Source organism: Pinus tabuliformis, chromosome 8 (genome assembly GCF_031772625.1).
Source record: "Pinus tabuliformis cultivar Carrire ecotype Pingquan chromosome 8, CPIR1, whole genome shotgun sequence".
In the NCBI taxonomy this organism is placed as follows: Eukaryota; Viridiplantae; Streptophyta; class Pinopsida; order Pinales; family Pinaceae; genus Pinus; species Pinus tabuliformis.
Window position 1 is genome coordinate 808,960,143 of NC_142294.1, and position 144,179 is coordinate 809,104,321.

A 144,179-nucleotide genomic window follows, 5' to 3' on the forward strand; every position below is an offset into this window, starting at 1 on the left:
TTTGGAGGCCGTTGGGATTTTGTTCAAGAGTTTATTGAATCACGCATTAAATTCTTTAATTGGTTCCCTATGCTCTATCCTAAGATTGGAGAGATCATTTATTAGTGTAGCCAAAGACCTATCATCACCATACTTAGTAAGAAACTGTTCTTGGCAAGTCTTCCAATTGGTAATGGAACCAGAAGGTAAAGAAAAATACTAGGATCCTGATGATCCTTGCAAGGTATAAGGGAAAAGCCTAACGAGAACATCTTGCTCTGTTACTCCCTTCAAATTAACTACCAACATGAAGTTATTAATATGTTCCTCAGCTTGTGTTCCATCATATGGATTAAACTTGGGTAGCCATTTTTCAGGTGCATCAAGTAATGCATGCAATGGAGTAGGCATATTGACTGCACCAGGCCTGGTCCATGGATCTACCATTGTAACCGCAGTAGTGGATGATATTACTGTTGAACTTACAGAAGTCTGGGCAGGAGTTAATATTAAGGGTTGCGTAGTTTGGGATGTTGCAGTTGCTAATCCCTGATGAACAACAATGTGTGATGAGGGAGTGGATGGTTGACTTCGCACGGGGGAAGGTGAGATGGAGGATGTGGATGAAACTTCTTCACTGTCAGATCCTTCAGTGTTTTTCTTTGCCTTTTTCCTTTTGGGTAAATGGAACTCAGTAGGTTCAATACCGAGCTTTCCACTCTGAAGTCTGGTGAGAGGGTGAGGTAAATTGAACTGCGAAGTGGCACTGCTTTGAGATACTTCGGATTTCTGTGGTGATATCGAAAAGCTCTGAAGTTTGTGGATAAGAGACTAGACTTCAGGGGATTCAAGACTTAATTGTTCTGAAGTATGATGGGTTTGAGCAGTGGTAGTTGATTCCTCTTCTTCTTGTTTGGATACTGGAGAATCAACATGCAATTGGGAAGTACAAGGTGATACGGAGGGAGAATTACTCTTAGAATGGTTTGTAGATTTGGGTTTGGTTTCCATTCATAGTTGAGGCCCTCTTTCTAGTGCCAAAAATGTTGATGCCCCGAAAATCGTTGTATCAACATTGGGGGATAACCACCTGGTCCGGACCTTAATACAGCTCCTTTTCCGTTTGGAATGGTGGCTCCGACTGGGGATAATGGGACCAATTTCCCAGTAATGAATAAACGAGATGGATGAATGATTGATTGTCTAATCTAATGATAGGTGAATAACTTAATCTATCATCAAAATAAAAGAACTACTACTAATCCCGGGAACTATTGTACTTTGAAGTATAGCGCTTGATGATCTATGTTTATTGACAGGCATATAGATGACTCCATCTAATTAACATGGACATTTATTCATTCAAGGATCACTTTGCTTAAATAGTTAAACAAAGTGATTAACGCAATATTGCTACACTTATTATTTATATCATCAATACATATATGATCAAAAGAAAAGCATCACCATAAACATCCAATAGTGGATGAAATAAAGAAATTTTGTTAAAACACATACATATATTTGATAATAGCAAAGGCGATCAAACAGAAATTCATATAAAAGGAATGAATTCGGACATAGATAATAGTACCATATGAGCTGCTAGTCACTCCCAATATCAATCGCTATTTGAGATTCTTATTCCAACGCAGAAATACTTTCAAACAAAGACAATAGTGCACATTTGCATAAAAGCTTCCTTGCCAAAATTAGAATAATTGGTCCAGTTTTATAAAAGAATATGCCTGCAGTACAGTAGTGCAACTTCAGGCTTGAAGTCAAGTACAAAACTTTACGACCCTTTCCAAAACAATGAAAGGATCTATAAATACTAAATTAAACTAACTATCTATGAAACTGAAATCCTACTTAATTGGTATCAAACGATCTTGAATATCTCCTTCTCAGCAATCTGGCAGTCGGCGGCATGAATCATCATGTAGGCTGTTTGCCTTTGAACCTGAGCTGTCTTATTGCAAGCATTGGCTCCACTTCGGAAGGTCTGTTGAGGCGGGAGTTGAGCTGGGCGGCATATGTGGCATCCTGAGTATCGGGAATAATATACCCGATTGCATCTGTAAGGCATTTGAGGGCGGCTCTTTGACTGTGCAGTTTTACCAAGAAGAACCAATAGGCGTCCCATGTTAAACTGTTAATTCCAGCGATTAATCTCCCATTTTTCTCTAGATCTGGATAACATGACTGCTCCAATGTTTTTGCCACTGTCAATTTACCTGGAGTGCATTGGGAAATCATGTTAGACAAGTAGAGAGTATTATTAACCAATTCAACCAAATTACTTGTGGTTGATTTGCATCTTGAAATTGCCCTCTCTGCTTTCATTAACTGGTACTGCCATTCTGTAAATAATATTTCTTTGTGTGATTCTAAAATCCTTGGTAAATTTTCCGCCTGTCCCTGATCGGTATCTTGCCACTCAAGAAACTCAGTTAATGTTTCATCAGCTTGATCCAAGTCTGTTCTAGCTTTTTCTGATTGTTTACTTATTGATGTCGTTAAATCGCATAATGGTTCCGCCTGGGCGATTTGTTGACATAAAAGCTTGATTTGTGTTATTAATGCCTTATTTATCTGTAATGCTTCTCATTTGAATTCGGCTATCTGTGGAAGATTCTTTGTCTTCTCTAGCTGGGCTGATAGTTGAGCAATCTGCTCATCTTTTAATTTCAGCATTTGTTCATTCGCTATTCTCAGTTGTGCCAATGCCTCAGACAACTCTTTCTGCTTCTGGACTGCGCTGTGATTGATTCTCTGTTTCTCTTCGTGCAATTGTTGAGTTAATTGATTATTTATTTGCTATTGTGTCAACAATTGCCGTTCTGCCTGCTCTGCCTTTTGCTGTGCTTCTGTTAGTTGTGCTTGCAATAAAAATATCTCCTGGTCTTTTGTTTTTAATAAAAGACTCACCTCTGATGCCTTATCTATTGTTGCTGCCAAATAGGCTCCAGCATATTGTGATAGTTTTGTTAGGTCATCAGAGGGGTCAAATTCCTCCTTCCAAACCACATTGCCTGTGACCGTTTGTTCTGGGAATAGGGAAGGTTGATCAGTCCTTCTCCTCTTCCTCTGTCGTTTTACCACAGCTTTGTGTCTTGGGCTATAGAAGACATCCAAGGGAGGAATTTCTTCTATCTGCAAAATAATTTGATCGGAGGGATCCTTTGGGATTATTTCTACTTCCTTCGAACTGGGTAGGCCGCTGGTTCCACTTGGAACCTGTTTTGAAGTGGTCTCCTGTGTATCTGCCGCTTTTGAAGTTTCGGTGTCCTTTGAGCATTCAAGACTACTGATAATTGAATCAGATTGCTGCCATTCCTGGAGCAATTTGGGATCAATTTGAGTGTCTACATTTACCTCTATATTGCTATGTTCCTGCTCTTTAGTCCGGGTTTCCTCTTGCAATTTCTCCTGTTCTTCTGTTATAACCGGAGGTTCCTTAGGATGTCGTTGTTCAGGCTTGCTTGGTCCTGTTGCTGGGGTTGTTGCTAATAGATCTAGAGGCAGAGTTTGCAACCTCTGTTCTCTAAGTCTGTTGAATTCAACTAACCCTTCATCTTTGTATTCCATTATGGCCAGCGATCTAACTTGATACATTGATTCAGCTGAGGAGAACATTTCATCAAACTTATCTTCTATATGATCAAACTTTGTCAATTTGGCCTGTTCAAGTGCATTATAGGCGACTTTGTTGGGATCAAATTGCCTATTAGGGAGAGTCGCTAGAGTTAATGATTTCATCTTTGTAGCTTCTTTCTCTGCATGTTTGAAATCATGCAAAGTGTAGACACCACATCTCAGAGGGAAAGAGGGCCAGACTTGCTTCTTATTTTTCTGCAGAGTTTGTGTAACTCCTTCGGCAATAATCTGATATGCTATCTCCCTTACCAGCAGTTTATCAGGTATGTACAAAGGAAGGACATGAGGTTCTACTTGGCTGCCGAAAATTCTTATATAAGTAAATTTATCCTCTCCGAACCATCTTCCTGTTGATGTTAAATCAATCCCTGCTTGGTAAGAAATTTTGGGAGCAAGTTTATTAAAAATAGAGTAATGAATGGGTAACATGAAGCCGTTGCAGACTTGGTATAAATGGTGCTTATAGGAAGTCTTTCCACAATTTCTGATGGTATATGTGAATAGGCGTGGGGTCTTGTGCAGTTCACCTCCAGCCGAGTACAGGAAACTCAGAATTAAAACACAGGGTATCTAGTATATAAGCACTATAGTAGAATGGGGGAATAAGCCTTTCGGAGACAGAAGTTTTAGTTCTAAAATTAAGAACTGTTGTCGCTAGCTTATCTGACAATATAAGTGCCCAATCCATTATTTCACTGTTACACGCTGCTTCCATCAAGGGAACCATTTCTATAGTGAAATTAGCGGAATCGTGCAACCCCCATAATCTACACATCATTATCCCAGTATAACAATACAGAGAACATAGAGAATCAACAGAGTACTTACCGGAAGTTTCATGCTTGTGTTTCACCAGATTTTGCCTCCAATCCCGAATGGGTTCGGATTCGGTTTCGTTCTCACTTCGGAATTTCTCCAGAAATGCCTTGTTGTACTTCTTCTCTGGCTCAGGCAAATGATACATTTGCCTCAAATCATTAGCCTTGAATGAACCGAAATTTCTCCCATCTCTGGTGTAGAAGGTTCTGTCTGTGATTGGGATTTCCTCAATTGCCCATCTTACTACATCCTTATATGGCAGAATTTGTTCCCGAGCCACTATCCGATGAAGGAAAGAGTCGGCCAAGTCTTTTAAAGTACCATCAAATTTTCGATTGGAACCCGCTGTAGCTTGTACTGTCGTCACCTTTGGTTCTTCGGCCTCGATCAAATTATAGGTACTTTGCCAAGTGGTCTTGCCGAGTCCTGAACATGTAGTATCAGATACCAATCCTTTCTTTTTAGTTATTGGATCAGCGACGGCTTGTCCTGTGGCTGGTGCAGCAGAAGCGATTGCGGTTTTCTTAGAATTCTTCCCCATTCTGCTTGAATCTATTACTTCGGAAGAATTCTGCACAGTAGTGAAAATAAGCGTAACACAGAGAATTGGTAGCGAAAACCAAATACGAGTGAGATATATTGATCAATGCATGATGAAGGATTAACTTAAAGTGGTCGCGGATACAATCTATGAGAAGATTTTTTTAAATTTACTATTTCATTAAATGGCTGTTAAGACTTGCCAATCCTTTAAATGCCCATCATATCACTTATCGACCGAATGATTTGTTTAAGCGTGCCTTGGATGTTTTGGCGATTGAGCGCAGGTGGATCACTGTTTGAAAGATAAGGCTTTTAATACGAATTAATCGTAATATCCCTGCTTTAACAGTTTTTTGAAGTTTGCGCTTTTGGCTTTATCACAATCGGGCATCGGGGAAAACTTAAATCTTTATATTGACACCTTTTGGAATCCCCAATCGCTGATAGCGATATCGCATTGCATCGGGAGTATTGACTGGGGCACTTTAAAAAGCATGCATGGTATATCGCCGATCGCCGATAGCGATATCGCATTGCATCGGGACGAACGAGACTTTATCGCATCGCGTCGGAGCGAACGACATTTTATTTATGGGAACTTACGATTGCCGATATCCGATAGCCTATTGCATGTTATCGTGTTGGAGAAAACCAAATGGGCCTTTAAGTTATGCCTCCTTTGTCATTGCGATATGCGATCTTGCGATCGCTTTATCGCAATGATAAAAGATTAATCATTTATATTATAAGACCAAATAATTGGTTTGTCAAAAAGGTTTTTTGTTATGTTTTCATTTTGTTTTTGGACCTTTTTGAATGATACAAATTTGATACCAATTAAAAAATAAAAAGGGACCCATTTCATATTATAGTTTTGTGAATAAAAATGGTATGAAATGGGGGGTTGTTGTAGAACACAACAATTGGTGATTCGCTAGAAGAAACAGTTATCTCTGAAAAGTATGGAAATACTTAAACTTTTTCAAAATAGAATTCTCATCAAAGGCAAAAATTCTAATATAACTAGGTATATACGCATTCCAAATAAAATGAAACTATCTTTGCTAATTTCCTCTCTTGTTTTAAAATTAGATACATTCTAAGTTTTAAATTGGCCTTCATTGGTTGATAGTGATAAAACAGAAAACCTTTCCAAATCAGCTTTTAGAATTGACTCCTTTGTCATAGGTAGAGCCTCTGTTGCCAGCAAACATTCATAGTTTCGACAGGGATACCTTTTTAACCATGCTATTGTCCATTGTCCTGCTCATTTCAGAGTATGATTAACAGAATGAATTCAAAACATGCTTTTCATATTTTGCATTTCTTTTCCACTTTTCTGTTGTTTTGTAAGATAAAAAGCCATTGTCCTAGTTTGGTGACCAGCTTAGTGACAATGCCATTCACTAGTAGTAATTTAACCGAACAAGCTGGCTCGTGATGAGACCCCTTGTCTTATAATTCTAAGCCATTACCCTGTTTTGGTATGCAGTATTAGTAATGTCGATTAAACTATTTTCCTATGATCATGGTAAGCAGGCTTGTAATAAGACCTCTTATCTTTTATATCAAATATTTTAGAATTACACTCTGAGTAATCATAAGCTTTGGTGAGTAGGATGGACAATTTTCTCCTTAAGAGTAAATGGATGACAAGGCAAGAGTTAAAGATGCTGAAGTTGGATTAGTTTCTATTTTGATATTGATAACCTTTTTGTGACCAATTTGAAAACATAAAATGATTTATAATATTTCTAAACTTTGAGAAGCGTTCACAAACATTGAAGTGTAGTTTCAGAATGCAATTACACCTAATTTCCCAGAAATTATCCTTCTTGTTTAAGACTTCTATTATTTTAAAAGTAAATATCGACCCTACTTATTTTGAGCAACTTTCACGTACATCGTGGGTCAATGGAAGATATCTCACAACTTTATTTTCTAATGATCCTACAAACTACAAAATTCTAAAAAAGGGAGAAGGGGTTACCTTTTCAATTGAAGAATTTCTTTAAGATGAGGCCATTAACAGGGAGAGAATCTCTCAAACCTGATAAATCTTGTAATATGAAGGTCGAATGGCCTATCTTCTCATAGATCTGAAATGGCTCAAGACACATCTTCTGGAACTTGGTGTGCTTTCCTTTGTCCTCATGGGCTTTGTCCCATTTCAGAACTAAATCACCGACTTGAAATTGTTTCGAACCGGATGAGACTGAATCAAAGGATGATTTGATGATTTGCTGATGTTTTGCAAGAATAACCTTGGCTTTTTCTCTTTCCTCTTCTAATTTTAAAATTTGGTCATGTCTAAGTTGAATAGAAGAAGAAGGGCTTTCCTCAATAAACTGCACTAGGGCTAGAGAAGGAAGAACAAGATTTGTTGGTAGCACTGCTTCTTTTCCATACACAAGGTTGAACGGAGAAGAACCTATGGAAGCCTTTTGTGTTATCCTATCAGCCCATAGTGCGAATATTAAGGATTTGTGCCATTTTTTATGATTCTGTTCGATGGTTCGCTTAATAATTTTAATCAGATTTTTATTTGTAGACTCTGCTAAACCATTACCCTGGGGATAGTAATTAGCAGAATATTTTAATTTAAATCCTCTTTTAATAGAGAAATCAAACATAGCATTGCCTGAGAAATAAGATGCATTATAAAAAACAAGAGAATTTGGGACATGAAACCTGGTAATGATGAATTGATCTATGAATTCAATGATTACCTCAGAATTTGTTGTCTTCAAAGGAATTGATTCAACCCATTTAGTAAAATAATCGGTGGCGGTAAGGATATACTTATGCTGTTTGGAAGAATGTGGAGTAATTTCCCCAATGATATCCAATCCCCATTGCTCAAATGCTTGTTCAATGTTGACTGGTTGCAGAAGGAAAGCTGGTTTTCTTTGTCTTCCACTAGAAGTTTGACAATTTCGGCATTTCCTTACATATTCATGAGCATCTCTAAACAGAGTGGTCCAATAATATCCAGCATGAATGATTTTGTGGGCTATTGTATCAGCTCCAAAATGTCCTCCTGCTGGTCCATCATGTAATTCCTGCAAGACCTTTTGTGCTTCAGGTTTTTCTAGGCATCTTAATAAGATTGAATCATAATTTTGCCTAAAAAGCACATCATCAATAATTGTGAATTTTTTTTGCTTTTAATCTAATGGCCCTTTTGTTTTTGTAAGACAGGTTAGGAGGTGCATATCCATTTTTCAAATAAAAAATTAAGTCAGCATATTGTGATTCAGAATCAGCAATACTTATCTGGTTGATTTCTTCTGTTTGATCTGTATCACCTAATTCCGGAATGTTGGATTCTCCTGCCAATAACCTGCAAAAACCTTGGCCTCTAACAATCTTTGCTGGTTTAATTTATAAATCATATTCTTGAAGTGTTGTAACCCAGTTTGCCCTTTTTTCACCTAGTTATCTTTGGATTAATAGTTGCCTTACTGCAGGGAAAGGAACTATAACTTTTGTATGGGCTTTTAAAAGGAAGGGTCTGTAATGTTTGACAGCTTTATATACAGCAAAGGCTTGTTTTTCTACCTCGAAGTAATTCAATTCAGCACCTTGAAGATTTGAACTATAGAATGAAATGGGTGCTTCCGAATTGTGATTGTTAATCTGTGTGAGTACTGCTGCATAGGACAAATCGGATGCGATAGTATACAATGTGAAATGATTAGAAAAATTAGGGGTATTTAAGGCGGGGGCATTAATTATTGATTCTTTGATTAAATCAAACGCTTCCTTTTCTACTGATCCCCACTTAAAGACTGGATTTTTCTTAATCATAGTTTGAAGTGGCAAAATGATTTGAGAAAAGTCTGGAACAAATCTTTTGAAAAAATTGATTTGGCCTAAAAATGACTGCATGGATTTTTTATTATGAGGGAAAGGGATTTCAGAGATTTCTTTGATCCTATCAGGATCAATTTAAATGCCATCTTTAGAAACAATAAAACCTAAGAGCTTTCCTTGGTCAAGAGCGAAGAAAGATTTTTTAGGATTAAGTGAAATACCATACCTTTTGCAGCGTTGAAAAATTTGATTTAAATCATGCAAATGATTGGACTTCTCTTTTGAAAATACAGTAATATCGTCTAAGTAGACGACTATTGTTTTGTTAATCAATCCTTTAAAAGCTATATCCATCGCTCTTTGGAATGTGGCTCCTACATTAATAAGCCCGAAAGGCATTTTCTGATACGCATATGTTCCCCATTTTGTTCTGAATGTGGTTTTAAGTTGGTCATTAGGATGGACCAAAACTTGGTTGTATCCTGAAAAACCGTCTAGAAAGGACATTAACTCAGAGCCTGCTACTGATTGGAGTATCTGCTCCATAGTAGCTAATGGAAAATTATCTTTTAGGCTTGCCTTATTCAAATTTCTGAAATCTATACAAATCCTAATGTCACCATTTTTCTTTCTGACTGGCACCATATTGGAGACCCAGTTTGAGTGCCGAACGGGAAAAATAATCTTAGCTTTCAAGAGTTTATTAAGTTCAGATTTTATTTGACTCTCTAAGTTCAGATGTATTTTTCTCAACTTCTGCTGAATTGGTTTCTGTTCGGGAAGCATTGGAATGGTATGCTGGATGATGGATGTATCATATGTCTTTAAATCATCATATTTCCAAGAAAAAACCTGTTTATTTTTTCGTAACAGTCTAATAAATGCTTCCTTCTCTTCCACGGAAAGTCCTAATCCTAAATTAATGTTTTGAGGAGTTTGCTCAGTGCCAAGGTTTATCAATTCAAACCTTAAGGTAGAACTTTGGAGCTTTGTATTGGTCACAGGTTTAAACCTGTCTTTAATATCGTAAAGATCTTCAAGCTTCACCACCGGCTTAGGGATTGAGTTCTCCTCGGGTTTACCTCTCATTTGAAGGTCATGCTTGTTTTCCTCAATGATTTGATCATCATAGGACTTTTCGAAAGTTAAAAACTGTAAAATGTCATCATCGTGGTTGAATACTCTCCAATTAGTGACATTGTCAGGAATTGATGGCCTAAAACGTAATTCTACTGAAAATCTATCTGGGCTATAGTCTTCGGAGGGTAGGAGCTTGGAAGCAACATTGGCTAGCAGGTTGGCTACCAAATTTTGAGACCTGGGAATGGAAGAAATATTGAATGCCAAAAAGTGGGAGGTGAGTTCCTGCACCAGCAATTGATAATGTTTGAGATGGGTGGAAAGACAATGAATTGTATTCCTTACCTGTTTGATAATAATTTCAGAATCTCCAAAAACTTTCAAATATTGGACCTTGAGGCCAATAGCTTTATATAGTCCTTGGACTAAGGCTTCGTATTCTGCTGTATTATTTATGCATTCAAACTCTGACCTACAGGACAAAATTGTTTTTCTCCTTGTGGGCTAATCAAAATACATCCTGCTCCTTAGCCCTCACTAGATTTGGACCCATAGAAATATAATGACCAAAATAAAGAAGTATTAACAATTTTATTTACAGTTTCCTCAGTATCATTAAAACATCTTGACCTATCTATTTGTGAATAATTTTTAATCTGAGATGTAGAATGGTTTATTGAGAAAGGAGATGGTTGGGCAGCGAAGTTGCCAAAGAATGACTCTGATGAATAATTCCCCAAAATGTTGTTATTAAATGCTATTGGTTGGTTTTCTTGTTCAAATTCAGTAACTGTATGGGTCATATGATTTTCCCGATCGATTCTTATTTGATTTGGCTTACCCTTATAGGGAAGCCACATATGTGACCAATCGGTAGAAATATACCCATGTAGTTTTTCAGACCAATCCCTACTCAAGATCAAACCATAAAATTCAGGTATATCGGCGATCAAGATATCAATCCTTTGTACTACTCTGGGATCAGCAGATAGCCTGATAGTTACGGAATTCATTTCTCCCAAAACCTGTACTTTAGTTCTGTCCAACTACACAATATGAATAGCGGACTTCTGGGGTTCAATGTTCAGTTTAGAACAAACTGAAGCTGGCATTATGTTAGAAGATGCCCCTGAGTTGATCAAACAGTTGTGCAGATTTCTATTGTAGATCTCATAGGTTAGAAGGAAAGGTGGAGTATGAGAATTTGATCTATCTCCTATTAAAACTACATCAGTAGCTTCGACCATACCAGAAGGTGGTTGACCTATATCATTTGCATCTTTAGCACTGGGAAGGGGTGAAGTAGGAACAACATTTAATTCTTTGAGAAGCAATTTTTGCTGATGTTTCAATTTACTAAGTTCAAACATGGTAATGTTTGCCTTGGTCTTTCTCATGTCATCAACAATATTGTAATCCATTGAATCAGACACTACCAATGTCTTAGATGTTGATGGGATTGTTTGGGTTGAAGGTTGGTTTTGTGGGATTGTTACAGGTGGCTTCTTTGGGGGAATCTTTTCCTTTGTTGTAGCAGCACCTGCACTTCTTTTCTTCGAAGTTGTCTGAACAGGTTCGAAGGTACCTTTACTCCTGGTAATGACAGGAAATGCTTCTTCTTCGTTTTCTCTGTCGGAGTTAGGCAATATAAAATCCCACATTCCATGACATTCAACAACTTCCTCTTCTTCATCAGTTGATGTAACTGTTTCTTCTTCTCCTTCTTCAAGATCTGAATCTACATTAGATATAACATTCAGTGGTTTTGATTCAGTTTTCTTGTAATTCCTAAAGGGTATTTTGGTTGAGGTTTCAGCTGCCTGTTTTTTTATTTCAACCATTTCATTTGACATAGTTTTGAGGACCTTTTGTAGACCCTCCATGTCATATGGATCTTTAGGGGTTTCCTCTTTGAATCATCTTTAAAAGAAACTTTTTTGGCTTTTCTATCTTCAAGAGCAGCTTTCTTTTCTAGAGCATTAATACGTTTCTCCACAACAAGTGCTTCTTTCATGTTTTCAGCTAAAGTTGGTTTTCCAGCCCTGTCTACAAAAATAGCTATATTGGCAGGTAGGGCAGTTATATACCACTCACTTCGGATTTGCTCACTTGGTTTGGAGGCCGTTGGGATTTTGTTCAAGAGTTTATTGAATCGCGCATTAAATTCTTTAATTGGTTCCATATGCTCTATCCTAAGATTGGAGAGATCATTTATTAGTGTAGCCAAAGACCTATCATCACCATACTTACTAAGAAACTGTTCTTGGCAAGTCGTCCAACTCGTAATGGAACCAGAAGGTAAAGAAAAATACCAGGATCCTGTTGATCCTTGCAAGGTATAAGGGAAAAGTCTAACGACAACATCTTGCTCTGTTACTCCCTTCAAATTAACTACCAACATGAAGTTATTAATATGTTCCTTAGCTTGTGTTCCATCATCTGGATCCATTTTTCAGGTGCATCAGGTAATGCATGCAATGGAGCAGGCATATTGACTGCACCAGGCCTGGTCCATGGATCTGCCATTGTAACCGCAGTAGTGGATGATATTACTGTTGAACTTACAGAAGTCTGGGAAGGAGTTAATATTAAGGATTGCGTAGTTTGGGATGTTGCAGTTGCTAATCCCTGATGAACAACAATGTGTGATGAGGGAGTGGATGGTTGACTTCGCACGGGGGAAGGTGAGATGGAGGATGTGGATGAAAATTCTTCACTGTCAGATCCTTCAGTGTTTTTCTTTGCCTTTTTCCTTTTGGGTAAAGGGAACTCAGTAGGTTCAATACCGAGCTTTCCACTCTGAAGTCTGGTGAGAGGGTGAGGTAAATTGAACTGCGAAGCCGCACTTCTTTGAGATACTTCGGATTTCTGTGGTGATATCGAAAAGCTCTGAAGTTTGTGGATAAGAGACTGGACTTTAGGGGATTCAAGACTTAATTGTTCTGAAGTATGATGGGTTTGAGCAGTGGTAGTTGATTCCTCTTCTTCTTGTTTGGATACTAGAGAACCAGCATGCAATTGGGAAGTACGAGGTGATACGGAGGGAGAATTACTCTTAGAATGGTTTGTAGATTTGGGTTTGTTTGCCATTCACAATTGAGGCCCTCCTTCTAGCGCCAAAATTGTTGATGCCCCGAAAATCGTTGTATCAACATTGGGGGATAACCACCCAGTCCGTACCTTAATACAGCTCCTTTTCCATTTGCAATGGTGGCTTCGACTAGGGATAATGGGACTAGTTTCCCAGTAATGAATAAACGGGATGGATGAATGATTGATTGTCTAATCTAATGATAGGCGAATAACTTAATCTATCAGAAAAATAAAAGAACTACTACTAATCCCGGGAACTATTGTACTTTGAAGTATAGCGCTTGATGATCTATGTTTATTGACAGGCATATAGATGACTCCATCTAATAAACATGGACATTTATTCATTCAAGGATCACTTTGCTTAATTAGTTAAACAAAGTGATTAATGCAATATTGCTACACTTATTATTTATATCATCAATACATATATGATCAAAAGAAAAGCATCACCATAAACATCCAATAGTGGAGGAAATAAAGAAATGTTGTTAAAACACATACATATATTTGATAATAGCAAAGATGATCAAACGGCAATTCATATAAAAGGAATGAATTCAGACATAGATAATAGTACCATATGAGCTGCTAGTCACTCCCAATATCAATCGCTATTTGAGATTCTTATTCCAACACAGAAATACTTTCAAACAAAGACAGTAGTGCACATTTGCATAAAAGCTTCCTTGCCAAAATTAGAATAATTGGTCCAGTTTTATAAAAGAATATGCCTGAAGTACAGTAGTGCAACTTCAGGCTTGAAGTCAAGTACAAAACTTTACGACCCTTTCCAAAACAATGAAAGGATCTATAAATACTGAATTAAACTAACTATCTATGAAACTAAAATCCTACTTAATTGGTATCAAACGATCTTGAATATCTCCTTCTCAGCAATCTGGCAGTTGGCGGCATGAATCATCATGTAGGTTGTTTGCCTTTGAACCTGAGCTGACTTATCGCAAGCATTGGCTCCACTTCGGAAGGTCTGTTGAGGCGGGAGTTGAGCTGGGCAGCATATGTGGCATCCTGAATATCGGGAATAATATACCCGATTGCATCTGTAAGGCATTTGAGGGCGGCTCTTTGACTGTGCGGTTTTACCAAGAAGAACCAATAGGCATCCCATGTTAAACTGTTAATTCCAGCGATTAATCTCCCATTTTTCTCTAGATCTGGATAACATGACTGCTCCAATGTTTTTGCCTCTGTCAATTTACCTGGAGTGCATTGGGAAATCATGTTAGACAAGTAGAGAGTATTATTAACCAATTCAACCAAATTACTTGTGGTTGATTTGCATCTTGAAATTTCCCTCTCTGCTTTCATTAACTGGGACTGCCATTCTATAAATAATATTTCTTTGTGTGATTCTAAAATCCTTGGTAAATTTGCCACCTGTCCCTGATCGGTATCTTGCCACTCAAGAAACTCAATTAATGTTTCATCAGCTTGATCCAAGTCTGTTCTAGCTTTTTCTGATTGTTTACTTATTGATGTCGTTAAATCGCATAATGGTTCCGCCTGGGCAATTTGTTGACATAAAAGCTTGATTTGTGTTATTAATGCCTTATTTATCTGTAATGCTTCTGATTTGAATTCAGCTATCTGTGGAAGATTCTTTGTCTTCTCTAGCTGGGCTGATAGTTGAGCAATCTGCTCATCTTTTAATTTCAGCATTTGTTCATTCGCTATTCTCAGTTGTGCCAATGCCTCAGACAACTCTTTCTGCTTCTGGACAGCGCTGTGATCGATTCTCTGTTTCTCTTCGTGCAATTGTTGAGTTAATTGATTATTTATTTGCTATTGTGTCAACAATTGTCGTTCTGCCTGCTCTGCCTTTTGCTGTGCTTCTGTTAGTTGTGCTTGCAATAAAAATATCTCCTGGTCTTTTGTTTTTAATAAAAGACTCACCTATGATGCCTTATCTATTGTTGCTGCCGAATAGGCTCCAGCATATTGTGATAGTTTTGTTATGTCATCAAAGGGGTCAAATTCCTCCTTCCAAACCACATTTCCCGTGACCGTTTGTTCTGGGAATAGGGAAGGTTGATCAGTCCTTCTCCTCTTCCTCTGTCGTTTTACCACAGCTTTGTGTCTTGGACTATAGAATACATCCAAGGGAGGAATTTCTTCTATCTGCAATATAATTTGATCGGAGGGATCCTTTGGGATTATTTCTACTTCCTTTAGACTAGGTAGGCCGCTGGTTCCACTTGGAACCTGTTTTGAAGTGGTCTCCTGTGTATCTGCCGCTTTTGAAGTTTCGGTGTCCTTTGAGCATTCAAGACTACTAATAATTGAATCAAATTGTTGCCATTCCTGGAGCAATTTGGGATCAATTTGAGCGTCTACGTTTACCTCTATATTGCTCTGCTCCTGCTCTTTAGTCCGGGTTTCCTCTTGCACTTTCTCCTGTTCTTCTGTTATAACCGGAGGTTCCTTAGGATGTCGTTGTTCAGGCTTTCTTGGTCCTATTGCTGGGGTTGTTGCTAACAGATCTAGAGGCAGAGTTTGCAACCTCTATTCTCTAAGTCTGTTGAATTCAACTAACCCTTCATCTTTGTATTCCATTATGGCCAGCGATCTAACTTGATACATTGATTAAGCTGAGGAGAACAGGTCATCGAACTTATCTTGTATATGATCAAACTTTGTCAATTTGGCCTGTTCAAGTGCATTATAGGCGACTTTGTTGGGATCAAATCTCCTATTAGGGAGAGTCGCTAGAGTTAATAATTTCATCTTTGTAGCTTCTTTCTCTGCATGTTTGAAATCATGCAAAGTGTAGACACCACATCTCAGAGGGAAAGAGGACCAGACTTGCTTCTTATTTTTCTGCAGAGTTTGTGTAACTCCTTCGGCAATAATCTGATATGCTATCTCCCGTACGAGCAGTTTATCAGGTATGTACAAAGGAAGGACATGAGGTTCTGCTTGGCTGCCGAAAATTCTTATATAAGTAAATTTCTCCTCTCTGAACCATCTTCCTATTGATGTTAAATCAATCCCTGCTTGGTAAGAAATTTTGGGAGCAGGTTTATTAAAAATAGAGTAATGAATGGGTAACATGAAGCCATTCCAGACTTGGTATAAATGGTGCTTATAGGAAGTCTTCCACAATTTCTGATGGTATATGTGAATAGGCGTGGGGTCTTGTGCAGTCCACCTCCAGCCGAGTACAGGAAACTCAGAATTAAAACACAGGGTATCTAGTATATAAGCACTGTAGTAGAATGGGGGAATAAGCCTTTCGGAGATGAAAGTTTTAGTTCTAAAATTAAGAACTGTTGTCGCTAGCTTATCTGACAATATAAGTGCCCAATCCATTATTTCACTGTTACACACCGCTTCCATCAAGGGAACCATTTCTATAGTGAAATTAGCGGAATCGTGCAACCCCCATAATCTACACATCATTATCCCAGCATAACAATACGGAGAACATAGAGAATCAACAGAGTACTTACCGGAAGTTTCATGCTTGTGTTTCACCAGATTTTGCCTCCAATCCCAAATGGGTTCGGATTCAGTTTCGTTCTCACTTCGGAATTTCTCCAAAAATGCCTTGTTGTACTTCTTCTCTGGCTCAAGAAAATGATACATTTGCCTCAAATCATTAGCCTTGAATGAACCGAAAATTCTCCCATCTCTGGTGCAGAAGGTGCTGTCTGTGATTGGGATTTCCTCAATTTCCCATCTTACTACATCCTTATGTGGGAGAATTTGTTCCCAAGCCGCTATCCGATGAAGGAAAGAGTCGGCCAAGTCTTTTAAAGTACCATCAGAATTTCGATTGGAACCCGTTGTAGTTTGTACTGTCGTCACCTTTGGTTCTTCGGCCTCGATCAAATTATAGGTACTTTTGCAAGTGGTCTTGCCGAGTCCTGAACATGTAGTATCAGATATCAATCCTTTCTTTTTAGTTGCTAGATCAGCTATGGCTTGTCCTGTGGCTGGTGCAGCGGAAGCGATTGCGGTTTTCGTAGACTTCTTCCCCATTCTGCTTGAATCTATTACTTCGGAAGAATTCTGCACAGTAGTGAAAAGAGGCGTAACACAGAGAATTGGTAGCGAAAACCAAATACGAGTGAGATATATTGATCAATGCATGATGAAGGATTAACTTAAAGTGGCCGCGGATACAATCTATGAGAAGATTTTTTTAAATTTACTATTTCATTAAATGGCCGTTAAAACCTGCCAATCCTTTAAATGCCCATCATATCGCTATCGACCGAATGATTTGTTTAAATGTGCCTTGGATGTTTTGGTGGTTGAGCACAGGTGGATCACTGTTTGAAAGATAAGGCCTCTAATACGAATTAATCGTAATATCCCTGCTTTAACATTTTTTTGAAGTTTGCGCTTTTTGCTTTATCACAATCGGGCATCGGGGCAATCTTAAATCTTTATATTGACACCTTTTGGAATCCCCAATCACCGATAGCGATATCGCATCGCATCGGGAGTATTGACTGGGGCACTTTAAAAAGCATGCATGGTATATCCCCGATCGCCGATAGCGATATCGCATCGCATCGGGACGAACGGGACTTTATCGCATCGCGTCGGAGCGAAAGGCATTTTAGTTATGGGAACTCATGATTGTCGATATCCGATAGCCTATTGCATGTTATCGCATCGGAGAAAACCAAATGGGCCTTTAAGTTATGCCTCCTTTGTCATTGCGATATGCGATCTTGCGATCGCTTTATCGCAATGATAAAAGATTAATCATTTATATTATAAGACCAAATAATTGGCTTTTCAAAAAGGTTTTTTGTAATGTTTTCATTTTGTTTTCGGACCTTTTTGAATGATACAAAGTTGATACCAATTAAAAAATAAAAAGGGACCCATTTCGTATTATAGTTTTGTGAATAAAAATGTTATGAAATGGGGGGTTGTTGTAGAACACAACAGAACCCTAACCCTCACAACCTGGAAATTACAGCAACTAACAGTTAGCAAATCTAAACCCTTCACCAATTGTGCTAAACATTCATAACATCATATAAATAAACATATCTACTTCTTCACGAATCCATTAAGTACTTTTCTTGGTTAATTACATTCAATAGATCAAAATAAAATAATACATAGATACATATATTATTCTTCAAAGAAAGCCTTTATTATACTTTAGATCTTCAATTGTAGTTCTTTACAACCCTCTACACATAGCTATAGGGGCCCGCACACTCAGCGACAGACTTACCAAGGTCTCTGCACATACAACTCTAGGATCCTTCCCCTTCGCCTAAGTACAGACTAAAAAAAAAAAAACAATCATGCACTATTATTCTTCTTAGATATATCTATGACTCTTCTATGATTCCCTTTCATATCCTTCTTCATTTTAATACCATGTTCTGCGAACGCGGGTCTCAAAAAAACTTGACTTTTAAAAAAGCTAAGGGGTTTTGACATTCCTAAATCCACTTTGACTCCTACCAACCTACACTACTCACGCTCTGATCCTCAAAATGTAGAGACTTTACAAAATTTAACAAAAATTTAAAAAATTTAACAAAAATTTACAAAATTTGACCCCAGGGGACTCCATCACAATAGGCCCCCACTACAAAGTCATGAATCATCTCGAGTCACTCTACTGGTGTTGTCTCAATCTTTGCTTGCAGACCATTGTACTCAATCTTCAATGCTTTAATATATTTTCCTCTTGCGTGGTGGCCTATCGAACCTATTAGACCAATTTCTCTTTAGTTGGACCTTTGACTACAAGGCCCATGGTTCTCTGCCTCTGCTGCAAAGCCCTTAACTTGCTCTAGCCTCTTTGTGATGGATTCTTTTACTGGAGCAGCTAACTTCTTAATTTTCTCTATTGTGGCTGCCTCTGCTGGAATTTGAAGCTCAGGCAGCTCACTGCATACTTGGGTGAGGGTGGTCTCTAGTTGTTGATTCTACTGTATTTCCTCATCGCAGCCCTTCAAGGCCTGTGCTTTCTCTTCAAAAAAATGTTGATTGTTAGTTTTGACTTCATCGATGATCAAAAGTGCCCTCTTCTCTCGAAATTCGAGCTCATTTGAAACTCCTTGGTGTAGCTCATGTAAGGTCTAAATAGGTAATGTTGCAAAATTGATACTCAATTTCTTCTAGAACTGTGCACGCTCCTACTCTTTGGCTTTCTCAAACTAGGGAGAGCCCCCTAGTAGTGGTACTAGGTGAAGCCCAGACATGATATCAATTGTACTAATTCTTGGCACACTCGCTTGATCCATGCTCACTTGTCGCGCGCTCACCTCGATCACCCTTGTCTGGACTTGCAATTCCTTCAGGCCCTATTGTATCTTGTCCAATACCTGGTGGTATTGGTCCTCGATGTGTCCCCATATAGTCTCATTGGCATTATGGACAACATCACCAATCTCATCTAGGTCCCCCTCCATGAGGACCAATGGTGTCGCACTTGCAAATTTATCAGACTTTTTCTTCTTGTGAGGTCCCATGGAACTTTGTTTCTACCTCTCCCTGACCCTTAAGGGGGACTCCATGTCTGTGCCCCCTTCCTCTTCACCTTCAGTCATGACCTCAACATCAGTGCACTCTGTTTCTAGTTCATCGAGGTCAATAGTGACCTGCAACATGGTTGCAACTTTCTCCTTTGGCACTTCCATCTCTTTTGCAGAGACCTCTTATTTTGGTGCTTCCCTCTCTTTGGTAAAAATATTTTCCTGTTGCACTGGCTTTTCTTTCTGCGCGGCCTTTTTGTTTTGCATTTCCTTTTCTATTGTATAAGCCTTATGTTCTTCTTTCTCCTTGGATTTCTTTGTTGTTGTCGTAGTTGTGGTTTTCCATGTTTCATCTTCTGAAGCCTTACTTGTTCCTACACCTGCGTCATATGGGGTGAGCCATTCACTTGGCCATTTATTGATGAACCCCATAATGTCATTCTTTGCGACTAAGTATGGGAACTTATGCCATGTTCCTGCAACTTCCTTCTTTGCATGTTTGGAAACATTATTAAAATCTACCTTAAAATCTACAATATTAGTATATTGCACATGTAAGCTATGTGATAAACACATTTGTTGGTTGATCACCATCTGTAACTCTGGCTCAAACAAGACCCAGAAGATCTTTGTTTCCATGAGGCATTCAAGATCCTTCATCACCCATAGTGACACGAATTTCACAGCTTCGCACAAGTCTGTATCATGTGTTGGGAACGATTTCTCCTCGCGAATCCTCCATGCCACTAGCATGATCAATAGAAGTAAACATGTGTAGTGGAATGCCTTGCCATCCTCCTGGGCTTCGTGAAAATCCTCCAGGAACTCATGACAAATATACTTAGCCCAATTATATTGGATCCCTTTCCTACACTTCGTAGCAAAAATACTACTGGTGTTGGTACTTCATTAGTGTGACACTTTCTCATTACCTTTCCAGCCAAAACTTGTGCAGCGAATTGCACAACGCCATCCGATATATAGCTAATGGCGTAGCTGCATGACTTCTTCACCAACCCGAAGCCACTCTTCATCTGGTTTGCTAGCTTCTTCTCCTGCGTTTCCCCACAAAATCATCTGAGGGGTCCACACCCTGATAAGGCAACAATGTTATTTGGTGGACTAACATGTCAGTAATTAGAATGGGCCCTCCCAGCCAGAGGCACACATCATGAACCAATGCCAACAATTGACGCACACAGATAGTATTAATGATACGTTGGCTAAAGTGTGCCACCCACAACATGTTAAGCAACCCCGCACACTCAATTCTGACCACCCACTTCATTGGCTCAAGTTGTGTAACACCCGACTCCTCATAGTAGACTGATTTCAAATATTTGCTGGGTTCCAACTGTGGTAACTTCGCACCATCACCTAGGTCCAAGTCCTCCATCTTTGAAAACGGTACCCGAGCTAGCAAATTGCCCTCAAAAGGTGTGTCCCCTGACAACAATGGTATGAAGAGTTGGAATTTCACCGAGTTTGGGTCCTTAGTCACTTTGGTGGTGGGTTTTCTAGGGGGTACATAAGGTGGTAGCCAGGTAATAGGCACTGCTACACTAATATCTTCAACCCATATTCAATTCTTCCACATTCAAGCCTAGGGTTTCTGTTGATTTCTTTCTTTTATCCATCTGACCCTTCTATCTAACCTAAATTAGATTTTGCACGGTCATTGCCACACTGAAATTTGTTGTGTCTTCTTTTTCTTCTTCTCTCCTACCATGGAGATATTGGGCTTAAGCCTTAATGACCTAGGCACTGTGGTAAGGACTAGTTGTGTTGTAGCCATTCTCTCCCATAATGTTTCTTTTTGCCACTCAGTTAAACCCTCATCAAACTTAAATCCTTGCTACAAAAACTTATTTTATATCTCTTCTCATCCAGACATGCAACAAGCGTTTTGGCGCAAACTAAGGCGCAAAATCTCAAGGCAATTTCTCTGGAAGAAAAATGTATGAATGTGGAGCAGGTTCCTGCATTTATAGCCCATTTTGAATTAAAATCTATCTTTTCCCTCTAGATCTCCGTCATTAATTCTCTTTTGGAGGCAGATTTCCAAAGATATGCTCCTTAAATTCTCTCCCCTGCTCCCTTTTACGAAAAAATATCCATCCCATCATCTACAGTGGTTAAACATGCTTACATTCTAGCCAGGTTGCATGGGACCCTCCCTGCTAGTGCAACTCCTTCATCGCAGCTCTCATCTGTGCCTTTCCCCATTAGCTTCGGCAAACTATCCTTCTGGCATCGTAGTTTATAGTCCCACACTTCCTTGCAACTTCTTGAAGTACTAAGACTGTTTTACATTCATATAGTCATTGCGCAGGGGTGGGATCGCCCCTATACAACTTCAACTGGCTCCCATTAATACTTCCTAGAAATATCTCCCCATTCAGATTCACAAGCTAAACTGCACCTCCATCTGTAATCTCCTTGATGATGTATGGCCCCAGCCAATTCATCTGAAACTTTCTTGGAAACTTTGTAATTTTTTCTATGATACATGAGTACCAAATCTCCATGTTTAAAGGTGCACTACTTAATGTGGCAATCATGCCAGGCTTTTTCTCACTCCTTCCACACCCACTGATGAAAACCTACCAGGAAGCGATCTTCTAATTCAAGTATTTGCACGAGGCATTCTTCCATGGTATCTCGATCGGCCATCTCTGTGACTACAACAGTCCTCAAATTGGGCACGATGTACTCCATTGGCATTAATGCCACTTGTCCACAAACCAGCCTAAATGGGGTCTATCCAGTCAACTTCTTACAGGTGGTTCAATAGGCCCAAAGAACAGCTGGTATGTGTACATCCCAATTGTTCTTATTTGCATTACAGATCTCCGTCAAAGAATTCTCCAAGATTTTATTAAATTCTTCAACTGTGCCATTTGCTTGAGGATGATACGGTGTGCTTTTCTGATGATGCATATGGAATTCTTCAAGTAAAGAAACAATTGTTTCATTCAAGAAATGAAAACACCTATAGCTCATCAAAATCTTAAGACAGCCAAACCGAGACAAAATGTATTCAAATATGAACTTCACTGTTGTAGCAGCACTGCAATCCTTCACGAGCTACACCTTAGACCACCTGGTCAATTATTTTGTCGTTGTGATGATGTATCGTGCCCCTATGTTCTTTCCTGGTTGCTAAATAGGTCCTAAAACATCTATTTCCCATTGATCGAATCCCTTTAATGAAACTTTTGGGCTCATAGGAAATTCATCCCTTCACGACAGCTTCTCGGTCCTCTGATAGACATCGCATCCTTGACAATGTTCCTAAGAATCCTTGTGATTCGTTGGCCACCATAGCCGAGCTCATAGGATCTTCTGTGCAGTTTCTCTTCCCGTATAATGTCCTCCAACAACTCCTCCATGTGATTTAGCAAGGATACTTTGTCATTCATAATCTGGTACATACCTACATAGAACTTCATCTAAGCCCATTTTATACAAGTTCCCTAGAATGATAAAAAATTCTACAACCCTAACCACCAATTCTTTCTTTTGCTACATCATATACCCTTCAAGATTTATACCTATAGACAAAAATTAGATTGTGTCTGAAAATTGTTCATCTGTGATGCGCACAACAAAGAGCTATGCATCAAGTAATCCTTCATCAAAACTTGTAGGCTCTTCACCATTCTCAATCCATGAAAGGTGATCTGGTCTAGCATTTAATCTCCCCAGCTTCACAATTACCTCAAAGTCGTACTCTTGAAATAGTAGTAACTACCTACAAATTCACCCCCCCCCCCACAACATAGGCTTGTTGACCAGGTACTTCAAAGGGAAATGGTCTATTTACATTTTGAAGTGACACCCAAAAAATAATGCCTAAACTTCTAGAGCACATATACCATCACCAATCCTTCACACTCTATGGTTCAATAATTATTTTCTACCTTAGAGAACTTTTTCTCGCAAATGCAATTGGACGGTCGATATCACCTGCACTTGGTTGGGTTAACACAACTCCTAATGCTATGTAGGATGCATATACATGTGCATGGAATTCCTTATTCTAGTCGGGGAACACTAGAATAGGTGTTGTAACCATCTTTTCCTTCAACACATCTAATATTTTATGGTAATCATCATCCTAGCATAATTTCGCATCCTTCTTCAATAATTTTTCCATGGGCACAGTGATCTGAGCATATGCCTTGATGAACTTCCTATAGTATCTTGTATGGCCCAATGTTGCCTACAGCTATTTTACAATCCTTGGAAGCTCCAAATTGATAATCATTGCAATTTTAGCAAGGTCCACCATCATCCATTGCTTACAAACAATATGGCCCTAAAGTATCCCATACGATATGTAGAATATACATTTCTTCATATTAAGGGATATCTTATACTTCTGACAAGTATCCAACATGAGGAAAAGACTTACACCGTGCTTTTTCACTAACCCAAACATTGTCCAATCATCAAAGTAAACCTCCAAAAACTTTTGAATAAATTCTTTAAAGGATGCAACTACCACCCTAGAAAAGATCGCAGGGGCATTGTTAAGTCCAAAGGGTATAACTGTATACTGAAAAGAGCCCCATTCTATACTGAAGGTAGTCTTATTTCAATCTTTTGGTGCGACCTTGATTTAGTGATACCCTGAGAACCCATCTATAAAAGAGTAGTCTTATCGACCTCCAACATTTTCCAAGACTTCATCTGTGAATGGCACAGGGAAAGGATCATGTACAGAAGCATCATTCAACTTCCTTAGATCTACGTAGATTTTGATTTATCCCTTTGCCTTCATTTCTTGAACTACCATAGGACTAACACATTCTAATTCTTCTACTAGCACAATAATCCTTGCTGCAAGCATCTTATCCAGTTCTTCACGCATTTTTTCTTTGTACTTGGGATTCAACTGGTATGAGCGCTACTTCGTCAGATTCACATTTGGCTCCAGATTGATCTTCATAACACCCAGATCACCTACTTGTTATAGACATTTTTGGGCACTACAACCCCAAGCATAAAATCTCCATAAACTGAGGGTTCCTAAGTCCCTAAAAGTGTTGTTCCAACCTCTAAAAGAACAAGGTCAATTGATTACAGCTTCTCCCAAAAGTTCTCCATGAAAAACTACTTAGAACTGGTCAAAACAGGATCATTTCACCTTCTCCATAGGAATAGTGTGTTTCATCTCACCTAAATACACACAGTGGGTGAATTGCATTTCAAAAATCCCTTCTATGGGGTGCAATGGGTGAGAAGAGACAAATGGCAGTGTCAATCCGCGAGGTGGAGAAGCATGGAATCTTCTAGAAACTTCTCCTGTGACACTTGCCTCTCTGAATTCGACCAGGGATGAGTAAGAGATCATCAATCTCCAAGTGGAAGCAAGAACTGTCAGAGGGAAGACACTAATCAAATCACAAGTTGACTCATCTCCCTTACAGACATCTATATATGGATCCCTCATCCCAGAGATCCAGAGGCTGGAATTTTGCATCTTGTAAGGAATTGTTGTTGGTTTCTTGAGGCAACATCATAGTGTTGGGTGATCTAAGCTTTGCATGAGGTGAAGAAGGGATTAATTGCTGAGAGGATGATGCTGGGTCAGAACAACTGGTTGTAACTCTCTTGGCTCTTTCTTGATTATCAATAAAGCTATTCAAGTTTTCCTCCATACTCTTGTGTAATTTATGTTTTGTGCATTTGTATGGTCAATTTACATCTGATCCTAGATTGTTTATGATAATAGATCCATGTTCTCGTATAGTGTTATGCTGCTTTGATTCTACAGGTACTCTGTGAAGCTGGGTATACAAGAAAGCAAGTAGCAAAGGACTATTAGAAGAGAGAGGAATCGAGCAAGGAACCAAGTGCAAGATAGAGGTTGGTCTCATTTATTCTTCTCTCATCTATCTTTCATAAAGGAAAACGAAAGTAGTTTTACTTTGTTTGTTTCTAAGGTAGCTATCCACCTTAGTGGGATTAGCAGTTCTACATAGACACTTTTCCCTATAACACTACTATCCCCTTCAAATCAGAGAAATTTGTTGGAAGCAAGTCTTGATATTCTTGTAATAACTCCATGAATTTGTCAACTGTGTCCTCATCCCAGTAATCACCTATATTTGCGAACTTCGACTGCGCTTCCGACCCAATGTTTACTTGCTTGATTTTCAATAGTTTTGAGATGTCAGGAACTTATACCTTAGTCTCAACAACTTTGTGGTGTCCCTCTAACTCCGGGATACTAATATTCATGGGTTCTTCCTTGCCTTCCTCTGCGGTAACATTGTATCATTCCAGCACATGGCGCAACTGCGTACTACAGTCTTGTTTTACCCACATGATAGGTTCTACCAAAATCATGAATATCACAACCTTGATTTCCTGTAATTCTTCATCAATACATTTGAATCCATCCTCAAAACTAAATGTTAACAAAAATATTTCCTTTAGGACATCCCACTCTATGGTGTTGTGTCTCAGCTCTGTTTCTAGATACCATTTCATCAAAATAGTATCCAAAGTGTGGCAGAATATGTGAACCCATTAAAGCTATGGTTCCTCTCCCCATCCTTTCGTCCAACGAGCCAAATGCTTGTGTGGATCATCCTTCCCTGTATATTTTTCAGCAATGCAGGTATTAGCATATCCAAACTATAGCTTCATCATCCTATGGTATTTCTTCCAGTCTGCAGATTTGTTCTTATGTGTAACCCACCATCTGGCAGGTGTAACTCTCAACACGATGTCCAATGCCTAGAATCGATGCTCCTCTGGTACATCCCTTTCAAATTTATCCAGAAATAAATTTACATCTTCTAAGCCATCCTAATATGGTAAATTGCATACCTCAATAGATATGCACTAGAGTGACTTAGTAAGCATGTTGCATCACAGCATTAATACTTCATGAAAACTATTATGCCAATGCTTGAGCCCCTCATTTGAATCTGAGTTGCAAGAGCTATCATTTTCCCAAGTAATTCACCCATCTATCATAGGGTTGATCCAATCCTCATTCTACACAGTAAGATTATATATCTTCTCCATATCATCCTCCTCATAGTAATCTCAGACTGGTTCATTATACCGCATGCCCTTGGTTGGATCTAATGGAACAATTACTCTCAGCTCCTTCTTTTTAAATGTCATGTTGCGCTTCTTCAGGTTTATGTTCACATTCATATCAAATTCCCAATCAATTCCAAGCAGAACTAGATAGGAAATATTATCATCCACTATTTCAATTACTTCAAAATCAGTTATAGAGTGTACCCCTTTAATATCTACAATTACTCCATGATCTGAAATTGATCTAAGACAAATAATTAAGGTATTACAAACTCATGTGCATGGATATGCCTATGTTACTTTATGCAACAGATTGATAAGATTGCGAAATACACAGACATTGAACTAGTTAGAGAAAACACAACAGGAAGAACATATAAATACAACAAGTTTAATAAGGAGTTCACCTAATACTCCTGGGCTACATCTCTTGGTCCAGCCTTCAGTGGTGGCATCTCTATTATGTTTTCAAAGCAGAGTTTTTACAACAGTGAGCTCAATTTGAGCCTCACTCAACAGATAGATATCATCAAGACTATACTTGGATTCCCCAAGTCTCTAGAGTACACAGACTCTCTTTACTGATTCTCAACCTCCTATGGGTCACGATGGTATGAGTCCAATATGAGACTCAATACATGACAGGTATTTATAGAGGAGTTCGCTTGAACCTTTCAAGCCTTCTCTAGAGTACATAGACTCTCTACTCTCTTTGTCTCTGTCTCGATACTGCCTTTTGCCTCTGTAGGTCAACTCGATTTCTTCTTTTTGTTCTCTGCTCTTAGCTTTCTACCTCGAGCTTTCCTGCTAACTACCCCCTTCTTTATTTGTCAACTTGCGGCTTTAAAGCCAATTTTCTTTCTGATTATTTGATTCCACTTCCTGGCTTTCTAGTTGCCTTGCCTCTATCTATTTGAATTCCTCTATTCTGCATCATCATCATTGTATAACTCCTCATAGGGAGGTGGCCACCTGTTTCATAACAAACTGAGTGTCAGTTCTCTTAGATGTTTTCAAACAATTTTTTTTACCTTTAACTCTAAGAATGCCCACAAACACGTCTTCTGCCAATGCATCATCCATGTCAAACTTCAAATCTTATACAACTCTACCTGTTTACCTCGTCAAATCTGGTCATCCATTGAATTGCATCTCCACCATCGATCTGGAGCCTCCAAATCTGGTCATTGTTCATATCGGGCAGGTAAGTAACACGACGTTTACCTGTTCGATGTAAGTGGTTTTCTTTCTCTTCCTCCAGACGCATGTCACTCACTGTGTGGCATCAGGCAGGACTTGGTTTAAACCACTTCCCGCCTCAAAGCCCTTCCGATATCCTGCAGGTTTTGTGGGACCCCACCTCTGACAAAATTGACACGATATCCGTTATGTTGTATAACTTTTCGGGTTCGGGTCGCTCAGGACTTTTCCTTCTTTGAGGGGTTTGCTTGGCGATATGCGATTAGCGACTTGTCACTAATCGCATATCAGAAACCACCCCTGTTTCTCAAAAAGACCTCCCGTTTTTCCAATTCATGACAATGCACGTTACCATGGGCCAACAGTCTGCACGCTTGACCAAGGGTCCTCTTTGCTCCACGCTGTTCAAAAATTACAACTGTTTCAAGGATATTTCTAATAAGCTCATTCTTTGTAAGACCTTGAAACTTTGGCATGAATTTTACAGAGTTAATGAAAACCTAGAGAGTGTTTTAGGATCCAATTCAGATCATGGCCTTCCCACTGAAAAAGATTTTGGACCACCAAAAGTTGGTTTTTAAGCATCAATCGAGGGTATAGATTCCTCGCTTGCCCAATTTCTATCCATTTTGCACTACTTGGTTTTGAACCTTTGAGCCCAATCCTAAGGTACTCAACATCCCCTCTACGCATGGTTCTCACCTTCCTGTCCAGAACTGTATCTTCCTGCAATTCATTGAGATATTTAGGCAACAGATCATCAATAGAAGGCAATTGACTCTTCTCTTCGGGATCTTCGATCAATGAAGGTTCAAACGGTCTCAATCTTTCTGCATTAACTACTGAATAGATGTGCATGTAAGCTGTAAAATCAAGGCAAAAATCATTCTCATCGATTTTCTCAAGTATATTAAAAGGTTCATACCTTATCAGCTTTAGCTTCTTACCCTCACCTTGCATTTTGTCTTTGTTGATATATAGCCAAACTTGATCACCAACTTGGAAACTATGCTCAGTCTGATGCTTATCATGCCTTGTTTTGTACTTTGCTTGGCTCTTTTCCAGCTATTCCTATACTACTTGGTGAATCTCTTGGATTTGTTCAATGAACTTGGGTACCTTGTCCACATCATTGTGTCCATCAACCGCTATGTCTTTACCAAAGACAAAATCCAAGGGAAACCTTGGTATGAAACCAAAACAAGTCTCAAAACGAGATCTCTGTGTAGAATATTTTTTAGCTCGGTTGTAAGCATGCTGCACATAACATAGATGTTCATCCCAAAGCTTGGGATGCTTGCTGCAATAGCCTCTGAGCAACTGGATCACTATCCTATAGACCACCTCTGTTTGGCCATCTGTTTGTGGATGAAAGGTTGTGCTTTTCTTCAGTTTGGTGTTCATCAATTCCCACAGACTTGACCAAAATTTCCCAACAAATTTGGTATCTCGATCAAATACAATGGAAGTGGGTAATCCAAAATGAACCCATACATGCTGAAAGAATAACTTTGTTGTTTGTTCAGCTGTAATATGTTTGTTACAAGGTATTAAAATACACATTTTTCTGAACCTATCCACAATAACATATAAATAGTCATGACCTTTTCTAGATTTAGGCAGTCCCCCAACAAAGTCCATGGAAATACTTTCCTAAGGATGAGAAGGAACTGGTAATGGAGGGTACAAACCTAGTTTTCTATTGTTGGGCTTGTTTTAGCACACATAGTACACCCTCTTACATATCTAGAAATTGTCTCATTCATTTTTGGCCAATAACAAAATCTTTGCAGCTATGCAACTGTTTTACTTACACCAAAGTGACTTGATATTAGAGAAGTGTGTGCTTCTTGAATTATATTTACTCTTTCAGTTTGAGGAATGCATAACTTTCCCAAATGATACAAGAGTTGGTCCTTAACATGATAATCCAATTCTTCTACTTGTTTTCCATGGCTTAAGGTTGCGTATACATCTTTAAAAGCTATATCTTGAGCATATTGTTCAATGTAGCTTTCACGCAATACTGAATTATGCTTAAGTATAATAGATGCATTTATGATTGGTCTGGACAACATATCTGCAGCTTTATTGTGTATGCCCTTTATATATATGATCACAAGATGAAACTGTTGTAGAAAACCCATCCACCTATAGTGTCTTGGTTGCTACAACTTAGTTTGTGAGTTTAAATATTGAAGTGGTTGGCGATTAGTATGTATAACTATCTCTTTACCCACTAGATAATGTTTCCACTTTTTCACACCTTGTACTAATGCATACAATTCTTTATCATATGTGGCATAATTAACTACTGCAGAATTAAATGTCTCAGAATGATAACATATAGGTTTACCAAGCTGCATCAACACTGCTCCCATGGCATAGTCATTGGCATCTGTTTCAATCTCCACTGAAACACCTTGTTCAATCTTGTTAAAGCATGTAAGGAAGCTCCAATCAAGGAAAAGTTAGAAATGAACTTTCTCCAATACTATGCTGCTCCTAGGAAGCTTCTAACTTCTGTATCAGATTTGGGTTTAGGCCAGTTTACAATGACTGCAACCTTAGAGGGATTTGTCTTCAATTCACCACCCCCTACAATATGACCCAAATAATTCAAAGATGTTTTGCCAAATTCACATTTTTATAGCTTAACACAAATATTTTCTCTTTTCAAAACATCTAGAGTCTACTTTACATGCTTCAAATGTTCTTCCCATGTTTTACTAAATATAAGAATGTCATCTAAATATACAATGACAAAATCATCAGTAAAAGGCCTGAGTACATCATTCATTACTCTCATGAAAGTAGTAGGAGCATTAGTTAAGCCAAAAGGCATAACCAACCACTCATACAATCCTTGCTTTGTTTTGAAAGTAGTCTTCCATGAATCTTTCTCTGCAACTCTGACCTGATGGTAGCCACTATACAAATTGAACTTGGAAAAGTAAACAACTTCTTTCAACTGATCTAATAGATCATCTATGCGAGAAAGGGGATAACGATTTTTTATCGTTATCTTATTCAGTGCTCGGTAATCAATGCACATTCTCCGTGAGCCATCTTTCTTTCTCACCAAGACAATTGGAGACCCACAAGGTGATGTGCTAGGTATTATGAACCCTTTCTCGAGTAGCTCCTATACCTGCTTCTTGATTTCTGCATTCTCTATAGTGGACAACCTGTACATTCTGATGTTAGGCAATGGAGCATCTTGCTGCAAATTAATATCATGTACTATTTCCTTTTTGGGTGGCACACCTTTAGGTTCTTGAAATAGTATATCATATTCTGAAGAAAAAAATTCTAAATCAGCTTGTTGTTTAGCATTACAGCCTTCAAATACATTGGTTTTATCAGGTTTCTTTTCCTTTACAACCATCAGTAAAAATTGTTTGCATGAATTTACAATTCTTTTCATCTGCCCGAAGTTTATGAGAGTATAATTATTCTTGCGTTTATGAACTCTTACAGTATATTCAATTCCATATTTAATGAGTTGATACTTGTTTTCAGCTCTATAGAAAATGTATTTTCTATCATACAAGTAAGTACTTCCTAAAACAATTCCACATATATCCAAGGGAACAATATCTAACTAAACCTCATCTACAAATGCTGACCCAAAAGAAAACCTAAGTTTAAATTGTCTAGTCATTTGTAGCTTTGCTTTATCACATAACCAACCTAATGGATATGGCTTTTTTGAGGTGTGGTTAGTAACCCCATTTTCTTTACAATTGCTTCATAAATTAAGTTTACTTGTGAGCCATTATCAAACAAAGTATCAACCTTTTGATTCTTGGAAATAACTCTAGTGTGAAAAAGCTCATGTCTTTTCCTCTCATTTTCTTCGTTATCAGTAGATTGTGTAGAATTACTAGTAGATGGTTTATAATTTTTACCTTCTATACCTGTGGCTGCGTGTGTTGTTTCATCCCCTGAGTCTGGACCCAAATCCTTCTGAATAGCTGCATCAGTCTTCTTCTTTTTGCCATCGTACTTCTTAGCTTTCAACTCCGGATGCATAAGCCAGCAGTGTTCATCATCATGCCTACCCTTCTTGCAGTGAGTGCAAGAATATTTGGTCTTTTGTAAAACATTTGCCTTCCTCTCTTTCCATTTCTGTTTTCTCTTTTCCTTGTTCTTGTTTGGAGTGGGTTTTGATGATCCCCCAACTTCTGGGTTCACATTCTTTCCTCTAGCCTCTAGATGTGTAGCCTGAATAGATACCTCATCTATGATAGTGGGATTAAACATGAGAATGGTATGTCTTAGATAACTATTTAGACCACCTATATACTTCATCAAAGTTTCAGGTGAGTCCAAAGAAATGCCTAGAATCAAATCTCTTTTCCTAAATTCTTGGGTGTAACTTTGTACACTTTTCCCTTTAATATGGCAAAGAGCTTACCAACCCATCATATCTTTCTGCATATAAGATAGTGAATAGAATTGTTTTTTAATTGCAGAAACAAATTCATTCCAGGTAGAAAGAATTTTACCATGCTTCTTCAAATCAACTTGTGTCCTGCCTTCCCACCATACCAGGGCGGTGCCTCCAAGGCATAGGCTAGCTAGCTGAATCTTTCTCCTTTCTAAATCGATGTTCTGCACTCTGCAATATACATCAGTTTGTCTAATCCAATTATCTATCTTTTCTGCATTCAATTCTTCGTCATAAACTGGCGAATCAAACTTCACATCTAGTTTAATCAAAGAATATTTCTTCTTTTTCTTTTCAGGGCTTTCTTTGTGTGAAGAAGAGGATGATGAAGGTGATGATGGGGGAGATGGTGGAGAGGGCTTCTCTTCTTTTCCTTTTCCTTCTACATGGGCAACTAGAAGAGGTTCTTCTACTCCTTTATCTTGTTTGGAGGTTGATGACTCCTCACCTCTACCTTTCTTGAATTCCCTATACATTTCTTCTACCATGGCTCTCAAGGTCATGAAACTGTCCATGAACTAGGAGTCTGATTCCAAGGGATTTTCTTCAGACATTTTCCTCTTAGGATAGACACTTCCAATTTCTGGGTTAGCTTTGACCAACTCTCCTTCTCCTAATTTAAGTTTTGATCTAGTTATCATTCAACAAAATAATCAAGCACAAGCTTGTCTAACCTTAGTAACCTAGAGCTTTGATACCACTTGATTTGAAATTGATCTAAGACAAACAATTAAGGTATTATAGACACATTCATGGAAGTTCCTATGTTACTTTATGCAATAGATCGATAATATTGTGAAATACACAGACACTGAAGCAGTTAGAGAAAACATAATAGGCAAAAAATATAAATACAACAAGTTTAATAAGGAGTTCACCCAATACCCTTGGGCTACGTCTCCTGATCCAGCCTTCAGTGGTGGCCTCTCTATTATGTTTTCAAAGCATACTTTTTACAACAGTGAGCTCAATTTGAGCCTCACTCAATAGATAGATATCAACAAGACTATACTTGGATTCCCCAAATCTCTGGAGTACACAGACTCTCTTTACTGATTTTCGACCTCCTATGGGTCATGATGGTATGAGTCAAATCTGAGACTCAATACATGATAGTTATTTACAGAGGAGTTTGCTTGAACCTCTTAATCCTTCTCTAGAGTACACAAAATCTTTACTCTCCCTGCCTCTGTCTCGATACTGCCTTTTTCCTCTGTAGGTCAGCTCGATTTCTTCTTTTTGTTCTCTGCTCTCAGCTTTTTGCCTCGAGCTTACTTGCTAACTACCCCCTTCTTTCTTTATCAGCCGGTGGCTTTAAAGCCAATTTGCTTTCTTATTGTTCGTTTCTGCTTCGTGGCTTTCTAGTTCCCTACCACTATCCATTTGGATTCCTCTGTTCTGCATCATCATCACTGTATAACGCCTCACAGAGAGATGGCCACCTGTTTCATAACAAACTGAGTGTCAGTTCTCTTGGATGTTTTTGAATGACTATTTTTACCATTAACTCTAAGAATGCCCGCGAACACTATCTTCTACCAACGCATCGTCCATGTCGAACTTCAAATCTTATACAAATCTGCTTACCCTGTCGAATCTGGTCATCCATCAAATTGCATCTCCACCATCGATCTAGAGCCTCCAGATCCTATGGCCATCATTCATATTGGGCAGGTAAGTAACACGACGTTTACCCATCCGATGTGAGTGGTTTTCTCTCTCTTCCTCTGGATGTGTGTCACTCGTTGTGTGGCATCGGGTGGGACTTGGTTGAAACAACTTACCGCCTTGAAGACCTTCTAATATCCTGTCGGTTTTGTGGGGCCCCACCTCTGATAAAATTAGCACAATATATGTTATGTTTTATAACTTTTCAGGTTGGGGTCGCTCGAAGTTATTCCTTCTCTGAGGGGTTTGCCCAACGATATGCGATTGTCGCTAATTGCATATTAGAAACCCCCCCCCCCCCCCCCCCCCGTTTCTCAAAAATACCTCCCATTTTTCCAATTCGTGACAATGTGCATTAGCATGGGCCAACCGTCTGCACGCTTGACTGAGGGTCCTTGTTGCTCCGCATTGTTCACAAATTACAATTGTTTCAAGGATATTTCTAATAAGCTCATTCTTTGTAAGACTTTGAGACTTTGGCATGAATTTTATAGAGTTCATGAAAACTTAGAGAGAGCTTTAGGATTCAATTTGGATCACTCCATGTAAGCACCCCATCGGAATAATCTTCTATTGGTTTTCCATCCATAGCTAAATTGGGGACCACTGTAGCACAAGCTTTCCCATTTTTTCCTAGGTCTGTTTAGGGAAAACATTCGCATGGGATCCCCAATATAGGATCACTTGGTCCATTTCAAATTCTCTGATCTATGCAGTCAATTTCATCTCTTGACCATTCCTCTTCTTACCTTTGTCTACTTTATGCACTACACGTTGTTTAGGCAGAGGTTTACCCTTACCAGCAAAGTTGTCTATCAATTCTTGCAATCTCGTTACACTATATTTTGATACAACTCCTGCACTTCCCTATGACATACCCCGAAGTTCTTGAAACATGACCATAATGAAGTGTACTAATTCATATATTCATTTTAGAGCCTTCCTAAGACATTGATTAGAAAATGCCTTGAGCTTCCCCTAATGGAAATAGCTCTAAAACCCTAATTTGAGGATCATCACTCTTATGAGACTTAAAACCACGATGATTGCATGTTGCACTATACTCAACCCATGATGGAATCACTCTATTTACTAATATACCCATGACGATCCCAAAAAGGAAATTTTCCCAAAGAGGATGAGAAGCTCTGTGATCTAGAAGCTTCTAGAATGCCGAGCTGGAGGTTGTTCGGCGTGGATGAGGTCGAATTCTCTCAACTTGGCCTCCTGGTCTTATCCCTATGAGCTACCTCCTTGAGATGAGGGCCTAATCCTATCTCTAGAGAGGTCTTATCTCCCTTTCCCAGCCTATAGATTCATCCTCTCCCATTCCCAAATGGTTGGTCAAGTTGGTCTATTGGTCTATGTCTATTTTCACCCTTATGTTAAGATTGTGCCTAGAGGCTATGCATTTGACTTGGAGAAGGAGTGCTTGGAGAATTCTTGGCTTGGACTTGGATTACCACTCAAGGAGAGCCTATCAACATCAAGGCTTTGGTTGCAAGCTTCCCTTTTTTTTATAATAATACACAACTGCTCGTTCATCTTCCCAAAATGTATATGTTCATGGATCATTTAGCTTGACATTCCTTGATCAGTTAAGTAGGTTGCTATTGGATTTGCTACTTGTTTTGGCATGTGTTTTTGTGTCTTGATCACTTGTGTAGGTGCATAAACACTGAGAGAAGCAGGAAAAAGCCCGTGATACAAGCGATCTAGGGTCCTCAACAAAGGAGATCAGACTAGCATCAGAACAAGGTAGGTCATCTCCTTCATTCTTCTTTTCAATTGTAACCTAGGAAGATGTCTAGTTGATTGTCACTTCAGTTTCTAGACCCATTCATTGGGATAGAGGGATCGTCTTTGTCGGCAGAGAGGATTTACCTTAACAACAAAATGGTGACTCCACTAGGGAACCTATGATCCTTTCCATTAAATCCTTCACCTTGAATTTGTAATGAGTTTGACCAACCATTAGTTTTCTAGCTTGTTTGCTTTTTTCTAACTATTTTTACTTGTTGATGATTACTTGAGGACATTCATTTTTGTCTGGCCTTGAAGATTTCTTATTTTTTCTTCATTTTTCTCGTCCATCACTAGTTTTCCTCTGACAGTTGCGATGACATCACATATTTGTTAAGCACAGTCGTGATTATTGCTCTTTTACCTATGACAAGTGTGATGATCCCAGAGTATAGGAGAAAATAGTGTTTTTTTTCTTCTTTTTTTCAGTTTTTGTGTCCTCCATCAGTGAATTTCCAGAGTTTCTATGGTGTTTGTGGTTGATTATCTTGATTAATTTGAAAAAATAAATCTTGTTGGCTTTGAAGTGAAATCTAGTTGAGTTCTAGGGTTTCTAGTCAGTTAGTCATCACTTGTTGTGTGTTGGTGGCGTTGAGACACTTGTTTTTCTGATTGATTGAGTGTTGTTTTTAGTGGAAATCATTGAAAACATCGTTTTTCATTTGTTTTAGCTTGTATTTCAAAATTTAATTTTCGTGAAAATGCATTAGATTAGTTGCATTGAAAAGTTATTTTTTGAGATTCACCATTGAAAATAGATCACATTTTTCAGTGATTGAAAGCTAAAAATTGTATTAGGTGCGTCAAATCATTCAAAACCAAAAGAAAATCATAATTCATATAAATGCATCTTTGTAAAATCAAAATTATTTGTCTTTCGAAAAGTTGCATTTAGGATAGTGAAAACTGAAAATCATTTTTACTTTTGGCATTGCGTTTGGAAGATGAAAGGGAAAGTTAGTCCAAGGAATTTTGCATGATACATTTTGTTTGATGCATTATTAATTGAAATTTCTTCCCTTGATTACTCTAGCTCTCATAGAAAAGAAAAGTTTTATTTTTCCCATATAGTTGCATCATTAGTGTTCAGGTGACATCGTTTTGAGCTCAGAATTGAAACATAATTGAAGATAAATGTTTAAAATCTATCAATTGATCTAAGGATCATTTGAAACATTAATGTTCATACTTAGTGGTCTATACTAGAGACGCGTTTCGGTGTCTATAAAACTTGGCAACTGTCATTCTCTCTTGCATTAGATAGTGCTAGCATGGACTTACGCTCCCTGTATCATCGAGTATATAAAGGGAGACCCTCATAGGTTGCAAACCTTTATCCATAGGAAGCCAAGTCTGTTTCCCTGTACACATGATACATCGAACACAACATTCAGGGAGATCTCCTACACGTACGTCAAGTCCTTGGTAAGTAAATTTACTGAGGTGTGTATTGCAGTTAATGTTACTTGGTACTCCTTTTTTCCTAGAGTATCCTAAGTAGTCATTTCAATCTTTTCTGATCCTTAAACTTGAAAAGTTCATTGAGTACTTGTCCTTTCAAGCTCGCTAAACCAACAAAAGCGACTATAGTCAACTTTTCTTCCTTTTCTAGACTCTTAAAACATGAAAAGGAAAAGCTTTTCTTTCAAATTTTAAAATAAATTAACCGCGGAACAACATCATTCCTTTGGGAATACTCCTTAGTAGATATTAGGTTGATACCAATGGCAACATTTCCAGATTCTACCAGTCAAGGAAACCCCTATGATGGGAATCCTAGTCCCTTTCGTTCTTTTGGAAATACTGGTGCTCCCTATATGACAATGTTTTCCCTTCCTAGATTGACCGTTAGCCTGCCAGTTTGGTTATTTTCGACCTCAGTGGTTCTGAGTGTCCAAACTACTTTTCAACCAAGTTCTCCTCCACCTAAACAACATCAACCTCATGTTGATCCTAAAGTTGACCCCTTTCCTTCTTCACCTATTTCTTCACCCTATTCTTCCTCTTCGCCTGGTGAAATTTTGGATTCTAGTAATCAGGAAGCTAAGAAGAAGAAGAAGAGGTGGAAGAAGAAGAAGAAAAATAAGAAATGGGGCAACCAAGAAGCCATTGATATGGATGCAACTAATGAATAAAAATCGTTCAAAGAGCCCCGGAAAGTAAGATTCCCTTGCATGTTATGTAAGGGTGACCACCTTCTTTGGAATTGTCCTAGTATTCCCAAGGTCTTAGAAGTGTGGTCTACAGGTTCACATCAACCTTTGTCATCAGCCTCTAGAGATAATGTTGGTGATAAACCTTCAACTAGTAACAAGAAATCTCATGGGAAAAAGGGAAAATTCAAATTTCCCTATAAGTTGTGTGAAGGTAATCATCCCATTCACCTTTGTCCTTTAATAGATGTAGCTTCCAAAGAGTTGGAAAACCTTATTGCTTCCCTGACTCATCTTTTGGTTGGGTATCAAAATATTTCCCATGATCCTTCACTAGTTGATCTTGTGATTGATCAAAAGTTATCTTTGGTCAACCCCACTCTCTTTAAAAGTGAGTCTCATGAGTCCATTCTCAACGAACCATTGGTTGAGAAAATGGTAGACTTGATTCCACCTTTAATTAACTATACCTTTCTGGTAAAGAGTGAACCTCATATTGCTCAGGTTCTTCTGGTTTCTTCAATTTCGAATGAACTAGAGGAAAATCCTCTCATTCTCAAGGTGCATGAGAGTAGTTCTCATGTTCCCATAGAGCAAGAGGGTATCTCTCACGTTCCTACAACACCCCCTTCAAGTAGTTTAGTCATTTCTTTTGATTAGAGTTGACTGGAAGGATATAGCCTTTCGTATTATGTGCCTTTCCATATTATAGTATAAGCTTACCATGGCTGTACCAAGTGTAGTCATAGACGAGGGTGAATTTGTTAGCTTTTAATAGAGGAACCATTCAACCATCAAGGATTGTTGGGAGTGGGATCCTCCAAGGGTAGTTTTGGGGCTAAAATCCCATGTTTTAGTCAAGTTTTTTGTAATATTATTGTAAAGACTCTTCATTTTGTGGTCATTGAGCATGAAGGTATTATGTGTCACAAAGGGTAGTTTTCCCTTAGTTTTTTAAAGTAAATTCGACTGTAAGAGATCTACCCATGGTTCAAGGACCATGGGATTGTATAAAAAAGAGCTAATCTCTAAGTAGTTAGGAGGATAACACAAGGAAGAGAGTCATTTCTTTAGAGCAAGAAGTCTAAGTATTTGTTGTAGCATAAGTAGAGGCTCTACAGCTGAGTGCGTAGAGTCCTAGGGTAGAAGTCTGCAACTGAGCGCACGGACCCCTGCAGCTATGTGCAGAGGGTGAACAGAGTCTGTAATACTTGGAAGATATTAATAAAAGGAGTTATTCTGCAATTTCTATGTATTTGTTCTGTTAATGGGTTTGGATATGTTGTGTGTGAATTTCCTTTATTATGCTTATATGATGTGCAAATGAATGCAATTACATTGAATAATTGAACACAATCACGAATATCTTATTACGTGGTGATAACCTTAAGTATTTGACAAGATAAGAAAATCACTTAGGATAATTGAGGAATATACAAGGCACGCTACTATAGCAGTGTGAAAGTACCTAAGCTACAGGTTAGAACTACGCGAAGGTCAATCATGTACTTTAGCAAAGTTATTGAAAGCCAGAAAAAATGGTTTTCCTCACAAGACCTAGAGCGAGATCTCCTACGTGAAGGCAGGGATAGAAGAGATCAAATGACACCAAAACCATCTCAAGGGTGCAAAAACTTGGTTCAAGCATCCCCCCATATTGCTTCGAGTGAGACTTCAGACCGCACTCTGCGGGCTGATGCTGAAAGGGCCAGTAATGTAGGGATTTTTTTGGAAAAATAACGGTGAACCTGGGTTTAGGCCCCCTCAATCCAACAAATGGTTCTATTGCGAGGACTAGAATCTACATAAGATATGTGTGATGTCGTATCACTGGAATCCAACTAAGAAGGAGATTAGAGACTGGTTGGATAGGAAGATCCACAAATTCACGGCACAAGAGAATAGAAACTTGTGACTGTCAAAGGAACAGTGGTTGGACCGATACCTGTATACAGAGATCCATGAAATATTTTTCTGTTATTTCCCTATTGAGCTATACAATTGGATCGCAAAGCTAGCAGATAGCCAAGGAAGGTGGATACTTTATGGTCCTACTGTGTGGACACAATAGGTACGTAAAATATTTGAATACTTGGATTAAAATGTTGTTGTGCGAAAAATGGGTTATGCAGCTACCTTGATGTTCGGGACTAAATAAAGCAGAAAAACTTATAGGAACGAAGGAAATAAGGGTCCAGAGTATAGCCCCTTGATTTCACCTCTGTGAAGGGATGAAGAAGGGATAGCAAAGGTTTCTCTGAAAAGTGATATTCAATTAATAAGACAAGGATTCCCACGAATACCACCTCAACCCACACCACCTCCGACTTCACCACTATCGCCTCCAACTTCCCCCATAACACCTCCACCTCCACCACGGTTCAGTATGGAAAACACAGTGAAGTTTCCTTTGTTCAAAGGCTTGGGAAATGAGGACCTAGACCAATTTTGGTTCATTGTGAGGGCTGTATGGGAAGCTCAGGGTGTTGCAGATGATCATATAAAGAAGGCAACACTAGTTAGTTCTCTACAATATCACGCGCTAACCTGGTATATTAAGTACTCTAACGATAACTCGAATGTTGGAGTAGCAGAAATCCAAGCAGCACTAAATAGGGAATTTAGTAGGCCTGAATCTGAGGAGCAGTTGATTGTAGGATTCAAGAGATCTCGATGCAACAAGGCAAGATGCCTTGGGAACTAGATCAGAGGCTAAAATGTACAATCCGCAAAGCCAACATGAATTTGATAGATGGACAACATCGTGAGTGGTTTGTGGCTTCGCTACTACCACACTTAAGTAGTGCGTTGTCACAACAGAAGAAAACAACTTAGGTAGGGGCCTTGGAGATTGCCATGAGACTACATGAGGCTTCGACGCAAGATCCTAATCTAGGAATTTAGCAGATCCATGTGCATCTGAAGAACCTGTGCCTAGAGATGTAAATTTTGGAGCAGGACAGGACAGTTCGACCAAAGGTACATGAAGAGGTATGGTGATTTAAATGCAAGAGTCAGGGTCATGACAAAGACCATTTCCCGATCTTTGTAAATTACCTTGCAAGAGGAGGATTGATGCCTTTAAGGCCAAAAGCTCAAGTAGGACCTAGCGTAGGGCCTACCTTATGGTGCACTATCTGTCAGGTAGCTAGAAAACATGCCACGGATAATTGTCACTTGCTACAGAAGTATGTGCAAGCACTGCAACAGCTATTCTGCAACTTTTGTAGGTTGGTAGGATATGATGAGCATACTTTCAGGAGCTATGAATTGATGATGGATAGAACTGTCACCTACAGGGTTCAGGTTGGAATGTGGATCCTTGACCAAAATGCAGGGATGGCACAGACAGGATTTCAGGGGCGCGAATGAGGCCAAGGCAGAGGAGGACCTGGTAGAGATCGAGGACAGTTGACTTTCTACAGTTGTAGAGGACCGGGACACTATGCCCATGATTACACTAATCCAATGTGTCCGTTGTGCAAGTATTACATGTTGTTTGATAATGAAATGGAAGATTGTCCTATGTTGATAGCTAGGATATGTGACAAAGGGGTGCTACCACCTATGCCAACTCAGAACCTACAGATGATGAGATTTGAGCCACGCAAGGAAGATACAAACATAAATATAGTACTCAGAAGTGGAAGCGAGATGAGAGATGACAAAGGGAAATAGCCAGAAGACAATACATGGGTTTGCAAAGCCTAGGCCAAAGAGGCTGAGTTCAATTTGGGGTGTGCTTGTGAATCCTTCATGGAAGCTAAGAAGAGCTTTGTTGAGGCCTCTTCCTCAGGAAGCAAGGATAAGATTGAGCCTGAGATGGACCCCTCTATGCTCACAAATTTCCTGGAAACCTGTATGAAGTTACTGCGCGACAGTAAGGCTGTGAAAGGGTTACAAGAAATCATCAATAGATGCGCTGGAATTGTGCCAGGTGAGCCGCATGTAGTACAAAATATTGGCAAGCATAAAGCAAGGACGAGATGGGAGATGAAACTGACTGCACAAATAGGATGGTATGAAATGGATCATGTCATTTTGGACCTGGGGTTAGATGCGAATGTCCTACCAAAACAGACTTGGGAGTGAATGAGGAGACCTTTGTTGCAATGGTCTTTGATTCAGCTAAGGATGGAAAATCAGCAAAAAATCATCCCCATGGGGCGGCTGCAGGGGGTGACCATCGATATTGAGGGAGAGAGTGCACTGATCGATTTTTAAGTAATAGAGATAGTGGATGAAAAGAATCCATACCCTACGCTACTGGGAATTGACTAGGCTACTGATATGAACGGGGCAATCAATCTGAAGAAGCGAAAGATGATCTTTGATAAGAAATCAGTGTGTGTAATAATACCCCTCGATCCTGCTGAAGGATAGCGCTATACTGAGCCTATCCGTGATTATGAGAGTGATGATGACCTGGACTTTATCTATAAGATAACAGTGCGAGACCAATATTGGTTGAATCCTACCGCAGATAGACAGATCTCGTGAGATTGCGAGAGTTCCTACACTTTATACTCTGACGAAGAAATAGAACACTGAGAGAATCGATTACATGAAGTAACTATGTTGAATTAAAACATGATGACCTAGTCACTATGTTGTGTGTCATCAGAGGTAAGAAACCTGCCTACTTATGATGTTTTAAATGAGGTAGATATTGTTTTGGATGCATTTGAAAGGGAGGTACCAGAAAAGCAGCGCTTCCAGCCCTTGAACTGGGCACTACACACTATGCCCACAAGATGGTGGGGTACGCACAAGGGAAGCTTTTATTATTAGTGCAAATGTAGGAAGATGATGAGAACACAATTTGGGAAGCCTAAGATGCGACAGACAGACAAGTATGATGGGCATAATGATCTGTGCATGCATCTGGACAAATGGATCCAGGCTTATGGAGAAAAGCCCCAACTTGAGTGGGTGCACCTATTCTGTCATACCCTGGATGTTATCCCAATTAATTGGTATATAGAAACAGAGCTCCGCCATGGGACAGGCGAATGGGATATCCTGCACGAAGGATTCATGATTACATTTTGTTTTGAGGACTGATTTGACAATATTGATGAAGCAATACAAGAGGTGAAAGCAGCTATATTTAGGACCCCACAGGATCCTTTAGACCTCATTCAACCTACATGGTCTACTCAAATAAGTCACGTGCTCGAATGTTATAATGTAACTACTGAAGATGAGGATGAGGATCCACGAAAGATCAACATTCCAGAAATAGAAGGCCACCGTGAGGTTTAAGGACCGTAGTTTGAGAGCCCTGATATAACTGTGCTGGTGAAAACAAAACAAGTGAACATTGGTATGGAGACAGAACCCAAATTCATGAAGATTGGAGACTACTAGGATGACGTGAAAGTGGATATGGTCATTCAATTTCTTCATGAATACCAGGACTTATTCCCTACCAAGTTTACGGATCTGAAAGGAATCATCAAAGACCTAGGAGTGATGAAGATCATGCTAAAGCCCGAAGTGAAGATAGCTAAGCAGAGACCTTACCACCTCAATCCAAAATACAAGGAGAAGATCTGCTTAGAGCTAGACAAAATTCTAGCGACAAGCATCATTGAGCTTGTGGAAGAATCCAATTGGGTAATCCCAATGGTGGTGAAAGAGAAGAAGTAGAAGGATGAGATAAGGATATGCATGGATCTCAGAAAACTGAATGACGCTTGTGTGCAAGATCCTTTCCCAACTTCGTTCACAGATGAAGTGTTGGACAATGTAGGTGGCCAAAAAGCATATTCCTTCACTGATGGGTTCTCTGGGTACCACCAAATCAAAATCGCGCCGAAGGATAGGAGCAAGACAACCTTCGCGACTGAGTGGGGTTGTTTTCAATACATTGTAATTCTGTTTGGATTGAAGAATATGCCTGCAATCTTTTCGCGCATGGTTGCTACAGAATTCAAGGAATTTATTCATAAGTTCCTCAAGGTATATTTTGATGAGTAGATTGTATTTGGGCTGGTTAAGCGCCACGTAGCGAACTTGCGCTTGATTATGGATACCTATCAAAGATATCATATCGTGCTCAATCTCAAGAAGTGTCTGTTATGCGTTCCTTTTGGGAACCTATTGGAGCATGTGGTTTGATGACAAGGGCTGATGGTAGACCCCGTGACGATCAAGGTAATACTGAACTTGGAAGCACTGAGAAGTGTGAAATAGCTGCGTGCTATTCTGGGACATACAAGATATTACAAAAAGTTTATCAAAATCTATGCCCAGATCATTGCGCTAATGGAAAAATTGTTGAAGAAGCATGTCACATTCTGATGGAAAGATCATTGTAATAAAAGATTGGATATATTGAAAGAAAATATGGTTACCACACCGATTCTAGTCTTCCCGGACTGGAAGAAATAGTTTCATCTAAATGTCGACACATCATGTATAGCGCTGGGGGAAGTACTAACATAAGATGGTAGAGAAGGCTTGGACCATCCTATCGCGTTCGTAAGCCTCAAATTATCCAAAGCAGAGAATAACTATTCTACCACTGAACACGAGGGGCTAGCTACGGTGTATTCACTCCAGAAGTACCGGCACTACTTGCTAGGAGGCCATTTTAAGATGTATATGGATCACTCCGCGCTGAAGTACCTGGTCAATAAGCCTGTGTTGGAGGGTCAAATTTGCAGATGGCTCTTATTGTTCCAAGAGTACGATTTTGAAGTTCTTGTAAAGACTGGACGATTGAATGTGGGACCAGACCATCTGTCATGCATCGAAACAAGGGAGGAACCTACTAACTTGGAAGAAGGATTGCTTGGTGTACAAATATTTGTAGTACGTGTCGCGGATGGTCATTTCAAGGATATAATACACTTCCTAACAACAGGAACTGCACTAGAAGGATACTATGTCTAGCAAAAGAAGGAATTAGTGGTGTGTGCGACAGATTACTTAATCTGTCATTGTTGGGCATCTATACAATATGGGGACTGATGAGATATTGCGACGATATGTACCTGAGTTTGAATGAAGCAGCATCCTCACGGACACTCATGGGGGCATAGCAGGAGGATACTATGCAGGGAGAGCAACCACGCAGAAGACTCTACATGCAGGGTTTTGGTGGCCAACCCTTCATCGGGATTCAAAAGCATATTTCAAGGCATGTGATGTATGTTAAACAACAAGAAAACCATCACAGAGGGATGAAATTCCCTTGAATCCACAAATGAAATTGCAACACTTCAAGAAGTGGGCAATAGATTTTGTAGGATCCATTCATCCACAAGGGAAGACAGGAGCAAGATACATTATCACTGTGATGAAGTATTTGACTTGTTGGGAAGAAGGGCAACCGATGAAAGATTGCATGGGTGCGACAACCAAAAAGTTCTTATTTGAGCATGTACTGATGTGATTTGGATGTCCAAGGATCTTGATGAGTGATCGGGGTACACACTTCTTGAATGAGATGATCAGCGCACTAACGGAGGAATTTCAGATATATCACTAGAAGAGCACACCTTATCACCCGCAGGCTAACGGACAGTGGAGGCATTCAACAAAGTGCTTGAGAACATGCTGACCAAGGTTTTCAATGCTTAGCAAAGTGATTGGGACCTACGCATACCTGCAATATTGTGGGCTTATCGAACGACATGTAAGAAGTTGATAGGAGCCCTGGAAGAGACGCTGCGCAGCTGGATGAGCTTGAAGAAGAAAGATTTTTGGTTGGATTTCACCAATAGGTCCAAAAGAAACATGAAAAGGCATGGCATGATCGACACATCAAGCTATGCACATTTAAGGTAAATGATCTAGTTTTGTTGTATGACAGTAAGTTTGATAAATTCCCCAGAAAATTCTGGATGCACTAGTTAGGGCCTTATGTTATTAAGGAGATTACTTATGAAGGAGCGGTACAACTGGTCAAGTTAAATGGAGAAACCTTCCTAGGAAAGGTGAATGGAAGTCACTTGAAGCCATACACCGACGGTCCTACCAGGTGACTAAATGAAAGTAGCATAGTCTTAGCGCTCCAAGCAGTTGGAAGGATGTGCGGGACTATAAACTACACTTCCCAAGTTGGGGAGCTACGCAATTGGAAGATGGTGCGAAGCACGGATGTGTCACTGGGTTCGCAACATCATGGAGGGAGTTGTGCTACCTAGGGATAAATCACATAGGTTGGCTGGAAAGTGACCGTTAAGGTCACTGTTCATGAAAAGATAGCAGAAGTGAGTCCAAATGGAGTAGGCGACCGACATTTAAGACGAAGTTTATGGCTTAGATCCTTGACAATGTACTACCAATCCGGCATTAATGAACTGATTTTGGGGGGAACAATTGGATTTGAATTCAAATTGCCCTATAAATTACAAGTGGTTGTCTAGCGAAAAACACTTGGCATTTTGAGAATTGAGTCTTTGCGCTCTCAGGTGAACATGAACTGTGAAATCTTTCAAGACTTGACAGCGAGTCCAGCGTTTGAAAAATTTTCAAAAGAGACACAAGCACTAGTGAAAAACATCATGTCAACCTGTGTAGATGCTATGAACACTGAGGAGTGGCCGCTCAAGAAAATGTGCAGGAAATTGATATGGGGACCGAAGACACTGCCCCAGAAGTAGCCGAAGTACTGGTAGAGGTCCCTAAATTCCTGAGAACATCGAGACCGAAGCCAACCCCAACCAAGGAGACCATGAAAGATAAGAAGGACAAGGAGCCTACCATCCCAGTGCATGCGTCGCCGATATGAAACCCAACAAAGCCCACTGCCCAGGTGAAAGGCAAGCCTATAAACCTCAAGGCAGAAGAGGAGGATATCGAAGACATCCCCATGGACGATGAGGATGTGGGAGTGGAAATAGAGGAGGTTGAAGCCCAAGGTGTGGACCCTATTACACAGTTGCTAGAGTATGTCCCTCTGCACAAGCCTAAGTCCAAGTTCCCCTAGGACATTGATGAAAGTAAGACTCCCTTGCAAACCCCATTCCTACCAGATGAGATCACCTTTGACAGTCTGCATTTGGCACAGGTGCCAATTTTGAAGCTCGAAGACTAGGACTTGGTGGACCATGAGAAGTTCCCACACTTGGCGACTGAATAGTTGATGTGTCGCATCATAGACACAAAAATGGGGATCACTACATTGGAGCTAAGAAAATGGCTCAGACGAGTAGAGAAGGCAAGATTACTCAACCTGCTCTGGGCGTCACACTATAACGACACCCTCATGATAGTTTTAGTTATCAAGCAACTATTGTGCTTGGTGCATGATGGGTGTCTATGGCTAGAGGAGTCGATACCCATCGATATGTTGATTCACCACATCACATGCCTATCATATACAGGAAAAAATCCAGCGATGATTTTTGGTGGTAAGGGTGGCGAGCTGGCGCTTGCAGAGTTAATGAAATAAAAGTTCAAATTAGTGAAGAAGTCACGTATGTATGCAATCTGCAGCATCTGTGACTCCACTGTGAAGGTGGCAACACAGACCCTTGTAGGGAAGGTGATGCGGAAGTGCCACACTAACGAGGTGCCAATGCCTATCATCACACTCACACAATAGTGCATGGAAGGAGTCTAGTTTAACTGGTCAGACTACCTTCGCGGTGAGTTCCTGGCCAACTATCACAAAGAACAGGAGCAGAGAAAGATGTTCAATATGTGTGGCTCTTGCTCTCTATTGTGCTTGTAGTGTGGGAGCTACCATAAGAAATCCAATTCCCCTTGGTTGCGTCGGACCTGCCTGAAGTAGTGAAGTATGCTTCACTGTGGGAAACAAAGGATGTAGAGCACATTTGAGACAGCAAAGCATTATGGATCTTGATGGAAATGAATATCAGGATGGCTGCCAATCACAAGCCATGATTGTCACCCACGGTATATGCTAACCTGCAGAACTATTCTGAATTCAAAGTGGATTTCCACCAAGTCTCAATTAGGGCACGAAAGAACCCTGTGCAGAAGTGGTATAACTTGTCGTACCTAGCCACAGATGATTCCATTGATGCGGTGCTGGATAAATGAATGGTGGAGTGGTGCACCTCCACAGTCTTGGAAGTGGGTGGAAGGAAGTCTGCCACACAAAAGAAGAAGGATGAGGCTAAGATGAAGATGGTGCAGCTGGTTGAGAATAGGAAGAAGGAGACCGCTAAGAAGGCCAAGGCAGAGTAGACAAGAAAGGAGGCAGGAAAACAAATGGTAGGCACAGAGCAGGGCTCTGGCCAAGACGCACATTTTCCTTCACCTGCAACTGAATAAGAGGACACAGAGCAGCATGGCACAATCCCTCAGGAAATGTCCAGTCATATTAAGTGCCCAAGAGAGTCAAAAAAGGGAGGGTCCAAAAAGAAGTTCAAGGCAACCAAGACCTCGTTGGACCCCATCACACTAACAGAGGGAGACTTATATGACATCAGTGACACAGTTAGAGATGTCACCGTTGAGGTTCTGTAGAAATTTGAAAAGTAGCAACATATCGTCCTAGTGGCCATCTATACTAGACTGTAGGAGTTGCAGGCCCACGCATTGCAAGTTGGTACGGCATCTACCAGCTTAGCTATCGGCACATCAAAGGTTTCCAATATGCTGTGCACGAAGGCTTCCAATGCGTTAATGCTACTGGATGGAGCACTCACAATAGAAAATGAGGTTGACAAACCCATTTTCAGTGCCCTTAAGGGAATAGGGTTGAACCTGGCAGCGCTCTTGTGCGAAGCACTCCACTCCTTGCAGGATGGAGTAATTTCCAAGCTGAGTGCCTGCAAGCACTGCACCCTCCAAGTGATCAATGAGCAAAGAATAAATAATGAGTAGATGGCCTTACAGAGGAATGCTGCCATTGCTGTCGAGGCCGAGGCGACCAACCAGATTAAGAAGATCATACAGGTAGTAGAGGAGGCCTACAAAATGGTCCCAGAATTGGCCATTCTGGACGAGGAGCCAATCGAGGTCTACATCTGTAAATTGGCCACAGGCGTGTGTGACACTCAGACGGAGATGGAATGAGCATAGTTGGAGGTTAACTTGAGGATTACAGAGCTCCAATTGAGGGCTCAGCCTTCAACACCACCAGAGGTCAAGCAACAGTGGGTGGCCACTGTCACAGAAGCAGTTGGGTAGTGGAGAGTGTAGTAGCCAACTGCACACAATTGTTTAAACAATATTTTAAGGTCTTGACCGGCTTGTTGGAGGACCCAAACATCTAAAGGCTCAAGACAAAAGCATGTGAACTCCAACAGCATTATGACGAAGTTAAGGGCACAACGTGAACCATCGCACTGACACAGAGGTTAGCCAAGCTGCAGGAAGCCAAGTATCTGAAGGAACAGGTGGACGCAACGCTGCACAAGGAAGCAGTGCCAAAGGCGTGACTCAAGCCCTAGTTGGAGGAAGCCTATGCAGTTACAGGAAACATTGGAGGCAAGCTTGTGACTCTGCAAGCAATGCAACAACAACTTCAGGCTAACAGTGCATGGGAAGTAACTGAGAATACAGTCAAAGATGTGATGTAGGAAGCAGCTTAGTTCACAGCCAAAGTTGCAGTCATCAGGGTCGATCTAGACAAGCTTCACGCAAAGATCTCTACGCCTACCAAGTGACTCGAGGGCGAGTCACGATGTTTGTGTTGGGGGCCTATTGGGAGCAGGATCCCCCAAGGGAAGTTTTGGGGCTAACAACCCATGCTTTAGTCAATTTTTTTGTAATATTATTGTTGAGCCTCAAAATTGCCCTTTCCTTAGCAACTCTTCTCATTCCTTTTCTTTGTTTTTCCATAAAGAAAATGCATTCCTATCATCAATGACCAGTATATATTTCCTTAAGGAGGACATTTAGTGATTTACATGTTATGCTTTTATGTTTTGCTATTTGAATAAGTTTTTTTCTTTTAGCTATGGAATGCAGCCTATTCTGCAGCTAATCAGTTGTTCCGTAGCTATTTCCATGCTTTAATAGGTTCCAGGTGTCAGAAGGAGAAACTAACTACATGGGTAGCTGGGAAATCATCATGACATGGATCATGTCCTATTCACCTATCCCAGGTTGACAAAGAAGATGGTACAAGACTTTGTTCAATGGAGAAGTCAAACGTAGAGACCGAAGGCAACAAGACTCTGTTTCATGGATAATCAACACATTTCACAGTGATGGAAAGCGTTATCTGAAACAAATTCCTGAACCCACGGACTCCAACAACCATCTGTGCAACCGAATCCAATAGCCATCATCTTGGATTTATGTCTCCAGCAGCCGAGGAAGAAAATGTTGTCTGCCTGTCTTCTATGTGTTTTTGGTTGTAGCTTATTTTTCTCCACAAATAGTTGCATAATTTTCTTATAAATACCTGTGTAAAGAACTCGGAAGGAGTTCGAATTTCCTCATGTATTAAGCTCAGACCACTTCTCTGTAATTTTGAAAAAATCATTTCCTGTGTTTTTTTTTTAATATGAAGACTGCAAGTTTTATGGATATGTGAAGGAGTTTCTTAGAGTTTGATTAAGTACGCATAACTTGATAAGTTACAGAGGCCCCTGCGCTGAATGAGGTTTTATTTCATTTTTTTTTATCTTTTCTAGTTAACCGTAAATTCATCATTTCTTCCATAGTGTTCATAACCATTTGTCATACTAACCTTGTTCATAATGAAATCCTTATCATTTTCTTACTAACGCAGAATAGCTTCTTTCAGTACATAATAGCTTCTTTTTGCTTAATTTCTTTCTAGTTTTTATCAGTAGTTAGAAGTTGAAATGCAGTAGTGTAATGTAGTTTGTTTCATTTACTATTTCACTAGTTGTTACATAGTAATTAGTCACTAACCTCATCTCAGTCCCTCCACTGTGTCATGCATCAGATAAACATGTCCATGTCTTCCCACTCATGCAAGAACATTAAGCAAGTGCTCTCTAATGCTAAAGATTGACCCTATTTGCCTAAGTTTCTACATCGTCGCTAGTAAACCCTTAAAATCTACGATAGTTCCCTATCATGAACTATATCGTTGCGACATCATCACAAATGTACACTTGTTTCCTGCGATGGTCGAATTTTAGGGCTCGGTGCAAGTCTTCCAGATGCTTATTGCGATGATTGGTCCGAACACATTACTCCCTTGCGATGTCATCACTAAGCCCTAGTTCATGACCTGAAATGATCCAGATTAGGTGAATTAGTTCAAACAGTCGGCCTTCTAGGTGATTCTAGAGCTGGTTGTTGGGTTAGATTGGTTCGACTTTCCTCCTCTAGGATGGTAGTTCCACCTTTTATGAAACCTCCCTTGAGGATAAGCTCCCTCTCCCTCATTTTATGGAGGTTCCTCCTCCAATAAAAGCACTCATCATTGCTATGATCAGCTAGTTCTTAGTTCCTAGTTACTGGTTGCTAGTTGGATTGAAGCAGATTAGATAGCTTTCGTGTGAGTTTGATAAGCGTGGAATTGCTAATAGTTTGGTAAGAGCGTGTGGAGTGCCTTAACCTTGCATTAGAGTTTGTGAGTGAGAGAGAGATATTATCCATTTGGAAGACCCATTCTTGAGAGTGAATGCTTGAAGGAACATACCAATTGGACCCTTTGAGAAGGCTTGCGACGTCAAGGCTTGGTTATAGGCTTTGCTCTTGATTTATTTTAATACAATCAATAACGATTTCCTATATCTTGTGTATAATTTACCTAATAGCTTATGATTCCTTGACTTTATAAGTAAATAGATCATTGTTGTTCTCGGTCACGTGCTCTGTTGTTTTATTGTAGTGTTTTAGGTCAATTACTCATTAAGGAGAAGGAAACGGAAGCTGGAACGGTGCAACGAAAGCTTCATCAAACACCGGTTTTGAGGTAGGCCTCCAACAATGACTATTTAAGGGAATCAATTGTTGTTTTGTTTTGTTGTGACTAGACCCACTCTAGGGCTATAGGGGTTGCCTCTATCCGCAGAGGGAACACTTTCCTACTTCACAAGTTGGCGACTCCACTAGGGAGATCCTTTGTATGTTTTTTCTCTTGTTTGCTTTTGTTTGGTTTTGATATAGTGTCTCTTGAATTTTGGGGTTAAACCATTAGTTTTCTGGGTTACCTGGGTCAATCTGGGAGTCCTTCTGACTGTTTGGAAGATCAATCTGGTGTCATTTAGGTGATTTTACTTTGTCTTTTTCTTTAAGTAAGATCGTCATTGAAGATAGCCTAACATATGAAATGACGTCGTTGATGTTCTAGCTTTGTGCCTGCAATGATTTGGCTTTCATCTCAGGTTGCTAGTTTAATCCCTGTGACGATTCCTGAAATCAGACCGTCTCTAAAAACAGGTGTACTCTTGCGACTAGTCTTAGGTTGTCAATGTAACACCTGCAACGACGTCTCTGAAAATAGGTGTACTCTTGCGACTAGTCTCAGGTTGTCAGTATAACACCTGTGACGATTCCTGTAAAGTTGTTTTTACAACTTTACCTCCTAAATCCATCTGTCTTGTTTATTCCTTGTTGTTTCTTGTCTCTCATTAGCTTGTTTTGACTGCTTTTGGTTAAGGTACCTTCTCTTTGGTTTCATTGAGTGAGTCTTGTGTTTTTAGACCGTGTAACCTAGCTCTGTTAAGGGCTTCGTTGAGAAGTCATTTGATTGGGTTACGTGTCTGTCCAAGGTTTATCCGAAACCATCTTATTGATTTGCTTGAGGCTTTTTTGCTGCTTGTTTTCTTGCTGGTCGATTTTTGGTGTTGATTATTGGACCAATTTTTCATATTGATTCAATTTCTTCACTATCAAGCATAGATCACAATTGTTTAGGTCAATCAAGTTTACACTTACTTGTTTGTCTCTTTAAATTCCAAAAACAAAAAATCAAAATTTTGCATTTATTTAGCATACGAAAGTGAAAATACGTTTGCATTTCAAATTTTCATATTTGAGAAATTGGAAAGCAAACTTTAAATCTTTCATTAGTAATATCGATGCACTGTAAGATAGGTGTATTGATGCATTTCATTTCTTAGTGCTTGCATTTGCTTGTCTTGGTTTGCATTCGCTTGGAAATGAACTCCTTACCTTTCTTTAAGTAGGTGTTCATAGAAATGATTGATGCTTTACCCATTGCAGTTGCATCCTAGGAATTCGATAGGGCTTGAAAATCGAAACTTAATTCAAGATCAACTCTAAAATCAATTGAATAAATTTAACAATGCATTGGAACTTAACGCACATTATTTAGAGGTCTAGGCTAGAGACGTGCTCTGGTGTCGTTAAACCTAGTCACTATTGTTTTTGCTTAAGGTTGGGTGATTCCTCCTTCTATGATTGAATCGCTGCTAGTACGGACTCGTGCTTCCTATACCATCGAGTATATATCAGGAGACCCCACTAGGTTATCATCCTACATCCATAAGAATCCGTGTCTACCACCTTATGAACTATAATGCACCGAACACAACATTCAAGAAGATTGACTGTCATACGAAAAGTCCTTGGTCATTTCTCTTTCGTTTGATCACCAAGGTGTATATGTAGTTTTACGGTTTGTCTGGTAAACCTTTTGCCTATTTCTCTAGAGAAGTCACTTTCGTTCTTTTTTGAATCCTTAAAAGAAAAGGATCATCTAAGCACTTGTCCTTTCAGGCTCATTAAACCTCGAAAGAGATAGAGTCACCTTTTCGTCCTTTTCTCAACTCTTAAAACATGAAAAGGTCAAGTTTTGTTCTTGTGTCATAAAATTTACTGCCCACGAAATATTCTTGGTAACAGTTCGATTTCTTGATTACAGTGCAAGTGTTTTTTAGGCTCATTCCCAATGGAATCCTTCACAGAGTCTACCGACCAAGGTCTTCCCCCAGATGAGAATCCTGGTCTGTTTCCTTCTTTTGGAAATGCTCGTGCTTCGTATATGGCAACATTGTCTTTACCTGGGTTAACCATTGGTTTGCTCGTTTGGCTGTTTTCAACCTCAGTGGTCCCGAGCATCATGACTCCTATCCCACCATTTGAATCATGACGCAATGATTCCAAGGTTGAACCTACGCCTTCTTCCCCTATTTCTTCCTCCTCCTCTCCTTCTTCGCCTGGTGAAAGTACTACATTTCGTAACCAAGAGGCTAAGAAGAAGAAGAAGTTGGATAAGCGTCAAGCCACCCATGTAGCTATCTGTTGTTGGGAAAAGTATCCAATATGGAATGACTCTATCCCACTCTAAGGGTGATAGTTCCTTAGCAACAATCAAAGCAAAGCTATCTAAGATTACTTCTTTATGAGATGTAAAAGAGGGGAGAAAGAGATCCACTAACCGATGTCTTTCGCTAATGGTTGATCCAATCTTCTCTCCTTGCTGCTTGCCCCCAACTCCTTGCTCTTTCACTGGCCCAGCTACACCAAGATCCTGTAAAATGGCAAGAGAGGGAAACTACAAGAAGCATACATTCATAATTGATTCAAGGATTAGAATAAATCAAATACACAAGTATAACAATACATCATTGAGACACATGTATATAGAAGAACCTCAAATGCTTTATTAATGGAAGAAGTAAGGTTCAGGAAGTGATACAACCATAAGAGGCCCAATCCAGCATCACCTTCCCAGCGGAAAGAAATCTCCTCTTCACCTCCTTCAAAGCAAATCACCCAATAGTTCTAAACTGAAACCAACAGCAATTCTTTACATTCACAAGATTCCAGCCCCTGGATCTCATGGGAGAGAGATTCATATATAGGAGTTTGGAGAGAGGATGAGTCAGCCTGAGATGTGACTAGTGTCCTCTCCCACTCCAGTTCTTCTTCAGTTCTTGAGTCCACTTGGAGGTTCTTGCTTCCACTTGGAGATCTAGAACCTCTTACTCATCACCAGTCGAATTCCTTGATCCAAGTGTCATTTTGGAAGCTTCCTGGGCATTGACTCATTGAGGAATGAGACTTCCACATGTCAAAACTCGCTCAGCGCAGGTAGCCTTTGTTGGAGTTGACATTCAACGCAGGTGGTCCATGGAGCAGTTGACATTCAGCGCAGATGCTCAGTGGAGCAGTTGACATGATCCAGAATTGCCTTGTTTTTGAGTAATTTTCAGTGGAGAACTTGTTTGGATTGCTGTGGTTTGTTGACCTTGTTCCCCTAGGGGTAGGAACAACATGTTTAGGGACTTTGGATCCCTTAGATTATGGACATTCCATGCTTCATGCTGTAAGGCACAAAAATGTCTATAACAGTTTCCCCCTAAAGTATGAGGTCGTTTATCGGGTGAAATGCTTTATCAGGAGGATCCGAAATTCATTCAATCGCTGGGAGGTGACCTGTAATAAGATACAATACAATACATTATTTTTCATACTGCTTTCATGATCTAGCTGAGGCGGGCATTCCCATGCTCAGCTTTATAAATACATTTTTCTGTACATAGAGCAGACAATCGTCTGATGGTAGACTGATAATTCTCTGCTGAAATTATCATCCTTTGAGTAGGATGATCATCTGCTGCACATGTCAATGTCTTTATTTCTTGAATATATATCGCAGCCCGGATGGATGAAACTAGATCTGGGGTCTTCAAACTCGTCTGATCTTCACTCTAAGTACAAGTCGATCCATGTGAGAATTTCTTGGAGTCGAACATGGAAAGACATCGCTTGATTACCAGTCAATGATGTAAACTGTTAACAAGCGCGAGAGGAATCACCGATAATGATGATGACCCTCAAGGTACGGCAGTACAATTCACGTGGTGTGAATAAAGGACTTGGCGTCGAACACCACGCAAAATCTTTCGGTCGAAGGTAGTTCCTGAACCTTACTTCTTCCATTAATAAAGCATTTGAGGTTCTTCTATATACATGTGTCTCAATGATGTATTTTTATACTTGTGTATTTGATTTATTCTAATCCTTGAATCAATTATGAATGTATGCTTCTTGTAGTTTCCCTCTCTTGCCATTTTACAGGATCTTGGTGTAGCTGGGCCAATGAAAGAGCAAGGAGTTGGGGGCAAGCAGCAAGGAGAGAAGATTGGATCAACCATTAGAGGCCCAATCCAGCATCACCTTCCCAGCAGAAAGAAATATCCTCTTCACCTCCTTCAAAGCAAATCACCCAATAGTTCTAAACTGAAACCAACAGCAATTCTTTACATTCACAAGATTCCAGCCCCTGGATCTCATGGGAGAGAGATCCATATATAGGAGTTTGGAGAGAGGATGAGTCAGCCTGAGATGTGATTAGTGTCCTCTCCCACTCCAGTTCTTCTTCAGTTCTTGAGTCCACTTGGAGGTTCTTGCTTCCACTTGGAGATCTAGAACCTCTTACTCATCACCAGTCGAATTCCTTGATCCAAGTGTCATTTTAGAAGCTTCCTGGGCATTGACTCATAGAGGAATGAGACTTCCACATGTCAAAACTCGCTCAGCGCAGGTAGCCTTTGTTGGAGTTGACATTCAACGCAGGTGGTCCATGGAGCAGTTGACATTCAGCGCAGATGCTCAGTGGAGCAGTTGACATGATCCAGAATTGCCTTGTTTTTGAGTAATTTTCAGTGGAGAACTTGTTTGGATTGCTGTGGTTTGCTGACCTTGTTCCCCTAGGGGTAGGAACAACATGTTTAGGGACTTTGGATCCCTTAGATTATGGACATTCCATGCTTCATGCTGTAAGGCACAAAAATGCCTATAACAGTTGCCCCCTAAAGTATGAGGTCGTTTATCGGGTGAAATGCTTTATCAGGAGGATCCGAAGTTCATTCAATCGCTGGGAGGTGACCTGTAATAAGATACAATACAATACATTATTTTTCATACTGCTTTCATGATCTAGCTGAGGCGGGCATTCCCATGCTCAGCTTTATAAATACATTTTTCTGTACATAGAGCAGACAATCGTCTGATGGTAGACTGATAATTCTCTGCTGAAATTATCATCCTTTGAGTAGGATGATCATCTGCTGCACATGTCAATGTCTTTATTTCCTGAATATATATCGCAGCCCGGATGGATGAAACTAGATCCGGGGTCTTCAAACTCGTCCGATCTTCACTCTAAGTACAAGTCGATCCATGTGAGAATTTCTTGGAGTCGAACATGGAAAGAAATCGCTTGATTACCAGTCAATGATGTAAACTGTTAACAAGCGCGAGAGGAATCACCGATAATGATGATGACCCTCAAGGTACGGCAGTACAATTCACGTGGTGTGAATAAAGGACTTGGCGTCGAACACCACGCAAAATCTTTCGGTCGAAGGTCATTGATGTATACCTGTCGCCGGAAGTGAGAAACTTGCCATTGAGGCATGCAAGCTTCAAAGTACTGAGGGGGTTGTTCCTAGATCAACTTCTTGGATAATGAGCTGAAGTCGACAAGAAGCGATCCGTCAAAGGAGGGCCTTAATGAATCCCACATCAGTGACACGGAACGGAGCTAATGATTGTGATGAAGGTGAAAACAATCTGTGAAATATGATTCAGGGTGGCGGTCATGAAAGGATAAAAGATGATGTATGGTAGTGGATGGGACACGGTTGACTCTTTCTGAACAACATCTCTTGAACATATAACGACACTGATGCGATGGATCGGTAGCATTACCCCAAATGTGGATGGTTTGGCGAGACCATGGTGATGAGACCGGTGAATGAAACAACCCAACCCGATGTGGTACGGAGGAAAAGTGTCATGTTCAAGAGCGACTTGCTACCATTAAAGCTTTGAGGTTCTCCCAATTTTTCCCCAGTCATTTCTGACCAGTACCTCTTTATTTTTGTCAAGCTTGAGGAGGATAACATATGCTTGTTCTATAACCTGCCCTTCGGGCAAGCCCATCGCTATGTTTTAACGAGCCTAGCGATAGGGAAACTCGTTCTCATATAAAGACAAGTTTGTCGCTATTTAATCATTTTAATGAGTCTAACGACAAGGAAAACTCGGTCCTTTTCATTTTTAGAGAGTCTGAAAAGGTACATAAAGTCAACTCCAAAATTCCTTTTTCGTCATCTAATCCCTTAAGTCCAAAAAAGTATAAAACAATACAAAAGGGATGAGTTTTCGATATCTTTAACGAGCCGAACAAAACAAGCGCTCGATCTTTTTGTGAAATAATCCCTCAGGTCCAAAAATATTAAAATCTAGAGGAGGGATAGCTCTTCCGGTCCTTTAACGAGCTGGAAGGCCAAAACTCGGCAATCTTTTCATATTTTACGAGTCAGTTGAAAAGAGCTTAAAGAAGACTCGTCTTTTGAGGAATGAGTGATAAACAGGGATAGCAACTGATTCCAGGTACAGGTTGGAATTTTCCAATCACGGCAGTGTCACAAGGATGGCTAGGTGAAATCACTCTTCGCAGTTGTTCCTCAAAATGGGTAAACAATCATATGGAGGTGAACGATCGGCCAAATGAAAGTGGAGGTGGCAGGTGCAAACACGACCAAGGCTTTTTATGGCTGATAAATTTACGATCACAGTGGTTATTTACCGGGATAGGTTCATTTTTTATTTAAAAATGAGCTTAAACTCTGGAGGAAACATTGCTCACTGCTTATATTTATTTTTTAACGAGCATGAAGACCGCGTTAAAACTGCTCGGATCTTGCGTTTATTTTTTAACGAGCATGAACTTTATGCTAAAACTGCTCGATATACCAGTCATAAGATAAGAAATGTCCCCTCAAGATTCTATTTTTTATGGAGCTTCATCTCACTAAGCTTTTCTCCGTTCCTTTCTTTATGCAAGTTCGGAAACGGCTAATCCAAAAAACAGATAAATAACAGCTCTTTGCTTGCACTCCAAAAGGGTTGCATGCCCCCAGGTATAAAATACAATTTCAAGGTTGCCCCTCCTCCTTCTCACCTCTGCTTTTCTTTGGGTGTTCACAGCTACTTGCCGTCTTGCTAGTCCAATTTTAACGATACTTGTCTTCTCGTTAATTTTAACGGGCTATACAATACTTGTCTTCTCGTCAGCCCAACTTTTAACAGATTTTTCGCAAGATCGCAAGAGAACAGCTACTTGCGACAAGAGAGCAGCTACTTGCGACAAGAGAAGAACACTACTCAAAGACAAAACATTTGTGTTACTGAGGGAGGCTTACCTCTTTCTGGTTACCCAAAGATCGTCTCGTTAAATAAAACACTTCCTTGGCCTACCTTTTTCAGGTTACCTAAAGATTGTTTCGTTAAACAAAACACTTCATCGGCAATGTCTACCGAAATAGACAAGGGTGAATGACTGTTGTCAAACACGTAACTTTGAAAAAAGAATCTTATTCCAGAAAAACCCCTCTTCCAACCACGGATGGGGTACGGACTAGTCATATTCTCTCGCGGAAATTCTACCCTATACCTGAGGTTTTTTCTGCCCGAAGCAGACCAGGACGCATGCCTCCTGGGTTCCAGTCCCATCTTTCCGAATCACTCGCACTCATCGGGAAGAAGGACTGGGGGTGGAGACATTTCTTGATTGAATAGACCATTCAAGGTTGGTATGTGACTATTTGCGATGCGTGATCCCGGAAATGAAAGTTGGTCTACGAGCTTGACCATTCTTCCTTCGTGTGGAAAACACATTACTCTAAAGAGTGAGGAGACTATTGCTCCCATGCAATATATATAGTCTCGTCCAAGGAGTAGGTTATAATCCAAGGGTCCTTGAACGACCATCACGTTCATTTGAATGGCCTTCCCTTTCAATGTAATGGGCACATTGGGGAGGATCCCTAATGGTCGACTGGTTCCTTTATCGAAACCCGAGAGATTTCTTATCTCAGGTAAAAGCGTCGGGGAACCTAGTGCTTTCCAAGCAACAGAGGAAAGGATACTCACAGATGCCCCTTCATCAATGATAGTACCAGCCATTACCATTCTGTATATTTGGACTATGATTCTGAATGGTATACTGGCTGGCAACCGGGGTCTGCCTAGTTGGTTCCAATCAAAGGACACAACCAGGTTGCTTGGTGGTGGGACCGAATACACGGCCGGATATGACCCTGGCGATGTTCCTTCCTGCGATAAAGGAATGGGCGCATTGCCCTGACGCTCGTCAGAGTCTGTGTTGATGAAAAGAATCTGGATGGTGTCATCCTTATTCTCTTCAGTGAGGGTGTCATTTGAAGATGAATCTTCAGTGAGGGTGTCATTTGAAGATGAAACTTCTGAAGGGAGAACCGGGTCAACTGCCGTTTCGACCTTTGGACTTTCGTCAGGCCTGGATTCAGTAGGTTCATTTTCAATGACTGACGCTTCAGCTGACCACTTGAGCGGGCCAGCTGTATTCTCAACCAACGAAGGACTTGGCACGAGTTTTTTGTATCCAGAAGGAAGTCTCAACGGTGAAACCAGACGATCTTCCAAAACTCTCTTCGCTTCGTCTAAGAAGGGACAACGGTGGATGGCGTGATCGCCTTCACACAGTCTGCAGGGGGATCTTGCTCCCCCTCTTTGTCTTGAACCTTCACTTTCGCTGGTTGACGGTAAGCATTCAACATGGCTATCAGAGGTTGATGCTCCCGAACTGTGCAAACGAGGGGACCAGTCCCTTAGTATCCGGGGAATACAGGGACAATCTCTATGGAAGTGGTCTCCTCTACATATGACACATGGCGATTTAGGCCCGGTCTGTGCTGTGTGTGGATTTTTGTCAGATGTCTTTTGCTTGCCCCCATTCGCCTTAGGCTCCTTCTTCTTCTTCTCTCTCTTCTTCTTCTCCTTCTTCTCCATGGGAGCTTGGCTTTTGCCGGCTCTACCTTGCGAAGATGAAGGATTGGAGGAAGAGTTATAGGAAGTAGAAGGTTGGTGGGCAGCTCTAGACTGATCTAACTGTTGACTCGACTGTTCAGGAACCATGGTGTTCTGAACTACATTGGTTGAGAATAGCCAGATTGGCAGGCCAATTGTCAGTCCTGGAAGCGACAATGTGGCCATGTGGGGCGCACCAACTTCTCCCCAAGAGGAGAAAGGACTAGGATTTCCATCATGGGGAATTCCTTGGTTGGTGCGTTCCATGTTCTCAACCTACAGATCAACGCAGGAATAGGAGGTGATTATGTTCCGTTTTAAAATAAATTTTATAACGACGCTTTAGACACAACTTGCTTTTTCACTTTTTAAGAGTCGAGAAAAAGCTAAAGATGACTCTAGTCTCCTTCGATGTTTTAACGAGCCCGAAGTGACAAATGCTCGGATGGACTTTTTCAGTTATACAGTTTGAAAAAGGCCAAAAGAAACTACTCTGGAGTTCTAGGCAGAGGGTGTGCCAAAGTTTTCGCAAAACCACAGAATACGTTTTACGGTACGGGTGGTCGATCTTCGTGAATGCTGTGTTCACTGCATTGAAATCAGTAGGGCGGCCGACACGGCTTCCTATGGATAAAGGCTTTGTTCCTATAGGGGTCTCCCAATATATACGCGACGGTACGTGGGAGCACAAGTCCGTATTGATACTTATCGCTTCACCGTGGAGGAATCACCCAACCACTCAACGCTAAGATATCACGTTTAACGACGCCGGAACACGTCTCTAGCTTAGACCTCTATGTGTTTGCGTTATGTTTCAAAGCGTTGTTATGTAAATTCAATTTATTTTAGGTTGATCTTGTTTAGCAGTTTGCCTTTATGGATCACCACGAGATGTATGGTACAACTCCTAAATGCAGTCTAAAGATGAGAAGCAAGCTTTTTCAATCTTTTCAACTTATGAAAATCTTAACTACTGAGGGAAAAGAAAGACATCATCTTTTCACACAGATCATAGAGCACACACTAATGCACTTTTTCCTAAATCAACATGCAAGCTGTCAAAATGCACATGCACAAAGCAGGTATTTCTTTTCTCTTTCTTAATGTTGATGTACTACAAAAAGAAAGTTGTTGTATAACTTTGAATTCAATTTCAAGTGAAAGCAAACAAGCTTTTGTCCAAAATCAAAAGACACCTTAAGATTTACTTGTTTCGACACTAGAAATACATAAATCCAAACCATATGACGAAAGCAAAAGCTCAATCAGCTATGAACAGCAAACAAACTAACTCTTAAGATTAGAACGACACTTATCACAGGTCTAGATCTAAGAGGCCACAGCAAGACTAGTTCACTTTCGTTATGGGAAACTGCAAATGATGTAAGAAATACACAAAGAACAAACACAGTTTCTTTATACAACCGAGGCAGAATAGTGGCAAAGAAAAGTGGTTTCAGATAGGTACATTGACTGATAACAGGCTGCAAAAACAGAGATCAAAACAGGGCAATAAAGGACAAAGGACCCCAGCTGCACAAGGCCACACTGGTTCAGCGCAGGTAGAACACTGTCAGTTTGACATTCAGCGCAGGTAGCCCCTTCGGGACCTGCGTTGAAATGCAGACTGCCTTCACAGTGCCTGCAATGAAGAGAGAAACTCTCGTTTCTCTTGGTTTCCGGGTCACAGATTGCTCAAAAATCAACAGTTTTTGGCCAAATCAAAGCTACCAATCAAGTACACACTAAAGGATGATTCAAAGGAGGATGAAAAGCTATCACTAAGAGCTGTTCAGAGTCCTTGTGGATCAGTTCTTCAAATCATAAACATGCCCAGAAACTGAGCAAGAGTAGCTGCCCTCTACTTTGCATTTGGAAGATCCAAATGCAGTTCGATTCGGTACTCCCTGTGTTTAGGAAATGAATAGAAAAAACGCAAACAACCAACAAGATACGATCCCCAACGGAGTTGCCAATTTGTTGTTGGGAAAAGTATCCAATACGGAATGACTCTATCCCACTCTAAGGGTGATAGTTCCTTAGCAACAATCAAAGCAAAGCTATCTAAGATTACTTCTTTATGAGATGTAAAAGAGGGGAGAAAGAGATCCACTAACCGATGTCTTTGGCTAATGGTTGATCCAATCTTCTCTCCTTGCTGCTTGCCCCCAACTCCTTGCTCTTTCACTGGCCCAGCTACACCAAGATCCTGTAAAATGGCAAGAGAGGGAAACTACAAGAAGCATACATTCATAATTGATTCAAGGATTAGAATAAATCAAATACACAAGTATAACAATACATCATTGAGACACATGTATATAGAAGAACCTCAAATGCTTTATTAATGGAAGAAGTAAGGTTCAGGAAGTGATACAACCATAAGAGGCCCAATCCAGCATCACCTTCCCAGTGGAAAGATATCTCCTCTTCACCTCATTCAAAGCAAATCACCCAATAGTTCTAAACTGAAACCAACAGCAATTCTTTACATTCACAAGATTCCAGCCCCTGGATCTCATGGGAGAGAGATCCATATATAGGAGTTTGGAGAGAGGATGAGTCAGCCTGAGATGTGACTAGTGTCCTCTCCCACTCCAGTTCTTCTTCAGTTCTTGAGTCCACTTGGAGGTTCTTGCTTCCACTTGGAGATCTAGAACCTCTTACTCATCACCAGTCGAATTCCTTGATCCAAGTGTCATTTTGGAAGCTTCCTGGGCATTGACTCATTGAGGAATGAGACTTCCACATGTCAAAACTCGCTCAGCGCAGGTAGCCTTTGTTGGAGTTGACATTCAACGCAGGTGGTCCATGGAGCAGTTGACATTCAGCGCAGATGCTCAGTGGAGCAGTTGACATGATCCAGAATTGCCTTGTTTTTGAGTAATTTTCAGTGGAGAACTTGTTTGGATTGCTGTGGTTTGCTGACCTTGTTCCCCTAGGGGTAGGAACAACATGTTTAGGGACTTTGGATCCCTTAGATTATGGACATTCCATGCTTCATGCTGTAAGGCACAAAAATGTCTATAACACTATCACTCCGAGTACATCTCAGGTCAAGACACCTTCTGATCCTCCGTGGAAGGTCAAGTTTCCTTGTAAATTATGCAAGGGCGACCATCTTCTTCGTGATTGTCCTAGCATTCCCAAGATCTTAAAAGTTTGGTCTCACGATCTGGCTCATCCTTCATCATCCTCTAAATCTCATCACAATGTTACCCCATCGACTGGCATTGGTAAGAAGAAAGGAATATTCGATTCCCCTATAGATTCTGTGAAGGTAACCGTCCCCTTCACCTTTTCCTGCTCATGGACAAAACTTCCGCCATTTTAGAAGGTCTTACAGCTTCTTCCCCTCAGCTTCCAATTGGTTATCAGAGGCTCTCTTCAGACCCTCTCCCCATTGAAAAAGAGATAGATATGGATTCTTCTCTCGTCCGTCCTCCTTTTCCCGAGCCTAGCTATGCCATGCCTGTTCTTGACCAACCATTGGTTGGAAAGAGTGTCAACTTGGGTTCACCACCCATTGTTCACTCTACTCCAGAAGAGCGTCATGATCATTCTACTCATGTTCTTCTCATCTCGTCAGATTCTCTTGAGTCTGAGAATGACCCTCTTATCCCAGCCAATCAAGAGCATCCTTCTTCAGTTCCTGTAGAGTAGGGGGGCAATCATACGATACCCCCACCAAGTAGTTCGGTCGTTTCCTTCAACTGGAGTCATTTGACTGCATTCCACCTTCCATCCTACATGCATTTCTAGCTTACAGTACATGCCTATGATAAGGCAGTACCGGGCACTCTCTTGGACAAAGGTGCATCTGTCAGTCTTATGCCTTCCACTACTTGGCAAGCTTTGGGCTCCCCACCGCTTGTGCCTGTTACTCATAATCTGTTAGCATTTTATGGAGGAACTCATCAACCTTTCGAGATCCATCCCAATTTCCTTGTGACTTTGGGAGGCAAAACCGTGTATATAGTCGTGATGGTTGTCCAAGGTGCTTTAGATTTCAGTATTCTCCTTAGCCGTGACTATATCTATGCTGTGGGGGCTCTTATTTCTTCACTTTTTCGTGTGGTCTATTTTCCTCACGATGGAAGAATGGTGACCATAGATCAACTATCATTCTTTAGTCACCTAGTGCCTCCTTTGCTGCTATCGTTCCCTATCAGTTCTTGTTCACAAGTAGTACCTTCCCCGCCACAAGTCAATTATGTGGCTACCCATTCTGCCTCTGCATCTATTGATGATCATACAGATGGTCTCGTACATCATGTACTAGGGGCATTGGAACCCGATCTATCATTGGTGCCTAATGACATGTTTTCCTCCAAGAGTGTGGTTCTTCCATCCCATGAAGACCTCTTGGGAGCCATGCTCTCATATGGCCCATGAACAAGGAGTTTTGAGCATAGTTCCTTTTATGTCAAGATCGTTAAAAAATGAATCAAGGAGTCCCGAGGACAGTTCTTTCCTTGTGTCAACCTCATTAACAAATTAAACAAGGAGTTATGAGCATAGTTCCTTGTCTTGTGTCAAGCTCGTTAAAAAATGAGCCAAGGTGTCCCGAGGACAGTTCCCTTCTTGTGTCGACCTCATTAACAAATGAAATAAGGAGTTTTGAGGATGGTTTGTTTCTTGTGTCAACCTCATTACAAAATGAAACAAGGCATTGTTAAAGGACAGTTTGTTCCTGTGTCAACCTTGTTAAAAAATGAAACTAGGTGTGATGAGCACAGTTCCCGATATTGTGTTAAGCTCGTTAAAAAATGAATCAAGGGTTATGAGGATAGTTCTTTTACTGTTTCAACCTCATTAAAAAATGAAACAAATCCGTTTTCCAAATCGAGTCTTTGATTAAGATCTCGTAAACTCCAAGTCGAGTCTTTCCAAGATCTCGAAAGTGAACCTTCATTCCATCCACTCCGTTGGATGTAATGAGGCTTGGGGGGCATGTACCTCGATTGGCGTTATTATGCAAGGGGTATGCAACTTATAACAAGCATAGATTTCCATTTCAAGCTTGTGTAAACATGAAACCGAATCCAAGAAAAGTTACAAGCATAGTTTTTCATTTCAAGCTTGTGCAAACATGAAACCGAATACAAGCAGAGTTCTCCATGGTTCAAGCTTGTGTAAAAATGAACCCATACCCGATTTACATTCGCAATTGCCATTTTTATCTGCTAAATTCTTCTAGATGAGCCTTGGTTGTTTCATTCCATCACCACCATCTCTTTGGCTGATCATATGCTTTAACTTGGTTGTTTTTCATTTCCTGAGGGACCACAACAATGAGTGGTTTTATTAGCCCGCCTCTTGACCATTATATGTTTTGAGCAGTTCCGCCATTGCTGGAACCAATTGCTCCACTTTATACCACTCGTTCCTCTAGGACGAATCACCTTCAAGCTCTTTTTTGACTCGTAAAATATGAAAAGATTGCCAAGTCTTTTTCCCTTTTTGACTCGTTAAAGAAAATAATTTGCTTCTCATCGAGTTGGGATATCCTCACATCGTCATTAGCCTTCCAGGGTTTTGGGTTGCTATTTTACCTCATTCCATCTGATCCATGTTGTCTCTGTCAAACCTCTGATCCCTTGGTACCAAAATGCTACCGCATTCTGGAGTTGTGTCACCGATATGTTCAAGAGTATAATCCTTCTATGGTTCACACCCTTACCTCCTCCTCTGATGCTCTGTTTCACCATCTACCAATTGTTCCTTATTTCGAGTCGTTCATGGGGGAAACATTATGGCCCTCCTACGACAGATCGCCTCTTGTCGACATCAACTCATTATCCAAGAGGTTGATCTAGAGATCCCTTTCGGTACATTGGAGCTTGCATGCCTCAATGGCAATTCTTCGCACCTGACAACAAACTTTCATCATTGGTCTTCGATAGGGTGATTACACGAGTGTTCAACTTCAGATCACTTTTCATGCTTAGTGGATTGTATTGGTAGTACCTTGAGAACCATTGGCATTATTGGTGGTCTCTCTCGCGCTTGTTAACGGTTTCCATCATTGACCAATAATCAAGCGATTTTCTATCATGCTCAAATTCAGCACATTTGTTCGCATGCTAGAAATTATACTATGATTGGTTAAGGTTTCAAGACCCCGAACAAAGATTGAATATGTTCGAGCTGTGTTCATGATTATATGCATGACTCTTTGATTGGATGGTTGTGACAATACCTGAGTCGTTATGGATGGCTACAGCCATACCTTTATCATTACATATGGTCTTATCAACTGGGTGGCTACATCCATACCATAAACCAAGTTTCATATGTCTCTTGGATGGCTGCGTGCATGCCTAGACAACATGTATTTCACTATCAGAGATATCAATTGTATTGTGCCTACAGGTTCTCCGTGGTGGTGTTCCAGTTCGGTTATGATTTTGTAAAGTATTTCACCCCTCCCATTCTCTCAGTATTCATGCTTTAGGGGGCATCTGTTACACAGTAATTTTTCACTGACCTCATCTCAGTCCCTCCGTTGTGTCATACATCAGATAAACATGTCCATATCTTCCCACTCATGCAAGAATATTAAGCAAGTGCTCTCTAATGCTAAATATTGACCCTATTTGCCTAAGTTTTTGCATCATCGCTAGTCAACCCTTAAAATCTGCGATAGTTCCCTGTCATGAACTGTATCGTTGTGATATCGTCGCAGGTGTACTTTCCTGCAACGGTCAAATTTTAGGGCTTGGCACAAGTCTTCCAAATGCTTATTGCGATGATTGATATGAGCACATTCCTCCCTTGCGATGTCGTCACTAAGCCCTAGTTCATGACCTGTGATGATCCAAATTAGGCGAATTAGTTCAAACAGTCGGCCTTCTAGGTGATTCTAGAGCTGGTTGTTGGATCACATTGGTTCGCCTTTCCTCCTATGGGATGGTATTTCCACCTTTTATGAAACATCCCTTAAGGATAAGCTCCCTCTCCCACATTTTATGGAGGCTCCTCCTCCTATAAAATCACTCACCATTGTTATGATCAGCTAGTTCTTAGTTCCTAGTTACCAGCTGCTAGTTGGATTGAACTAGGTTAGATAGCTTTGGTGTGAGTTTGATAAGCGTGGAATTGCTGATAGTTTGGTAAGAGGTTGTGGATGCCTTAACCTTGCATTAGAGTTTGTGGGTGAGAGAGAGATATTATCCATTTGGGAGACCCATTCTTGAGAGTGAATTCTTAAAGGAACATACCGACTGGACCCTCTAAGAAAGCTTGCAACAGTAAGGCTTGGTTTTAAACTTTACTCTTGATTTATTTTAATACAATCAATAATGATTTCCTATATCTTGTGTATAATTTACTTGATAGCTTATGATTCCTTGACTTTATAAGTAAATAGACCATTGTTGTTTTCGGTCACGTGCTCTATTGTTTTCTTGTGGTGTTTCAGGTCAATTACTCATTAAGGAGAAGGAAACAGAAGCTAGAACAGTGCAATGAAAGCTTCATCGAACACCGGTTTTGAGGTAGGCCTCCAACGATGACTATTTAAGGGAATCGATTTTTGTTTTGTTTTTCTGTTACTAGACCCGCTCTAGGGCTAGAGAGGTTGCCTATGTCCACAGAGGGAACATTTTCCTACTTCATACTAGTCTTTAAGTTTTCAATTAGACTAATCAGTGCCATTACTGTTCTTGCCATTTTCTTACTAGTTTATTGACTCATGGTGTAAATGAATGTTTCTAAAGAGCCCTTCTAGTTGATAACTCATCTTAAACTAAGTGTTTGAATAATTCATTCATGCAATGAGTCTTTTCTGCATTTTTGTATTTATCTTCTCTTCGAATAATGAAGTACATATTTCCTCAAAATGTCATCACAAGGAGGTTTTTCTCCCAAAATTGAGAGGCAGAGTAACTAAGCACGTCATTTAGTTTTTTTTCCTTAGTAGATTAGTTGCAGTTTTATTTTCAGTTTAAATTATTTCATTTATTTTTGTCTCTGTAATTGATTAGATAGTAGTTGCAATTTTACTTTTTAGTTTTTAGTTCATGATTTGGAAATAATGATAAGAGCAGAAATAGAAACTCTGTTTTCATTTCTTGATTGAACTTTGCTTCCAGATCTTACTTAAGCTCTTTTAATTCTCATTTATTTAGGTTCTTAGCAGTCTTTATAGAAGTTATATTTAATATTTTTGTTATATTTTAAATCATTAGGGATTAAAGGACCAAAAACCCCCAAAACAACATAAAACACAAAAACAATGAAGTAAGAAGGGTCATCTAGCACAAACAGTGCACTACACTTCATCAGTTTACGATACCCGGATTGATAATTTATGTAGAGCAATTTAGGACACTAAATTGACCAAACATTTTTAGCATCGTTTCCAGGGAAGGGTAAGTAGGTAGCCTTATTTCTTACATTAAAAAAAAAACAACAAAACAAAATAATGACATACATAGAGAAAGAGACTCTATGGGTAGATTTATAGCTAGGGGAAAAAGTTCGATTCTTAAAACAACACCTACTCCACCAAGAGAAAGAAAAGACACACCTCCATCCAAAACTCATACTCCCAGCCATAGGACTCCTGAAATTCGAAGGGCAGAAATCCAATCAAAAGAATCTCCTACTTCTTCTACCAAGACTGTCCTAGGGGAGAAAATTTTCGAATCTCCAATAACAGGAATAGTTTTTCTTACCTCCACAGGAGAGCCCATTATAGTTGAAGAATTAGGAGTACCTGGTGGAGAAGAATAAGTAGAACCCCTCTCCCAAAGTCCATTAATAGAAGAACCAGAGGAGGAGGGTATAACCTTGCAGGTTGAACCCTATACTAACTCTTAATAAACTATAATGGTGGAAGAAGAACAAGATGGAGAATTCTCACTGTTCGGAGGAGAGGGTAGAGGGAGAGGTAGAGGAGATAATGGAGGAGGTAGAGGTAATAATGGAGGAGGCAAAGGAAATAGGGAAATAGAAAACTCTTTTAGATCCCCTATAGTGTATGAGGAAACACATACCACAATGAAAAATATCTCACCATCTGTTCTCTCAAACTTCTATGGTTTGAGAAGTGAGGACCCTGAAACATTTTTGTTTGAGTTTGAAGTCTTGTGCAGAACTTATGACTATCTAGAAGATTCTCAAAAACTTAAAATCTTTCCTTCAATATTGAAAGGGGTTGCTTTGAAATGGTTCATGGGGTTAATTAGTCAATCCATTATAACACGGAATGACATGAAAAAGGCATTTTTAGATAGATGCTTGGATTATTGTATGCCTACCAATCATAAAGATGAGGTGTTAAAAATGATGCAAAGAGAGGATGAAAACTTAGAAGATTTGATTAAGAGATTCAACTATAATTTGAAAAGAGCAAAGATGAACAATTTAGATGAAGAAACTTTGAAAGCTCTTTTATTAAAAGCCATTAGAGGTGAGTGGATAGATATCCTTAACATGATGGGGAAGGGAGATATTTCTCAACTTCCATTGAGTGATATAGAAGAACTTTGTATTCATCTCTCAAGAGGGAAATCTAAAATAGGGAAAGGGCTGAGAGATCCTTCTCTTGTTAGAGCAAACAAATCTGCAACTGGATATATAAGCAGGGTAGAAATTGGCAATATGCTTGATGAGTTTAAAATTGACATTCTAGGGAGCCTTAGTGAGCAACTAGACACCCTTAAAATTCAAAACAATAAGAAAATATAGGCTGATACTTTAGCCATTTTTTGTCCAAAATGCAGAAAGAAACATGCTTTAAGGGAATGCCCTTTAGATGCAAAAATTGTAGAAACTTGTATGATCTATTCGAAAAGCCATGAAACCAAGCATTGTCCTTCAATCCTAGGTCTTAAGGCTGTCATTCAAGAGGAAACAATCCCTGAGAAAATTACTCTTCTGAGATTATCCCTGATCATGTATGAAGATCCTTGTGCTTCTAGCACTTCCCCCACTACAGGAAACCCTTGTTTCCTTGAGTTATGATGTCATTTCACTAGTTGAGATATCTTTGTGTGAGTCATGGAAGGAGCTTTTTGAAGACTTGGGATTGGATGGATCTAGAGGAAAGTTCCGCTTGGAGCCAGTGAGAGGAAGATTCAGGTGATATCATTCCTTGATTTTTTTTAATTATCTGCAATAAAGAAACACTTATCTTGTTCCTGAAATCAATCTTCTTTATGCATATGATGTTATTGTTATGGTTTACAAATGAATAATTGTTTCACTTGTATAACTAACCATCTTTCAATATGTTATGAAGTCGATTTCTATATGACATTTGGTCCATATATTGCTATGCTTCTTTGAATTGGCTGTTTTGTAGGTTCAAGGATCGAGAGGAACTCCAAGATGGTTTGAATCCTGGCTGGATCTACTCAAACGAAGGACCCCCAGGTGCACCTCTCTTCATGTAGTTTGCTTATTTAAGTATCATAGTTTTTGTGGAATGCTTGTTTTACACTGTAGATAACCCCCGCTCTGCTAGGGTGTTGACCCAAAACCCTAGGGGACTTTGTCCCTCAACAACAACTCCTATCATTGAGCAACCAGCATCTACTTCTACACCTCCTTTTCCTGAGATACTACAAATTGATAGAGGGGTATTGTTGTTGGGAAAAGTATCTATTCAGAATGCCCCTATCCCACTCTAAGGTGTGATAGTGACTTAGCAACAAACAAGGAAAAACTAATTGAGTATTCTTCTTTATGAAATGTAAATGAGGAGGAAGGATGTAACTAACCTGTGTCTTTCGCTAGTTTTTTTATCCAATCGCTCATCTCTTCAATAGCTCCCAGCTCCCTGCCCCCTTACTGGCCCAACTTCACCGAATTCTTGCAAGATCACAAGAGAGAGAAACTACACAAAGATATAGATATACATTCATAAAAAGCTCAAGATCAGATTAAGCTAAACATGCAAATATCACAAAACATCATTGATACACAGCATGTAGGAGAAACTCAAATAATTTTATTGATATGATAAGAAAGTCCAAGAGGAGATACAACCAAGTGAGTTCCGATCCAGCATCTACCTCCCAGCAAAGGAATCCCTTCCTCTCCTCCAACAAAGCATAAATCACCCAATGTGCTAATCTCAATCTCAAACCAACAGCAATTCTCTGCAAAGTACAAAATTCTAGCCTCTGGATCTCTGGGATGAGGGATCCATATATAGATGTAAGCAGAGAAGATGAGTCAGCTTATGTTTTGACTTGTGGCTTCTCTCTGTCAGTTCTTGCTTCCACTTGGAGACTGAGAGCATCTTACTCATCACTTGGTCGAATTCAGTGAGGCAAGTGTCATTGGAGAAGATTCTGGAAGCTTCCATGGTCTTTCCACCTCGTTGAATTACTCTGCCACTTGTCCTTTCCCGCTCAACGCACCTGGGTAGTGCATTCAAGTGCGTTGCAACGCACCTAGACAGTGTACTGGGGTGCTTTGCAACGCAGGCAGCTAGTGGAGCACTTGAATTGATCCTGAATTGACTGTTTCTGAGTGGTTTTTGGTGGAGAACTTCTGGGAGAAGCTGTCATTGGTTGACCTTGTTACTTTAGGAGCTGTAACAACATCTTTAGGGACTTTGGATACCTTGAATTATGGACATTTCATGCTTATAGCTGTAAGGCACAAAAATGTCTATAACAGTTGCCCCCTAAAGTATGAGGCCGTTTATCGGGTGAAATTCTTTATTAGGAGGATCCGAAGTTCATTCAATGCTGGGAGGAGACCTGTAATAAGATACAATACAATACATTATTTTTCATACTGCTTTCATGATCTAGCTGAGGCGGGCATTCCCATGCTCAGCTTTATAAATTCATTTTTATGTACATAGGACAGACAATCGTCTGATGGTAGACTGATGATTCTGATGAAATCATCATCCTTTTGGTAGGATGATTATCTATTCTGCAGTGCTGTACATGTCAATGTCTTTATTTGTCCTGAATATATATCGTAGCCCGGATGGATGAAACTAGATCCGGGGTCTTCAATCTCGTCCGATCTTCACTCTAAGTACAAGTCGATCCATGTGAGAAATGTTTTTGAAGTCGAACATGGAAAGACATCGCTTGATTACCAGTCAATGATGTAAACTGTTAACAAGCGCGAGAGGAATCACCGATAATGATAATGACCCTCAAGGTACTGCAGTACAATTCACGTGGTGTGAATAGGGGACTTGGCATCGAACACCACGCAAAATCTTTCGGTCGAAGGTCATTGATGTATACCTATCGCCGGAAGTGAGAAACTTGCCATTGAGGCATGCAAGCTTCAAAGTACTGAAGAGGGTGTTCCTAGATCAACTTCTTGGATAATGAGCTGATGTCGACAAGAAGCGATCCATCACAGGAGGGCCTTGATGTATCCCACATCAGTGACATGGAACGGAGCAAATGATTTTGATGGAGGTGAAAACGATCTGATGATATATGGTTCAGGGTGGCGGTCATGAAAGAATGAAGTATAATGTATGGTAGTGGATGGGACACAGTTGACTTCTCTGGATGAATTCTCTTGAACATATCGGCGACACTTATGTGATGGATTGGTAGCATTTACCCCAAAGGTGAATGGTATGGCGAGACCATGGTGATGTGACCGGTGAATGAAACAACCCAACCCGACTCAGGCACAGAGCGGAAGTGTCATGTTCAAGAGCGACTTGCTACCAATAAAGGTTCTTTGAGTTTCTTCCCAATTTTTCCCCAGTCATTGCTGACCAGTACCTCTTTATTTTTGTCAAGCTTGAGGAGGATAACATATGCTTGTTCTATAATTTTCCCTTCAGGCAAACCCATCGCTATGTTTTAACGAGCCTAGCGATAGTGAAACTCTTTCTCGTCTAAAGACAAGTTTGTCGCTATTAATGTTTTTAATGAGTCTAACGACAAAGATGACTCGGTCCTTTTCATTTTTAGAGAGTCTGAAAAGGTACGTAAAGTTAACTCCGAAAGTCCTTTTTCGTCATCTAGTCCCTTAGGTCCGAAAAAGTATAAAACAATACAGAAGGGATGAATTTTCGATAGTTTTAACGAGCCGAACAGAACAAGCGCTCGATCTTTTTGTGCAATAATCCCTCAGGTCCAAAAAGATTAAAATCTAGAGGAGGGATAGCTCTTCCGGTCGCTTTAACGAGCTGGAAGGCCAAAACTCGGCAATCTTTTCATATTTTATGAGTCAAATGAAAAGAGCTTAAAGAAGACTCATATTTTGAGGAACGAGTGATAAAATGGGTAGCAGCTAATTCCAGGTAAGGGTTGGAATTTTCCAAGCACAGCAGTGTCACAAGGATGGCTAGTGAAATCACTCTTCGCAACTGTTCCTCAAAATGGGTAAACAATCAAATGGAGGTGAATGATCGGCCAATGGAAAAGTGGAGGTGACGGTGCAAACACGACCAAGGCTTTAATGGCTGATAATGTTACATTCACGGTGGTTATTTACCGGAGGATAGTTCATTTTTTAACGAGCTTAAACGCGGGTTGAAACACTTGCTCGATCTTATGTTTATTTTTTAACGAGCATGAACTATGTGCTAAAACTGCTCGATCTTATGTTTATTTTTTAACGAGCATGAACTATGTGCTAAAACTGCTCGATAACATGGTCTTGTTTTGATTTTTACCATAAATAGCTTCGCTTTTCAAAGATAGTACTGTTCTTTCAATTGCTTCATCAAACTAGTTAGAAATGGACAACATTTGCTTGAAAATGAGATTAAAACGCTAATATTTTACTTTGAACTACGTAAAAAGCAATTAAAAAGTGCTTTTACCTCTCATCTTACCATTTCATTTGAACTTGGTTTGTTGGAGCTTTGGAGATGCCTCTTCCCCCTTGATTTTCATCAGCTGATTTCGGGAGATTCTGTCGACGATTCTTGGCACCGTCTGGACCAGGTAGGAGCTAAACCTGAGCTATTTCATTTCATGGTTTCTTTTCTGCATTCTGTGCTTCAGTCCCTGCTTTTCTGAGCCCCTGGGGTTTGATGGGAGCGTTCTGCCATCAACGCACCCTAGGCATGTCGAAACCTGCACTGATTGTGAGTCATCATGAAGGTGACTTGACATTCAACGCACCCATAACACCTGTGTAGGTGTGTTGGGCGCAGAAAGGAAAGATGTAGCACATTTTTGAATGAAATTTTTCCCTATTTCTCATCAAAATTAGGATCTAATCTCCTCTTTTGTTTGTTTTTGCAGAGATATTGGAGCAAAATGACCCTTACATGGCGAGAACGAGAACATGAAGAAGAGGACATGATTGCCCTACATGATCCTGTTACAGTGAACGCGCTGCGGAACTGTGGTTTGCTGAAGTTCTTCCGCATCTCTAGCATGAGACAGCAGATCAACCTACTGCAGTATTTGATCGATGCTTGGGATCCTATCAACCAAGTTTTCCAGATTAGGGGCAAATCCATCCCCTTGACTGCAGTAGACATTTAATTCTTGACTGGCTTGTCGCGGCGGGGTGCCCCCATTTCTTTGTCAGGTTCGGCCCGAGGGAGTGACTCTGTGAGAGATTATGTCCGCCAGTATTGCAGGGAAGGATCTCAGCCGAGTAAAGACGGCAAGATCATCATCCGAGACGTCACTGACAGGTCCCTCAGGTCTATCCTGTTCACTTTTGGTAGGATGGCCGGGAGTGCATCTCTTCATGTAGCCAACAGGTCCTATATGCAGCATGCCTTGGAGTGTCTCCAACCGAAAATATTCAACTGGTGTGATGCAATACTTCTTATGATGAAGAGTCAGTTGACCAAGATAAAGGACGGGAGGTTGAAGAACTTTGGGTTTGGTTCTATTTTGACCGCCTTTGCCTTGGAGAAAATACCACTAATGCAGCTGCAGTACATTGCACTCGACATACCTCCTCCTACTGAACCACGCATGCAGAGATGGGTTGACCACATGTCTAGGCATGCTGGTCAGTCTCAGATTTCTTTTTCCGATACCTTTTTCAGGTGGTTCGATCGGCAGGAGATGGCTTATGCCGAGTATCCATATGCTGGCATGGATTTTCGGGGTGATCCGGATTTAGTACTACCGGATGGCGAGCAGTGGGGCGTTATTGGTAAACTCTTTGACCATATCACTGTTTACTGTTTTTATTTATAATGTCCTTGTGCTTTATTCTATCAAGACTTTTAATCAAACTCTTGTGTTCATGCAGATGTTGGTCCTGTTCGTCCAGTAGTCCGTCTGAGAGTGCCAGCCGCTGCCCCAGCAGGAGAGACTGCCGGGAGGGTTATCCTTCGTGACCTTGATGTGGCCGAGACTCTTACAGCTGTGCAGGAGCAGGTCGAGATCCTTACTCTCGGTATTCCCGATGTGAGGATCGATGAGCTACCTTTGCAGTTACAGCGACATACTACTGGTGTGTCTAAACGATGGACTCGTCTCTTACGCATGATTGCACGGGCTATGACTTGCTATCACGAGCATCATTAGACTAGGGTGCCCCCTAGCATTTTGAGTTTTTGGGTCATGTGACCGATTTTGTCTTGGTTACAGAACATTATATGTAAACCATAAACAGCTATATATATATTTTGATTTTCGGGTTTTATTCTGGTTGAGCTATATGATCCACATGTAAAACATTGATGATGTGTTTCTTTTTATAAATGTCGCAAATGTCTATCTAACACATAGTTTGCTAATGAGTCAGTTAATGTGTTTAATTTTCTGGAAATATGTTGGTATTGAATAAAATCAAATTGTCTTTCCAAAATCTTAACTCTTAGGAACATGCGATAAATAGCTGGATTTCGGACGGAATATATACCATTGAGTTGTAGTATTACGAGTTGTGAGTCTAGCCTGACGATTAGTTGGCGTATATCATGGGTGATGGCATCAGAGAGAAGTTCTATCAACGCGCTATACTCAGCGATATTATTCGTTGATTGACCGATACATACACCTCTGAAACTTACTAACTCGCCGCTTGGATCAAAAATGGCCCAGGCTGCGGAGGACAGGTTCCGCGAACTACGACTCGCTCCGTCGGCATATGCAACACATGTCTCCAAAAGGTTTGACATCTGCAATAAATGTAAAAAGGTGGATTACTCAACCAAAACGAACACTTTAGCGAAAACAAAATACAACAAAAGCATATTGGTTACTATTTAAGCATAGTAACGCTTGAGGTACAACCCATTACGGGGTTGCACCAGTGGAATTCCGTCATAATCCATTAACTCGTAGGCTCCTTTTGCTAACACTCGTTTAACAATATAGGGGCCCATCCATAAAGAATTAAATTTACCTGCTCCCAATTTATCGGATTCTTGGTCGTAAAGCAAGACCAAGTCACCTTCTGAGAAGACACAGGGTTTGACATTTTTGTCGAACTGCGCCTTAACTCGTTTCTTACGGGCTTCGTTAGCCAAAGCGGCATCACGACGGGTTTCATCCAATTGGATTAATTCCAAGAAACAGGCCTCTTCTTCTGAAGTTCCGGGGAGGAGGTCGATTGCGAGTTTAAGAGACAAGATTTCGCACTGGACTGGTAAGACTGCTTCCAAGCCATATACCAGTTGGAAGGGTGTGAACCCGGTTGCATTCCTTACCGATGTTTGGTAAGCCCACAAAGCTGAGTACAGGATTAGGTGCCACCTTCTTTTGTGAACTTCGATCATCCTTTGCAACATACGCTTCAGGACCTTGTTGATCGCTTCAACTTGTCCGTTGGCTTGCGGATAATACAGAGTAGAGCTGTCGTGAGACAATCCTAGCTTGGCAGCTAATTCAAGCATCATGTGATTGCGAAAATGCGATCCATGATCTGTGACTATAGCCTGTGGTACGCCGAATCTGGAGACTACATGATTGAAAAAGAAAAGGGCAGCTGTTTCACCAATGTTATCTAATGTAGGCATCGCCTCGGCCCATTTGGTAAAATAGTCAACTGCGACTATGATATACCCATGTCCCCCGGTCGAGGTGGGGTTACATGTCATGAAATCGATGCCCCATTTGGCGAATGCCCCAACAGCAACTATTGGCTGTAGAGGTGCGGGTGGTCTTCTGGTTTTGCTATCAAAAATTTGACAAGCATGGCAACTTCTGACTGCGGTTATGCAATCTTTGAACATTGTTGGCCAGAAGTATCCTGCTCGTAAGATTTTTTGTGCCGTAGCATAACCAGATTGATGCCCCCCACAAGCTCCTGAATGACACTCATTCAGGGCTTTTTCGGCCTCCTCATGGGTGAGGCACCTTCTCAGAACTGTATCGATACCACGACGGTATAATGTATCACCGACGATCATGTAGTCTTTTGCTTGGTATCGTATACGTTTTTGTTCAGAGTGAGAGGTGTTAGGCCTAAACTTTTGGGTTTGGAGATAAATTATTATATCTCCATACCACTCATTGCTTGTGGATATCAGAAACAAATTCTCGTCCACGATTGATTCTTCGGATGTTTCATCGTTGGACAACGATGGGACATCGCATAATAATTCTGCAAAAACTAGAGCTTTCTTTGATTTGGATTTTACGAATTCCAGATCAAACTCTTGAAGGATTGCTATCCATTTTGAATATTTTCCCCCCAGCAACTGTCGCGACAATATATAAGTCATGGGGTTGCAATCAGACAAAATGGTAGTTTTCCGAAAGAGGACATAGTGTCGAAATCTTTGTATCGCTTGAACAGCTGCAAGCGCTAGTTTTTCAACATAAGAATATTTACTTTCTGTATCATTTAAGTTTTTACTTAAATAATATATAGGGTGTTCAATTCCATCGACTTCTTGAACTAATACCATTGCGATGGTTGTATCTGCTGCAGCCAGATACAAGTTAAAATCTCTTTGATAATCGGGGGCGTACATTAATGATGCTTTCATTAAGGAATCTTTTAAAGCATCAAAGGAAGCTTGTGCAACCTGATCCCAGACGAAGGGTACCTCCTTTTTCAAAAGACGTGTATAACCTTTAGCAAGTTCGGCGTAATTTGGAATGAACCTCCTCAGAAAGTTTGCTTTCCCTTGGAGTTTCTGAATCTGAAGCAAATTTGAAGGTGGAGGAAAATTTATGATTGCCTGTACCTTGCACGGGTCGAGACGAATCCCATCCTTGGAGACTACAAAGCCTAGTAAACGACCAGAACTGACGCAAAATACACATTTGTGTGGATTGAGTCGTATCTTGTAGTGTCGGCAACGTAGAAAAATCGCTCTTAAATGTTGCGGATGATCAGTCCGCTTTCGCGAATGAGCCGGAAGGTCGTCGAGGTATGGTTGAACGATGTTCTTGATGTCATGGAAGGCATAATTCATTGCCCTCTGAAACGTCGCCCCTGCGTTCTTTAAACCAAAGGGTAATTTTCGATATGCGAATGTGCCCCACGGACAAATGAATGCAGTCTTTGACTGGTCCTGTGGGCGGATATTTATTTGATTATACCCGGAAAATCCATCCATGAATGAAAAGATTTCGCATCCGGCGCATTCATCAATTATCTGGTCGATGAAGGGTGTAGGGTAGTTGTCTTTCGGACAAGCTTGATTTACATCCCTATAATCGACACACACTCTAATTGTCCCATGTTTCTTCATAACTGGGACAATATTCGATACCCAATCGGTTAGAGGAATCGGGTAGATGAAACCAGCATGGAGAAGTTTTTCAACTTCTGCCTTAATGGCAGCGGCTTTCTTGGGGTGCACCTGCCTGAGCCGTTGTCTTACCGGTTTGACATCTGGATACATCTTAATTTCGTGTTCAACGATACTCGAGTCGATGCCTGGCATTTCACTATATGACCAAGCAAAGACATCTCTGAATTCGCGAAAAAGAGCGTTATATATTTCCAGTTCTGAAGGAGAACAACATTTGCCAACATAAATACTCTCTACAACATCTGTTTTAGTCGAGATATTTATGGCTATTGTCTCTTCAATGTTGGATAAGTTTCATTCGGAATCCACCGTATTTACAGTATTTGATAGGAATTCAAAAACTGAAGGATGATAAAGGTCATCTTGAGTATCTTCTTCATAATCCAGAAGAAGGGAACGATGGTGGCAATCATTCCATGGTGCCCCTTCAATCAACATTGATTGTATAATTCCTTCGTCGGTTCCATGCACTCGCGACCAAGGATCTGAAGGGGTACCATATTCTCTAGACCTATCTACCCAAATGCTTGACGAGCGTTGATTCGGATTTGCCTCCCATGCTAGAAACATTGATTGCTATAATACTTCTATTGGGCTTGGGGGAAAAACCATTGCATGATCCATATCGATATCGTTTTCTGAAATCTTTGTGGAAGATATCATATTGCAGGTTCCTATCGACGCTACATCTGCCAGATTGATTGGAGGTGGAAGAGCGAAAGTTCCCATTAGTATAGGATCTTCTAGTAGGCCTACTCCGATATTCTGAAGCGAATGGGGGCTTCCATGGATCATAGGAATTCTTCCTGTAACTTGAGAACCATTAGGGAGGAAGTTTTGTTGATCGACGATTGTAATCCCTCCTTGAAAGGGAAATGCAATCTTTCTAAAATAGGTCGACACAACAGCTGCCATGGCATATATCCACGGTCTTCCTAGTAGGATGTTATAATCAAGATTTCCATCGATGACTTCAACATCTATTTCTACTGTTTTTCCCCCTAGTTCAACCTTCAAGTTATTTAGGATACCATATGGGGTATATGACCTTCCGTCAAATGCTTTTAATGTCGTCGAAGATCGCGACAAGGTTGGAGATCCTAAAGTTTTCCAGCAACTCATCGACATAATGCATGTAGATGCCCCCTCATCAATAATTGTTCGATGAACAGTTTTGTTGAGGGCTTTCACTTGAATAAGGAAAGCTAGTTGAGATGGTAACTGAGGATCGTATCCTTTGTGGTCGAAGGATACAAGATTGGAATCCTTAGGATCAACCCCACCAATGGCTGATAACAAAGCCTGCCTTTGGGATGGGCAATTTTGTAGCACTTCAAGAGTCGACATAGCGGATGGCGATTGGGCCAAATCTTCCACTATGTTATAATGCTGCGCTGCTCTAGCGCGAGGATTAAACGTCGACTTGTGTACTACTCCCTTTGGCGGTTTTATTGTTAATTCAGGAATGATGGGTGGTACAACTTCTGTCGAAGTTGTTGTCGAACTACTTGGTTGATCTTTATCCTTGTCGTTCGACAGCTGCGGATTCCCGTAATCTTTGTTCCTTGTTGAAATCAAAGCATCATTTTGCTGCTTCGAAATCAACAACATTAGCACTTGCGACGGGGAAGCATTTCCACTATCAACCAGATTTGTTCCTGGATTTGGAAACGGATCAGTTAACACAGCTGAGGTTTTCGAACTCTTAAAGAATCTTTTAAGCTCAGCTTTGTACGGACATTCCGCTGTCCGATGATCCTCATCACATATTTGACATGGATATTTCAGTTTCCTATTTCCAGGAGGGTTTGAAGAAGTTTTTTCAGGAGATGACTCACCCTGTTTCTTCTTCTTCCCTTTGCTTTGCTTCTTCTTGCTTCCTGGTTGTTTGGTTTCTTTGCCCTTATCTCTCGATACGGCATTTACTTCCGAAGCAAGAATTTCGTCTTTTGCATTTTGATCTGAAATCTTACGGGCTTTCTTGGATGTAGCCTTTGTCGATTTCGTGTTTGTCGTGCCGATCACGCCATCGCCGGCATGAGAGTCATTGTTTGATTTAGGAGGAGGAGGAATTGAAAATTCCGGTCTAGGGGTGTCAGGTATTTTGTCATAGAGTGTGCCAGACTGAGTATAGACCAAGTCTAGATATTGCGCACGAGCGATGACTTGCTCTTCCGTTACGACTCCCCCCTTTGCCACATCTTCCGTTATAGCAGGAAGTAACGACTTGATAAACCATTCAGCTAATAGCTGATCGGGAACGTACGTTTTTACCATCCTACGACGACGTCGCCACTCATGTATATGATCAGATATGTGAGTGGTCGTTGTCTACTTGAAGTTGGTTAGGATTTCCGTTCCCGTTTCATACCTTATCGGTAATTGAAAATGGGTTAAGAAAGTCGTGGCTAAGGTACTGAAGTTGTCGAACGAAGCTCTAGGCAATTCAATATACCATTTTGCCGCTGGACCCATTAACGTCCTCTGAAAAAGGCGAAGCCTTATCGAATCATCGTTTAGGGTGTTTGACGAACACCATAGATGAAATGTCATCACGTGATTCGATGGATCTTCACCTGGATTTCCATTAAATTTAGGAATGTCTGATGGAAGTTTATGAGGGATCGCTGGCCACCAAGGGGCGTAAGCAATTGGATCGTTTGTTAACCGGTGTAAATCGGGTAACTCTAAAGTTGCCACGAATGGTAACTGTTGATTCAGGTTAGGTGAAGCATACCCAGGATATGATGGAATTGCCTGAGCAGTTGGCCTTTGCATACCAGCATAATGTAGCTGATGCTGGTACGACTGATACGGTTGGTGGACATGACCATTGTAAAGTGGTTGATTTTGACCGTTTTGAATGTACGGTTGTCCACTGTTTGCAAAGATTTGTTGCTCAGTACCTTGGTATACTTGTTGGAATTGTGGTTGTTGATATTGCACCAGCCATGGTTGTGAAGCCATGTTCTGTTGCGCTATACTAATCGTTGGACCAAGGTGTGGGGTAATTGTACCCGTTTGGACCTGGGTCGCCCCACCAGTCAGCGATTGTGGTTGAGTCACAGCGTCAAGGGGTTGTTGCATTAAAACCTGAGAAATCTAAGGTTGACATACAACAGGCAGCGTTTGAACTTGTGACACTGTTACCATGGCTGGTGTAGTCGGGATGTTCGACATAGGTACACATTGTTGCATAGAATACACAACCCTTGGTTGTTGGGGTAGTATAGGTACCCAACCACTTGATGTAACTCCAGTATAACCTGAATATTGTTGTGAACTCCCGTATGGGTATCCTCCCGGAGGGGGTAATGAAAGGGCATACTGCCCCCCATACGGTGGCAATCCGGAACTCAAGGGAATTGTCTGCCCTTGGGGATTGGATTGCCCAAATTGACCTCCAAATGGATCAATTTGGCGAGTCTCAACATAAGAGTTGCCGGATATTATTCCGGAGGAACAAACAGGAACGGACCACACTGTCGAAATAGTCCCTGGATGGACTCCTTCTAGCGGTTGTGAGCTAGTCGGGACAGATGGTACGTCGGCAAACATTGTCGAAGTGACGGCAGGGAGTTCTGCTGTTGCTGTGTCTGTCGACACAGTCCTAGATGTTGACGGTTGTTCAGACATTTTGAGTCTATCCAATAGATTACCTAGCGATTCTACAGGAACTTCCACTGGTGGTAGACTTACTTCTGATGTCGAAGGAAATAGAGTGACCCCGACTCCAAAATGTGTTGGAGTACTTGCTTGCGGATCTTCTACAATTTCCTCTATCGCAATCAAACCAGGTGGAAGGGGAAGATCGTCAGGTCCGTAAAATATTTCTGGTGCCGAAGAAGGGGTTGAATCGACAGCGACAGATGTTTGAAGAGCAAGACTCTCCGACCCGGTTGCAGATGGAACTGGTTCAGTAACACAAGTGTTTGCTCTTAGACTAGGATCAGTATCACTGTCCCTCTGTGGCTGTTGAACTTCTTCTGTAGAGGCAGGGTTTCCAGAAATGTTTGGAGTAACCAGAATCTCAGATGTTGTTGGAACACTTGTTCTAACTTTAATAGGAGATTTCGAACTGGTTAAACGAGTCTGCTTTGTCCGTACTGTTTTCGATTCCGGAGACAAAGACGGTTGACTCGTAAGCCTCTGCGAATGACGGGGTTTCAATTGACTTTCTTCCACGATTGTGGATTACTCGATCAACTAAAATACAAAAAGGGGAAATGTGTTTCCGAATTAAATGAATTTTAGACGCTTTGGACACAACTTGCTTTTTCAATTTTAAAGAGTCGAGAAAAAGCAAAAGATGACTCTAGTCTCCTTCGATTTTTAATGAGCCTGAAGTGACAAGTGCTCAGATGGACCTTTTCCGTTAAGGAGTCTGAAAAGGAACGAAAGGGACTGCTCTGGAGTTCTAGGTAGAGGGTGTGCCAAACTTTTCGCAAAACCGCAGAATACTTTTTAAGGTACGGGCGGTCAATCTTCCCGAATGTTGTGTTCAGTGCATTGCGATCAGTAGGGCGGCCGACACGGCTTCCTATGGATAAAGGTTTTATGCCTATAGGGGTCTCCCAATATATACTCGATGGTACGTGGGAGCACAATCCGTACTGGTGCTTATCATCTCTCAGGAGGAATCACCCAACCATCAGTGAGATCGACAGTCACCAGGTTTTACGACGCCGGAACACGTCTCTAGCCTAGACCTCTATGTTGTGCGTTAAGTTCCAATGCGTTGTTAAGTTCATTAAATTTATTTTAGGTTGATCTTTCTTAGAAGTTTGCCTTTTTGGATCACCACGAGATGTATATACAATTCCTAAATGCAGTCTAAAGATGATAAGCAAGCTTTTATCTCTTTTCAACAATGAAAATCCTAGCTACAAGGGGAAAAGAAAGACACAAACTTTTCTCAAAGAGCAAAGAGCACACTGTAAATGCACTTTTCCTAAATCAAACCATACAAACTATCAAAATGCAAATGCACAAATGCATGTATTTGTTTTCACTTTCTTAATATTGATGCCTAAAAAGAAAGCTGTTGTACAAATTTGAATTCGATTTCAAGTGAAAACACAAACAAGTTTCTTTTTGAAATCAAAAAGACGATTACGACACTTTATGATTTTGAGGTAAACACTTGTTTCGACACTAGAAATTCATAAATTCAAACCAAAAGACAAAAGTAAAAGCGCAATCAACTGTCAACAACAAACAAACTTAATCCTAAGATCAAAACGACACTTATGACAGGTCTAGATCTAAGGGCGACAGTATGACTAGTTTACTTTTATAATGGGAAACTGCAAATGATGTAACAAATACACAAAAACAAATACAGTTTCTTTTATACAACTGAGGCGGAATTAAGGCAGAGAAAAGGGGTTTTCAGATAGGTACACACACTGATAACAGGCTGCACAAAACAGAGATAAAACTGAACACAAGGATGCAAAGAACCACAGCTGCACAGGGCAAAGGCTGATCAGCGCACCTGCAGCACAGAGAAACTGAATTGTAGCACAGGTAGCCCTCTCGGGACCTGCGTTGAAATGCAGAGTCTCTTCACAGAGCCTGCGCTGAAGCAGAAACGAGAATTGTCTCTAGGTTCTGGGTCACGGTTTGCAGTTTGATCTGAGGTTTTTGGCCGGATAAAAGCTATCAATAAGGTACAATTATAAGGATGATTTAAAGGAGGACTAAGAGCTATCACAAAGGGCAGTTAGAGCATTTGTGGATCTGCTTGTTCAGATCATAAACAGGCCCAATGAATGGACTAGAGTGGCAGATCTCTACTTTGCATTTGTAAATGGCAAATGCAGTTCGATTCTCCACTCCTAAGTTTATGAGAAGAACAACAATAGAAACACAAATAAACTAACTAGATATGATCCCCAGTGGAGTCGCCAATTTGTTGTTGGGAAAAGTATCTATTCAAAACACCCCTATCCCACTCTAAGGTGTGATAGTGCCTTAGCAACAAACAAGGAAAAACTAATTGAGTATTCTTCTTTATGAAATGTAAATGAGGAGGAAGGATGTAACTAACCTGTGTCTTTCGCTATTATGTTGATCCAATCGCTCCTCTCTTCAATAGCTCCCAGCTCCCTACTCCCTTACCGGCCCAGCTTCACCGAATTCCTGCAAGATCACAAGAGAGAGAAACTACACGAAGATATAGATTTACATTCATAAAAAGCTCAAGATCAGATTAAGCTAAACATGCAAATATCACAAAACATCATTGATACACAGCATGTAGGAGAAACTCAAATAATTTTATTGATCTGATAAGAAAGTCCAAGAGGAGATACAACCAAGTGAGTTCCGATCCAGAATCTACCTCCCAGCAAAGGAATCCCTTCCTCTCCTCCAACAAAGCATAAATCACCCAATGTGCTAATCTCAATCTCAAACCAACAGCAATTCTCTGCAAAGTACAAAATTCCAGCCTGTGGATCTCTAGGATGACGGATCCATATATAGATGTAAGCAGAGAAGATGAGTCAGCTTATGTTTTGACTTGTGGCTTCTCTCTGTCATTTCTTGCTTCCACTTGGAGACTGAGAGCCTCTTACTCATCACTTGGTCGAATTCAGTGAGGCAAGTGTCATTGGAGAAGATTCTGGAAGCTTCCATGGTCTTTCCACCTCGTTGAATGACTCTGCCACTTGTCCTTTCCCGCTCAACGCACCTGGGTAGTGCATTCAAGTGCGTTGCAATGCACCTAGACAGTGTACTGGGGTGCTTTGCAATGCAGGCAGCTAGTGGAGCACTTGAATTGATCCTGAATTGACTGTTTCTGAGTGGTTTTTGGTGGAGAACTTCTGGGAGAAGCTGTCATTGGTTGACCTTGTTCCTTTAGGAGCTGTAACAACATCTTTAGGGACTTTGGATCCCTTGAATTATGGACATTTCATGCTTATAGCTGTAAGGCACAAAAATGTCTATAACAGGTATAAAAACAAATATTGTTGCCCAATTATGATTTTCTAGATGAATTGAAGAATGTCTGTATCAAAATTCCTTTGTTACAAGCCATTAGAGAAATTTCAATTCTAGCTAAGACAATAAAGGACTTGAGCATCAAAAGACCAAGAAGAAGATCAAAAGAAACAAAAAGAATTCACCTGGTAGGAAAGATAGCAGATATAATGATGGGAAAATTTTCCATACAGAAATATGTGGATCTAGGAAGTCCAATTATCAAGACACGCATAAATGGAATTGAAATTCCAAATACATTGATTGACTTAGGGGCAGAAATAAACATCATGAGTGGACAAACTATGGAGCAGCTTAAACTTCCTAATCTTCTTTACACACCTACCTTATTGCAGCTTGCAGATAAATCAGTAATCAAACCATATGGTGTGCTAGAAGATGTTTCAGTCTCCTTAGATTCTTAGGAATATCCGGGTTATTTCATGATCTTAACTCCAAAGAATAATCTAGGAGGACATCCACTCATATTAGGAAGACCTTGGTTGGCCACAACTGATGCTTTTATTAGTTGTAGATCCGGTGACATGTATATTTCTGATGGTAATTCAACAAAGAAATTTACTCTGTATCCTCCAGAAAAAGCAATCACAGAAATAGATGACAAGGAATGGATTGATGATAAAGATGATATTCAACTTCTCTTTACTATTTCAAAAATTAGTGAAGATAGTCAAATTTTGAATACATTGGAAAATTTTGAAACATCATCATAATATGATCATGCACAATTTCAAGAAAAATCTAATGTTGAATACTTGTCATCTAGGCAAATGTCTCTCTATTCTATGGGAGAGTTTGGTAGCTCTACAATTGAAATTTTTCTAGGTAGGACATTAAACATAAACAAAAACTTGGAGAAACTATAACAAGAAGAGTTAACCAAAACATTACAAAAACATTCTGTTGCATTTGCATGGGCATACACTGACATGAAAGGCATTGATCCTAAGACTTGTATCCATCATATCTATATTGAGGAAAACAGTAGACCAATCAGACAACCTCAGAGAAGAATGAATCCAAATCTTCAGGAAATTGTAAAAGAAGAGCTCCAAAAATTATTCAATGTAAACTTCATTTACCAATTTTAGATAGCCAATTGGTTTCTCCTTTGGTAATTGTGCCTAAAAAGAATGGTAAATGGAGGATATGCATTGATTACCAATAATTGAATAAACAAACCCTTAAAGATCACTTTCCTTTACCCTTTATAGATTAAGTGTTAGATACATTAGCAGGTAAGAAGTATTTCTCATTCTTGGATGGTTTTAGTGGTTATAATCAAATTCAAGTAGCACCTGAGGATCAGGATAAAACCACATCTACTTGTTCATGGGGAACTTTTACCTACTTAGTACTTCCTTTTGGGTTGTGTAATGCACCTACAACATTCCAAACAGCAGTACTAGGAATTTTTTTGGATCTAATACATGATTCTATAGAGGTATATATAGTTGATTTTTACATTCTATGGAAACACATTTGAAGAAGCTTTAGAAAATTTGGAAAATTTTCTTAAAAGATGTAAAGAAAAAAACCTTTCACTAAGCCAGGAAAATTTTTTTATGATGTTTATAGAAGGTATTGTTTTAGGACATCACATTTCAAGAGATGGGAATAAAGTTGACAAATCTAAAGTTGAATTCATCTCTAAGTTATCAATTCCAAATTGCCAAAAATATGTTAGAAGTTTTCTAGGATTTACAGGATACTATAGAAGGTTTATAGAAAACTTCACTAAAATAGCATCTCCACTCTTCAAATTGCTTACAAAAGATTGTGAATTCAGTTGGAATCTTGATTCCCAACTAGCATTTGAAACCTTGAAAGCAAAAATTTCTGAAGCACCTATTTCAAGAGGTCCAAATTAGAAACTTCCTTTCCATATTTCCACAGATGCTTTAGATATAGCTCTGGGAGCTGTATTGGGACAAAAGGATTTGATTCCTTATGCCATTTACTATACAAGTAAGAATTTGACTCCCACTAAGTTGAAGTATACTTTGACTAAAAAGGAATTTTTAGTTGTTGTTCATGCAATTAATAAGTTCAGACACTATATAACATGCTATAAAACCTTTGTTCATATAGATCACTCTGCAATTAGATATTTGATGAATGAACCTATTACTAATGGCATAGTTACAAGATGGATTTTACTTTTGCAAGAATTCAACATTATTGTGCTAGATAGACCTGGAAAATAAAACACAAATGCTGATTTCTTGTCCAGGATTCAGAATATCAAAGAGGACTCTCTGGTTGAAGATAAGTTTCCCGATGAATATCTTTTTGCAGTAACTACTCAAACTCCTTGCTTTGCAGATGTTGCTAATTACTTGGTTATAGGGAAGTTACCTTCACATATTTCCTAGAGAGAAAAGAAAGATTATTCAAGAAAGTGCAAGATATTCATGGATCACTAATGAATTGTATAAAACAGAGCAAGATCTTATGATCAGAAGGTGTGTCAGGGAAGATGAAATGCCTGATATTCTCAAAGCATGTCATGATGAGTCGTGTGGTGGACACTTTGCTGACAAGAGGATAGCCTATAAAATCTTTTCTTTAGGATATTGTTCACCATCCATATTCAAAGATGCTAAAGAATATGTTAGGAGGTGTGACAACTGCCAAAGGGTAGGGAAACCTGCTCCCTCAAATGAAATTCCATTACAAACTCATGTACTTATCGAACCCTTTGAAAATTGGGATTTAGACTTTATTCGACCAATTAATCCTCCATCTAAGAAAAAAAATTATATATTGGTATGCACTAATTATGTCACCAAATGGGTAGAAGCCAAAGCATTACCTTTTGCTAATGAAAAATCTGTACTTAATTTTCTTTTTTAGGACATCTTTACTCGTTTTGGTGTTCCAAGAGAAAATGTGACAGATCAGGGATCTCAATTCACATCCAACATGATGAAAGGATTATGGAGGAGTACAAGATCAAGCATAGGAAATCTACTCCCTATCATCCACAAGCAAATGGTCAAGTAGAGTCTACAAATAAAGTGATTGAAGGAATCCTCACCAAGACTGTGCATCTACATAGAAGAGATTGGGCAGAAAGGCTTCCTAAAGCCTTATGGGCCTATAGAACTACATGGAGGAACACAATGGGACATACACCCTATGAACTTGTTTATGGGAAACAAGTCCTATTCCTTATAGAGTTCCAAATCAGAACTTTCAAGATGGCAGTCCAGTTGGGGATGGAATTATCAGAGGCTCAAAAGCATAGACTGGAGCAATTAAATCAACTTGATGAAATCAGTCAAGAAGCAATTCAAAGGAATGGTATAGTCCAACAACAGAGGGCTAAATGGCATGACAAATACATCAAGGACAAGAGGTTTCAAGAGGAAGATTGGGCACTATTATTTGATTCAAAGTTTAAAGATTTTCAAGGGAAGTTTCAAACTCATTGGCTTGGGCCATATGAGATTGAAAAAGTCTTCAGTAATGGAGCAATGAGGATCAGAACAATAGGTGAAATTCAAACTCCTCTTCTTGTGAATGGTCATAGATTGAAAATATATCAAAAACCAATTTCAAAGGAGTTCATCAAGATCTTACAAAACAATTATGAAATGAAATTAGTGAAGAAGAATCCTTATTCTCCACCAACTTAGTCTTTATTTTTACTATCTAATATATATATATATATATATATATATATATATATATATATATATATATATATATATATATATATATATATATATATATATATATATATATAGATATAGATATAGATATAGATATAGATATAGATATAGATATATATATATATATAGATATAGATATAGATATAGATATAGATATATATATATATCGTATAAGGTTGAAAACCAATCATTGATTGGCATGCTTATACAGAAAATACAAGGTGAAAATCAGAAGTTTCTGACACCCTATATTTTCCATTTCCTTTCTGCCAAAAAAAAAAGTGGTGACAAAAAGCCACAGCCACTCTACATTCTACAAAATTCATTGTCTCATTTCATTTCACTCTGTTTTACTTTTACAGTTTCACTTCTTTCCATTGCCATATTTCACCAATAAATTTTTCCTTTCCCAGTAATTTTTTCATCTCCATTTTCATTTATCATCTTGTTTTATTTTCACTTACATAGCCATTTCCATTTCATTCATTCATAAGCCATATTTTATTCTCTATTTCACGTTCTGCAGCTGATTCCGTTCCACAACTGATCCTGTTCTGCGGCTAATCTAATTCTGCAGCAACAGTTTGTTTATCAGTCCAAGAACAAGTGTCTAGTTCATAATAAAATCTTCTATGCAGGTAATTGAAGAAAAATCAAATTTGAAGACCAATAATGCCTAAAGTACCTATGGAGAAAACATCAAAATATTAGCAAGCGGAAGGTAAAGGTTCCAAAGGTAAATACAAAAGTTTATTTCAAAAAGCAAATTGAAAACATAAACTTGTATAACATGTATGATCACATGTCTCCTTAATTAATCATCATGTGATTTCATTTCCACGATATCTCTGCCATATCTTCCGCCTTCAATTACAAATGGTTCAATAATTACTTCATAACTAAACTCTGCTTCAAACTCCATAACTTGTACTTAACCAGTCCTCCACAACTACACTTGTTAACGGTCAGATTAATGACATGACCTATCTATATACGACTCTTCAAACCCTGACTGTTTATTTATTACATGCCAACTCTTAAGTTTTCTCTCATATTTATGCAGCCATTTCATGTATACAGTCATTCTATTTCAATATATTTCGTGTATACATTCATTCTGTTTCCATATTCATAGTTGTTCTATTTTCATATAACCTGTCATCCTGTTTCCATACCCATAATCATTCTGCTTCTATATACCCAGTCACTCCATTACAATATGCGCAGTCATTCCATTTATTAGACAGCGAAAGTAGTTTCGAAGAGTAACCGAGAACAGAGGATATGGGGCTTATTGTTAGAACTAAGCCCGTAGGGCTAAAATACATGGAAGGGTATCCGCAGCTGAAGGGAATGTTACAGAAGGCCAGTTGGTTGTGTTTTATTGAAAAATTTAATGGCTACCATAAGGAAATCACTAAATCTTTTGCCTGGTCATTTGATGGCACGGAAGTGGAAATAGGGGATATCAAATTTGCAGTTACGGAGTCCTTCATAGAAGAAGAAACAAAACTCCCAAGACTAGGAGAAAGATGGTTTAAAAAACAAGAGTTTCATGATGAATCTTGGAAGGTGATTCTTAAAAACCCAGGTATGGATGTTACAGTTTTTAGAAAAGGGATTCCAATTTCAGCACTCAAAATCAAATGGAGTAGCATGTTGTTAATACTGCAAAAATTTATTACATGTGAAGGAAGGTTTGGGTCTATGTATTTTTATCATATACGATTGTTAATGAATTTTCTAGAGAATGGAACCCTCAATCTTCCCTTTTTCCTTCTGAATCGTCTGAGAAGAATGGCAACAAATGTTCAAAAGAAAGTTGAATCAATAGAAACAACTTTATATCATCTTGGATTAGTGAAGATTTTAGTTGAATTTCATTTGAGAAGTGTAGGGGATACATGGGAAGACTTCTTGGTGAGGAATTTCTTCCAAGATGCTCTAGATTTATCTGAGGGAAGTCATGTTAAAAGAAGTAAAAGGAGAAATATCAGCATTAAAATCTCCTTAGAAAAAGATGATGCAAAAATTGCTCCTAAACCAGAGGTTAGGAAGCAGACTAAGCTGAAGAGAAAAATGAAAGAAAGGGTTGAAGAAATCAATAAAAACATTCTTGAGCCTTCATCACCTCAAGAAGATGCACAATTTCTTTCTAAAAGACTAACCAATTTCAAGGAGAAAATCAAGGAAAATAAGGAGAAAGGAAAAAGGAAAAAGGACACAGAAGAAAAAACCATAAGCTTCCAAAATGTGAGAACAAGTTCTAGACTTCGAGGCAAGGTGAAGAAGGTGAAATCAAAAGAGACCCAGTTTATAAACTTAGAGGAAGAAACCCCAGTTCAATCCCTTGACAGTATTCCATATGAACAAAGTCCACAAAACTCTCCTCCACAGAATTTTGAAGGCAGCCCAAGTAGAGCTCCTCGTGGCATAGATCTAGTACAACAACAAATCTATGACTACATAGAGTCATTAGAGAAAAAGAGTAACTTAGTAGACCTAGGGACTTCAGCTAATCCAGAGCAGCCTATCACCCCACAAGAAACTCTAATTAGCTCTCTCAAACAGGAGATCTTTGAGCTAGAAATTTTGAACAGGTACATCCAAAAAGAAAAAGAGTCCCTGAGGGAACAAAATAAGCTGGATATAGCTATTCATGACAACACAATGCTACACTTGGGATTATGGTACAAGAAGAACAGGAAACTAAAAACGAAAAATAAGAAGCTGAGAAGAACACTTATTAACCTCAAATATAGATTTCTTATGAGGAAGCCAAGGATGGCAGTCAGTGCAAACAAAAGCAAGAAGAGGAAGTTGGATGTGTTGGCAGAAGTGTCAGAACAAATGCAATAGGAGGAGGAAGTTCACAATTTTGATTGAATGGGGACATGCAATGGTTTTGCAGTGGGGGTATGTTGAGCCTCAAAACTGCCCTTTCCTTAGCAACTCTTCTCATTCCTTTTCTTTGTTTTTCCATGAAGAAAATGCATTCCTATCATCAATGACCAGTATATATTGCCTTAAGGAGGACATTTACTGATTTACATGTTATGGTTTTATGTTTTGTTGTTTGAATAAGTTTTTGTCTTTTAGCTATAGAACGCAACCTATTCTATAGCTAATCAGTTGTTTCGTAGCTACTTCCATGCTTTAACAGGTTCCAGGTGTCAGAAGGAGAAACTAACTACATGGGTAGCTTGGAAATCATCATGACATGGATCGTGTCCTATTCACCTAGCCCAGGTTGACAAAGAAGATGGTACAAGACTCCGGTCAATGGAGAAGTAAAGCGTAGAGACCAAAGGAAACAGGACTCTGTTTCGTGGATAATCAACACGTTTCACAGTGATGGGAAGCATTATCCGAAACAACTTCCTGAACCCACGGACTCCAACATCCATTTTTGCAACCAAATCCAACAACCATCATCTTGGATTTATGTCTCCAACAGCCCAGGAAGAAAATTTTGTTTGCCTATCTTCTACATGTTTTTGGCTATAGCTTATTTTTCTCCACAAACAGTTGCATAATTTTCTTATAAATACCTGTGTAAAGAACTTGGAAGGATTTTGAATTTTCTCATGTATTAAGCTCAAAATACTGCTATGTAATTTTGAAAAACTCATTTCCTATGTTTTTTTTTAATATGAAGACCGCAAGTTTTATGGATATGTGAAGTAGTTTCTTGGAGTTTGATTAAGTATGCATAACCCGATCAGTTGCAGAGGGCCCCTGCGCTGATTGAGGTTTTATTTCATTTTGTTTTATCTTTTCTAGTTAACTGTAAATTCATCATTTCTTCCATAGCGTTCATAACCATTTTTCATACTAACCTTGTTTATAATATAATCCTTATCATTTTCTTACTAACGTAGAATAGCTTCTTTCAGTACAGAATAGCTTCTTTTTGCTTAATTTCTTTCTAGTTTTTATCAGTAGTTAGAAGTTGAAATGCAGTAGTGTAATGCAGTTTGTTTCTTTTACCGTTTCACTAGTCTTTAAGTTTTCAATTAGACAGAATAGTGCCATTACTGTTCTTGCCATTTTCTTACTAGTTTATTAACTCATAGTGTAAATGAATGTTTCTGAAGAGCCCTTCTAGTTGATAACTCATCTTAAACTAAGTGGTTGAATACTTCATTCATGCAATGAATCTTTTCTGCATTTTTGTATTTATCTTCTCTTAGAATAATGAAATATAGAATTCCTCAAAATGTCATCACAAGGAAGTTTTTCTCCCAAAATTGAGAGGCAGAGTAACTAAGCACTTCATTTAGTTTTGTTTCCTTAGTAGATTAGTTGCAGTTTCATTTTCAGTTTAAAGTATTTCATTTAGTTTTGTCTCTGTAATTGATTAGATAGTGGTTGCAATTTTACTTTTTAGTTTTTAGTTCATGATTTGGAAATAATGATAAGACCAGAAATAGAAAGTATGCTTTCATTTCTTGATTGAACTTTGCTTCTAGATCTTACTTAAGCTCTTTTAATTCTCATTTCTTTAGGTTCTTAGCAGTCTTTATAGAAGTTAGATTTAATATTTTTATTATATTGTAAATCATTAGGGATTAAAGGACCAAAAACAACATAAAACACAAAAACAATGAAGTAAGAAGGGTCATCTAGCACAAACAGTGCACTACACTTCATCAGTTTATGATAACCAAATTAATCATTTATGTAGAGAAATTTAGGACACTAAATTGACCAAACAATTATGATAAATATTTGCATTTTGTGGTCGCGGAGCATGAAGGTATTATATGTCACAAAGGGTAGTCTGCCCTTAGTTTTGTAAAGTAAAGTCGGTTGTAAGAGATCTACCCTTAATCCATGGACCATGGGATTGTATAAAAAAGAGCTAAGCTATAAGTAGTTAGGAGGATAACACAAGGAAGAGAATCATAAATTTAGAGCAAGAAGTCTAAGTCTTGGGTTGTAGCGTAGGTAGAGGCTCTGCAGTTGAGTGTGCAGAGTCTTGGGGTAGAAGTCCGCAGCTGAGTGCGCGGACCCTTGCAGCTATGTGTGCAGGGTGAATAGATTTTGTAATACTTGGAAGATATTAATAAAAGGAGTTATTCTGCAATTTCTGTGTATTTGTTCTGTTAATGGGTTTGAATATATTGTGTATGAATTTCATTTATTATTCTTATATGATGCACAAATGAATGCAATTACATTGAATAATTGAACGCAATCACAAATATCTGCTTACGCAGTGATAACCTTAAGTATTTGAAAAGATAAGAAAATCACTTAGGATAATTGAGGAATCTGCATGGCACGCTGCTATAGCAACGTGAAAGTACCTAAGCTATAGGTTAGAACTATGCGAAGGTTGATCGTGTACTTTCATGAAGGTATTGAAAGCCGGAATAGAGGGTTTTCCTCACAAGACCTAGAGCGAGATCACCTGCACGAAGGAAAGGATAGAAGAGATCAAACGACATCACAACCATCTCAATGGTGTGGAAACTTGGTTCTAGCATCCCCCCATACTACTTCAGGTGAGACTTAAGCCTTCGCTCTGCGGGCTGATGCCGAAAGGGCCAGTAGTGTAGGGATTTGTTTAGCTAAATAACATTGAACCTGGGTCAAGCCCCCTCAATCCAACAAGGATCCTTCCTAAGTTTCCTATTACTTTGGGAGGAAAGACTATCTATATTGATGCGATGTTTTTCCAGGGGCTATTAGATTTTAATCTACTCCTTGGCCGTGACTATGTTTATGTCATGGGAGCACTTGTTTCTTCTCTCTTTCGAGTGATGTGTTTCCCACATGAAGGAAGCATTGCGATCATTGATCATCTTACATTCGTTGGTCTTGAATCAACTCTGAATCAACCATCATCCCTAATTGATTCTTATTTGTAAGCAGTATCACCCCCGCCACAAGTTAATTATGTGGCCACCTGTTCCATTCCCACACCTACTGATAATCTAGTAGGTGATGTACTACTCCATGTACTAGGGGCATTGGAGCCTGATTTTTCACTTGGATCCCTGGACATGTATCCCTTCTAGAGTTTTCTTCTCTTGTCTGATGAGAACCTCTTAGAAGCCATGACCTCTTTTGGTCTGTGATCAAGGTGTCATGGAGAAGAGTTCTTTGTCTAATGTTAATCTCCTTAAAAATTGAAACAAGGTGTCATGGAGCAGAGTTCTTTGTCTTGTGTCAAGCTACTTAAAAAATGAAACAAGGTGTCATGGAGCAAAGTTATTTTCTTGTGTCAAGCTCCTTAAAAAATGAAACAAGGTTTCATGGATCAGAGTTCTTTGTCTTGTGTCAAGCTCCTTAAAAAATGAAACAAGGTGTCATGAGCATGGTTCTTTTCCTGTGTCAAGATCATTAAAAAATTAAACAAATCCCTTTCCAGTTTGAGTCTTTGATTAGATCTCATAAAATCCTAGTTGAGTCTTTCACTTTGATCTCATAAGTGAACCTTCATTCCATATACTTAGGTGTATGAAATGAAGCTTGGGGTGCATGTACCTTGAATTGAGTCATTATGTTGGGTGCATGCAAACTTATTTCAAGCATATTTTATCTATGTTTCAAGCTTGTGTAAAAATGAAACCAAATCTCAAGCATAGTTTATCTTTGTTTCAATCTTGTGTAAAAATGAAACCAAATCCAAGCATAGTTTTTCTCATGTTTCAAGCTTGTGAAAAATGAAACCATCCTCAAATATACTCAAACATAGTTTCCCATGTTTCAATCTTGTGTAAAAATAAAACCATTCCAATTTTACATCTCGTGATTGTTGTTTTTATCAACCGATTTTTGCTAAATGAGCCTTGGTTTTTTCGTTCCATCGTCAACATTTTTTTTTTCTGATCATTTGCTTTCACTTGGATATTTTACCCTTTCTTGAGGAACATTTTCAATAAGTGGTCTTATTAGCCAACCTCTTGACCCTTACATGTTTTGAAAAGTTCCATCATTACTGGAACTAGTTTCTATCCTTTTATACCACTCACTCTTCTAGGCAAAGTCATCTTTCAGCTCTTTTCTGACTCTTGAAAAAATGAAAAGATTTTCAAGTACTTGTCATTTTGAACTTGAAAAAGTAAATTAAATTACGTCTACTCTTATAATTCTAACCCTTTTTCGAGCTGAGATTGACTATTTACAGAAAAGGTACACCTTGGTCGACATGGTCAAGAGGTTCTCTCGGATATTTTTTTCTACCTTTTTGGATTCGAGGGACAAATTATGAAAAGGGACATGATGGAGTTTTCTTTTATGTCTCTTTTTCAATCTCTCTAAATCTGAAAAAGATATCGAGTTACTCTTCCATCAGACTCGTTAAAAATTAAACAACAAAAGACTCGTCACCATGATGAGACCTAGTTTCTCCTTCCTAGAACTCGTAAAACTTACTAGGATGGATTCATTCGAGGAATGAACTTACTTGACAAGCATATGTTATCCCATTCAATCTTGTGATAAAAATAATTGGGGTACTTCCTACAAATGGTGGGGAAAAATTAAGGTGAAATGTCCGTTGTATAGGAAGCATGTCGCTCTTGAGCATGAAACTCATATGTTTCTCGTGTCGGGTTTGGAACATCCTCACTTAGTCACTTGTCCTTTTGGGTTAGGGTGATCCATTTTTCCTCTCATTCCACTTCATCATTATGACCCTTGGGTTTATGTTGAGTCAAATTCTGCCACACTCCGGAGTCGTGTCGCCAATATGTTCAAGTGAAGTCCTATATGCAGTCTATTACCTATGCATTGTCTGACTATTTGCTACATTTTTTGGTCCTACTCATTTCATTCCACTTTATTCCTTGTTTTGTGTCGATGACAGGGGAATCATGATGACACTCCTTCGATGGGTCACTTCCTATCGACTTCAACTCATTATCCAGGAAGATGACTTAGAGACTCCCTTTCAGTACCTTAGAACTTGCATGCATTAATGGAAATTTCTTTGCATTTAACGACAGGTTTTCATCATTTTCCTTCGATCAGATGATTCCACGAGTGTTCAACTTTAGCTTCATTATCACATTCATAGATTGTACTATCATACCTTGAGATCCATTGTCATTATGATGGTTCCTCTCATGCCTGTTAATGGTCCACATCAATGGTTGGTAATCAAGTGGTTTTCTAGCATGTTCCACTGTGACACATTCATTCACATGTTAGAATTTTTACTTTGATCGGGTCGGGATGGAGTGCAAGACCTTGAGTCTTGTCTGATATGATTGAGGATGCGTGGGGTTATGTGTTATCCATGATTGTACACATGTTTCTACTATACTGATGGTTGTGACCATACCGTGGGACTTTATATTTATTATGATGATCCTTCTATATTGGATGGCTACATCCATGCCTTAGATCTTAGATTACATATGATCCTTCTGTATTGTATGGCTGCACCCATGCCATGGATCCTTTCATATAGTCCTTATTATCCGTATGGCTGCATCTATAACATGGATTCATGTTTTGATATCAGATATGTATATCTATATGCATCCTTGATTTGCAAGTCTCCTGATAGTGTTTGTCCTCATCCTTGCAGAATCTTGTAAATCATCTCAGCCATCACTCCTCATTCCGCCTTCATGATTTAGGGGCTGTTACACAGTATTTTTTCACACCTCCTCCACTTCCTTGTGACATACCACGAAGTGGCTAAAAGATGACCATAATGCAGTGCACTCATTCCTATATGTATTTCAAAGCCTTCCTAATACATTTATTGGAAAATTCCTTCAGCTTCTTAGGAAGGAAATAGCTATAAACCAATAATTTGAGGATCATCGCTCTTATGAGACTTAAAACCGTGATGATCACATGTTTCACTATACTTGACCCATGATGGCATCACTCTCTTTACTTATATACCTCTGATGATCCCAAAAAGGTAATTTTTCCAAAGAGGATGAGAAGCTTTGTGATCTAGAAGCTTCCAAAATCATGAGTTGGAGGTTGTTCGGCATGGATGAGGTTGAATTCTCTCAACTTGGCCTCTTGGTCTTATCCCTATGAGCTACCTCCTTGAGATGAGGTCCTAATCCTATCTTTGGAGAGGTCCTAACTCCCTTTCATAGCCTATAAATTCATCCTCTCCTATTCCCAAATGGTTTGTTAGGTTGGTTTGTTGGTCTATTTCTATTTGCACCATTATGCTAAGATTGTGCCTAGAGGCTATTCATTTGACTTAGAGAAGGATTTCTTGGAGAGTTCTTGGCTTGGACTTGGATTTCGACTCAAGGAGAGCCTATCAACATCAAGGCTTTGGTTGTAAGCTTCCCTTTATTTTCTAATAATACACAATTGCTGATTCATCTTCCCAAAATGTATATGTTCATGTATCATTTAGCTTGACATTCCTTGATCAGTTAAGTAGGTTTCTATTAGATTTTATACTTCTTTGACATGCCTTGGTGTGTCTTGATCACTTGTGTAGGTGCATAAACACTGAGAGAAGCAAGGAACAAGCCCGTGATACAAGCGGTCCAGGGTTCTTAACAAAGGAGATCGAAATAGCATCAGGATGAGGTAGGTCATCTCCTTCATTCTTCTTTTCAATTGTAACTATTGAGAGATTAAATTGGTGAATTAATGCCCTAATATTTATATGTCAATCCGAGCTCGTAAGCACGATCTATCTTGTGCTTCCTTTATTCAGTTCTAGGTTAGAGTTTTAACATTTATTTTATAATGATTAGCTAGGTAATAAACACACCAATGCTTTCAAACTCAAAGGAAATCAAACATCTAGCTAGCATAGGCAGAATCAATAATCAAACTTAATTTAAAGACTTCCAAAATTTCTATGAACTTAACCTATTTGGAACTGGAATTGAAATCTGGATTTAAAAGGTGACTTGGCTTTTTACAACAGATCCAGGTTATGAGAATGAATACCTAATCAAACAGACTGCATACAAAACTAAATCAGCCAAAACACTCAAGTTTGAATTCTTACAATCCACATCAGAATATTTACTACTTGTAACAACAATCCAATTCTAACTAATCAACCAAACTGTACCCAAAACTCATTAACCTTATAGGCCTATCAACAATCAAAAATATTGGTGTTGAGCACTTAATCTAGATACTCCGTTTTACTCTCAACCAAGTTGTATCCAAGTTCCCAATTTATCATGACTGCAAGCACAAATTCAAGCACTAACTCTACTCAAACATCGCAATCAAATGAAACAATTATGAAAAACTGTACTCAAAACTATCCTACAGTTGCATTAATCAAAATGTGAACAACCCTATTTGAAACCTTAATAAATCAATACCCTACTTTTGAAATCCAATCAGGCATCCAAGCATTTGAATGAAACAGGGGAATCAAGCAGTCCAAACAAACCAAAGGAAAGTGCTTAAACAGCTAACACTGTATCACTCTTTTGCACTCTGAAGTTAATCCACGCAGTGTACTTAACAACTGAGAAATCTATTTGACAAATGAAACTAACTGAAGCTACAACAAATCATTCAAATCAATTACTCTAAAAGAAATGATTTTGTTGTAAACACATTCATGCAAATAATCTAACATAAAACCAGTCGACTTAAAGTAAACCAAGCTCATGCCAATCGCATTATTCAAATAATTAATATAAAACAAATATTTCATATGTCGCACAAAGCTATAGAAACAATCCAAAATAGATTCAATCAATTCAATTACTAAAGGAAGCAAGACAAACGATTTTGAAATTGACTAATCACAATCCAAATTAAACTCAAATTCTATTCAACTTTGTTCTCTACATATGTTATCCAATTTAGGTATTTTAGAGTAGCTTCTATGTTGTCAATGGATAAAGCAGATCTTCATAAGCATTAGATGACAATGTAATTCAACAAACTTCATATACATCTATGAAAATCATAGTCCAATACAATGTGCATTGTCCATGAACAGAGTAGGTATTTTCTTGAAAGAAAAAGCGATGGTCACACCAGAGATTTAGATTTGGATTGCTGAAGCAAAGGGGTTTAAAAGCATCATATCATCAGCATAATACAATCAATCGAAACTAAGAAAACTCTCCATGCAGCAGGTAAACTAATAATGAATCACAGATAATTGAATAATGACTATATCTATCACACAGATATATTGCTTCACGATATTACAAAGCTAAACCCAGATGGGTGGGCCTGGCCACACCTGGGGAGTTGATTAACTTATAGAAAGAGAGAGACTTCGATCACAATTAACTCATCATCCACAATGAACCATCGAATGATTAACTCAAACTTAATGCATAACCATTGTAAACATCTTTGATTCAAAAATAATAAGTTGAAGGATACACAATAACAATTTTAACTTCTGTTCGCTAGATTCTAAGTATTACATAGCAGCCTTTTATAGGCATTAACTAAGTTAAAACAAACTGAACTATGGATAGTAAATCTTAATAGCCTAGCTAATTAATTCCTTTAGATCGGATGGCTTGAACAACTTATCCAATTTATTTTAACAACCTTCAACCAATCCTAATCTTAGTGTATGCTCCATTCAGAGAGGATAACGAGAATCTTTGTCATGGCTTGAATCAAACACCTTCAAGCATGCCTAGAGGCAGCTCACCATCTAGAAGTATACAACCTCTTATCCCCTACATTGTTACATATCGAATCCAAAATGGATCTTGAGTACGAATTGGAGGAACCATGGTTCACTACCTGCATTCTCCTATTGTCACCCTGCACATCTGCTGCAATGTCTACACTTCGACCATAATGATTAGTTAGTTTATGGATAGCTACTCATATCTACTCAAATTCACTAATAAACAGCAAAATGTTACCATGAAATACTTTACTTCATAGTAAGATTAGGATAGTGTTTAGGGCAATAAGAATGTTAGGTGAGTAGGTTTAGGAGTGCCAAAAAGGTCAAAATAGAGATGGAGGACAGTAGTGGTGGGAACAAAACGAGGGATCAACATCTTCCCACGCTGATTCTGATGCATGTCCTCATGCATCCGCAAAAAAGAAAATGTGCTTAACCAAAAAGAGACTGTGGTCAAAGACCGGCAATCTTGATCAGTACCTCAATCCCCTATTTGATTGGTGGTGATAATTTTGAAACTGAAGAGCTAACCCTTTTGCATTCAATCTTTTAGCAGGCTTGTTCCTTGCTACTTTCCACCACAGTAGTTGCTTGTTTTTCCACACTTGCTTATTCACATCCCTGATGAAATGGAATAAAACTTTATATTTGTTGGCCTGTTCTCTGAGCTTGGTGATCATTTTATGTAACTTGACAAGTCATATATTTAAGTTTTCTTCAGTGTCATATGTAGGAGCTCGGGTTGGTGTCGTCGACTGTTGTGAGGTACTACCTCCGGGTGACTTTCCTTTGTGTTCTCTTGGGGAAGAATGATGCACACTAGCCTTTTTGATGCTCCTGCTTGCTAAAGGTCGAGCGGGAGACAAGGTCTCCATATCTCATGCAATATCGGTAGGGATATTCACCTTGGCCATGGCAGTGGGCTCCCCTTCAAGGGATATTTCCAGTTGCTGGACATCAATATCATGGGAGGATGAGATATGGATATGTTATGAGCCAATGCCTTCAACCTTGGATTGTGGGACCTGACCCATGCTCTAAGTCTAACAGTAGCCTTGAGTAGAGGTCTCAGCTGGGAAAACCAGGGGAGTGTTGAAGGGAAACAAGGGTCGCCAGTGTTTAGACTTTGGTGTGGCACTTTCAAGATTCAGGGAAGGATCTACTAGGGATTCAAATGTGTCTCCTTTTATAATGGGGCTCAACTCAGGTTGGTTGGGCTTAGCCTGATCTCGTTTTCTTTTCCTTTGTGAGCCCATCGAGGCTTCCACAGGAACCGCTTTTTCACCATCCTTCAAACTATCATCGGTTGTATGAGGGAGTTCGGAAATAGGAGTGGGAAAGTGGATAGATGTAGACTCAGATTTGGAAGGGGGCATGGCATCATTTAATTTCAAGGAGCATCCTACAGCTCATTTCCGACCCTTAGTTTGGGTTTCTTGCCGAGGGAATTCCTCAATTAGGAAATCATCCCACGACCATTTCCTCTTCTTGAGCTCAGCGACCAATAGGATTTTAATTAAGCTATGGTGGTATAATGTGGTCTTGGTTTTCCTGCCCTCTAATTGCATGCCTCTAGCCATATTGTGCAAACTTAATTTCAGAAAGTGAGGGATGTTAAACTATCTATCTTTAGTAAAATGGATCATTAGCCAGCTATGGTAAAGTAATACAATAGAGAACCTCCCCTCGCAAGTCACAAAGTGTTGCAGCATCATAAGTAATGGATGCCATCATTCCTCAATGAAGTTGTGGAGCACTCCTTTTTCCCAATTGATTGACCTGTAGGCAGGTTTCAAAAAAAATTTGGAATTTGGAATTTCCAGTTGTGAGAAATTTCTCACCCACAGCCGATAGCCCAATGGCCGTGCTCACAGATTCTTCTGTGACTCTGAAATTTATGTTTCCTACTTGGGTGTGCTCACCATCAAAAATCCACATGAATTCCATAGCAACTAGGTTATTGTAACCTTGAAACCTTTGCAGAAAGCTTATCCAACCCTTTTCCTCCAAAATACTACTGCATTTTTGATACTATGTGCTGCGCATGAACTGGCTGAAGGTAGGTTCATGTCAATCAGCGCCAATGGTTCATGCATTCAGTTGCAATTCTCTTTCTCCCAATTCTTTTCTGCACCTTTGGTATCTCACTAATTTTCTAACCACGGTTGCAGACACCATTTTCTTTAATTTTGGATGAATGATCATCATTATGATGGATTGGAAATGTGAGATTGATTACCATTATAGTGATTGTCCCATCCACAATTGGTTTGAAGTGTGAATGCTTGATTGCAATGTGCGATCATATGAGGGAGTGTGTGAGTATCACAGTCAAGAGGCAGCGCATCCTCCTCATGATTACTGAGAGGTGCCATGAAACGATGGCCAAGGGCGGGCAGGGCATACATCATCACACAACAAGTATAGATCATGAATGGGTGGTGGCTATGGTTCGCGTCTCATGAACGTGGTGGAGGGTAATCACTATGGAATTGGGAATAGACAGGTGAGGAAGCATGGTATATGATTATGGGTGAATTTTAGGAGAGGTTCAGAGGCACACTTCCATGATATACATTTTAACCACTTACTAGTCAAATTCAAGCAAAATACGAGCACGTACCTGAACCACTTTAGTGATTTTGTGTCGATTGTCTGATTGGATGTGCTTACCGGAACTTGAATATAAGTAATGCTGGCTGCAATTGTGTGTTGTGACCCCGATTCTGAAAATGGAACTCAATTGACATGTTTGTAACCTCGGAAAGTTGAGTATTGATCCTATGGATCTGTACTTACACAGAGTGATTTTCTAACCACGATCATCCTTGACTGCTGGTGAAGATGAGTCCTGACTCAGGAAACATGTTGACATATATATAAAGATGATCTCTTCATGATCCAGAAGGCTTCTTCACACACACTATGATAGAAAATGTGTAATTATAGGACACAAATTTGGACAAAATTTCAGGACCCTCATATGTAATAACAAGTGGAATTTTAGATAGAGTATAGAGCATAGGCTATTTGAATCATAATTTCAGGATCCTCATATGTAATAAAAAATTTCATTTAGATAGAGTATAGGGAATAGGTTGATAGAATATAATTTCAAGATCCTCATATGTAATAACAAATTTAATTTATATTAAGTATAGGGCATGGCCTGTTTGAATATAATCTCAGGACCCTTAGACTTAATACCATATATCATTCTACTCATGGTATTCGGAAAAAGGAACTACTTATCAATCCATGGATTTTAACTAGGCCTGGAATGATGACTGCATGGGGCATTTCTTCTTTAGGGAGCTTGGAAATGTCCAAAAAGAGAGCTCCAAGGGGGCTTCTTTTCTGTAGTTATTTATTTGGGCTCTGAAAAGAATAATTCAATGCCCAAAGGATCCCTAAACTACCATTACTTTATTATTTTAACGAGCCTAAATTAATTGGTGCTCGAGGCATTCATGTTTACAAAGTCTGAATCGCCCATAGTAGACTCGAAGGGTTTCCTCTCCGTAAACATTTCCTTGAGCCCGGAAAAGAACAATTCTATACTCAAGGAATCCCTAGACTAATACTGGTCCATATTATTTGTGAGCCTGGATCAGTCAATGCTTGAGAACTTCATGTTTAGAGAGTCTAAAGGCTTCCAAATAAGACTCCACAGGTTCCTTTTCCATAAGTAATCCACCAGACTTGGATAAAGGAATAAACTTTCTTCTGGTGAATTCCTCCTTTATTCTACATGGGTTGTGGGGAGGAACACCTACAAATATGAAAAGTGACTCCCATTGGTTTATATATATAGATATATATGTGTGTGCGTGTGTGTGTGTGTAAAAATATAAAAATTAATCAGCTGAACCAGCAAGGGGTTGGTCATTGGCATGAATCAGCTCCAAACCTGGATCCCTTTGACCTTCCTGCAAAAACTGATCACGTGAAAGTGGTTTATGATAAACTTTAATCTGATGACCATTTACTACAAAAGAAGTCTTATCATCATTGATAGTACAAATATGAACTGAACCATTTTCAAAAACTTCACTTACATCATACGGTCCTAACCATCTGGTAGAGAATTTACCTTTGAAATGCTTAAACTTACTATCATATAACAAATCCCAGTCACGTGGACATAAGACTTTCTTCTTAATAAATTTTTCGTGCACTGGGCTCTTTGGTTCTGTACTAATGCAGTTTTGTGGTAGGCATCTTATCGGATCTCGTCAATTTCATTCAATTGCATCAATCTCTGCTCTTGAGCCTCATTTAGATTCATGCCCAACTGAGTGGTAGTTCTGAATGTCTTTACTTGGAACTCGATGGGAAAGAGCACTTTGTTACCATAGAATAACTCATAAGGTGTGTATCTGGTCACATTTCTCCAAGTGATCCGGTAAGCCCATAGTGCTTCCTGTAACTTACCCGCGCAGTATTTGTGATGCAGTTAAATTGTTTTTTTAAGGATGGATTCCAAAAATTTGTTCGTGGACTCCACTTTCCCATTAGCCTAGGGATGGTAAGGAGTCGATTTGTGGTGCTTAACCTAATACTGCTCCGTGAGTTCCTTGACCAACTTTGATGTAAATTGTGTACCCTGATCTATGATGATTTCATGAGGCACAATGAATCTTGTAAAGATGTCCTCAAACAAAAATTATACTACTGCCTTTTCAGTGGAAGCATACAAGGCTTTATCCTCCACCCACTTGGTGATGTAATCATTGCACACCAAAATATATTTCTTCTTATTTGACATTGGGGAGATGGGCCCTATGAAGTCTAATGCCCACTTCTCAAAGGGTTCAATGGAAATTTGTGGTTGAAGAGGCATTTCATTGGAGGCAACTGGTCTCCGCATTCATTGGCAAGTGTCACAACTCAAAAAAACTTCTTTGCATCTTTAAAGAGTGTAGGCCAATATTATCTGGTATGGAGAACTTTATATGTCATCTTTTTATCAGCCAAAATGGCCACCACAAGGCTCGTTGTGACTAGCACTTAGTATATCATGCATTTCATCTTCCCGCACACACTGCCTCATAATCAAGTTTGGCCCTGTATAAAATAGATCTCCCTCGATCCAAGAGAAACTAGCACTACGCTGCACTATATTATGCCTCTCTTAGGCTGACATGTTTTGAGGTAGCTTTCCTAATACCAGATAATTGGCGACATCAGTGAACCAAGGAGTAATAGTGGAAATGCCAAATAATTTCATCTGGAAATTCATCAGGCACTGGTGTTGGCATGTTTTCCTATGTAAGGTTCAAATATGATAAGAAATCATCTTCCAAGTTATCTCTTCCAAGCCTATCCATTACAGTTATATTGAATTCTTGTAGAAGCAACAACCATCTAGTTATCCTACCATTAGTAATAAGTTTATTCATTAAAAATCTAATAGCAGAATGGTCAGTATGGAAAAATGTCTCATAATCGGTAATATAATGTCTAAATTTTCCTACACCATGCACAACTTCTAACAACTCTTTTTTAGTAACTGTATCATTTAATTCAACAGGAGAGAGATTTTTGCTGACAAAATAAATGGCATAGGGAAAGTTGTCCTCCCTTTGTCCCAAAACCGCTCCTAGTGCAGTATCTGAAGCATCTATACAAATATGAAATGATAAGGAGCAATTTGGTCCTCTTAGCACCAGAGTTGTAGACAAATTTTCCTTTAGTACCTGAAAATCCTGTTGACAGTCAACATTACATACAAAGTCAACATCTTTAGTTGAGAATTTAAATAATGGTGTTGCAATTCTAGTGAAATTCTCAATAAATCGTCAATAATATCCTGCGTGCCCTAAGAAACTTCTTACCTCTTTTTTCGAGCTCAGAATAAGGATATGTGAGATTACATCAATTTTTTCCAGGTCAACTTGAATCCCTTCAAATGACACATGATGGCCTAGAACAATTCCCTTAGTTTGCAACATCCTACATTTATCGCTACTAAGGTCCAGATCAGCTTCTTGACAACAAATCAATACCTTCTCTAGATTTTCCAAAGCCTATGGAAAGTCATCTCCATAGACTTTGAAGTCATCCATATACACTTCCACCCAGTCATGGATCAAATCAGAGAAAATGGCAAGTACAACTCTCTGAAAAGTGGCAAGGGCATTACAAAGACCAAAGGGGAGGACTCTATATGCATAAGTACCCCACGGACATGTAAAGGTAGTATTCTCCTAATCTTCTTTAGTTATTTATATTTGATTTTACCCATTGTATCCATCTAGAAAAGAAAAATATTTCTTACCTGAAAGCGTGTCGAGGAATTGATCAATGAAGGGCAATGGAAAATAGTCATGCAATGTGGCCTTGTTTAGTTCTCTATAGTCAACGCAGATCTACCACTTGTCGTTCTTTTTTGGAACCACTACCAGAGGTGACACCCACTTATTGTTAGAAATGGGGTAGATGAAATCTATGGCCAAAAGTTTTTGAAGCTCATCTTTGACAATTTCTTTTAATGTTGGGTTCATACGCCTTTGTGGTTTCCGAACAAGTCTCATTTCTTCATTCGTATAGATATGGTGGATGCAAGTGTCTAGATGTATGCCCCTCATATCCAAGTAATCCCATGCGAATGCTCCAGTTTGTTTGTGAATCATAATCATCAAATGTTGCCTTTGTTCTGCAGTCAATCCTATACGGATATGTAATATTTTCCCCTTCAAAAATTTCCACAGATTCTGTGGTGAGCTCATGGCTTTCCTCCACTACTACAAAATAAGCAAAGACAATTGGGTGGCAGGTTTCCTTAAACTCATCACTAAACACATGGTGATAACCATTAAAAGGGACAGGATAATCGATACAAGAGATATCAGCTAAAAACTGCTGCAAAACATGTTCATCGAAATGTTCCTGGAGACCTCTAGACTGATCTAATGTTAACAAGGGAAACATACAGTCCTCGTCTCCATATGGGTTTTCGAGCCATAATGGTACTTCGACAACTGTCTGAGCAGGTGGAAAAATAGACAATGTTTGATTGTGAGGACCATTAGAAATAATCATTTCTCCATTTCTGCATCCAATGACGGCATCAGCAGTTGCCAGCCATGGTCGTCCCAGGACCACAAGGTGTCCGAGCCTAGAGGTTTTTGGAGAAATGACTATGAAATCTATGGGATATTGCCAAGAGGAAATAGTGACTACTATGTCCTCCAAGGATCCTATTGGTTTGATGATGGATTTATCTACCATTTCTAAAAGGATAGGGGTGGTTTTAAGTCCAGGCAGTTGTAATGATGTCATTGTTTCATAGGTCATTGCATTTATTGTTGCCCCTAGATCCACGAGAGTATTTGGCAGAAGTACTTTGTTTATCTCAATGGTGACAATGGGGTTCCCGGGGTCATTGTATTTGGCAGGCATATCAGAAATCATAGTGGACATTTGGCTCATGATTTTGACATTCTGGTTTTTATGCCCCTTTCTCCCCGGTTTCTTAATGCAGAGATCCTTAACAATTTTGGTATATATGGGAATGTCTCTAATTGCTTGTAAGAGCAGAATTTTAATGCAAACATTCCTAAGTTCGTTTTCCAAATCATATTCAAGCGGGATCTCCTCTTTCTTTACAATTAGTCTTTCCGGGTACGATGGTTCAGGTGATTCTTCTTTCTATGATTGTTGTTGTTTTTCGTTTTGTGAATGATTTTCAAATGATGTAGAGGGTACCTCTTCTTGGATAACAACATCTGATTTTCCTTTATTGACTGTCTTTCATGATTGTAATTGGATTTCATTCATAGGAATGGCAATGATCATGTATGTAGGAAAGGCTGAATATCAATGTTTTGCACTGGTTAAGGTAACCTATTATGACTTGGGTTAGGTACAAGTTGCATAGGCAACAGTGTAGGTCAGGGTGGGTTTACAGTAGCAAGTGCCTATGAAGATGATGGGTTAGTAGGTGCAGGTAATAATTAATGCAAAGAAAGTGGTGGTAGCGTAGGTTGTTGATACATGTTGGGGTAATACGCTTCTGGATAGGTTTTCATGGTCGGATTATATGAAGTACTTGGCATATTTGGATAAGGCACATAGAATTGGGGTTGGGGTTGATAGTTGTTGGTGTAGGGGATTGTCCTCCAATTCTGGATCTAGGTTGTATTTTGCAGTTGTTGAGAAGCCCAAGGAGGGTAGGATGTAAGAAAGGTCCAAGGCTGAATCTGGCTATAACCTTGAGAATTTCGATCTAGAAACATATTCTGACTCTGACCTCTCCAGGTGGGTCTTTTGGTCACTTGAGACTGGTCAACGATTTCAATGTTCGCCTTGTATATGGCCTGTAGGCTAGGAAGTGATGGGAACTTCTCGCTCGGGTGTTCTAGAGTACAGATTCCACAGACCTCAATGGTGTTTAAAGGAAATTCACTCTCTACATGTTTACGCCTACACTTGGAACAAAAGACTTCCATGGATGCTTTCTCGGCTTCTTGTTTTTGTTTAGTTTTCATGGTGTCTAGCTTGTCACTGATTGTGTTCAGGATATCAGTTTTAAAATTTTCTAATAGGTTTCCCAGCTCTACTCTTGTAACAACATTACCCACAGTTTTCTTTTGCACATAGTCTTTAGAATTGTCTCTAAGTTCCCGAATCTTTTTACCTACTTTAGCTTGGCTTCTATAATAGGTGCGACAAAGCTCAATGACTTCAGCAAATTTATTTTTATAAATGTCTACACCACTAAGAAGGTTTAATGTTTCAATGAAATCATCTCTCAGCCTTTTTAGGAACACGGTTCTGATAATATTTTCATCTAGGTTGGACCCACGGGATGTGTGAAATTTGTATAGGAACCATTCAAGATACTCTTCCAGGTTTTCACCCTTAGTTTGTTGCATCCTAAGGATAGCATTGATGTCCCTACTTTTACCAAAAACTTGATACTTTTTAAGAAAAATTGATCTCATGTCATCCCATGTGTATATAATGTGTTTCCCTAGACTCAAGAACCACCTAAGGGATACATATTTTAATGTGGTGAGAAACAATTTAAGTTTATGTGCATCGTCATAGTAATTATCACTGCGACATAAAATATCGAATTCAAAAAGAAAGGCATCGGGATCTTTAGATGATTTACCATAGAATAATGGGAGAGATGCTAATGGAATGCTTTTCATTGTGATATCATGAGTCACATCTAGGATATGGAATCTGAAGGTAACCTCCTCTTCATCTTCTTGGTTTCCCCCTCTAAAGAGGTTCCCATTGCGTCGAGGACCTTCTCCCTCTTCTTGCCATTCTTCGTTGTGTCTGTCCTCCCCATCTTGGTGATCCATTTCTGCAACTGGCACTAGTTGGGATTTGTTGATTATGGTGTGAATAGGGGGTCTTGGGACATGGTTGATGTTGGTTGATTTCACATCCAAGTTGTCTTGTTGTTCCACTAGTTCTTCTATAGGGTTGTCAAAGACAACCTGCTAAATGATCATTTCCCTGGAATCTAAGAATTACTGATATGAAACCACGTTGGCATCAACACTTCCTCCTTCTTGTCTTAGACCTGCATATCGATTAGAAATGGTAAGAATGGGTATATTAACTGATCTAAAAGTTGTAGGAAATTTAGAACTGGAAATAAATCTACCCTTTCTATCCCTAGGTCTACCTGTACTCCTACGCATAAAGATAAAAGAAATAGAAACTCAACAACAAGAAGTGATTGGTCAGACTTTGGAGCAACCCCACAAAAGTGGATGTGTGGCTCTTCACTCACGTATTACTGTACTCTCTCTGCCCTCTGACGATCCTGCAAGATCCTAAAACTCAAATGATAATGGTAACCTGAATAAGAAATGACAACTTCCCCGACAATGGTGCCAAAATGTTGAGAGACTAAATTGGTGAATTAATCCCCTAATATATATATGTCAATCTGGGCTTGTAAGCACGCACTGCCTTGCACTTCCTTTATTCATTTCTAGGTTAGAGTTTTAACATTTATTTTATAATGATTAGCTAGGTAATAAACACACCAATGCTTTCAAATTCAAAGGAAATCAAACATCTAGCTAGCATAGGCAGAATCAATAATCAAATTTAATTTAAATACTTCCAAAATTTATATGAACTTAACCTATTTGGAACTGGAATTGAAATCTGGATTTAACAGGTGACTTGGATTTTTACAATAGATTCCAGGTTATGAGAATGAATACCTAATCAAACAGACTACATACAAAACGAAATCAGTCAAAACACTCAAATTTGAATTCTTACAATCCACACCAGAAGATTTACTACTTGTAACAACAATCCAATTCTAACTAATCAACCAAATTGTACCCAAAACTCATTAACCTTACGAGCATATCAATAATCAAAAATCTTGGTGTTGAGCACTTAATCTAGATACTCTTTTTTACTCTCAACTAAGTTGTATCATGACCACAAGCACAAATTCAAGCACTAACTCTACTCAAACATGGCAATCAACTGAAACAATTATGAAAAACTGTACTCAAAACTATCCTACAGTTGCATTAATCAAAATGTGAACAACCCTATTTGAAACATTAACAAACGAATACCCTGCTTTTGAAATCCAATCAGGCATCCAAGCATTCAAATGAAATAGGGGAATCAAGCAGTCCAAACGAACCAAAGGAAAGAGCTTAAACAGCGAACACTATATCACTCTTTTACACTCTAAAGTTAATCCATGCAGTCTGCTTAACAACTGAGAAATCTATTTGACAAATGAAACTAACTGAAGCTATAACAAATCATTCAAATTAATTACTCTAAAATAAATGCTTATGTTGTAAACACATTCATGCAAATAATCTAACATAAAACCAATCAACTTAAACTAAACCAAGCTCATGCCAATCACATTATTCAAATAATCAATCTGAAACAAATACTTCCTATGTCACACACATCTATAGAAACAATCCAGAAGAGAGTCAATCAATTCAATTACTAGAGGAAACAAGAGAAATGATTTTGAAATTGACTGATCACAATCCAAATTAAACTCAGATTCTATTCAACTCTGGTCTCTAAATACGTTATCCAATTTAGGTATTTGAAAGTAGCTTCTACATTGTCAATGGATAAACTAGCTCTTCATAAGCATTAGATGACAATGTAATTCAACAAACTTCATATACATCTATGACAATCACAGTCCAATACAATGTGCAGTGTCCATGAACAGAGTAGGTCTTTGTCTTGAAAGCAAAAGTGATGGTCACACCAGAGATTTAGATTTGGATCGCTGAAGCAAAGGGGTTTAAAAGCATCATATCATCAGCATAATACAATCAATTGAAACTAAGAAAACTCTCCACGCAGCAAGTAAACTAATAATGAATCACAGATAATTGAAGAATGACTATATCTATCACACAGATATACTGCTACGCAATATTACAAAGCTGAACCCAGATGGGTGGGCCCAACCACACCTAGGGAGCTGATTAACTTATAGAAAGTGAGAGACTTCAATCACAATTAACTCGTCATCCACAATGAACCATCGAATGATTAACTTGAACTTAATGCATAACCATTGTAAACATCTTTGATTCAAAAATAATAAGTCGAAGGATACACAGTAACAATTTTAACTTTTGTTCGCTAGCTTCTAAGTATTACATAGCAGCCTTTTATAGGCGTTAACTAAGTTAAAACAAACTGAACTATGGATAGTAAATCCTAACAGCCTAGCTAATTCATTCCTTCAGATCGGATGGCTCGAACAACTTGTCCAATTTAGTTTAACAACCTTCAACCAATCCCAATCTTGGTGTCTTCTCCATTCATAGAGGATAACGAGGATCTTTGTCATGGTTGGAATCGAACATGTTCAAGCATAGCTAGAGCCATGTAGAAGTAGACGGCCTCTTATCCCCTATGTTGTTAGGTACCCAACCTAAAATGGCTCTTAACTATAACAGTGGACGAATCATGGTTGACTGCCTGCATTCTCCTATTGTCACCCTGCACATCTGCTGCAATGTCTACACTTCAACCATAGTGATTAGTTAGTTTATGGGTAGCTACTTATATCTACTCAAATTCTCTAATAAATAGAAAAATGTTACCATGAAATATGTTACCTCATAGTAATATTAGGACAGTGTTTAGGGAAATAAGAATGGAAGTTGAGTAGGTTTAGGAGTGCCAAAAAGGTGAAAATAGAGATGGAAAACAATGGTGGTGGGAACAAAATAGGGGATTAACAGTAACCTAGGAAGATGTCTAGTTGATTGTCACTTTAGTTACTAGACCCACTCTTTGGGCTAGAGGGATTATCTCTGTCTGCAAAGAGGATTAACCTCAACAACAAGTCCCTCTACTTCTTTCTGGTCCCATAGGAGCTTCATGCAGGTCTGTAAGAAGGATGTCAATGCTGAAGGATCTATTTCCTATGCATCAATCACCTCTTCAGGCTTCTCCATTCGTGTACTCTGAGCCTTTGATATGGAAGCTCTTGAATCCTCCATAAAGTTCCCTTTGCCTTATACAAATCGAATCCAACATCTTTGTCAGCAACCTTGCGCACCCATATATTTTCTTCTAGTTTTTTTCTTGTGGCTTTATCTTCCCCAGTAGCTATACCACTTCACATAATTATATTAACATTGGGCCCATCTTCACGTGGTTCTGATCTCATCATCTAGATGTTCTGAGTGGGCTACTATTTCTTCTTCTCTTGCATCTTTGCGATGAGAATGGGAAAATCTTATATAACATGGTCAAATTGTCAACAATATTGATAAGAGGGGTTCGTAGGGTTCTGTCAATCTCACGCAAAGTGGCTTGGTCCTCCACAATTGTAACAAATAATATTTCCACGACCTCTTCCATCTCCTCGTCCCTAGAATCCTCTGTGCACTATAGTTGTGCCTTAATCTTGCTAAGGATGTGTCTTAGTCTGTACTCTATACGTCAAAGTTTTTTCCATCATTAACTCATAACTTTGACAGTTGCACTCGTAATGGCCTACATACTTATAGAAATTGTAGAACAATTATTGGGGAGTCTATACAAACTTTTGCAACAAATGGAAACTTTTTGTTGAATGTTTTCCTATTATCTGGCAGATAGCGCACCATGGCACCACACCGGTACATGATCCAACAGTAATTTCCAACTTCAAGGGGATATGACCTCCCCCAATTAGATAGTTCTAGTACACCGGGCAATGATCCCTTTCGTGACCATGGCCTTTTCACTTTAAGCACCATACTTCCACACGAATCTCATTTTGGACCTATTTCCCCTTTTTGAGATCCTCCAACTCCATATGCAGGCTAGCCAACTGTGACTGAATCTGCTACACTCCCAAATTTGTATCTTGAATAGGCGAAGCCTCCAAGTTCATAACAATTTCCAATGCTTTAGCCTAGGATCCAACTTTCTGTTGTCACAATGGTAATCTAAAATGAGGTAACACCAAAGCAATATACCAATCCTTATGTTTCTCATCTGAGATCTGTAGATTAACCTGTTGTAGCAGACATTTCATTCTTTGATCAAAATCCCATGCAAATTCATTCACCTTTTGCTTAATTTCTTTGACCTCAGTCACAGACTGAGCTTGAGACTTTGCCTTCCAAAATTCATTATTCAGCGCATCTTTGGTTTCTTTAAATGAAGCAACTAGATGGGTCATACTATACTTAATATACCAGCTCAACATCTTGGCTTGGAATGTTGTAACTAGTTGCGGTTTCTTCAAATCATCATCCATTATCTCTTGTGACTTTGACACAACATCTGGTACAAACCAGAATTGATCAAGGTCTTCTGCCCCCAAACCCTTGAAAATAGGCATCTTCATAGTGTTCTCCATACTAAATAGCAGAGGTGGAGGTGGAGGTGGAGGTGTAGATGTGTGAGGTGTAGGTGATGGTGGAGGTGGAGTGAATGGATGTGTTATTCCTATAATACCTTGATCTGTCATCTGCAGTGCACCTTGACGTGTCTTTAGACCATTAATTTCTTCATCTCTATCAGATGCTCCCAACAAAGGATTGTACTCAACACTGGAATCTAGATCTCTTCTAAATGGTCTCCCACTTCATGTATCTCCCATCAAGTCTCGTCTAAACATTAATTTAATGTCATAACCTATTTCTCACACAATAGAATTTTAATCCAATTTTTCAGAGACTTTATATACTTACCTCTTGGTCCTTTGAAGAACCGGTGTTCAGCTTCTCTATAACTGATAGACGTATCAAGAGTGAATTCAGTAATAAATCCACCCAAAATACTATCCATCCAATAATCAACAGCCTTGGTGGTCTTGTTTTCTAATCCTTCCAAGCACCTCACTAACTCTGGATTCCACACAATGGGGTTATTCAACTTCTAGGTAGGTTGAACATCTGCCAATTTAGCCAACCATTCATATAGTTTGCATGGAAAAGAGCATAACAAAACTTCGTGTTCCTCTGTATACATGTATCTCTTCAACCACTCTTCTTTTGATAGGCATGGATTCCTATTTTCTTTGGTTGCAAACTCATGCAGCTTCTGGTCTATCCACTTTCCAATATCCTTTTTAGTTGGTATCCAGCTATGCCACATCACACATTCCTCAAATAAATCCTAGTCCCGACAATAGAACCATTTGTTGGCTTGAGGGGGCTTGGACCCAGGTTCAGAGTTAGTTGTGCTAACCAATAAAACCTTACACTACCGGCCCTTTCATCAACAACCTGCATAGTGTAGACGGCAGTCTCACACGAGGAAGTATTGGGGGATGCTAGAACCAGGTTTCTACATCCAAAGGACTATGTGATGTGTTACTATAAAACTTAGGGCTTTACCTTTACCTTCATGAACCCTAACCCTTAGAACCCAGAAATTATAGCAACTAATAGTTAGAAAATCTAAACCCTTCGTCGATTGTGCTAAACATTCATAACATCATATAAATAAGCAGATCTACCTCTCCGTGAATCTATTAAGTACTTTTCTTGGTTAATTGCATTCAACAAATCAAAATATAGTAATACACAGATACGCAGATATTTCTTCAAATCAAGCCTTTATTATACTTTAGATCTTCAATTACAGTCCTTTCCAACCTTGCGCACACAATTGTAAGGGCCTGCACTCTTAGCTGCGGATTTACCAAGGTATCCATGCACACAACTACAGGAGCCTTCCCCTTCACCTAAGTATAGACTAGACAAAAACAAACTCAAATCATGCATTATTATTCTGCTTAGATATATCTATGACTCTTCTATGACTCCTTTTTATATCCTTCTTCATTACAATAGCATGGTCTGTGAACCATGGGCAGGTATCAAAACAACTTGACTCTTAACAAACTAAGGGTCTTTGACCTTCCTAAAGCCCCTTTGACTCGTATCAACCTACACTAAATGTGAATACTTTACAATATTTAACAAAAATTTACAAAATTTGACCCCATGGGACCCCATTCCAACAATGGGTCACCCAGAAACCCAAGGTTATGGGTCAACCACACAAAACCCTTGTCTATTGAATTCCATTTGTTAGGTCGCACATTGTTAGTATCATAGTTCGTCATAAGCATTACAGGGTATCTTTATCCTTGGATCTTCATTTTTCATGGTTATGGTTCATCCATAAATCCACGCTTCATCGAAGTCTATTTGTTAGGCTACACATAGTTAGTATCACAATAGGTTATAAGCATTATAGGATATCCCTACCCTCAAATATACGTTAATTATGGTTATGAGTTAACCACACAAAACCCTTCTCTTCAGTGGGTCTTCATATTCAATAAAGTCTTATCAGGAGGGAACTTCATGCAATGGGGACCATTTCTTCTTAAGGAGGGAGGAATGGTCGGAATGGAAAGTGGCATACGCCCATGGTATTCATCCACGCATGGCATTTATACACCCGTGGTATTGTAAGTGGCATCCACCAATGGTATTCATTCACCCATGGTATTTTCCCATGGTATTGTAAGTGGCATCCACCCATGGTATTTACCCACCCATGGAATTTACCTATGGTATTGTAACTAAAAAAGGCTATAAGTAGTAAGTCACATTCTGTAAAAGGACAGATAGTCCACCATGATGTAGATTTTACAATTATTCTTTATTTTAATAAAAAGTTTCTTGGTGGTTTTTTTTTGTTGGGTGTGTGTTATATTATTTTCATGACTAGCTGCACGCGCAAGAGGGGGGTCACAAGGGGGGTCACAAGCCCCCCTTGTTTGGGGATTTACAGGGAGGCAGAGCCCCCTTACATAGGATTAGGGGCAGCATCCCGAGTAATTTTTTTACTTATACATATGCGGACCCAAGGATGGGAGGCAGATCCAAATATGGTGGGTGAACCTACCCATGGCTTTTTGCATGGGTTTTTCACATGGTTTTGGGCATTATGGTTTTCTACCCATGGTATTTTGTAGATCCGGTCAAGGGAAATATGGTTACATTCTAATCTAGGGTCAATTGATTGGGGTTTATGAATGCTTTGGCATGTATATATATATATATTGTAACATTGAAAGGAACATAATGAAAAATCAATCTGGTAGTCCCAGTTTTGGGATCGAGGGGAAAATCTTTGTGTATTTGTTTTATGTTCTTGCCATTATATATTTTTTTGTTTTAAGAATTTGTTTGTAGTTAATTGTTGTATACGGTTCAAACCTACATGTTTACTATGTGTTCTCATCTTTTTTGGCGTATCAATTTTTCAGATCTTAGGGGCCTCCACCCAATATCTGGATCAATGACCATGGTACCTGAAACAGACATTGTATCATGTTGGGATAGGGTCCACAGGGTCAATTTTGGGTTAGTATAACCAATTTTTGAGAATAATTTTGTAAATAATGTAAAGTCTCCACGAGATGTGGAAGTGGAGTGCGAAACTAAGTAGGAGTCAAATGGGCTTTAGCCCCTTGTATGCGTAGGTAATAGGATGGTTTTGAGACTCACCCATGGTTTGCGATCCATGGTATTGTATTGAAAAATCTATATATAGTTGAGTCATAGCAAGTCTAAGTATGGAATCAAAGATAGAATATTATTGTTTTGGGCAAGTGCTAAGGCAAGCAATCTTTGTTTCCTGTACTTAGGTGAAAGGGGAAGGCTCCTGTAGCTAAGTGCATGGAGACCTTAGCAAGTCCACAGCTAAGTGTGTGGGCCCCTTCAGCTGAGTGCACAAGGTGGAAGAGTCTGTAAATTGAATGTTGAAACCTATTAAAGACTGATTCTGAAACAAATATCTTGCCTTTGTGTATTATTCTTATTTCTATTCAAGTTATGCATTATGGCTTAATGATCTAGTTTTATGTGGAATAATGTATAATTGTTGCATGAATTTATTGAATCTTTAATATCTATGCATGAACCAAGTAATAGTATGTTTCTGTGAAGATAAAGGATAAATATGTTATGATTTTTGTTGAATCAAGTATATCTGTGTGAAGGAAGATCTAGGGTTACTATTTAGTGCGGAAAGTGGATAGTTTGCTTCATTTAGGTCTATAATTTTTTAGCACAAGCCTTTGCGAAGGTATAGAAGCCATTTTCATAGAGTTGCTGTAGTAGACTATAAAAATACATAGATCTGTGCAAAGACAGGTCTAAGCTACAAGGGTTTAAGATCACTTATCGCATAGTCTCTAGATGTAGAAACCTAGTTCTAGCATCCCCCAATACTGCTTCAGGTGAGACTACAGCCTGCGCTATGCAGGTTGTTTCTCAAAGGGCTAGCAGTTAGGGTTCTTTTGGTTGGAGTGAACAACTCTGAACCTGGTTCAGGCCCCCTTAAGCAAACAAATGGTTATGTTGTCGGGAATGGCATCTATCTAAGAGATGTGTGATAAATGGTTTCCTACAAAGAAAGATATTGAAAAGTGGATTGACTGAAACATGCGCGCGATCACGACTCAAGAGAACAGAAGCCATAAATTATCCAAGGAGTAGTGGTCGCAAAGATTTTTGTACACAAATGAAACTGGTGCATTCTTGTGTTTCTTCCCCGATGAAATACACGAATGTTTGTCTATATTGGCTAATAGTCAAGGGACATGGAGGCTTGATGACCCTATAGTGTGGACTTCCAAAATGGTGTGACGTCTGGAGGCATTAGGAAGTAATATCGCACAGGTTATGGATCATTGGATTGATCGCACATTAGGAAGCTTTATGACTTATTTCGTGATCGATTGAAATATCAGCTATAGAGAAGCGGAACGAAGTCTCCTTAAGAGACCGTGAGGAAAGTGCTTGAAATCATTAGAGGCTTGGATTAAAATATTGTTATATGAAAATAGGGTTATGCAGCTACCTTCATGTTTGGGGCTATGAAATGTGGGAGATTATTTATAAGAAACGAAGGATCAAGCTCATAATATAGTCTGTTCATTGAACCCCCTTCAAGTGATGACGAAGTGACAGTGCTGACTACGCCATGAAGTTTAGTTCAATTAATTACACTGGGTATCCCAAGGATACCTCATCCATCCACTCCACCTCCACCTCCACCTCATACACCTACACCTTCACCCCCTCCACCTCCACCTCCACTTCCACCATTCAACATGGCGAACGTGATGAAGATGCCAATTTTTAGAGTAGGGAGCGAATATCCCAAACAATTCTAGTTTGTCGCAGGAGTTGTATGGATGGCACAACAAATTACCAATGATAACATCAAGAAAGCACAGCTGGTTACAACTTTACAAGATCAAGCATTGACATGGTACATAAAGTATTTCACTGATAACCCCATCGCGACATTGGCAAAGACCCAACAATATTTGAACAAGGAGTTTAGAAAGCCTAAGTCAAAGGCGCAGTCAGTGAATGAGTTTAAAGAAATTTGACAAAAGGTAGATGAGACACCTTGGGATTTCAATCAAAGGTTTAAATTCCTGATCAAGCAAGCCAATATGGTGATTACAGATTCACAGCATTATGACTGGTATATAGCATCGCTATTGCCACACTTAAGATTACCTCTACGACAACAAAAGATAGAAACGCAAGCAGAAGCTTTGGAATTTGCGATGAGGTTGGATGCCTCGCCCATGTATCAAGAAAGCATAGCTAGTTACAACTTTACAAGATCAAGCATTGGCATGGTACATCAAGTATTGCACTGATAACCCCACCACGACATTGGCAAAGACTCGTCGATCTGTGAACAAGGAGTTTAGAAAGCCTAAGTCAAAGGCGCAGTCAATGAATGAGTTTAAAGAAATTTGACAAAAGGTAGATGAGACACCTTGGGATTTCAATCAAAGGTTTAAATTCCTGATCAGGCAAGCCAATATGGTGATTACAGATTCACAGCATCGTGACTGGTATATAGCATCGATATTGCCACACATAAGACTACCTCTACGACAAAAAAAGATAGAAACACAAGCAGAAGCTTTGGAAATTGCGATGAGGTTGGATGCCTCGCCCATATAGGATACGAACCTTGCAGTGCAACAGATTCACTCACAACTGGAAAGCCTAGACCTGGAGTTATAGATCCTGAAGAAAGCATAGGAAGCCGAGATGGAGGTGCGCGCTGAAGTATGGTGTTTGAAGTGCAAGAGCCATGGACACAATAAGGACCATTTCCCAGTTTATAAGAACTATATTATGGGGGGAGGGCATGTTCCCAAGAACCAAAGAATAATGTTGGTTCAAGTATAGGAGTTTTGTTGTGGTGCGCTATCTGTCAGGTTACGGGACAACATGCGACTTATAATTTCCATCTATTACTGAGGTTTGTACAAATCCCTCAGCAGTGGTTTTGCAATTTCTGTAAATTTGTGGGTCATGATGAACACCACTATAGGAGTTATGAGTTGATGATGGATAGAACCCCTACCTACAAAATGTAGGTAGAGAATTGGCCTTAAGATCACGAGCCAAGGATGAGGAAGAGGGGGTGGAATTGGTCAAGGATGAGGGTAGTTAATTTGCTATAATTGTGGTGAAGCAGGGAACTTCATGCGATATTTACAAACCCCATGGATCCGTCATGTGAGTATTGTCGATAGTTTGACCATGTGATAGAGGAATGTCTGGTCCTTATGGAAAAAATGCAAGAAAAGAAGGCACAACCTATGTAGAACATTCAAATGATGAGGGCAGAGCCCCATGAAAAAGATTAGAGCATAAATATAGTGACAAGAAGTGGTATGGCAACTGGTGCAGATAAAGGTAAGCAGCCTGAGGATGATGGGTGGGTGTGCAAGGCTCCTAAGAAGGAGATATAATTTGATCTTATTCATGCTAAAGAAACCTTCATGGAAGCAAAGCAGAACTTTTCTGAGGCCTCCACCTCAAGAAACCAGGAGAAGAGACTAGAAACTAGTACGACACAAGAGGTAGATCCTTCGGTACTCACTACCTTTCTGAAGATATGTATGAAGTTTCTACATGATAATAAATTTGTAGAAGGGTTGCAAGAGTTAATCATCAAGTTTGCGAATAAAGAAAAGACTCCTGTTGAATAGCGCACTGTGAGGAAAATTGGTAAGCATAAGAAGTGCATGGGGAGTGAGATGAGGCTGACTGCATAGATAGGAGAATATGAAATGGACCAGGTAATCTTGGATCAGGGATCTGATGCAAATGTCCTACCTAAGCAGGCATGGAAAAGCATGGGGAGACCTACACTGTAGTGGTCTCATATTCAGCTGCACATGGCCAATCAACAGAAGATTATCACGATGGGGGCACTTATATGGTGTAACGGTGGACATTAAGGGCGCAAGCGCGCAGGCTAATTTTGAGGTAATTGAAATAGTGGATGGTAGTAACCCATACCCCACATTATGAGGCATTAACCGGGCTTTTGATATGGATGCAGTAATCAACTTGAAGAAACAAAAGATAAAGTTTGAAAGGAATTCGCTCAGGGTTGTAGTGCTACTAGACCTTGTAGAAGGAGCGCATTATACTGAACCTATTCATGAATTTGTAGAAAGTGATGATGATCTGGATCAGATATACAGATCATAGCATTAAATGAAGATTGGATCAATCCTATAGCCTATGGATGAATTGCATGGGATAGGGATAGCTCCTGCAAATCAGATTCGGATGAAGAGCTCGAACACTAGAAGAATCGACTACATGAAGTATCTATGCTCCGCAGCAATATGATGACCAAATCACTGTAGTGTGTCTCGACTAAGGTAAGGAATCTTCTGCATTATGATGGTTTGACTGATTTGGATCTATTTTTAGATGAATTTGAAAGGGAAGTACCATAAGAACATCACTTCCATGCACTGGAGTTGGCGATGTGCCCTACGCCTGCCCGTTGGTGGGGTACGCACAAGGAGAGCTTCGCTGGATTGAAGGAATACAAAAGGATGATGAAATTAAGTTTGGATGTGATAATACATAGATGATAGAAAAATATAGTGGGAAGGATGATCTGCCCAATCATTTGGCACGATAGACTAAGGCCTAGGGAATAGAACGACAACCAGAATGGGTGCACATTTTCTATCATACCTTAGATACAATTCCAATGAAATATTATTTGGAGACAAAGCTTCACCATGGGACAGCTAAATGGGGGAGTTTCCTAATAAATTTTAGTTTTGAGGATGGGTTTGAGTGCATTGATGAAGCGCTCCAGGAGATAAAAGTAACTATATTCAGAACACCTAAGGAATGAGTAGAATGGGCTCAACTGGACTGGAGTACACAGTTGCACCATGCACTGGAGAGTTACAATGTGACCTCTAAAGAGGAAGAAGAAGACCCATAGAATGTTAACATTCTAAAGACAGAAGGATAGTGTGAAGTCAAAGAACTGAAAGCTGCAAACCTAGATATATCAAAACCTTTGAAAACTAGACAAATAAATAATGGATTTGAAGCAAAGCCTAAGTTCGCAAAGATAGGAGAGTATTGAGACGAAGATACAGTCTATAAGGTAGCTAAACTGTTGCGTGAGTAATGGGATCTATTCACAAAAAAGCTTTTAGATTTGAAAGGGATCATCGGAGATTTAGGTGTTATGAAGATTACTTTGAAGCCATATGTGAAGCCCGTCAAGCAGAGACCTTATCGACCTAATCCAAAATATAAGGAAAAGGTGCATCAAGAACTGGATAAGATGTTGGATGTTGGTATTATTGAACGAGTAGAAGAATCTGATTGGGAAAGTCCAATAGTGGTCCACGAGAAGAAACAGAATGGAGAAATCTTAATATGCGTAGACCTAAGAAAGTTGAATGATGCATGCATGCACGATCCATTTCCAAAACCATTTAAACATGAATCATTAGACAATTTTGGCAGAAAAGAGGCTTATTCATTTACTGATGGCTTTTTGGGATATCATCAAATAAGGATCGCGCCAAAATATCGAAGCAAGACAACCTTCACGACAGAGTGGGGATGCTTTCAATATACAGTAATGCCATTCGGGTTGAAGAACGCGCCTGTAATCTTCTCCTGAGTAGTGATCATGGCGGTCAAAGAATTTATTCATAAATTTTTGGAAGTCTATTTTGATGATTGGACTATGTTTTGGTTGGTGAAACGCCATGTTGCGAGCGTGCGCATTATGCTGGATACATGTCGAAGGTATCAAATCACGTTGAACTTGAAGAAGTGCATATTCTGTGTGTCCTTTGGAATTTTGCTCGACCATGTTGTATGTAAGCAGGGATTGGTTGTGGACCCTGTGAAGATCATTGTGATTGTGATTTTTGAAGCTCCTAGAAATGTAAAACAGTTTTGCCCGACATTGGGGCACACTGGATATTATAGAAATTTTATCAAGGCATATGCTAAGATAACCACGTTGATGGAAAAATTATTGAAGAAAGATGCGATGTTTTTCTGGGATGAATACTGTCAATGCAGTCTGGATGTCTTGAAGGAAAATATGGTAACTATGGCTATTTTGGTGTTTCCATATTGGAAGAAAGAATTCCATGTGCATGTAGATGCCTCTTGCATTGCGCTAGGTGTGGTATTAACACAAGAAGGAGAAGACAAAATTGATCATCTGATAGTCTTCGTAAGTAGAAAGTTATCCAAGGCTGAGAAAAATTACTTCACTACAGAGTATGAAGGGCTGGTGATGGTCTACATGCTACAAAATTTTCGACATTATTTGTTGGGTGGACACTTTAAAATGTATACAAATCACTCCGTGCTGAAGTACCTAGTCAATAAGCCTGTTTTGGGGGGGAAGATCTGCCTATTGGTTACAGTTGTTCCAAGAATATGTCTTTGAAGTGACTATGAAGCCTGGAAGGCTTAATGTAGGACCAGACCATCTGTCAAGGATTGAAACGGGTGAAGAACCAAATAGTTTGGAGGAAGGATTTTCAAATATGCAGCTCTTTGTGGTGCACGTCACGAATGACCATTTTGTAGAGATCATTCAGTTTTTAACCACGAGAACAGCTCAGGAAGAATATTCCACTCAGTAAAAGATGGAATTAGTATTCGTGTTGTAGATTTTTCAGTCATTGCGGGTCACTTGTATAAGATGGGAATCGATGAAATACTACAAAGATATGTTCTTAAGTTTGAACGAGCTAGCATCCTTGCTGAAGCACATGGAGGAGTGGTGGGAGGTCACTATGTGTTGGCTTGTTGGGGCCTGACCCAGGTTCAGCATTAGTTAGCCAAACAAATCCCTACGCTACTGGGCCTTTCGGCATCAGCCTGTGGAGCGCGGACTAAAGTCTCACCCGAAGCAATGTGGGGGGACGTTGGAACCAAGTTTCCGCACCCTAAGATGGTCGTGATGTCAGTTTGTTCCTTCTATTCTTGCTTTTGTGCAGGTCATTAAGTTCTAGGGCTCTAGCTATCTAACCCCTTATTCATCCCTTCGATACCTCCATGAAAGGGTACGACTGACCCTCACGCAGCCCTAACCTTCAGTTCAGATACTTTCGCGCTGCTAAGGCAGCGTATTGCACAGATTGTCAAGTTGTCTTAAGAACATTACTTATCTTATTAGATAATCACAGCTAGCACTGGGTAAACAGACATTATTATTTGCGTTCAGTTATCTGACATAATTACACATATTCGTGCATCACATAAGCATTATAAATGAAATTCATACACAACTTGACAAGATGCATTAACCAGAAAAGATACACCGAATTTGTAGAATACTTCTCTTTATTGATATCTTCAAGTGGTTACAGACTCCATCTACCCTACACACACATCTGCAGGGGTACGCGCACTCAGCTGCAGACTTCCACCCTAGGCCTCTATGCACTCAGATCCAGAGCCTCTACCTACGCTACGATTCAAAACTTAGACTTCTTACTTCAAAGCTATGACTAGCTTAGCGACTATTGAACTACCTAGAGCTTACTTACTTAGCCCTTTTTTTACAATCCCATGGTCCATGGACCATGGGTAGATCTTTTACAGCCAACTTTACTTTACAAAAATAAGGGAAAACAAACCTTTATGACTCATGACACCTTCAAGCTCTGTGACAACAAAATGCAGAGACTTTACAATTTTATTATAGAATTTGAACCAAACATGGGCTTTTAGCCCCAAAACTATCCTTGGGGGATCCAATTCCTAACAACCCCCAACATAAACATCGTGACTCACCCTCGAGTCGATCGATAGGCATGGATATCTTAGTGTGAAGCCCTTCCAGCTTGGCCCGTATGACCGCAACCTTAGCAGTGCATTGAGTTGCTACCTGCTTCGCGTCTTCCACCATATAATTGGTCATTGCTCCTAAACTATCAGCGTGAATATTTTTTTGAGTGGCTTGCAGAGTCGCAAGCTTTCATTCAATAGAGCCTATCACCATGTAAGCTTCATCCAACCAGGGCTTCATTGTTTCCTTCAGCATTGCTTCCTTGTGCAGCATTGCATCCACCTGTTCTTTTAGTTGCTTTCCCTCCTGCAACTTTTTTAGTGTTTGTGTCAGTGTGACGGCTCACATTGTGCCCTTGACCTCATCATAGCGTTGTTGTAGCTCACGCGCTTTCGTCTCTAGTCATTGTACATTGGGGTCCTCCTACAAGCTTGTCGGGACATCAAACGACCGCTCAAAAAGTTGTGTGCAGTCTACTATTGCACTGTCAACCGCCACTACTACTTCTGTGAAAACGGTCGTCCACTACTCCTTTACTTCTAGCGGAGTTGAAGTTTAAGCCTTCAACTGTAATTTTGTGACTTTCAAGTTCAACTCCAACTGAACCCTCGCCATCTCAGTACAAGTTTCACACACCCCTATAGCTAGCTTATGGATGTGCACCTTGACTGGCTCCTCCTCAGGAATGGCCAACTTCGGGACCATTCGACATGCCTCCTCGATGACCTGCATAATGCGCTTGTTCTGATTGGTCGCCTTGGTCACAACAATGACGGCAGAGTCTCGTTGTAGTGTCATCTTCTCATTGTTGATCCATTGTTCACTAATCACTTGGAGGGTGTAGTACTCACAAGCCCTTGGCTCTATAATCACTCCATCCTAAAAGAGGTGGAGCGCTTCACCAGGGAGCATTGCTAGATTCAACCCTACTTCCTTTAGGGCACTGACAGTGGGCCTATCAGCTTCATTCTCCATGGTTAGTGCTCCATCAGGTAGCACTATCGCACTAGAGGCCTTCGTGCACAGCATCTCGACAGCCTCCAAAGTATTGATAGCAAGGTTGGTCGACATCGTGCCATCCTGAGACGGGCGGGTCTTTAGCTCCTATAAACTTGTCTAGATATCCCCCAAGATTATCCATTGTTGTTGCTAAAACTATTGTAGGGCTTCCGTGGTGACATCCCACACCATGTCACTGATGTCTTGTAGATCACCCTTTGTTAGCATGATAGGGTCCAGTGAAGTCTTCGTAGCCTTTGATTTCTTCTTGGGCCCTCCTTTCTTTTGCTCCCTTGGGCGCTTGATGCAGGTGGACGTCTCCTAAGGGTCAGTGCCATTTTTTTATATCTGCTCGTGTGTCTCCTCCTCTGTCTCATGTGAAGGTGACCTTGCACCTTTGTTAGAGCCTCCCTCTGTCCCACTTTTCTACTTGGTTATCTGCTGCACAGCATCACGCCCCGCTTGGGCCTTTTCAGCAGCCTCCTTTTTACTCTTTTCAGCCAACTGTGTCATCTTAAGCTTGGCCTCCTCCTTCTTTCTCTATGCGGCAAGCTTGCTTCCTTCGACTGCCAAGTCTGTTGTAGTGCGCCATTCTGTCGGCCATTGAATGAGTACCGCATCAATGGCATCATCCATTACTAGGTAAGGCAAGTCATACCATTCTGTGTAGGGTCCTTCCACACCCTGATGGATACATGATGAAAATCGGCTTTATATTCTGCGTAACCCTGTAGATTGGCATACACCGTAGGCGAGAATTGAAGCTTTTGATTGATGGCCATGTGGATGTTCATTTCCATCAAGATCCAGAAGATCTTGTTGTCCTTGATTCACTGCACGTCCTTGGTCACCCACAGCGAAGTGTACTTCACTGCTTTTGGTAGGTCTGGCGTGACCCAAGGGAATTGACTATCGTCTGGCAGCTCCCACGCTACCAGCACAATTGAAAAAAAGATCCATGCATAGTGGAACATGTTGCTTAGCTCTTCCATTTCATGGCAGTTTGCTAGGAACTCTTTGTGAAGGTAGTCTAACCAGTTGAACTGGACTCCTTCAGCACACTAGGCTACTAGCACAACGACAGGCGTCGGCACCTCATTGGCGCGACACTTCCTCATCACTTTCCCCGCTAAAATCTGTGTAGTTGCCTTTACAACAGGGTCACAGATGCTGGATATGGCATATCATGTGACTTCTTCACCAGTTTAAACTTTTCTTTCATAGATTCCGCAAGGGCCTGTTCACCACGTTTTCCACCAAATATCATGGCCGGATTCTCTCTTATGTAAGGAAATCGTGTGATCTGGTGGATCAACCTGTTCGTGATGGGTATTGGCTCCTCCAGCCATAGACACCCATCATGCACCAAGCATAGCAACTACTTGATGAACAATATTATCACTGGAGTGGATTGTAGTGCGGCACCCAAAGCAGGTTGAGAAACCCTACCTTGTCTACTCCTTTGAGCCATCTCCGCAACTCCAATGCGGGCATTCCACTAGGTGTGGGAACTTCTCGTCATCAACAAAGTCTCATTACTCAAGTTTTAGCAGCGGCACCCGCGCCAAGCGTAGTACTTCGAACACAATCTCATCCAGCAGCAAAGGGGTTTGCAAGGGGGTCTTGCTCTCATCAATGTCTTTCAACACCTTGGTCTTACCCTTGCATGGAGGGACATACTCATGCAACCGAGTAATAGGGTCAACATCCTAGGCTTCAATCTCCTCCACTTTGACTCCTACATCCTCCTCATTCATCAAGATATCTTCAATTTCTTCCTCCTCTGGCTCCAAATTTATGGCTTTGCCCTTCTCTTGTGCAGTGGGCTTCGGTGGTTTTCTTCTTGGCGATGCATGCACCGGTATTGTAGGCTTCTTGCCCTTATTATCCTTTGCAATTTCCTTGGTTGGGGTCAGCTTCGGTCTCGGCATCCTTGGCGATTTAGGGACTTCTACTAATACTTTAGCCACTTCTGGAGCAACGACTTCTGCCTCTATCTCCATTTCCAGCACTAACTCCTTTGCTACTTCTTTGGTATCCATAGTTTATGTGGGTGCTATCATAATGCTTTCCAATAGTGCTCGTGACGTCTCTGGTAAGTTTGCAAATGTTGGAGTTGCTTTCAAAGCCTTGAAGAACTCTCGATTCATGTGTGCCTGAGAGCTCAACGACTCAATTCTCAAAATGCCAAGTGTTTTTCATTGGATAGCCGCTTGTAATTTATAGGGTATTTTGAATTCAAATCCTACTGTTCCCCCCAAATTCGGTTCATTAATGTTGGATTGGTGGCATATTTTCAAGGATCTAAGCCATAAATTTTGTCTTAAATGTCAGCCGCCCACTCCATTTGGCCGCATTTCTCCCGTCAAATCATGAACAGTGACTTTAACGGTCACTTTCCAGCCGACCTGCATGATTTTTCTCTGGGTAGCGCAGCTCCCTTCATACTACCACGAACCCTATGACACTTCCTTGCTTCGCACAATCCTCTAATCACGTAACTCCCAAACCTAGGTAGTGTAGTTTATAATCCCGTGCCTCCTTTCAGCTGCCTGGAGTGCTAAGATTGTGCTACCTTCATTTAGTCACATGGCTAGACCACCCATGTATGGCTTCAATCGACTACCATTCACCTTTCCTGGGAAGGGATCTCCATTCAATTTGACCATCTATATCGCTCCTCCATCGATAATCTCCTTAATGACATAGGGCCCTAACCAGTGCATCCTGAATTTCCCTGGAAATTTATCAAATTTGTTGTCATATAACAAAACCAGGTCATTTACCTTAAAGGTGTGCAGCTTAATGTGCTGATCATGCCATGCTTTTTTTCATGCTTTTGGACCTGTTGGTGAAATCCAACTAGAAATCTCTCTTCCTCAAGCTCAACTAGCTGTGCGAGCCTTTCTTCCAAGGATCTATCATACCCGTGAGTGTCACTATGCACAGACTAGGCACAATATATTCCATGGGCATAACTACTTCATCACCATAGACAAGCTAAAATGGTGTTTGTCTAGTTAACTTCTTACATGTCGTCTAATAGGCCAATGGTACTATGGGTATGCGTAGGTACCAATCACTTCGCTGAGCATTGCAAACCTTGGTGAGCACGTTCTCCAACACTTTAATCAATGCTTCCACCATCCTGTTAGCCTGCGGGTGATAAGACATGCACTTATGGTGATATACTTGAAGTTCCTCCATTAGTGCACTGATCGTATCATTAAGAAAGTGCATACCGCGATCACTCATCAAAATCTTCGGAGACCCAAATCGTGTTAGTACATACTCAAATAGGAACTTTGTAACAGTCGTGCTTTTGCAATCCTTCACAAGCTGTGCCTCCGCCCATCGAATCAAATACTCTGTCGCAGTGATAATTTACCTTGCTCCCGTCTTCCCTTGGGGTTGGATCAGTCCCATAAAATCTATCATCCATTTCTCAAACGGTTGTAACATCATCTATGGATAGAGAGGCATCCCATCCCTCCGTGATGGCCTACCAGTCCTTTGACATACATCACACGCCTTGCAGTACGCTTATGAATCCTTATGGAGGGTTAGCCACCACAACCCTACGTGTAGAATCTTATGCATGGTCGCTCTCCATGCATAATGTCCTCCCACAACGCCACCATGAGCATTCGCGAGGATGCTGCTTCTTTCAAACTCCAGCACATACCATCACAATATCTCATCGGACCCCATTTTGTACAAACGCCCAACAATGACAGAAAAATCTATCACGTGCACCACTAACTCCTTTTGTTGGACGGTGTATGCCTCTGGGGCAGTTCCTATCATTAGGAAGTGTATGATATCCTCAAAATGACCATCCATGACGCACATTGTAAAAAGTTGCGCATCAAGCAGTCCTTCCTCCAAATTACTGGCTTCCCCTATTTCAATGTGCGACAGATGGTCTGGTCCTGCATTCAGTCATCCAAGCTTCACAATAACTTCAAAATCATATTCCTAGAATAATAACATCCACCTGCAGATTTTGCCCCCCAACACAGGCTTATTGACCAGGTACTTCAACGCAGAATGATATATGTACATCTCAAAATGGCCTCCCAACAAGTAGTGTCTAAACTTCTAGAGCACATATACCATGGCTAACCCTTCGCGCTTGGTGGTGGAATAGTTCTTCTTTTCCTTAGATAACCTTCTACTTACGAATGCTTAGGATGGTCCAAGTCTCCTCCACCATGTTATGTCAGTACTGATCCCAACGCTATACATGACGCGTCGACGTGTACATGAAACTCCTTCCAATCTGGGAAGACTAAAATCAATGTGGTGACCATCTTTTCTTTCAATACATCCAAGCTCTTCTTACAGTCCTTGTTCTAGCAGAACATGACATCCTTCTTCAACAACTTCTCCATAGGTGCGGTGGTATGGGCATAGCCCTTGATAAACTTTTTGTAATATCGTGTATGTCCTAGGGTAGTGCACAGCTGTTTCACACTCCTTGGTGCCTCCAAGTTCAATATCACCATGATATTCGTGGGATCTACCATCAGTCCCTGTCTACAAACCACATGACCCAACAGGGTCCCAAAAGGAACACAAAATAGACACTTCTTCAGATTGAGAACGATCTGGTATCTTCGACAAGTATCTAGAATCAGGCGTAAATTGATGACATGGCATTTCACCAGCCCAAAAACAGTCCAGTCATCAAAGTATACTACCAAGAACTTATGAATAAATTCCTTGAACGCACCAATTACTACGCGCAAGGAAATCATAGGTGCATTATTCAACCCAAATGGCATTACAGTGTACTAAAAACAACCCCAATTAATCATGAAGGTCATCTTGCTCCTATCCTCTGGCACAATTTTGATCTGATGGTACCTGGAGAACCCATCATTTAAGGAATATGCTTCCTGGCCACCTACATTGTCCAACACTTCATCCATAAATGAAGTCGGGAAAGGATCATGTACACAAGCATCATTCAACTTTCTGAGGTCCATGCATATCTGTATTTCATCCTTCTGTTTCTTCTCTTGTACCACCATTGGGCTTACCCAATCAGATTCTTCCCCAGACTCAATGATGACTGCTAGCATCATCTTGTCTAGCTCTAAGCGGACCTTCTCCTTATACTTTGGATTGAGACAGTAAGGTCTTTGCTTAACTAGCTTCGCGTCAGGATTCAACGTGATCTTCATAATACCTAGATCCCCAATTATCCCTTTTAGATCCATAAACTTGGTAGGGAACAAATCATGGTATTCGCAGAGCAATTCAGTGACCTTATCCACCATTGTGTTGTCCCAGTAATCTCCAATCTTCACAAACTTGGTCTCTGCCTCTGTACCAATGTTTACCTGTTTCGTTTTCAATGGTGCAATTATATCAGGATTCTCAACCTGTGGTCCTTCAACCTCATGGTGACCTCCTATTTCAGGGATGTTAGTCTTTCATGGATCCTCATCCTCTTCTTAAGCAGTTGCGTTATAGCATTCTAGTACGTGACTCAACTGAGTAGCCCACTCAGGCTGAATCAGGTCCAACAGATCCTACGGTATCTTAAAGATTGTTGCTTTCACCTCTTGTAGTGCCTCATCAATACAGTCAAACCCCTCTTCAAAGCTAAATTTCATTAGGAATCCTTCACGCAGAATATCCCATTCACCTTTACCATGGTGGAGCTTTGTTTCTATGTACCAATTCATCAGGAAGACATCTAGGGTGTGAAAGAACAATTTCACCCATTCAAGTTGGGTCTTCTCTCCATAAGCCTAAGCCCATTTGGCCAAGTGTGTGCACGGATCATCCTGCCCATCCTACTTGTCCGTTATTCGTACCTTTGACTTCCCAAAGCATGTTCTCATCATCCTCCTACATTCACACCAATCATCAAAGCTTCCCTTGTGCATACCCCACCATCTTGTGGGCGTAGCACATAGTACCTAGTCCAATGCTTGGAATCTCTACTTTTCTGGTACCTCCCTTTCAAAGGCATCCAAAAAGATATCTACATCATTCAGGCCATCATAAGTGGGTATATTTCTTACCTCTGATGACACATAGCGTAGATACTGGGTCATCATGTTACAGCTTAGTGTAGTTAGCTCATGTAACTAGTTCTGCCAGTGCTCTAATTCTTCATCAAAGTCTGAGGTACAGGAACTCTCACAGTCCCATGTAATTCATCCATCTGTTATTAGATTCACCCAGTCTTGGTCTCGTGCTCTTATCTTATAGATATAATCCAAATCATCATCGCTCTCATAATCACGGAGTGGTTCAGTATAGCGTGATCCCTCAGCATGATCTAGGGGTACTATTACACAAAGCAATTTCTTTTCAAATATCATCTTTCGCTTGTTTAGGTTGATTACTCCATTCTATTTAGTAGCCCAATCAATTCCAAGGAGCGCAGGGTAGGGGTTTCTATCATCCACAATTTCTATTACTTCAAAGTCAGCTAGCGTACTCGTACCTTCAATATCTACAGTTACCCCTTGCAGCCGCCCCATGGGGAAGATCTTCTGTTGGTTCGTCATTCTTAGATGAATCTGAGACCATTCCAGCGCAGGTATCCCCATCCATTCCCAAGTCTGTTACAGTAGGACGTTTGAGTCTAACCCCAGGTCCAAAATAACCTGATCCATTTCATACTCCCCTATCTGCGCAGTCAGTCTCATCTCCCATCTCGTCTTTGTTTTATGCTTACCAATTTTTCGTACTATGCGTGGCTCAGCCGGAGTGTTTCCAGAGCATCTATTTATGAGCTCATGTAACCCCTTCATAGCCTTTCTATTGCACAGTAGTTTCATGCAGGTCTCCATGAAGGTTGTAAGCATAGAGGGGTCCATCTCTTGATCAGGCTTATCCTTGCTCCCTGAGCTGGAGGCCTCAGTGAACCTCTTCTTCACCTCCATGAATGTTTCACGTGCATGCTCCAAATCAAACTCAGTCTCCTTCACCAGGGCTTTACGAACCCATGTGTTTTCCTCGGTTTGTTTCCCTTTATCATCTCTTGTTGTGATTCCACTTCGGAGCAATATACTTACGTTTGGGTCCTCTTCGCGCGGCTCAGACCTCATCATTTGCAGGTTCTGAATTGGATGAGGTGGTAACTGTTATAGACATTTTTGTGCCTTACTCTAAGCATGAAATGTCCATAAACCAAGGGATCCTAAGTCCCTAAAAGTTTTTTTTTGGCCCCTAAAGGAACAAGGTCAACAAATTACAGCTTCTCCCAGAAGTTCTGCACCAGAAACTGCTCAGAATCAGTCAAATCAGGATCATTTCAGCTGCTCCACTAGCTAGCTGCGTTGCATAGCACCCAAGTACACTAGCTAGGTGTGTTGCAATGCACCTAAATGCACTACCAGGGTGCGTTGAGCGGGAAATGACAAATGGCAGTGTCATTCCGCGAGGTGGACAGACAATGGAAGCTTCCAGAATCTTCCCCAATGACACTTGCCTCACTAAGTTCGACCAAGGATGAGTAAGAGGCTCTCAGTCTCCAAGTGGAAGCAAGAACTGACAGAGAGAAGCCACTAGTCAAATCATAAGCTGACTCATCCTCTTTGCATACATCTATATATGGATCCCTCATCCCAGAGATCCAGAGGCTGGAATTTTGTACATTGCAGAGAATTGTTGTTGGTTTTGAGATAGAGATCAGAGTATTGGGTGATTTATGCTTTGTTGGAGGTGAAGAGGGGATTCCTTTGCTGGGGGTTGATGCTGGATCAGGAATCATCGGTTGTAACTCCTCCTGGACCTTCTTGTTATATCAATAAAACTATTTGAGTTTCTCCTACATGCTTGTGTATCAATGATGTTTGTTATATTTGCATGTTTAGCTTAAATCTGATCCTAAGCTATTTATGAATATAAATCCATGTCTTTGTGTAGTTTTCTTCTTCTGTGATCTTGCAGGAACTTGGTGAAGCTGGGCAAATAAGGGAGTAGGTAGCTGGAAGCTGTCAAAGAGGAGAGAGATTGGATCAAAGGACTAGCGCAAGACACAGGTTGGTTCATCCTATTCCTCTTCGTTTATAGTTCATAAAGAAGAATACAAAAGTAGTTTTCTCTATTTGTTTCTAAGGTACTGTCACGCCTTAGTGGGATAGGGGCGTTCTGAGTAGACACTTTTCCCGTTAACAAAATGGTGACTCTGCTGGGGATCGTGTCTAGTTAGTTTGTTTGTGTTTCTCTTGTTGTTTGTTTCATAAACGCAGAAGTAGCAATCGAACTTCATTTGCCATTATCAAATGCAAAGTAGACATCTGCTACTTCAATCCATTCACTGGATTTGTTTATGATTTGAAAAGCTGATTCACAAATGATCTGATTGCCCTTTGTGATAGCTCTTAGACCTCCTTTAAATCCACCCTCTGATTGTGCATTACTGATTGCTTTTACTCAGCCAAAAACCATAGATTAAACTGCAAATCGTGACGCAGAACCCGGATAGAATTCTCGTTTCTGCCCCAGCGCAGGCTCTGTGAAGAGATTCTGCATTTCAACGCAGTTCCTGAGAGGGCTACCTGCACTGCAATCCAGTTTCTCTGTGTAACAGGTGCGCTGATCAGCCTAGCCCTGTGCAGCTGAGGTTATTTGCTTCATTCTTTCAGTTTTGTCTCTGATTTTTGCAGCCTGTGATCAGTGTGTGTTTGTTTAAAAACCCCTTTTCTTTGCCTTAATTCCACCTCCTTTGTACAAAAAGGTTGTAGATGTTCTTTATGTGTTTGTTACATCATTTACAGTTTTCCATTGAAAAAGTAGAATAGTCATACTGTCGTCCTTTGATTTAGATCTGTCGTAAGTGTCGATTTTGATCTTAAGAGAAAGTTTATTTGTTGTTGACAGTCGATTATGCTTTTACTTTTGCCTTTGGTTGATTTTGTGACTTTCTAGTGTCGAAACGAGTATTTATTTCAAAATCATAAAGTGTCGTAATCTTCTCTACCTTTTGATTTCGAAAAGAAGCTTGTTTGTGTTTGTCACTTGAAAGAAAATTCAGATTTTTACATCAACTTTCTTTTTAGGCATCAATATTAAGAAAGTGAAAACAAATACATGCATATGTGCATTTGCATATTGATAGTATGCTTGGCTTGATTTAGGTAAAGTGCATTTACAATGTGCTCTTTGCTCTTTGAGAAAAGATTGTGTCTTTCTTTTCCCCTTGTAGCTAGGATTTTCATTGCTGAAAAGAGATAAAATTTTGCTTATCATCTTTAGATTGCATTTTAGGAATTACATCTACATCTCGTGGTGATCCCAAAAGGCAAACTTCTAAGAAAGATCAACTTAAAATAAATTGAATGAATCTAACAATGCTTTGGAACTTAACGCACAACATTTAGAGGTCTAGGCTAGAGACGTATTCCGGCGTCGTAAAGCCTGGTAACTGTTGTCCTCACTGATGGTTGGGTGATTCCTCCACTTTGAGAAGATAAGTGCCAGTACGGACTTGTGCTCCCACGTACCGTCGAGTATATATTGGGAGACCCCTATAGGCTTAAAACCTTTTATCCATAGGAAGCCGTGTCAGCCGCCCTACTGATCACAATGCACCGAACACAGCATTCGGGAAGATTGACTGCCGTACCGTAAAAAGTATTCTGCAGTTTTGCGATTGGTTTGGTACTCCCTCTACCTAGACCTCCAGAGCAGTCCCTTTCGTTCCTTTTCAGACTCCTTAACGGAAAAGGTCCATCTGAGCACTTGTCACTTCAGGCTCATTAAAAATCGAAGGCGACTAGAGTCATCTTTTGTTTTTTCTCGACTCTTTAAAACTGAAAAAACAAGTTGTGTCAAAGCGTCTAAAAATTTATTTTAAACAGAATATTCATACCCTTTTCCTACGTTGATCTTAGGTTGAGAAAATGGAGTCTACCAACCAAGGAATTCCCCTTGGTGGAAATCCTAGTCCCTTCTCCTCTTGGAAAGATGTTGGTGCACCCCATATGGCCACATTGTTGCTTCCAGGACTGACAATTGGCTTGCCAGTATGGCTCTTCTCAACCAATGTCGTTCAGAACACCACTATTCCTGAACAATCGAATCAGCAATTAGACGAGTCCAGAGTTGCCCACCAACCTTCTACTTCCTCTAATTCTTCCTCTCCTCCTTCCTCTTCGCTTGATGGGGCTGGCAAAGCCAAAAGTCAAGTTCCTAAGGAGAAGAAGGAGAAGAAGAAGAAGGAGCCAAAGGCGAATGGGGGAAAACGAGTGTCGTCTAACGAAAATCCACACACTGCACCGACCAGGCCTAAATCACCATGTTTCATTTGCAAAGGAGACCACTTTCACAGAGATTGTCCTTGCATCCCTCGGATAGTAAGGGACTGGTCTCCTCATTTGCAAAATCCGGTGTCATCAACCTCTGATGATCATGTTGAAAGTACACCGTCAACTAGCGAAAGTGAAGCCCCAGGACAAAAAGGGAAAGCTAGATTTCCTTGTAAACTGTGTGAAGGCAATCATGCCGTCCACCGTTGTCCCTTCTTAGACGAAGCGAAAAGAGTTTTGGATGATCGTTCGGTTTCACCGTTACGACTTCCTCCTGGATATAAAAAACTCTTGCCGAGTCCGTCGCTAGTTGAGAATTCAGCTGGCCCGCTCAAGTGGTCGGCTGAAGCACCTATCATTGAAGATAAACCAACTGAATCCATACCAGACGAAAGTCAAAAGGTCGAGGCGGCAGTTGACCCGGTCTTGCCTTCAGAGGTTTTATCTTTGGATGATACAGTCACTAAAGAGAACAAGGATGACACCGTCCAAATTCTCTTCATCAACACAGACTCCGACGAACATGGGGGCAATCTACCCATTCCCTTACCGCAGGAGGGAAGTTCGTCAGAGCCATACCCGGCTGTCTACTCGGTCCCACCTCCAAGAAACCTAGTTGTCTCCTTCGACTGGAATCAACTAGGCAGACCCCGTTTACCAGCAAGCATGCCATTCTGAATTATCGTTCAAATATATAGAATGGTCATGGCTGGTACCATCATAGATGAGGGGGCTTCTGTGAGTATCCTTTCCTCTATTGCTTGGAAAGCGCTTGGTTCGCAATCGCTTTTGCCTGAGATGAGAAATCTGACAGGCTTTGATAAAGGAACCAGTCGACCTTTAGGGATGCTTCCCAATGTGCCCATAACATTGAGAGGGAAGACAATTCAAATGACCCTTGGATTATAATCTACTCCTTGGACGAGACTATATTTATTGCATGGGAGCCATCGTCTCCTCACTCTTTAGAGTAATGTGTTTTCCGCACGAAGGAAGAGTGGTCAAGCTCGTGGACCAGCTTTCATTTCCCGGATCACACATAGCAAATAGTCATATACCATCCCTAAATGGTCTCTTCACGCAAGAAATGTCTCAATCCCCAGTCCGTCCTCCCGATGAGCGCGAGTAATTCGGAGGGATATGACTGAAACCCAGGGGGCATGCATCCTGGTCTGCTTCGGCAGGAAAACTTTGGGTATAAAGTAGGTTTCCGTGGGAGAATATGCCTAGTCTGTACCCCCGTCCGTGAGTGGAAGAGGGGGTTATTCTAGTACAGGATTCTCTTGTCAAAGTTATGTCAGGGATGGTCTCACTATATCATCCGTTCACCTTTGTTTATCTCGGTAGACATCGCCGAAGAAGTGTTTTGTTTGCGCCGTGAATAGAACAATCTTTGGGTAACCTGTAAGAGGTAGTACCCTTCCTAATAAAATGAATTTTTTGTCAGCTCGAATAAAGGGTGACCCTTCTTGATAAAACGAATGTTTTGTCAGCTCGAATAGAGGGAGACCTCGAAACTCTGTTTTATACCTGGGGGCATGCAAACCTTTTGGAGTGCAAGCGAGGGGCGGCTATTTATTTTTTAAATTTTTAGGACCTCTAACCCTTTAAACTCGTAGGATTAGCCATCACCAAACTTGCATAAAGAAAGGATGTGGGGCAAAAATCTAAAAGTTGCCGTTTTATATGAGACATTCTTATCATATGATTGGATTATTCGAGCAGTTTTAGCACATAGTTCAAGCTCGTTAAAAAATAAACATAAGACATGAGAAAATGTTTCCACCCGCGTTTAAGCTCATTAAAAAATGAACTATTCCCCGGTAAATAACCACCGTGAATGAAGCATTTCAGCCATTAAAGCCTTGGTCGTGTTTGCACCGTCACCTCCACTTTTCCATTGACCGATCATTCACCTCCATTTGATTGTTTACCCATTTTGAGGAACAGCTACGAAGAGTGATTTCACTAGCCATCCTTGTGACACTGCCGTGATTGGAAAATTCCAACCCTTACCTGGAATCAGCTACTACCCATTTTATCACTCGTTCCTCAAAAGACGAGTCTTCTTTAAGCTCTTTTCAATTGACTTGTAAAATATGAAAAGATTGTCGAGTTTTGGCCTTCCAGCTCGTTAAAGCGACCGGAAGTGCTATCCCTCCTCTAGATTTTAATCTTTTTGGACCTGAGGGATTATTGCACAAAAAGATCGAGCGCTTGTTTTGTTCGGCTCGTTAAAACTATCGAAAATTCATCCCTTTTGTATTGTTTTATACTTTTTCGGACTTAAGGGATTAGATGATGAAAATGGAATTTTGGAGTTACCTTTACGTACCTTTTCAGACTCTCTAAAAATGAAAAGGACCGAGTTATCTTTGTTGTTAAACTCGTTAAAAAGATTAATAACAACAAACTTGTCTTTAGACGAGAACAAGTTTCACTATCGCTAGGCTCGTTAAAACATAGCGATGGGTTTGCCCGAAGGGAAAATTATAGAACAAGCATATGTTATCCTCCTCAAGCTTGACAAAAATAAAGAGGTACTGGTCAGCAATGACTGGGGAAAAATTGGGAAGAAACTCAAAGAATCTTTATTGGTAGCAAGTCACTCTTGAACATGACACTTCCACTCCGTGCCTGAGTCGGGTTGGGTTGTTTCATTCACTGGTCACATCACCATGGTCACGCCATACCATCCACATTTGGGGTAAATGCTACCAATCCATCACATAAGTGTCGCCGACATGTTCAAGAGAAGTCATCCAGAGAAGTCATCCATGTCCCATCCACTACCATACATTACACTTCATTCTTTCATGACTGCCATCCTGAACCATATATCATCAAATCGTTTTCACCTCCATCAAAATCATTTGCTCCATTCCGTGTCATTGATGTGGGATTCATCAAGGCCCTCCTTTGACGGATTGTTTCTTGTCGACATCAGCTCATTATCCAAGAAGTTGATCTAGGAACACCCCATTCAGTACTTTGAAGCTTGCATGCCTCAATGGCAAGTTTCTCACTTCCGGGGACAGGTATACATCAATGACCTTCGACCGAAAGATTTTGCGTGGTGTTCGACACCAAGTCCTTTATTCACACCACGTGAATTGTACTGCAGTACCTTGAGGGTCATCATCATTATCGGTGATTCCTCTCGCACTTGTTAACAATTTACATCGTTGACTGGTAATCAAGCGATGTCTTTCCATGTTCGACTTCAAAACATTTCTCACATGGATCGACTTGTACTTCGAGTGAAGATCGGACGAGATTGAAGACCCCAGATCTAGTTTCATCCATCCGGGCTGCAATATATATTCAGGAGAATAAAGACATTGAAATGTACAACCTTGCAGCACAGATAATCATCCTACCAAAAGGATGATGGCTCTATCAGAATCATCAGTCTACCATCAGACGATTGTCTGTCCTATGTACATGAAAATGAATTTATAAAGCTGAGCATGGGAATGCCCGCCTCAGCTAGATCATGAAAACAGTATGAAGATAATGTATTGTATTGTATCTTATTACAGGTCTCCTCCCAGCACTGAAAGAACTTCGGATCCTCCTAATAAAGCATTTCACCCGATAAACGGCCTCATACTTTAAGGGGCAAATGTTATAGACATTTTTGTGCCTTACTCTAAGCATGAAATGTCCATAAACCAAGGGATCCTAAGTCCCTAAAAGTGTTTTTCCGGCCCCTAAAGGAGCAAGGTCAACAAATTACAGCTTCTCCCATAAGTTCTCCACCAGAAACTGCTCAGAATTAGTCAAATCAGGATCATTTCAGCTGCTCCACTAGCTAGTTGCGTTGCATAGCACCCAAGTACACTAGCTAGGTGCGTTGCAATGCACCTAAATGCACTACCAGGGTGCGTTGAGCGGGAAATGACAAATGGCAGTGTCATTCCGCGAGGTGGACAGACAATGGAAGCTTCCAGAATCTTCCCCAATGACACTTGCCTCACTAAGTTCGACCAAGGATGAGTAAGAGGCTCTCAGTCTCCAAGTGGAAGCAAGAACTGACGGAGAGAAGCCACTAGTCAAATCATAAGCTGACTCATCCTCTTTGCATACATCTATATATGGATCCCTCATCCCAGAGATCCAGAGGCTGGAATTTTGTACATTGCAGAGAATTGCTATTGGTTTTGAGATAGAGATCAGAGTATTGGGTGATTTATGCTTTGTTGGAGGTGAAGAGGGGATTCCTTTGCTAGGGGGTTGATGCTGGATCAGGAATCATTGGTTGTAACTCCTCCTGGACCTTCTTGTTATATCAATAAAACTATTTGAGTTTCTCCTACATGCTTGTGTATCAATGATGTTTGTTATATTTGCATGTTTAGCTTAAATCTGATCCTAAGCTATTTATGAATATAAATCCATGTCTTTGTGTAGTTTTCTTCTTCTGTGATCTTGCAGGAACTTGGTGAAGCTGGGCAAGTAAGGGAGCAGGTACCTGGAAGCTGTCAAAGAGGAGAGAGATTGGATCAAAGGACTAGCGCAAGACACAGGTTGGTTCATCCTATTCCTCTTCGTTTATAGTTCATAAAGAAGAATACAAAAGTAGTTTTCTCTGTTTGTTTCTAAGGTACTGTCACACCTTAGTGGGATAGGAGCGTTCTGAGTAGACACTTTTCCCGTTAACAGTAACGCCCCTTTGTCATGTATCCTAGCTATTAGCGTAGGACAACTTTCTATTTCATGATCAAATAGAGTGCAATACTTGCATGACAGACGTGTTAGGTTAGTGCAATCGTGGTAATAATGTCCCAGTCCTCCACAATTGTAGTAGATCAACTCTCCCCAACCTCTACCAAGTCCTCCTCCGCCTCGGCCTCGTCAGAGTCCATGAAATCCCATTCGCACCATCCCCACACTCTAGTCAGGGGGCCTTGTTTCTGCCTGTACCCTATAGGTGGGAGTTCTATCCATCATCAATTCATAGCTCCTACAATTACGCTCGTCATATCCTACCGACCTAAAGAAGTTGCAGAATAGTTGCTGGGATGTTTGTACAAATTTCTGCAACAAATGACAGTTATCCGTGGCATGTTTTCCTGCTACCTGAAATATAGTGCACCACAATGCAGGGCCCGCACTCTATCCTACCTGAGCTTCCAGCCTCAAAGGCATTGGACCTCCTCCTGCAATATAGTTCACAAATACGAGACAATGGTCTTTGTCATGCCCCTAACCCTTTCATTTCAGAGACCATACCTCTTCGCGCACCTCTGGTTGAACCGTTTTGTCCTGCTTCAAACTTTTCATCTCAAGGAAAATATTTTTCAATTGTGCATGGATCTACTAAACCCCCAAATTTGGATCTTGCATCATTGTTTCATGTAGTCTCATTGCAATCTCCAAGGCCTCTACCTGAGTCGTTATCTTCTGTTGTGACAGTGCAACCCTCAAGTGAGGCAGGAGCGAAGCCACAAACCATTCACAATGTTGTCAATCTGTTAAGTTCATGTTATCTTTGTAGATTTTACACTTCACTCTCTAATCTAATTCCAAAGGTGTCTCACTTGGTTTCATCACGATTTCCTTGAATCCCACAATCAACTGTGACTCAGGTTTAGGCCCACTGAAGTCTTTATTAAGTGTTTTCTGGATGTCTGTGACTCCAGCATTCGGGTCATTAGAGTACTTGATGTACCAAGTTAAAGCGCGATCCTGCAGAACACTAACCAGGGTTGCCTTCTTCATGTTATCATCGGTAACGCCCTGATCTTCACATACATCTTTCACAACGAACTAGAACTGGTCTTGGTCCTCATTTCCCAAGCCTTTGAACAAAGGCAGCTTCAGTGATTTTTCCATACTGAACTGTGGTGGAGGCGGAGGTGGTACGGGTGAAGTCGCAGGTGATGGTGGTGAAGTTGGAGGTGGTGTGGGTGGAGGTGGCAGTCATGGGAATCCTTGTCTTATTAACTAAATATCACATTGCAGAGAATCCTGCACTATTCCCTCTTCATCACCCTGTGGAGGTGAAATCAGTGGACTATATTGAGGACCCTTTCTTCCTTCATTCTTGTAAGTTTTTCCGCTTCGCATAGCCCCAAACATCAAGGTAGTTGCATAATCCAGTTTTGACACAATAACATTTTAATCTAGGTATTCAAATATTTCACGTACTTACCTTGTGGACCTTTGAAAAAGAGCCGCTCCACTTCGTTGTAGCTAACTGAGGTGTTGACCATGAATTTAGTTACAAATCCTCCTATGACGAGATCGAGACAATGGTCGACAGCGCGAGCAATCTTATCCTTAGATGCTTCCAATCTCTGCAATAGCTTCGGGGTCCAAACAATAGGACCATCAAGTTTCCACCTTCCTTGGCTATATGCTAACTTTGTGATCCACTCATATAGCTCAACCAGAAAGGTACAGAAAAATATGTCATGTATTTTTGTATATAAGTACCTGTCCTGTTATCACCTAGAACTGCAGTCACATGTACATAAATTGTGTCCAAAATTTCATTGTCAAAAATGGGTGTCAAATGGTTGTTGTCTTATGTTTACTACTTAGGGGTCATGTTTTTCAATGATATTGATGAGAATCATTTTCAAAACCGTTAGTCATCCTCCATCATGATTGATTAAGACATGTCTTATCTCGTATATGTCATTTGTCCTTTTCGCAGTTTCGCAGCGCAGTTTGATTGGTTGATTTTGAAGCACAATAATGTTTTAGCCTTTTCGTAGCGCCAGCCATTTCGCAGCACATGTCGCTAAGTTATAACTGTCTACGCTACGAAATCGCGGATTCGGGGATTTTGCAGCGCAAATCCTTAAAATTTCATGTCCGGGGATGAGTCATTGTGTCCGGTCGGTTGTTGTCAGTTAGTGTACCTTCCAAGCACTTACGAGCCATCATTCCACCAATAGGTTCATAGTCATGTGC